The sequence below is a fragment of the Triturus cristatus genome, chromosome 6 (assembly GCF_964204655.1).
Source record: "Triturus cristatus chromosome 6, aTriCri1.1, whole genome shotgun sequence".
Lineage (NCBI taxonomy): Eukaryota > Metazoa > Chordata > Amphibia > Caudata > Salamandridae > Triturus > Triturus cristatus.
In genome coordinates, this window is record NC_140589.1 from 1681064277 (window position 1) to 1681208455 (window position 144179).

Genomic DNA, 144179 nt, shown 5'->3' on the forward strand with positions numbered 1-144179 from the left:
ATGTCGTCTATATATACGACCACGTAGATATCCAACTCCTCTCTGAATACCTCATTCAAAAAGTACTGAAAGGCTGTCGGGGCGTTGCAGAGATCGAACGGCATGACGAGGTACTCAAAAAGGCCGAACCTGGTCTTAAAGGCGGTCTTCCACTCGTCTCCGTCCCTCATGCGCACCAGATGGTATGCCCCTTTCAAATCCAACTTGGTGTAGATACGAGCTTTCTTGACCTGTTCCAGAAGTACACTGATGAGAGGCAAGGGGTACCGATTCTTTACGGTTATCGCATTCAATGCCCTAAAGTCCACACAGGCTCTCAGCTCCCCATTAGCCTTCGGGATGAAGAAGAGTGGCGAGGCGGCCGGAGACTTGGACGGGCGGATGAATCCTAGCTTGAGGAGTTTATCCAGGTACCCCCGGAGATGCACGTTTTCAGGCTCCGTCAGGGCATACAGCCTGCCGCTGGGAACGCTGGCCCCTGGCACCAGGTCGATCTGGCAGTCAAACCGTCTATGTGGTGGTAGCACTTCCGCCTTCACCTCATCAAATACATCCTCAAAACTGTGATAAGCCTGGGGGAGAGCCACATCTTTTTCTGCCGCTGTAGCCACCGTCTGACTCCCGCTCTCATCTGCGTCAAGGGATTCCGTTCTTATTCCACAATGCAGGATGCAATACGGTGACGTCAGTTCGATGCGATGTGTTGGCCAATCCACAGAGGGGTTGTGTTTCTGTAGCCACGGCAATCCCAATATGACGCCATATTGGGGCGCTCGGATGATGTTAAAATCGATTTGTTCCAAATGGTTCCTCCCACATCTCATCGGAAGGACCCCCGTGTGCTGCCCGATGGGCCCCGTCACCAATCGCCTTCCGTCTACAGCATAGACGTCTTCGGGTACAGCTTTGGGAAGAAGCACTAGCCCTAGCCTGCATGCCTCGTTGTGGTCCATAAACATGCCAGTGGCCCCTGAATCCACCATGGCCACAACGGGTATCCACTGGTCATGCACTCCCACGTGCACTGTGAGAAACAGGTGTCGTTGTCCCTTAGTGACCGAGTTGGAAAGTGAAGGGATGGATGAGTGACTCCGAGATGCCCCTTCTTTGGTCTGGGAGTCCTCTAGTTTTCCGCCGGTACGTCCACCACGGATGTTACCGACCGGTTGGCCCGATAACGTGACGTCTTCGGTTTGGCAGGGCATTCACGTACGTAGTGGCCTTTTTTGCCACAATATAGGCACAATCCTTGTTTACGGCGTGACTCTTTCTCCGTGGCTGTGAGGCTCGCTCGTATTGCGCCGATGTCCATGGGTTCTCCCTTGGATGCGGTGGAAGTTTCAGGACTTCCCACTGTCACATAGGATGGAAGGGAGTTTCCTTTTCTCCCATGATCCCCCTTTCTTTCACTTAGCCTATGTTCCAGCCGTAATACCAGGTTGATAAGGCCCTCACATGTCTTGGGTTGTGGGTCAATATGAGCCACGGCGTCCTTGAGCTCATCGCACAGCCCGTGATGGAAGAGCGCCGTCTGTTTAGCAACAGGCCACTTGGTTTCCGCAACCAGCCTTCGGAACGCGTTGAGATACTGCACCAGGTCGTTGGATCCCTGTCTCAACTCAAGCATTTCACGGTCCGCCGTGTACGAGTCAGCCCTTCTGTCGAAGACTTTCAGGAATTCCTCGCGAAAAGCACCCCAATCACATAAGATGGGGTCGTCCCTGCTCACCAGAGGTACGGCCCATTGTGCCGCGTTTCCAGCCAAATAGGATATAAGGAAAGCCACACGAGCCTGACTCGTGGGGAACGCCCTTGGTTTGCACGATAAATGTAGCGCCACTTGTGTGAGGAATACCTGCACTGTGTTAGGATCCCCACTGTACCTCTCTGGTGTTGCCAAGGGGACGGCTACCGGCATTTCCACTACTACCGCAGGGGTCTGGTTCGTGAGGGAGGTGCTGGGCGTGAGCGGGTCCAATTGGATAGCATCCAGTCTGGCTTTTACATCGGCTGTTTCTTGCCTGGAGGCAGCCAATTCAATTTGCACGGTCGCTAAAGCAGCCAGCACCTCATCAAGTGTTGCCATGTCTGTTATCGACCGGGAGACAGTTAGTGTTATTAAGGTCGGATATTTTGTAACGCCCTGAACGTCTCAGGATCGTTTAACAGACACGATAATGAGAACGCAACCACTTGTGAAGGTTTAGTTATTTTAATGAAGGCAAAAATAATACAAGGAATAAACAAAGGTTATAGTCACTGGAATCCTCCAGGCTAAGTACGTTACCAGCCCACAGCACGGATGGTCCTAACCGTCCTCTGCATATACGCCGATCCCGGCGTATGCCAACAGAGGGCAGAAATGAAATGGCCGACAATGCCAATCGGTAGGCTGTGAGGGGCACGAAGAGTGTTAGGGAGAATCGAGGAGTCAGGGAAACACCCAGCCGGGGTCTCTACCTGAAGGGAGCAGCCGCTCAACCTCTTCCTCAGACTGCACCGGGACGCGGAGTCACCTCCTGGTGATGCGTCACCGATACCCCAATCACAAGCAAAGAAGACTGAACCGAGAGCAGCCGCTCGATCGATCCTGTGGACTTCCGAGTCTGTAACGCGGCAAACACCTCCTGGTGTGCGTTACAGCTGGCAGTCCCTGTATCTCTGGTCGGGCTGGGAGTTACGACTCCAACCAGCAAAAGCGCCACTGCGCTTTGACTCAGCCGAGTCAAAAAGCGAAGCTCAATGGTTATCCGGTAGAGCTTCCGGGTCCTTCACAGGTGACGATGGGGCAAGACACGGCCCAGGGAGTAACGACTCGACCTACCTCCGTTCTTGCCTTACTGGAGCACCACTCCGGAACACTGCTCTTCACTAAGCAGGTACGTCGGTGTAAACACAATATCCGACAGCGTTGTACCTCCCGGTTCCTCCCTTTATAGGGCGTGTTTTCCTTGAGTTATGTAACAGCTCTCCTGTTTACATAAGGGCGTGTTTTCCTTGAGTTATGTAACAGCTCTCCTGTTTACATAAGGGCGTGTTTCCTTGAGTTATGTAACAGCTCTCCTGTTTACATAAGGGCGTGTTTTCCTTGAGTTATGTAACAGCTCTCCTGTTTACATAAGGGCGTGTTTTCCTTGAGTTATGTAACAGCTCTCCTGTTTACATAACCTCTCAACCGCTAAGCATCCTGGGAGATGTAGTCCGTTTTCGCTGGTTACCGTTTTCCTCCCCTCGCATGACAGGAATTCTTGACAGCAATTCTCACACAATCAGATGGTAAGGTTGAGAACACCATTTGCTGTGCTTTGCTAGTTTTGAGAAAGTTAGAAACCCACTATTTCACAATAGAAAAGGAACTGTTGGTGGGCAATACAAAAGTTTAAATTGTACATTTGGGGAACTAAGTTTATGATTGTGACAGATCATAAATCATTAGTTGCCATTCTTTCTGGGGAAAAGATAAATGAACAGACCCTTAGAATTTCTAGGATCATAGAGAAATTATTTGAACTATAACCAAAACTTAAAACACCCTTCTTTATGCCTTTTTCTCCTTTTGTTATATTACTGTATGTTGGCCTACCGGACATTGTATTTTGCATGACTTCAAAATCAATAAAATTAATTATTGGTAAAAGAACAAATGATTATCAGAATTAGTCCCACAAAAACCCATATAAGGGAGCCAATGCACTCCTATCTTATTTTTAGCAGATGACTGAGTTCTTGCCACATTTCTCTGAGACCATTTACCACAGTGTAGTGATCAGGAAGAAACAATGACATCATACACAGTTCAGCAGTTGAATCAAGGAGTTTATTAACAACAGGAGCCACCATACACGTCGTGTCAGCACAGCTGCTACCAACAACTGACACCGAACACTCATCAGAGCTTGCCTAATAACATTCTAAACCCCACATTCCACTTTACTCAGCCGCCCCTAACATCCTACCAATGCATTCAGAACATCACAAAATAACCAAAACTTAAACCACCCGAAATAACCCACAGAAAATAAATGAAAAATAGCGTAGAAAAAATACACTTGGATTCAACATTGCAGAAAATACATTTGGTTGAACTTTGCAGAATCGCTTAAGGCATACTCTGAGTTATCACCTTGTCCATGCCCTTGACTTGTCTTTTTGTTAGGGGTTGGTAAAGAGAAGTCTGAGATGCTTGATGTCACCTGCTTTAAGAAACCTCTCCATCTCCCCGCTCAGAAACTGCACTCCTTCCTCATCGCCATCGAAATTTTTAGTGGTCAGGAAGAAACGATGACAGCATTCATGGTTCAGCAGTTGAAGAAGTGATTTTATTAACAACAGGAGCCACGATATATGTGTCAGCGCAGCTGCTACCACCAACTGGCACAGAACATTTATCACACCTTGCCTAATAACATTCCAAAAAACGCATTCCACTTCACTCAGCCGCCCCTAATATCCTACCTATATGTTCAGAACATCACACACAGGCATGCATCTTATGCCTGACTTCATCACAATTCAGACACGGCTGAGCCTTACCCCAGTGCTTCACTTCATTTTCAGTCAAAAGATCCCTCATAGACTCTTCTTAAGTCCACTGAAACTTCTCATCAACCAGACAAAGTAACTTTAGAGAAATTATAATAGCTACCTTGGGACTTCCGTCTTTCCTTTCTTTTCTTCTGTAATGCATGCTCCATCCATCAGCAGCACTAAGTTAATAGTTGACAAAATGAATTAGGATGTTGTGAATTTATTATATCGTCATCAATTTCTTATTTTAATCTACATCAAAAAAGAGTCAGCTCAATTCTTTCAACTCACGTAATTTCAGTTGCCAAGTACCAAATACGCGTCACTTAAATCCATACATCTATTCCGCCTTGTTGAATATCGAACAGTGCTTCCTTAGCAGAGTGCTCCTAGATAGGACATTCAAACATCTTGTTAAATTCTAACAAGAAGATATCATAAGATGACAAACAAGAATCCACATTTGTAATGATTAGAGTTGTCCAAGTCATTGATGCTGAAAAAGTAAGGTAATTAATCCTTCAACCCATTTTGATTTTCTGTGGACTAAATTTTGCTTTCCCTACTGTTGCCTAGGTTGGAGTGGGAATAGTCAGTCTGACCTCTCCAAAGTCCAACGCTTTCCCTACTGTTGCCTAGGTTGGAGTGGAAATTTTAATTCTGACCTCTCCAAAGTCCACCGCTTTCGCTACCATTTCTTAAGTTTGGGTGGGAATGGTAAATATGACTACTCCATGGTCCAAAATTGTTGCTAATGTTGCTCGGGTTGGAGTGGGATTCATAAATTTGACCAGCACTTTCCCTACTGTTGCTTAGATAGGAGTGGTCATAGTACATGCTATCAGGTGGAAAGTTGACGAGGGCTCTAGAGCGGTGTTGGTGCTGCTAGACTTGTCTGCAGCATTCGACACCGTCTCTCACCCTATCCTCCTCGACCGACTTCAGGCAAAAGGTGTTCAGGGCAAGGCCTTGGAATGGCTTGCCTCCTTTTTGTCTAATCGGACTCAGGCTGTATTCACTCCCCCCTTCACTTTATGCAGTCGTCCCCTTAAGTGGGGCGTCCCTCAGGGCTCTTCATTAAGCCCTCTTTTGTTTAACGTATATTTTTCCCCGCTGGCCGAGATCATCTCCCAATCTGGAATACAGGCCACATCTTATGCGGATGATATACAGCTTCTTTTCCCGTATGATTCCCCGTCTGAGTCTACCTTTGACCCACTAAAAAATTGCCTTCGGAACATTGCCACCTGGATGGATAACAACTGCCTCCGGCTTAATGCTGGCAAAACCGAAGTAATATTTTTTCACCAGCCCTCTCCACTGGATTCTACTCTGTGGTGGCCTCTAGACTTGAGTGCCCCTCCTTTGCCTAAGGACTCCGTCAAAAACTTAGGAGTCATTTGGGATAGTGATCTCTCTTTCAAGAAGCAGATTCAATCTGTATCTGCGGCCTGCTTTTCTAAAATGAGGATGATGAAAAAATTCATCAACTTCATCCCTAACCAAACCAGAAAAACAATTGTGCAGGCGCTAATCACCTCCCATCTCGACTATGCCAATGGCCTCTATCTGGGACTATCCAAAGGTCTCCAGAGGCGGTTGCAAACAGTTCAAAATGCCGCAGTCCGTCTGGTTTGTGGTCTCCCCCTTAGAGAACACATTACCCCCTACCGCCTCAGGCTGCATTGGCTCCCAGTACATAAAAGGTCGGAATTTAAGGCCCTCACCCTTGCCCACCGTGCTATCAACGGGAAGGGTTCTGCTCATCTGTCCTCATGTCTCCGCCCTTACAGTAACGCTCGCTCACTCCGATCGAGCTCTCAACATCTTCTTTTTACCCCGAGGGCTAAAAAGGCTTGATCTGGGGGGAAAACGTTCCAAGTTTGCACTGCCTCCCACTGGAACAACCTACCCTTGTACATTAGGAGCATTCGAGACGAACCTCCCTTTCGGAGAGCCCTGAAAACTTTTCTATTCTGCTAAATCTTCACTTCACAGCTAGCATTGTACATGTTCTCACACAAGCGCCGGGACACCCCGTTGGGGTATCTGTGCGCTATACAAGCTAAATAAATAAAAAAATAAATGTGACTTCTCCAAAGTCCAACACTTTTATCAATGTTGCTTAGGTTGGAGTAAGGCTAGTAAATCTGATCCCTCCAAAGTTGAAGACTTTTCCCAATGTTGCTTAGATTGGAATAGAAATAGTCCAGCACTGTCCCTACTGTTGCTTAGATTGGAGTGAGAACAGTAAATCTGATCTCTCCAAAGTCCAACACGTTCATTTCTGTTGTGTAGGTTGGAGTGGGAATAGTAAATGTAACCCTCCAAAGTCAAACACTTTTGACAATGTTGCTTAGGTTTGAGTAAATCTAACGCCCACCTCCCCAAAGTCCAATACTTTCCCTACTGTTGCTAGATTTGAGTGGGCTTAGTAAACCTGATCCTTCCATGGTCCAACATGTTCATTCCCATTGCTTAGGATGGAGTGGAAAAAGTGTAACACTTTCCCTGCTGTTGCTTAGGTTAAAGTGGGAGTAATAAATTGTATTCCTCCCAAAATTTTGTTTTTATTTTTTTGCTAAATTTAGAATGTTTATTTTGTTTTTGGTTTAAACATGTATTTTAATGGAGTTTAGGTGTTTGTTTGATATTTATTTAACATTTTTTTACATGTATTACTTTGGATGTAGAATTGAATTTATTTTATCCCTTTTTAATGAAGATGCATTTTTTTAATTATTTTCTGTAGGTTATTAGTATTTTTGAAGTTTGGTTATTTTTTTATTCAAATATTTGTTTAATAATTTTAGCTTTTAATTTTTGGGTGATTTTATTTTAAAGCATATTTTATCCAATTTGAATATATTTCGTTTATTTAGTAACTTTTTTTGAGCAATATGGTAATACTAATGCACTTATAAAAAGTAATTTTAAATACACTTAATAATTACATGGTATAATTTTCATTTTTATTCAGTCTTTTATAATAAATGTATTTTATATGTATGTTACATATCTTTTGTGTTTTTGAGCATTTCTAGTTGTCATTACTATTTGTTATACTTTGAACAAAACAATAATATATATATTGTGTCTTATATAGCTATATGTTTATTTAAATTGTAATTTTTTAATGATTACCTTTATTTTTATATTTTATTTAGTATATGGTTATAAGAACATATATAAGTTGAATTTTTTAAAAATTTGTTTTAATTTTAAGACTTTTAAACATATATACTTATCTATGTAATCTCGATATTTAAGAACACAATATTTTGTAGGGAACATTTTTATACTTTACATTACAAGTATGTAAACTCAATATTTAGTACCAATATATTTGTGCCACAATATTTTTGTATCATAATATTTTTGACGTTGATGTCTACAAAGCTAAACAGTCAATATGGTTTGATAGGAATTGATAACTATAACAAGGTTGATAGCCTGCACACCTATAAAGTATTCAATTTCAACAATTTACCAATTTCCTACTGTTCATCCGTGGTGCTGCCCTCTAATCAGCAGCACTAAGTTAATAGTTGACAAAATGAATTAGGATGTTGTGAATTTATTATATCGTCATCAATTTCTTATTTTAATCTACATCAAAAAAGAGTCAGCTCAATTCTTTCAACTCACGTAATTTCAGTTGCCAAGTACCAAATACGCGTCACTTAAATCCATACATCTATTCCGCCTTGTTGAATATCGAACAGTGCTTCCTTAGCAGAGTTCTCCTAGATAGGACATTCAAACATCTTGTTAAATTCTAACAAGAAGATATCATAAGATGACAAACAAGAATCCAAATTTGTAATGATTAGAGTTGTCCAAGTCATTGATGCTGAAAAAGTAAGGTAATTAATCCTTCAACCCATTTTGATTTTCTGTGGACTAAATTTTGCTTTCCCTACTGTTGCCTAGGTTGGAGTGGGAATAGTCAGTCTGACCTCTCCAAAGTCCAACGCTTTCCCTACTGTTGCCTAGGTTGGAGTGGAAATTTTAATTCTGACCTCTCCAAAGTCCACCGCTTTCGCTACCATTTCTTAAGTTTGGGTGGGAATGGTAAATATGACTACTCCATGGTCCAAAATTGTTGCTAATGTTGCTCGGGTTGGAGTGGGATTCATAAATTTGACCAGCACTTTCCCTACTGTTGCTTAGATAGGAGTGGTCATAGTACATTTAACCTCTCCAAAGTCCAACACTTTTATCAATGTTGCTTAGGTTGGAGTAAGGCTAGTAAATCTGATCCCTCCAAAGTTGAAGACTTTTCCCAATGTTGCTTAGATTGGAATAGAAATAGTCCAGCACTGTCCCTACTGTTGCTTAGATTGGAGTGAGAACAGTAAATCTGATCTCTCCAAAGTCCAACACGTTCATTTCTGTTGTGTAGGTTGGAGTGGGAATAGTAAATGTAACCCTCCAAAGTCAAACACTTTTGACAATGTTGCTTAGGTTTGAGTAAATCTAACGCCCACCTCCCCAAAGTCCAATACTTTCCCTACTGTTGCTAGATTTGAGTGGGCTTAGTAAACCTGATCCTTCCATGGTCCAACATGTTCATTCCCATTGCTTAGGAAGGAGTGGAAAAAGTGTAACACTTTCCCTGCTGTTGCTTAGGTTAAAGTGGGAGTAATAAATTGTATTCCTCCCAAAATTTTGTTTTTATTTTTTTGCTAAATTTAGAATGTTTATTTTGTTTTTGGTTTAAACATGTATTTTAATGGAGTTTAGGTGTTTGTTTGATATTTATTTAACATTTTTTTACATTTATTACTTTGGATGTAGAATTGAATTTATTTTATCCCTTTTTAATGAAGATGCATTTTTTTAATTATTTTCTGTAGGTTATTAGTATTTTTGAAGTTTGGTTATTTTTTTATTCAAATATTTGTTTAATAATTTTAGCTTTTAATTTTTGGGTGATTTTATTTTAAAGCATATTTTATCCAATTTGAATATATTTCGTTTATTTAGTAACTTTTTTTGAGCAATATGGTAATACTAATGCACTTATAAAAAGTAATTTTAAATACACTTAATAATTACATGGTATAATTTTCATTTTTATTCAGTCTTTTATAATAAATGTATTTTATATGTATGTTACATATCTTTTGTGTTTTTGAGCATTTCTAGTTGTCATTACTATTTGTTATACTTTGAACAAAACAATAATATATATATTGTGTCTTATATAGCTATATGTTTATTTAAATTGTAATTTTTTAATGATTACCTTTATTTTTATATTTTATTTAGTATATGGTTATAAGAACATATATAAGTTGAATTTTTTAAAAATTTGTTTTAATTTTAAGACTTTTAAACATATATACTTATCTATGTAATCTCGATATTTAAGAACACAATATTTTGTAGGGAACATTTTTATACTTTACATTACAAGTATGTAAACTCAATATTTAGTACCAATATATTTGTGCCACAATATTTTTGTATCATAATATTTTTGACGTTGATGTCTACAAAGCTAAACAGTCAATATGGTTTGATAGGAATTGATAACTATAACAAGGTTGATAGCCTGCACACCTATAAAGTATTCAATTTCAACAATTTACCAATTTCCTACTGTTCATCCGTGGTGCTGCCCTCTAATCAGCAGCACTAAGTTAATAGTTGACAAAATGAATTAGGATGTTGTGAATTTATTATATCGTCATCAATTTCTTATTTTAATCTACATCAAAAAAGAGTCAGCTCAATTCTTTCAACTCACGTAATTTCAGTTGCCAAGTACCAAATACGCGTCACTTAAATCCATACATCTATTCCGCCTTGTTGAATATCGAACAGTGCTTCCTTAGCAGAGTGCTCCTAGATAGGACATTCAAACATCTTGTTAAATTCTAACAAGAAGATATCATAAGATGACAAACAAGAATCCAAATTTGTAATGATTAGAGTTGTCCAAGTCATTGATGCTGAAAAAGTAAGGTAATTAATCCTTCAACCCATTTTGATTTTCTGTGGACTAAATTTTGCTTTCCCTACTGTTGCCTAGGTTGGAGTGGGAATAGTCAGTCTGACCTCTCCAAAGTCCAACGCTTTCCCTACTGTTGCCTAGGTTGGAGTGGAAATTTTAATTCTGACCTCTCCAAAGTCCACCGCTTTCGCTACCATTTCTTAAGTTTGGGTGGGAATGGTAAATATGACTACTCCATGGTCCAAAATTGTTGCTAATGTTGCTCGGGTTGGAGTGGGATTCATAAATTTGACCAGCACTTTCCCTACTGTTGCTTAGATAGGAGTGGTCATAGTACATTTAACCTCTCCAAAGTCCAACACTTTTATCAATGTTGCTTAGGTTGGAGTAAGGCTAGTAAATCTGATCCCTCCAAAGTTGAAGACTTTTCCCAATGTTGCTTAGATTGGAATAGAAATAGTCCAGCACTGTCCCTACTGTTGCTTAGATTGGAGTGAGAACAGTAAATCTGATCTCTCCAAAGTCCAACACGTTCATTTCTGTTGTGTAGGTTGGAGTGGGAATAGTAAATGTAACCCTCCAAAGTCAAACACTTTTGACAATGTTGCTTAGGTTTGAGTAAATCTAACGCCCACCTCCCCAAAGTCCAATACTTTCCCTACTGTTGCTAGATTTGAGTGGGCTTAGTAAACCTGATCCTTCCATGGTCCAACATGTTCATTCCCATTGCTTAGGAAGGAGTGGAAAAAGTGTAACACTTTCCCTGCTGTTGCTTAGGTTAAAGTGGGAGTAATACATTGTATTCCTCCCAAAATTTTGTTTTTATTTTTTTGCTAAATTTAGAATGTTTATTTTGTTTTTGGTTTAAACATGTATTTTAATGGAGTTTAGGTGTTTGTTTGATATTTATTTAACATTTTTTTACATTTATTACTTTGGATGTAGAATTGAATTTATTTTATCCCTTTTTAATGAAGATGCATTTTTTTAATTATTTTCTGTAGGTTATTAGTATTTTTGAAGTTTGGTTATTTTTTTATTCAAATATTTGTTTAATAATTTTAGCTTTTAATTTTTGGGTGATTTTATTTTAAAGCATATTTTATCCAATTTGAATATATTTCGTTTATTTAGTAACTTTTTTTGAGCAATATGGTAATACTAATGCACTTATAAAAAGTAATTTTAAATACACTTAATAATTACATGGTATAATTTTCATTTTTATTCAGTCTTTTATAATAAATGTATTTTATATGTATGTTACATATCTTTTGTGTTTTTGAGCATTTCTAGTTGTCATTACTATTTGTTATACTTTGAACAAAACAATAATATATATATTGTGTCTTATATAGCTATATGTTTATTTAAATTGTAATTTTTTAATGATTACCTTTATTTTTATATTTTATTTAGTATATGGTTATAAGAACATATATAAGTTGAATTTTTTAAAAATTTGTTTTAATTTTAAGACTTTTAAACATATATACTTATCTATGTAATCTCGATATTTAAGAACACAATATTTTGTAGGGAACATTTTTATACTTTACATTACAAGTATGTAAACTCAATATTTAGTACCAATATATTTGTGCCACAATATTTTTGTATCATAATATTTTTGACGTTGATGTCTACAAAGCTAAACAGTCAATATGGTTTGATAGGAATTGATAACTATAACAAGGTTGATAGCCTGCACACCTATAAAGTATTCAATTTCAACAATTTACCAATTTCCTACTGTTCATCCGTGGTGCTGCCCTCTAATCAGCAGCACTAAGTTAATAGTTGACAAAATGAATTAGGATGTTGTGAATTTATTATATCGTCATCAATTTCTTATTTTAATCTACATCAAAAAAGAGTCAGCTCAATTCTTTCAACTCACGTAATTTCAGTTGCCAAGTACCAAATACGCGTCACTTAAATCCATACATCTATTCCGCCTTGTTGAATATCGAACAGTGCTTCCTTAGCAGAGTGCTCCTAGATAGGACATTCAAACATCTTGTTAAATTCTAACAAGAAGATATCATAAGATGACAAACAAGAATCCAAATTTGTAATGATTAGAGTTGTCCAAGTCATTGATGCTGAAAAAGTAAGGTAATTAATCCTTCAACCCATTTTGATTTTCTGTGGACTAAATTTTGCTTTCCCTACTGTTGCCTAGGTTGGAGTGGGAATAGTCAGTCTGACCTCTCCAAAGTCCAACGCTTTCCCTACTGTTGCCTAGGTTGGAGTGGAAATTTTAATTCTGACCTCTCCAAAGTCCACCGCTTTCGCTACCATTTCTTAAGTTTGGGTGGGAATGGTAAATATGACTACTCCATGGTCCAAAATTGTTGCTAATGTTGCTCGGGTTGGAGTGGGATTCATAAATTTGACCAGCACTTTCCCTACTGTTGCTTAGATAGGAGTGGTCATAGTACATTTAACCTCTCCAAAGTCCAACACTTTTATCAATGTTGCTTAGGTTGGAGTAAGGCTAGTAAATCTGATCCCTCCAAAGTTGAAGACTTTTCCCAATGTTGCTTAGATTGGAATAGAAATAGTCCAGCACTGTCCCTACTGTTGCTTAGATTGGAGTGAGAACAGTAAATCTGATCTCTCCAAAGTCCAACACGTTCATTTCTGTTGTGTAGGTTGGAGTGGGAATAGTAAATGTAACCCTCCAAAGTCAAACACTTTTGACAATGTTGCTTAGGTTTGAGCAAATCTAACACCCACCTCCCCAAAGTCCAATACTTTCCCTACTGTTGCTAGATTTGAGTGGGCTTAGTAAACCTGATCCCTCCATGGTCCAACATGTTCATTCCCATTGCTTAGGATGGAGTGGAAAAAGTGTAACACTTTCCCTGCGGTTGCTTAGGTTAAAGTGGGAGTAATACATTTTATTCCTCCCAAAATTTTGTTTTTATTTTTTTGCTAAATTTAGAATGTTTATTTTGTTTTTGGTTTAAACATGTATTTTAATGGAGTTTAGGTGTTTGTTTGATATTTATTTAACATTTTTTTACATTTATTACTTTGGATGTAGAATTGAATTTATTTTATCCCTTTTTTTAATTATTTTCTGTAGGTTATTAGTATTTTTGAAGTTTGGTTATTTTTTTATTCAAATATTTGTTTAATAATTTTAGCTTTTAATTTTTGGGTGATTTTATTTTAAAGCATATTTTATCTTATTTGAATATATTTCGTTTATTTAGTAACTTTTTTTGAGCAATATGGTAATACTAATGCACTTATAAAAAGTAATTTTAAATACACTTAATAATTACATGGTATAATTTTCATTTTTATTCAGTCTTTTATAATAAATGTATTTTATATGTATGTTACATATCTTTTGTGTTTTTGAGCATTTCTAGTTGTCATTACTATTTGTTATACTTTGAACAAAACAATAATATATATATTGTGTCTTATATAGCTATATGTTTATTTAAATTGTAATTTTTTAATGATTACCTTTATTTTTATATTGTATTTAGTATATGGTTATAAGAACATATATAAGTTGAATTTTTTTAAAATTTGTTTTAATTTTAAGACTTTTAAACATATATACTTATCTATGTAATCTCGATATTTAAGAACACAATATTTTGTAGGGAACATTTTTATACTTTACATTACAAGTATGTAAACTCAATATTTAGTACCAAGATATTTGTGCCACAATATTTTTATTTCATAATATTTTTGACGTTGATGTCTACAAAGCTAAACAGTCAATATGGTTTGATAGGAATTGATAACTATAACAAGGTTGATAGCCTGCACACCTATAAAGTATTCAATTTCAACAATTTACCAATTTCCTACTGTTCATCCGTGGTGCTGCCCTCTAATCCTGACTAGCCCCTGTCAGGTGTGATAACAATCCAAAAACAAAACAAACAGAACCTGTTTGTGTATAGGGGCGCACTGTTCAGTTGCCCTGACGGTGCATCAATATTATATTCAAAGTGATGTTTCTCTTACCAATATTTAAACATATGTGTAATCAAACATATAAGGCAGATTTTGCTTATAAGTGTACATCAAAAGTTTTACACTAAGTAACACAACAGAAACATGTGAATCAGATAACAAACAATGTATTCTTGTTTATTTTCTTGATCTTTTTTCATTTTCTCATTTCTTCATTATTCGAGCGAAGTATTTACATTTCCCAATGCATTTCGGTGGGATACCTTCATCAGGGGAATACTCTGCCTAAGCTGAAATTGAAGAAACAGCCAGTATGTAACGTTTGATTTCTTCAAATGACGACCCTCTCTGGTGTCCCGAAAGAGTGTTTGCTGATAAACCCCATATTCCACTATCCGAAACTGCATACAACCACGTATCGGTTTCTCAAAGTGTTCAAAGTGTGCCGGGAGCCTCGCTCCTCGCTAATGACTCCTGCGTCTATGACGTGGTGAGCATTACGTTATACGTAGACGCAGGAGTCATTAGCGAGGCTCCCGGCACACTTTGAACACTTTGAATACGCGGGAAGGAGAAACCGATACGCAGTTGTATGCAGTTTCGACCCACTTAATCTATCGTTTTCCACCTACCCATTCCGATAATGGTGCCCAAATTTTAATACCTTTCATTTGCGCTTGAATCCCTCTTTTGCATAAACAGCTTTTTCTAGGTTTTACGTAGCCAAGAATCAGGACAGCCATTGCTGAAATCCCGGTGGATTGGGATCCAGCCAAGCAGAGCCAATACATAATCGCAACACCGACATCCCAATAAAAACCAGCTCAAAACCTTCATTGCACATTTCTTTGCCCTCCACCCCCAGCACGAATAGGCTTGGTGACGGGGAACATTCTATTCCCAAGGCTTCCTCAAAAAATTTGATTAGATCATGTTTAACCTTAGAGAGCTTACTACAGGAAGCAAAAATATGAACAAAATCGGCCTGATACATGTTACATATCTTTTGTGTTTTTGAGCATTTCTAGTTGTCATTACTATTTGTTATACTTTGAACAAAACAATAATATATATATTGTGTCTTATATAGCTATATGTTTATTTAAATTGTAATTTTTTAATGATTACCTTTATTTTTATATTTTATTTAGTATATGGTTATAAGAACATATACAAGTTGAATTTTTTAAAAATTTGTTTTAATTTTAAGACTTTTAAACATATATACTTATCTATGTAATCTCGATATTTAAGAACACAATATTTTGTAGGGAACATTTTTATACTTTACATTACAAGTATGTAAACTCAATATTTAGTACCAAGATATTTTTTACACTAAGTAACACAACAGAAACATGTGAATCAGATAACAAACAATGTATTCTTGTTTATTTTCTTGATCTTTTTTCATTTTCTCATTTCTTCATTATTCGAGCGAAGTATTTACATTTCCCAATGCATTTCGGTGGGATACCTTCATCAGGGGAATACTCTGCCTAAGCTGAAATTGAAGAAACAGCCAGTATGTAACGTTTGATTTCTTCAAATGACGACCCTCTCTGGTGTCCCGAAAGAGTGTTTGCTGATAAACCCCATATTCCACTATCCGAAACTGCATACAACCACGTATCGGTTTCTCAAAGTGTTCAAAGTGTGCCGGGAGCCTCGCTCCTCGCTAATGACTCCTGCGTCTATGACGTGGTGAGCATTACGTTATACGTAGACGCAGGAGTCATTAGCGAGGCTCCCGGCACACTTTGAACACTTTGAATACGCGGGAAGAAGAAACCGATACGCAGTTGTATGCAGTTTCGACCCACTTAATCTATCGTTTTCCACCTACCCATTCCGATAATGGTGCCCAAATTTTAATACCTTTCATTTGCGCTTGAATCCCTCTTTTGCATAAACAGCTTTTTCTAGGTTTTACGTAGCCAAGAATCAGGACAGCCATTGCTGAAATCCCGGTGGATTGGGATCCAGCCAAGCAGAGCCAATACATAATCGCAACACCGACATCCCAATAAAAACCAGCTCAAAACCTTCATTGCACATTTCTTTGCCCTCCACCCCCAGCACGAATAGGCTTGGTGACGGGGAACATTCTATTCCCAAGGCTTCCTCAAAAAATTTGATTAGATCATGTTTAACCTTAGAGAGCTTACTACAGGAAGCAAAAATATGAACAAAATCGGCCTGATACATGGCACACCGAGGGCAGTATGTCCCCTTACCACTCCCCCATTTGTCTATCTTATACGGAGTATAATAAAATGAAAAGGAAGTCTTATAATATTGTGCCTGTAGCCAAGCCAGAATTAAGATTTTCTGTGCCATTTTAAATGATTGCTGGAATGGAGGGGCCCCATTCACAGAACTAACTTAAGACAAAATCCTAAACTTACTACCATTTTGGTATTCACAGAAGGCACTTACTCATTTTGGTATTCACAGAAGGCACTTACTCATTTCGGTATTCACAGAAGTTAGGAGTCCTAACTTTAGGACTCCTAAATGCCTTCTGTGAATACCGAAAGTCTGAAAGTTAGGATTTTTCTCAGTTTAGGAGTAGTAAAGTTAGGACTCCTAACTTCACTACTCCTAAACTGAGAAAAATCCTAACTTTAAGACTTTCGGTATTCACAGAAGGCATTTAGGAGTCCTAAAGTTAGGAGTCTTAACTTTACTACTCCTAAACTGAGAAAGATCCTAACTTTAAGACTTTCGGTATTCACAGAAGGCATTCAGGAGTCCTAAAGTTAGGAGTCCTAACTTTACTTCTCTTAAACTGAGAAAAATCCTAACTTTAAGACTTTCGGTATTCACAGAAGGCATTTAGGAGTCCTAAAGTTAGGAGTCCTAACTTTACTACTCCTAAACTGAGAAAAATCCTAACTTTAATACTTTCGTTATTCACAGAAGGCATTTAGGAGTCCTATAGTTAGGACTCCTAACTTCAGTGAACACCGAAATGAGTAAGTGCCTTCTGTGAATACGAAAATGGTAGTAAGTTTAGGATTTTGTCTTAAGTTAGTTCTGTGAATCAGGCCCTACATTCTGAAATGCCAATTCTCTCCTTCCATTTTACGGCCCATATTTCCATATCATCCTTCATCATGGAGCTGAAAAGGTCCTTATTTTGTAACAATTCTTCTACTATAGTATTCCTAGAAAAAACAATTGGTCCACCACCTTTCTTAAATAAAAAGTCCCTTATTTGAAGATACTTAAAGAAGTCTCTCCGGTCTACCCCAAACGTCTCCCTGAGACCTTCAAAGGAGAATTTGGGGCCGATTACGGTGGCGGGCGGACTTGAGTCCGCCCACCATCGTAGCGGGAACTGGGCCGCCTGCCTGTCATGCGGCGGTCTCGCACCCCTAATTACGATGCAATCGCCACTGCGGCGGTTGCATCTGGCAATTTAACATTGCAGCGGGTGCTGCTGGCTGCAGCACCCGCTGCAATGTCAAATAGCCATGTTGTGCATTTCCCTGCAGAACGTGGCAGGCACCGCGCGGTGGTTGCCACCTTGTGCATGGAAATGTAGGGGGGTAACATGGGTACCCCCCTAGTGCACAACTGCCCCCCTCAGAGGCGGTCCATAATGGGCCCCCCGAAGCCAGCCTCCGCCAGCCATTCCATGGCAGTTCAACCACCATGGAAAGGCTGGCTGATGCCAGCATTGTGATCGGGCGGGCGGTTCCTGCTAGGCACCGCCACCATATCCCCGGTCAGATCCGCACCACAAGGCAATCGCAACGATTGCCTGTGGCGGAAGCATAGCAGGTGCTCTTTGCACCCGCCACGCTTGTGGCACGATTCACCCCGCCATCCTAATGTAGCGGGGGAAATGGGAGCCAGATGGCGGAGGGACCGCCACCGCCATCTCTCCACCATCGGAATGAGCCCCTAAGGCTTCTTCGGAGAAAAAGGCCCCCAAATTAGTCAAACCCGCATCCCCCAATCGCTTAACTGTATAGTCCTTGAATACTTCCCTGGAAGGTTTGGGTTGTCTATTAGTGGTGTATAGTAATTAAGCCTGCCTATGCCAATTGATCTTCAAACTGCTTTCCAGACTTTAAACCCTCCCTCTAACGTTTTGAAGCGTACCTTCTTGCAATGATTATCATTTAAATAGCACCATAGCCAGCCCCATGCCGCTTCTCCCATTATAAGTTGTGGGGGCGTCGGGACCTCCTCAGCATGTTTTTAAAGCGTTTTTTCTTGTAGCTGTACCAGGTTATGTAGAAGTGTGGTGGCCCAATAGTAGAGTCTGAGATTGGGTAAAGCCCACCCCCCTCTTTCCTGGGGTAAAGTAAGATATTTAAAAGCCCTTCGTAGTTTGGCATATGCCCAGATAAATTGCAAGAATAAATCCTCTAGTTTCTTCAACTTATCATTAGAAAATTCTAAAGGAATTGCCCGAAAAAAATATAATATCTTAGGAAAGAATAGCATTTTAACTATATTGCATCAGCCAATAATAGATCAATGTAAATTGTTTAGCCTACGCATATCCTGTTTAATTTTAACTAGAAGAGGCTCTATATTGTCTTTTACAATCTCCTCCATATTTGCAGAAACATTAACCCCTAAATACTTTGCATTCTTGACCACTGTAGGATCATCTATCTCTGTAATCCCGTTGACCACTAGTTGTGTTTTACCGCGATTAAGTGAATACCCTGAGAACTTCCCAAATATTTCTGCTTCTTCTTCTTCTATCTCCTGTAGAGCAGTAGTCGGGTCAGGGGTCACAAGGGCAATATCGTCAGCATACGCCAACACTTTTGTCTCCCAGCCATGTGTCATGATGGATCTGATGGCCTGATTATTTTCTAATCAACGCATGAAAGGGTCAATGTTTATCGCAAACAACAAAGGTGAGCTTGGGCATCCCTGACGGGTCCCCCTGGTTATTACAAATGGATCCGAAACTCTAGCTGTTGGATGATAATAGAGCATTTGGATGCTGCAATAGCCCACCTTTGACTCCAACCCTTGACAGGGCCTCCCATAAAAAGTGCCACGAGAACCTGCCAAAGGCTTTTTCCGATCCAATAAGATTAAAGCCATGGGGTCTTTGGATACCACTGAGGCATCCAGGAGTGTAATAACCCTCCTCATATGGTCGATCGTCCCACGCCCTGGAATAAATCCATGCTGTCGATTTGAGATCACCTTGTGAATGATTGGTGCCAGAAGAGCTGCTAATACTTTCAAATATATTTTACTGTCGCAGTTGATCAGTGTAATGAATGAATGAATGAATGAAATAAATTTATAGTGCGCAACTAAAACCCGAAGGCATCAAGGCGCCTACAAAACAGATCAAAAACCAGAAAACAAAACACCACTACAAGTATGACTTTACAAAAAGATGGGTTTTCAAGGCAGCTCTAAAAAGCTGTAAAGTGGGAAGAGACCTAAGTTCGAGTGGGAGATCATTCCACCACTTAGGTGCCAGAAAGGAAAAGGCTTTGCCTCCCCATCTCACTTTCCGGATACGGAGAACCAGTAGGAGAAGTCTGTTAGAGGAACGCAAGTTCCTGGAGGGGCTATAATGGGACAGAATAGCACCCACACCAGAAGAGCTACCCCTAGCTAGAGCCCTATAGGTCATACACATGGGTGCCGATCACGATCCGGTAAAAACCGGGTACGAACCGTCGGACGGAGCATAATCTCCGTCCGACGCGTACCCGGTCGTCAATTTTTACAAACAAGGAATCACGATTCGCACGGGTACACCATTACCGTACGAATCGTAAAAAAGCCCGACCGAACCAAAAAACACCAACCAATGCGATCCGGGAAAGCGCCGACCTGACGTCGGGACGCTCGCAGCCAGCCATTCACGACCCAGGAATCACGATTCGCACCGACGTCACCCCGCACGGTGAATATTTTGCGGCAGCCAAAAACTGCCGGGAAATCAGGACGACGCGAACAAGGACCACCAGTACGCGACGGACAGACGACGACGCGAACAAGGAGGACCAGTACGTGACGGACACACAGGACGACGCCACCAAGGAGGACCCGTACGCGACAGGACGACGCGATCAAGGAGGACCCGTACGCGACAGGACGACGCGAGCAAGGAGTACCAGTATGCGACGGACAGACATGGACCCGAACCTACGAGTCATCCCTGCCCTCATAGCAGTCCACCTCCTCTACAGGTTACGACGCAGACGCCGCAGAAGGTCAGAATAACTAAGGGAGGGGGGAAAGTGGGGTGGGGTGGAGGTGGCAGCACCAGGGCAGGCCACAAAACAACCACATAAGTCACACACCACACATGGCCTGGACATACCTGACTCCCATGCCCTGGTCACCACGAGGGGGTGGGGGCATGTCCTGATAAGCCAGCGACCGCCACAACGGAAGTCCGTCACCACGCGAACCGGCAACACAACCAGACAGGTACGTCCCGTACCCATGCCTGAAGAGCGTGGGTACGAGTCGGACCACGCCCACACACGTCACCCCAACAATGGCGGGACGGATCGCACCCACGTGGCAAAGGCCTGGGTACGGGCCGCACAAGCATCACATAGCGTGGGCACGGATATGTACGGACCCTACCCCCACCCCGTATGCAAGGAGCGTACCCCCCACCCCAACAGTGAAAGTACGACCCGTACCCCCACCCGCGTATGCATGGAGCGCACCCCCATGCCAACAGTGTAAGTACGACTCGAACCCTCACCCGCGTATGCAAGGAGCGTACCCCCCAGCCCAACAGTGTAAGTACGACCCGTACCCCCACCCGCGTATGCATGGAGCGTACCCCCCAGCCCAACAGTGAAAGTACGACCCGTACCCCCACCCGCGTATGCATGGAGCGCACCCCCCATGCCAACAGTGTAAGTACGACTCGAACCCTCACCCGCGTATGCAAGGAGCGTACCCCCCAGCCCAACAGTGTAAGTACAACCCGTACCCCCACCCGCGTATGCATGGAGCGTACCCCCCACCCCAACAGTGTAAGTACGACCCGTACCCCCACCCGCGTATGCATGGAGCGTACCCCCCATGCCAACAGCGTAAGTACGACCCGTACCCCCACCCGCGTATGCATGGAGCGTACCCCCCACCCCAACAGTGTAAGTACGACCCGTACCCCCACCCGCGTATGCATGGAGCGTACCCCCCGGCCCAACAGTGTAAGTTCGACCCGTACCCTCACCCGCGTATGCATGGAGCGTACCCCCCATGCCAACAGTGTAAGTACGACCCGTACCCCCACCCGCGTATGCATGGAGCGTACCCCCCACCCCAACAGTGTAAGTACGACCCGTACCCCCACCCGCGTATGCATGGAGCGTACCCCCCGGCCCAACAGTGTAAGTTCGACCCGTACCCTCACCCGCGTATGCATGGAGCGTACCCCCACCACACCAGTGTAAGTAGACTCGTACCCTCACCTCGAATGCATTGAGCGTACCCCCACCGTGTATGTTCCAAGCGTACATATCCTGAAATCGGAGGTGTGTGTGCAGAGTCCACCCAGCAGTGCCCTGAGACAGGAGGGGTGGGTGCCTATCACTCCCAGCATTGCCCTGAGACAGGAGTGGTGTGTGCAGAGTCCTCCCAGCAGTGCCCTGAGACAGGAGGGGTGGGTGTGGAGTCCTCCCAGCAGTGCCCTGAGACAGGAGGGGTGGGTGCAGAGTCCTCCCAGCAGTGCCCTGAGACAGGAGGGGTGGGTGCCTATCACTCCCAGCAGTGCCCTGAGACAGGAGGGGTGGGTGTGGAGTCCTCCCAGCAGTGCCCTGAGACAGGAGGGGTGGGTGTGGAGTCCTCCCAGCAGTGCCCTGAGACAGGAGGGGTGGGTGTGGAGTCCTCCCAGCAGTGCCCTGAGACAGGAGGGGTGGGTGCCTATCACTCCCAGCAGTGCCCTGAGACAGGAGGGGTGGGTGTGGAGTCCTCCCAGCAGTGCCCTAAGACAGGAGGGGTGGGTGCCTATCACTAACCGCAGTGCCCTGAGACAGGAGGGGTGTAACACATGTGTGTGAGGCCAGAATTATCCACATGCATACTGGCTACAAGGGAACATGTCCCCATGAACTCATGTCAACAGACTCCACACACAAGTACAGTGATCACCAAGGATGCCACGATTGTTGCAGGTGGAGACATGGCCCTGCATGCATGGCCAAAGTAGAAGGGCTCCGTCACACACACAGCTCATGTAGACACAGCTCTGCGCTAAACATTGGGAACACCCTGCAGGGAAGAAAGCTGGGTACACAGAGGAAGGAATACACCCTGGAACAAGTGCACCATGCAGTAACTGCTTACATGAACAAAGAAAGTTAGCCAACACCTTGTGATGGCACACAGATCACAGGGTCCCACCAATGAGCAGTACACTACTACATATCCCACACACCCAAACCCTTACACACCACCCAAAACCATGTAGCAGCCCCACCAACACCAACACCAGCATAGCAGTATTGTGATAATGAAAACAAAATTAAGCTTTATTCAGCATGAGCACAATGTCCGTGGATCGCAGGCAGTTCAATCTTCACAAAGCCCATAGGGCAGTCAATGATTCTCAGCTGGATGGGGGACACAGTGGGATGCGTGTCCCCTACCTTGCCTGCACAGTCAAATGGCATCGTCTTCCACACTGGTGAGGGCATCAGGGGGGGGGAAGCAACAGGCACCGCAGGGACATCAGGGCAAAGGGGCGGCGTTGTGGGTGCAGGGATGGAGGACTCCACCACAGGGGGTGGGTCAGTGCCAAAGGCGGAGGCCAGGATGGCACTACACACCTTTGCAAGGTCCTCCAGGGAGTCCCCTGCACCCGAAGGGACCTCAGGCCCCAAGGAGGGGGGGGGGTCAGAGGGATGGGTCGCAGCGCCACCGGGGGAGGGTGGAGACAGGGGGGGAGACTCAACCACCCTGACCGGGGACCTCCTTGACCGCTTGCGTGGTGGTGTAACTGTGGGGCTCAGGGACAGAGCAGCCATGAAGGAGTCCTTGGGGGAGATGTGGCCAGGAGAGCTGAGGGGAGGGGATTTGGAGGGAGTGGACTGGGTGGAATGCGGACTCCCACTATGGCTGCGTGTCACACGTTTGCCCCCCGACCCAGTGGGTGTGCCTACCTCACCCTGTGTGTGCGTGTCAGGAGGAGTGCGGTGGACCTTCCCTGCTGGTGTGGTGCCCGTGTCCGTTGATTTGGGTGCATGCCGACGTCTGGGTGTACGTGGGACAGGCATGGGAGTGGGAAGTGTGGATGGGGCAGGGGTAGGTGGGGGGAGGTCGCGCTGCAGGAGACCCACTGCTGCAGTCAGTGTGGAGTCTATGGACCTCAGCAAGTTGCGTTGGTCAGCCTGCGATGAATGAATGCCCTCCAAGAAAGCCTCGATGTTGGTGAGGGTTTTGCCGTGGGCATGGAGGACATTAAGGATCGCAGCCTGACCAACCTGCAGTTGCCGCTGGATGTCCACAGACTCTGCATTGGCGGCAGCAGTGGAGACAGGGGCAGGGGGTGCGGTGCCTGGCAGGAAGGAGACATGCTGTGACCGGGCACGCTGGGAAGGGACACGAGCAAGTGGGAGGCGGCTGGTGGAAACTGAGGGGGCGGTGCGAGGTGTTGGTCCGCTGTCAGCTGCTGGTGCAGCCTCCGCCCACTCGGAGACATCCTCCTCGGACCTGTCAGCTTCGTAGTCTGATGTGCCAGTCGACAGGTCCTCGGCCACACTCTCCTCCGCCTCTGTCCCACTCGATGTGCCAGACCCGATGTCACGGCTGGCACTGGTGCTCGGTCCCTCCGCCTGGTCTGTGTCCATGTCTCCCTCTGTGTCCCCCGACGATGCTGTGGGCAGGGTGGAGAAACAGAAATTAATCAGACACCTGTACACATCTGTCACATGAGTCCAATCTACATAGGTAACATTGCATGGCCTGAAAAGGAAGATCCCTAACATCTACTGAACAGGGTACCGATGTAGGGCATGAAACACACAGTTGGTTGAGCCACCATGCCACTGAAATACCATGGAGAGCATGAGACAATAGCTAAACACAGGAAACGGAGTCTGACATAGCACCCAGGCCCTGGGGACAATCCAGCACTGCATCTGCACCACACAGCGTTGGCGAAAATACCGATGACCAGGGAGCATATCCATGAACTTGAGACACATGCTGCATAGGTAATGCTGAAAACATGCACAACATGACTCGGTCACTGCACATTGCGTGTGTGTCCAGACACATCACACACTGCCCAGACCCAGCAAGTGGAAATCAGGAGTTAACACATAGGCATTGCCCGCCCCAACAAGACCCTACACGAGGCAAATTGTTGTGACACAGGTGGCACCAACATCTCATAGTCTGGGTGATACACACAGGGGCAGGCAAAAAGCAAGATTGGACGCCAAACAGCCAAGGTGCGCCTGTACAAATAATGAGGTACCAGTGCCCATCCTCAGATGAGTATAAAAAGACACACAGGCACTGGCAACTGTGAGTATGAAGAAGGACAATCAGGTCAGGCTGCACAGTGGACACCTGTACAAAATAGCACGTCTATATACATGGTGACAGGGGACAATGGCACAGAGCACAACCTACGCAGTGGACACTGAGATTGGCCACGTTTATGATGACACATACACCACTGAGGAAAAGGTGCCCCAGGGGACAGTAGTGGGCACGCAACTACATGCTACTGAATGGTAATGACTGCAACACACGTCACCATCCCTGCACTATGTGTATCGCACACTCATGCACATCATGTCACAGGCCACTACATAGGACATGCGCGCTGTAAGGCATGACACATGAGAGACCAACTCCCATGTCTGGAGTCAGCATCAGTGCCAACTGACATGGAACCCACATGCAGTGAACTTGACAGTGCACAGGCAAGGTCCCACAACCTGTTACACACCACCCCCACACATGATGCTACAGTCATTGTTCTCGTGGACAAAGCGCCAGCCTACATTACCTTGTGAAGGAGTGACTACACACAGACCAGGGAACACATTGCAAGGAGGGGAAGGGTGGCAGGGGCACAGCGCTATACTGGGGCAAACAGGATCTGCACAGCACCTTTAAACCCTGCCAGTGAATTCATGCTACTGTGCCCTTACAAATGCCGGTGACACACAACAAACACACATGTACCTACCCCCTTCCGGCTGCTGCATCGCCTGTAAGCGCCTCTCCAGGTCTGGAAAGACCACCGGCAGCACACGCCTGTGGAGGTGGCTCAGACGGCGGCGGCCGCGGTTCTTGTGGCTCTCAGGTGAGTCCCCCAGCAGGAGCCGTGCAATCCTCCGCGTCCAGCACCGGATATCCTGCCAGCGTTTCCTCACCTGGGGCAGGCTCCGCCTCCGACCATCCACACCCCTCACGGCACTGACGGCGGTCAGCCAGATCTGCTTCTTGGCAGTGGCGCCTACCTGTGAGGAGGAACAAGTGACATCACATCAATACACCAGCCACATGTCACAGAGAGACATATGGGTACAAATTAGCTGGTTACAACAAGGCATGTCATGCAGCCAACGCATTGCACCTTTGTCATAGGGACATCATCCCCTGGTGAGGGCAAAAGCAGTACGTGCCACAGTGGGTACACAGGTGGAATGATGGCAATGTCACAATCAATGATCAAGGCTCACACTGTGCATCACACCCACCCCTCCTGTCTCAGGGCACTGCTGTGAGTGATAGGCCCCCACCCCTCCTGTCTCAGGGCACTGCTGTGAGTGATAGGCCCCCACCCCTCCTGTCTCAGGGCACTGCTGGGAGGACTCTGCACACACCCCTCCTGTCTCAGGGCACTGCTGGGAGACATCAGGCACCCCCCCCCGGGACCCCCCCGACAGTACATGGCATGTGTGTTACACCTGGACGCAATGGCAGAAGTCACAGTCACAACATAGGGACAGTCTGTGGCAGTGGCCTATGCACTCACCTGATACCCTGGTCGCCCATACAGCATGGAGTACTGTGGGAGGATCACATCCAGCAGAGCCATGTTCTCCTCCAGGGTGAATGGCTGTGTCCTCTCCACAGCCCTTGACATGGTTCCAGGGAATCAGTAGCAGCAGCTGGGTCGACGAATGCAAAGATGTGCAGGCAAGTGCTCCCTCATGGGACCTGGCTGCCTTATATGTGCCCTTCTGCCCAGTCTCATGCACAGGAGTACAGAGTGATTGGTCACTCACATTTGCATCCTATGTTTCCACCAATCCCTTCAAACCTAGCAGTCTGTGGGTTCTCTATCGGTTTCATTCTCCTGCATGATGTCAGCCCCACAAACACATTGCAACAAAGTAGAAGAATTCCAACTGACTTCTGCTGTGCACCTTCCAGAACAATTTCGAAATTTGAACTTGGTCTCCATGACAACCAGCATGCATGTAGGCCTTAATACTTGTCCCCTATGTAATTTGGAGCATCACACACAGGTACGGTGCGTTTCGGGGCCCTAGGGCACCCCAAATGCATGGCAACGGCCCGTACATGCATGCCTACGTTCACTATCACTATGGGTCTGCACGCGTATGCATACTCGTAGTGGTACGGACCGTACACACGCATCTACGCTCACTATCACTATGGGTCTGCACGCGTATGCGTACCCGTAGTGGTACGGACCGTACACTCGCATCTACGCTCACTATCACTACGAGTACGCATACGCGTGCCGACCCATAGTGATAGTGAGCGTAGATGCGTGTGTACGGTCCGTACCACTACGAGTACGCATACGCGTGCAGACCCATAGTGACAGTGAGCGTAGATGCGTGTGTACGGTCCGTACCACTACGGGTACGCATACGCGTGCAGACCCATGGTGGTACGGACCGTACACTCGCATGTACGCTCACTATCACTATGGGTCTGCACGCGTATGCGTACCCGTAGTGGTACGGACCGTACACTCGCATCTACGCTCACTATCACTATGGGTCTGCACGCGTATGCGTACCCGTAGTGGTACGGACCGTACACACGCATCTACGCTCACTGTCACTATGGGTCTGCACGCGTATGCGTACCCGTAGTGGTACGGACCGTACACTCGCATCTACGCTCACTATCACTACGAGTACGCATACGCGTGCCGACCCATAGTGATAGTGAGCGTAGATGCGTGTGTACGGTCCGTACCACTACGAGTACGCATACGCGTGCAGACCCATAGTGATAGTGAGCGTAGATGCGTGTGTACGGTCCGTACCACTACGGGTACGCATACGCGTGCAGACCCATAGTGATAGTGAGCGTACATGCGAGTGTACGGTCCGTACCACCATGGGTCTGCACGCGTATGCGTACTCGTAGTGCTACGGACCGTACAAATGCCTGTACGCTCGCCATCACGATGGGTACACATACGGCAGCACTCCCACAGTGATTTGGGAACATGCACAGGCCCTCTCAGCAGCAGTACGGCGGTTTTTACACATCACTGTGGTGATAGGCGACACACAGGTAGGAATAGGGCGGACATACTTGCCCATGGATGGACATACTTGTCCAGGAATGGACATCAAGGCATCGTCTGTGCATTACTACATGTGTGGGGCACAGGTGTCACAGGCTGTGATGTGGAACATGCCTCCTGAGTGGAGAAGGCACCAGATGTATGATGAGATGTGTACAGGTGTACTGTGTGAGGGTGCAATGTGTGCCAGGCATGCCCTTGACTCCTTTGACATGTGTGCATGTGGGACTGCGCACTTGGGGTGAGCGTCACTGGCATGGCACGGACACCAACACACGGAAGTGTCCCCTGATGCCCGGTACAGGGGTCATGACACATGACTTGTCACTACCCACAGTGCACAATGTGACTATGTCATATATGTGTCCGGGATTTACATCAGGTTGATGTTGTAGCACCCTCAAAAGCTGCAGCCGTTGCAGCAACCAACATGTGGCTGTGTGTAGATTGTCATTGCACACTGTTCCGCACACCATGCCACATGTGTTATCGGATGTGAGGTGCACATGTATGCATGGGACACGGAGTAGCGTGACAAGGCCATGTCAGCATCCTCACAAGGAATGTGTGGTGAGTCATGACATGTGCACCTTCATGGCAAGGTGTGTGGGCTGGACTAGTGTAATGTCATGTGACCTGTGGCTCCAGTGTTCCGCTACCAGTCTCTGCAATCGGCATCCCACTTCTGCTGATGTGTGGGTGTATGTCACTCCTGTCTTGCGTCGGGCTGTGCACTTGCACTGGGACACAGCTATGTCCATGGCGTGGCATGGGGAGGTTCTCAATCACCGTGTGTAGCTGGGTCTTGGAAGGAGTGTCACCTTGCATCCATACGTGTCCTGGGCATGTAGCACATACCTGACTCCCTATGTAGCATGTGTGTAATGCCAGATTTACATGTGCTCAGTAGACATGAGTTGTTCTCGTAGTGCACTCACTCTTCCTTGTCACTTCCAAATTACTGCAGAGCGCCGCCTCTTGCCCGAAGAATTCCAGACTTGGCTACCATGCAGGAGAATGACAGGATCCGGCTCTACCGCTTCACCCAACCGTTGATTCTGGAGCTGACGGCGAGACTGGCACCACACCTGCAACCGCAGCACAGGTATCCTACGGCACTGACACCCCAGCTGAAGGTAATGGCTGCCCTACATTTTCTTGCCACGGGTACCTTCCAAAATACCATAGCTCATGTTGGTGGCATGTCCCAGAGCATGTTCAGCGGTGTGCTGCATGATTTCTTGGAGGCCATGTTGATTCACCTGGATGACTTCATCAAGTTCCCAACCCCTGAACAGATGACTGAGGTCAAGCGTGGATTCTATGCCCTGGGAGGGATGCCCCATGTCATTGGGTCCATAGATGGGACACATGTAGGTTTGGTACCACCACACGCACGGGAGGTGGCGTACCGCAATCGGAAGCACTACCACTCCATCAATGCCCTTGTGGTGTGTCTGTCCAATATGGTGATTTCACATGTCAGTGCTCGTTTCCCAGGGTCAGCACACGATGCCTACATCATGAGGCGTAGCGGGATGCCTGATATGATGATGCAGCTGCGCAACGAACGGGCATGTGTTGTTGGTGGGTACAGTCTGTCTGTCCTGTATTCTGTATAGCCGACCAGCACGACCGCTTCACCAGTTCTAACGGTGTCCATGTGCTTCCCATGTAGGGGACGCTGGCTATCCCAACATGCCTTGGCTGCTGACACCTCTCCGCAACCCCATCACGCCGGCCCAGCTCCGCTATAACACCGCCCATGGCCGGACAAGGCGAGTGATAGAGAGGACGTTTGGCATGCTGAAGAGCCGATTCCGGTGCCTCCACAAGACCGGCGGTGCACTCCCTTATGCCCCGGCGAAGGTCTGCAAGATCTTCATGGTCTGCTGCATGCTGCACAACATGGCAGTTGAAAGAGCTGTGCCACTCATCCTGAATCAACATGACGAGGACCATCCACCCGTGGAGGACGAAGGGCTTGGCAATGGGGCTAGTGATGTGGAGGATGTGGAGCCGCAAGAGGACATCCGGACTCGGCTCATACGCGACTTCTTTGCTTAGTGGTGAGTACCAGGGTCTGAGTGTGCACGCATTGGTCCCCGTGTGGCATGCGTTGTGATGTGTGTCTCCACCTGCATGTATGGCACGTGGGTCAGAGGTGTGTGTGGGTGTGTCACTGGAGTGATGGTGGCAGTGATGGTAGTATTTCCCCAGTCATAATTGTGACCTAGCATGTTGTCATCCATACATGTGTCGAGTAAATGCACATGCAAGTGGCTGTGCTTTTTGTGGCTGACTTCTTGTGTGTCTCTCTTCCCCAGGTACCTGCGCATGCCGTTTGCTGGTTGCATTGTTGTGGCACTGCTATTCCTCATGGACATGACATCGTGGGCTGACTCAGCGTTACAGGCACGGACACGTTTGGAAGTCTCCATGGGGTAAGGGATGCATCTGGGGTGTATTGGGTGTGGCAGTTGTTCACGATGTGTGCACACTGCCCCGGTCGGGGTTTGGTTCCTCTGCAGTCATGTGGCATCCCCATGGGACACGACATGCAGCTGGGTACACCTGAATAGATGGGCTGCCTGGTTGTCAGTCATCAGTGATGGGATAGTGGATTGTGATGATGGCATCAATGTGTGTGACACTGCCCTCGGACACATACGGTTAACATTGTCTTGACATGGCGTGGGACTTTCACATCAGCGGATCTATGGTGTATGTCAGGCTCTCCGTGTGCAGCTGTGGGTTTTAGCTGTTAGCCGACACTTGTGTGCCAGTTCCATGGCTATCACGCATTTGTGCTGCAGAAGGGGGGTGCCAGTGTTGGACCCACATGTTACTCCACATGATGTGTTCATGTGTACTTCAAGTTGCCTCTGCAATCCCACAAACATGACTAATAAAGGTGTCCCTATGCCTCCAAGGTGCCTCTTCTCAGTCAATGCTGGTGTGTTGGCACGGTGCATCCTGCATGTCTGGCATGGTATTCCCTGATTGTGGCTATGTGTCAATGTGTCGAGTGGCAAGATGCAAGCTGTGTGTGTGTGCTGAGACTGTGTATTGGGCATGATGTCCATGACTGTGTGGGTATTGTGACATGTGCCATCCCCATGCATCCAACGTTGTCCATGACCCCATTCTCTGCATCCACCGGACTCAAGCTTGCAGGACATGGTTCTGCCACCTGTCTACACATACCTGGGTGCCCCCCAGGACACTGGCCAGGATCCCTGACCTCTGCGCATGACTGTTGCTGTACTCAATGTGTCTGTCAGCACGGTTGTTCGGCCACCCCCTCAGCTGGTTCTGCCCATCACGGGTGTGTATGGTGCTCCATGTCTGTCTTGCCTAATAAACTGCGACCCATGTGTCCTGTGCCAGACTCAGGCCCCAGGGTGTGGATGGTTGAAGTGAACAGATGACTCAGGCATGTTTAGACTGTACAAGACACATGTTAGGTAATAATGCTACCAGCAGGCATCTACTCTTAATAGTGTGATTTATTATTGGGGGGGGGGGGGACAAAGTGAGGGGCTTTCCGGGATTAGGGAATCCAAAGTTCAGTGGGGGAGTTGGTGTCCTTGCCATTGGAAATCCTCAGAGTCCATGCCACAGTCTTTGTCAACATTGGTCAGCCAGTGACCAGCAGGGCCATGTGGCAGAGAATGTCTCTTGATGCTGTGATGCTGTTGCTCCAGTGGGCCAGGTGCCAGGCCAGGTGTCCTGGGAGATGGTGATGTAGCAGCCACCCTCACGGTCCTTTCCGTGGACGACCCGGCTTCCTGCGGGGAACCTCAGCAGCAGGCCGTGACGACGTCTGGGATGCTCCGTCGGATGTTTCCTCCTCCTCCTCCTGATCCCTCCCTGTGGGTGGTGATGTTCTCCGCCTTCTGGCACAGTGAGGGTCGGCCATGGTGTCGGCCATCCGACGGAGTGTAGCGTGAATCCCCTGGAACGCCGTCACTTGCTCAGCCTGTCTGTCCTCCATCCTCCGTTGGTGTACCTGTAGACAGGCTATTAGCTCCGCATGTTGCTGGGCCTGCTGGACCTTGATCCCCTCGAGGACGGACACGACCTGGGCCATGCCCGTGGTGTCCTGCCGGTATGAGTCCAGGATGTTACGGACATGGGAAAATACCGGATCCCCAGCCAACTGGTCAGGCTCGCGCCTCCGCCGTCCTCCACTCCCACCACCCCTGCCCACTTGCGTCTGGCCTGCACTTGTGGGCACATCGGGTCTCCGGGACCCCTGAGGGGTGGCATTGGCGTTGTCGCCTGCCTCCTCCTGGGTGCCCGGGACACCGTGTCCCTCCTGGCGAGCCTGGCTGCATTGTGGTGTTGGGGCAGGGATCCTGGGTGTCTCCTGGGATGTGGCAGGAGTGGGGGTGGTGGTTGGCACGGTTGTACCTGACGCAGGTGCTGCAGGTGGTTGGACACCAGAGGGGCCAGGTCGGTCGGGGTCGTCCGCAGAGTGGTGAGAGTGGTCGCTGCCGGTGGGATCGGTCTCCTGCAGATCCGGGTCCTGTGAGTGTTCCCCCCCAGTGTTGGGGGGTGCAGCACGACGTTGACCTGTGTGTGAGAGAGAAAATGTTAATTTTGGTCCATGCAACATCCATGTTTCATCCGTTTCAAAGTTGGCACATTTCCTCTTGGAATTAGGATCTGTCTTGCATTCCACTCACAGTGCACTTGTGCATGGGTGTGTCCCTTGGGCACCAATTTGGCCCCTTTAACTATGTGTGGCACAGTCTTACTTGCTGCGTCAAGTGTGACTGCAGTCAGCAGTGGAGTGTGCAGGTGTGGCGAGCCATGCATTTGCGCCTTCCTTGTAGCACTGTACATGTGCACATGGAGTGGATCCACACACTTATATGATGCAGGTGGCTGTCCTTGTGCTCGTGTACAGGTTGTGACATGGCCCTGCGTTTTGCCATGATGAAGAGGGGGGGTTCTGGCACTGGCCACCCTTGTCTACATGCACGCAGTCCACCTGCTGACGAGCAGACATTCCCGCACACCAAAGGACTGATTTGCTATCCCTGTGTCTCCCTCCTTCTCTGTCCCCCTCTCCCTCCCTCTCTGTCCCCCTCTCCCTCCCTCTTTGTCCCCCTCTCCCTCCCTCTCTGTCCCCCTCTCCCTCCCTCTGTGTGTCAGCCTCCTCCCTCTGTCCGTCTTCCTGTGTCTCCCTCCCTCTCTGTCCCCCTCTCCCTCCCTCTCTGTCCCCCTCTCCCTCCCTCTGTGTGTCAGCCTCCTCCCTCTGTCCGTCTTCCTGTGTCTCCCTCCCTCTCAGTCCCCCTCTCCCTCCCTCTGTGTCCCCCTCTCCCTCCCTCCGTGTGTCACCCTCTGTCACCTTGGCCCAGCTTCCTGGGCACACACTGTTAGCAGATCTTTGAGTGGCCCTTGGCCTGTTGATGTGAGTTTGTTTCTGATCTCCAGGCACCCATTTTGTCTGCTGTGTGTCTGTGCGCTGCTGCTGTGGTGGTGTGTGCTGCCACTCTTTCACAATGTTGGCTGTTCATTAGCTGCTGTCATGTGCAAAACAGTGCCTTCACCCCCATGTGTTGATGCAAGGCGTCCGCCATTTGCTGGCAAGTCATTCCTGTGTTGGGACACAGTGTTTGTCTGGCTGTGACCTAGGCCATATGGGCAGAGGGCATTGTTGTCTACTTTGGAGTCGCACTATGTGATTTTTGGTGCCCAGCCTCCCGCCATCCGGGTTACCGTGTCATGTGTTGTTGTCTTCTGTGGCCTGTGACTTGCCATTGTCCAGCTGGGTGCATGGGGCATGGTGGCAGCAGTGGCATGTGCCTGCTCATGGAGTGTGGTTGAGTCATGCGATGGCTTGTGGTGGTTGCGTGCCTGTTAGTAATTTTGGTTGTGGTTGCAGTTCCCCCCATGTGAGGTGCGTTGTTTGTGTACTCACCCGGGTCTCGGAGTCCTTCTACTCCTTCAACTGCCTCCACCGGCAGTATGGCCATCACCCTCTCCTCCCAGGGATGGTACTGTACGGCTCTGCGGGAGGGCCCTCCTCCGGTGGCGTTGGCCTGGTCGTGTTCCTCCTGCCTCTTGGCTCTGACCCTCCTCCGCAGATCGTACCACCTGTTCTGGCAATCCTGCTTGGTCCTCCTGGTGTCCGCAACAGCATTCACAGCATCGACGATGGTCTGCCACATGGCTGTTTTGGCTGCCTGGCTGGTGCTTCTGACCAATGTTCCAAAGATCTGTGGCTCGACTCTGAGGATTTGATCAACAAGGACCTCCAACTCTCGGTGACTGAACTTTGGATTCTTGGTAGTGGGCATGGTGAGGGGTGTGGGTGGGGATGGTGTGGGTGTGTGGGGTGTGTGGATGTTGGGGGGGGTGTGGATGGTTGTGTGTGTGTGTGAATGTGATGAGAGGGTGTTTGTGAGGGTGGTCGTGTGAAGGTGTGCAAGTGTAAGGTGTGGTGTAGCTTGTAGTCTGGTTCTGTGGTGTCTGGCAGCAGTGAGTCTGTTGCAAAGGCTCATGGTTTGTGTGTGTGGGCCCTTTTTATTGGTCCATGGGTGGGTGTGGCAGTTTTTGAATTTTGGGTGGGTGTGTTATAAGGAGTGGTGGTGTATTGGGCCTCTGTTTGTTTTTGGCAGTTGCAGGTCAGTGATTGTGTTATTTTAGTGGTTGTTGGCCATGTTTAGTGGCTGTGTGCCTTTCGAATGGTGTATTCTTGTGTTGTTTTATTTTGTCCTGGTTGTGTACGTGCGTTTTGAGCGTGTGTACGGTGTGTACATGGGCCATTTGGTTGTACGATTATGTCCTTGTGTGTGGCTTTGTACGACTCGTACATGCGGTTGTGATGTTGGGGCATGGGGTGCGCTCCGTACTTAGGAGGTTGTGTTGGGGGTGCGCCAGGAACTACTGGGGTGTAGGTTCATGGTGGTACGACACGTACTGGGGTGGGGGTAGGACTGGAACGTACTGGGGTGTAGGTACACGGGGGTATGACACGTACTGGGGTGGGGGTGGGGCTCGAACGTACTGGGGTGTACATAGACGGTGGTACGACACGTACAGGGGTGGGGGGGTGTACATTGACGTTGGTACGACACGTACCGGGGTGGGGGTAGGACTGGAACGTACTGGGGTGTAGGTACACGGGGGGTATGACACGTACTGGGGTGGGGGTGGGGCTCGAACGTACTGGGGTGTACATAGACGGTGGTACGACACGTACAGGGGTGGGGGGTGTACATTGACGGTGGTACGACACGTACAGGGGGGGTGTACATTGACGTTGGTACGACACGTACTGGGGTGGGGGTAGGACTGGAACGTACTGGGGTGTAGGTACACGGGGGGTATGACACGTACTGGGGTGGGGGTGGGGCTCGAACGTACTGGGGTGTACATAGACGGTGGTACGACACGTACAGGGGTGGGGGGGTGTACATTGACGGTGGTACGACACGTACAGTGGTGGGGGGGTGTACATTGACGGTGGTACGACACGTACAGGGGGGGGTGTACATTGACGGTGGTACGACACGTACTGGGGTGGGGTACGACTGGAACGTACTGGGGTGTAGGTACACGGGGGGTATGACACGTACTGGGGTGGGGGTGGGGCTCGAACGTACTGGGGTGTACATAGACGGTGGTACGACACGTACAGGGGTGGGGGGGTGTACATTGACGGTGGTACGACACGTACAGGGGTGGGGGGGTGTACATTGACGGTGGTACGACACGTACAGGGGGGGGTGTACATTGACGGTGGTACGACACGTACTGGGGTGGGGGTAGGACTGGAACGTACTGGGGTGTAGGTACACGGGGGGTATGACACGTACTGGGGTGGGGGTGGGGCTCGAACGTACTGGGGTGTACATAGACGGTGGTACGACACGTACAGGGGTGGGGGGGTGTACATTGACGGTGGTACGACACGTACAGGGGGGGGGTGTACATTGACGGTGGTACGACACGTACTGGGGTGGGGGTACGACTGGAACGTACTGGGGTGTAGGTACACGGGGGTATGACATGTACTGGGGTGGGGGTACGACTGGAACGTACTGGGGTGTACATGGACGGTGGTACGACACGTACTGGGGTGGGGGTACGACTGGAACGTACTGGGGTGTACCTAGACGGGTGGGGGTATACATATACGGGGGGTACGTGTCGGACGTACGGGGGCTGGGGGGAGTGTTGGGCGCGTATGCGGGCACATGTCTCCATGGTTGCTATAGGTGTTCGGTGCGGACGGTGTTTTTTCCATGCGGTTGTAGGCTCGGACGCACGGGATGGATCGTGATTCCTCGGTCGGACTTGGATTTTTACGTTTGTACGGTAAATCGTCCGAGGACGTGTCGGACACATTTTCCGACCCGAGGACGTGTGGGGAATGATTCCCAGTGCGGTTCGTATGGACTTTTTACCATGCGAATCGTGATTGCCAGTTCGTACGGCACTTGTACGATTCGTACGGTAAAAAGACCCGATACGAGTCGTACGGGAACATTTTTTACCGGATCGTGATCGGCACCATGGTCTTAAAAAGTATACGATCCTCTATAGGCAGCCAGTGTAGCAATTTTCTGGCAGAGGTAGCCGAGGCATACCTAGGCAAATCAAGGACAAACCTAGCTGCTGCGTTCTGGGCTACTTGCAAGCGCTGCAGCAGACTTCTATTAAGTCCCGCATAAAGCGCATTGCAGTAGTCCAGCCGAGAACCGATAAGAGCAACAGCCACTTGTTTCCTTGCCTGCTGTGAGAGATAGTGTCTGATTTTTCTCAATCTGTATATGATGCCCCAGCAGGTAGAGACCGTTCTATTAACTTATTGACACATGTTAAGGGTAGGGTCGATCAGAACGCCTAGATTTTTGGCCGACGAGGTGGGGTCAGGGCACATTCCCAATGAATCAGGCCACCAATCATGTGACCAAACCTCTTCCTTTCCGCCAAACACCATCACCTCCGTCTTCTCCCCATTCAGCTTCAGTGAGTTGTGAATCATCCATTGTCCTACAGCCTCCATACAAGATCTAAAGTTGAAGGCAGTTGACATAACTGACTGGGAGAGAGAGACGAGGATCTGTGTGTCATCTGCATAGGAGACTACCTCCATCCCAAAAGATCTTATAAGTCTGGCAAGGGGGGTCACATATATGTTAAAAAGGGTCGGACTTAAAGCTGACCCCTGAGGGACCCCACATTGCACAGACAGGGATGGAGATAGAAACTCCCCCAGCTTCACTCTTTGCTCTCTTTGACCAAGAAAAGAGGTCAATAAGCACAAAGCTGCTCCATCAACCCCAATCTCCCTCAGACGAGATGACAGGACTGAGGGAGATAGGGTATCAAAGGCTGCCGTAAGGTCCAGTAGGATAAGGAGGGCGGTCTGACCCCCATCTACCCGAGTGCGGATATTATCCAGCACTATGGTGAGGGCCAACTCGGTGCTGTGTTCCCTCCTAAAACCATGCTGGGAATGATCAAGGCAGCCAGAGCTTTCTACAAAAGCTGCGAGATGTTTATTGAGATGAGTTTCTAACATCTTCGCAGGGGCAGGGAGCAGTGAGATGGGGCGGAAGTTTTTTAAGACCCCAGGATCAAGAGATGGTTTCTTGAGTAGGGGCTTCACTACAGCCCTTTTCCATTGAGGAGGGAAGATACCATCCCTTATGGCCCTATTCATGATGTCAACAAGGGCAGGCAAGAAGGTTTCCCTGCATTGCTTAAGAATCTTAAGGGGACAAATATCCAGAGGTGAACCAGACTTAGTATTAGTCAGGAGGATCTCTAAATCCTGCAAAGAGAGAAGAGGAAAGGATTCCAAATGTCCCCGAGAGGGATTATCCATTAGAGCAATGGGAACATGAGCCACATCCCTAAATACCGGGGGCTCAATGGTCGAAGTCCTCTGCAGCTCCAAGGTGGAATAGATATCAGAGATCTTCGTCTGGAAAAAGACAGCTATACTGTCACAGAGTTGCTGCGAAGCAGTAACAGGGTCCGGGGTTTGAAGGGACATAAGAGAGTCCACTATCCTAAAAAGCTCTTTAGGAGAGGAAAGAGAGGAGGAAAGGGCCGTAAAGTATTCCTGTTTAGCCCTTATCACTTCCCGCTTATACTTTCTCATCAAAATTCTATGGGCTTCCTTGTTCCTCCAATCCCAACTAGAATGCCAAAGCCGCTCCCGTCTCCTAACTTCCTGTCTGAGAGATCTTAGATGCTCCGAAAACCAAGGGGCAGAAGGCTTTTTTCTCGCTGTATAACGCACCCGGATTGGCGCCAACTCATCCAGTGCGTCAGTAACAGCCTTTTCAAATAGCGTTACCGCCCCCTGAACATTCTCCTCTTGAGAGACAGCCAGGCTGGAAGCCCAAGGAGCAAAGGAGCTATCCGTAATTTTCTTAAAATCCCTACGGAGTTCCATCCTGCTAGGAGCTTTATCATGCCTGTTCATAATCGGGCAAGACACCACAAACGGGACAGCCAGATGATCGGACCAGGAGAGAAAAAAGGGGTCCCTTACTACCAACCTCTCATCGTTCGAGAAGATCCCGTCAAGCGTATGACCCGCTCGATGGGTAATGCCTCTGACCAATTGCGTCAATCCACAGGCTGACATAACTTCCAGCAGGGAGAGAGTATCGGTAGACTCCAGTAATTCTAAATGATAGTTTAGGTCTCCCAGAACCGTAAAGTTTTGCGACCGAAATAGGGTTCTAAGATGTGGAGTAGCTGATGACCAAAGTCCCCTCTGGGACCAGGGGGACGATAAATCAAAATCCCATTGAAAATGGACTCATGAGCAGCCTTTAAAGAAAAGTACATAGCCTGAAAATTATCTTTAGGGTCTGATAAAGATAAGGTGTGGCAGTAGAAAGTGTCTTTATACAAAATCGCCAAACCTCCTCCAACACGACCAATTCTATCCTGCCGAGACAGACAATAGCCCATAGGGACCGCTTCCACCAAATCAGGACCAGAGGAGTCCCTTGCCCATGTTTCCGTAACAAAGACCCATGAGGGTTTCCTGTCCAATACAAGCTCCTTAAAGGACGTATTATTTTTTATCAATGAACGAGCATTAATAAGAATACAGTCTTCTCCCATCAGATTGATTTCAACCTTGGTATTATGTGTTGACAGATGGGAGAAAGGGGGGAGGATCAAATCTCCCGATCCTACCAGTGAACAGCCACAACCTAAAGGAAGTACAAATTTATCCGGTGCGGTCTTATGGGAACATGGGAGTCTGGAGGGTTTTAGCCTAAGTAAGTCATTCATAGAGTATGAACGGGATATATAACTTTCCCTGCACTGACCTGATGTCCAGCCGGACAGCCCGTCCTCAGCGCGGACGGGCGCAGACGGGCTGGACTCTGGCGTGACTCCGGCGTCACTGTGGCGCTCACGCTGCGCGCTAACGCTGCGCGTCATAATGACCAGTAAAAATAGGGCTCTGCCCCAACCACCTGACTGCTAGAGCGCCGGGGAAGGAGAGAGCTTCCCTGAAACCAACCCAAAATGGCGCCCAATACGATCAGAACGCGAGGGCCAGAGCCGCCAAAAAGCGGTGAGGGACACAATTACAGTGCAGCAGTGCGGAGGGTGAGTAAAAACAGGGGAAAAGGACCTAGGCTAACCTAAAGACAACAAAAATACGAAACAGGGTATTTTAAAATTACAAACACGTCTTGAAGTAAGCACAGCGCGCAATGGTGTAGAACCTGGTAAAATGCTCCTACCTCAGTCCACACTTATAGAGCTATGTCCAAGGACTGCCTCCGCCCCAACCACCTGACTGCTAGAGCGCCGGGGAAGGAGAGAGCTTCCCTGAAACCAACCCAAAATGGCGCCCAATACGATCAGAACGCGAGGGCCAGAGCCGCCAAAAAGCGGTGAGGGACACAATTACAGTGCAGCAGTACGGAGGGTGAGTAAAAACAGGGGAAAAGGACCTAGGCTATCCTAAAGACAACAAAAATACGAAACAGGGTATTTTAAAATTACAAACACGTCTTGAAGTAGGCACAGCGCGCAATGGTGTAGAACCTGGTAAAATGCTCCTACCTCAGTCCACACTTATAGAGCTATGTCCAAGGACTGCCTCCGCCCCAACCACCTGACTGCTAGAGCGCCAGGGAAGGAGAGAGCTTCCCTGAAACCAACCCAAAATGGCGCCCAATACGATCAGAACGCGAGGGCCAGAGCCGCCAAAAAGCGGTGAGGGTCACAATTACAGTGCAGCAGTGCGGAGGGTGAGTAAAAACAGGGGAAAAGGACCTAGGCTAACCTAAAGACAACAAAAATACGAAACAGGGTATTTTAAAATTACAAACACGTCTTGAAGTAAGCACAGCGCGCAATGGTGTAGAACCTGAACCTGGTGTAATTGGACGATATGAGCTGGGCTCGCTCGCCGGTTTATTCTTTATGAGGAAGACTACTATTTTAGCAGAGGACCAAGAGTTTGGAGGTTTTGAACACGTGGACAAACAATTGGGTCATACATTCTTTTAGTTCCTGCGAAAAGTTTTGTAAAATTCGGTGGGAGTGCAGTCAAATTCTGTCGCCTTACCGTTAGGTAGGCTATTGATACATAGTAGCATCTCAATCCACTGTGGAAGAACATCCAACAGTTGTTGATCTTCTATAGAAAATTGTTCTCCAGGGATTAAGTCCAGATACTCATTAACTACTCTTGTATCCTCATGTACATCATCTTGATATAACGTCTGATAGTACATATAAAATGTGTTTCAGATGCTATCTGGGTCTGTTACTATTCCCAATGTGGGATCCTGAATTTCTTGTATTAAATTTTGCATTGTTTTTTGTCTCGCTCTTGTTGCCCGATGATGCCCAATCTGCTCACTGCACTCATATGCCTTCTCTTTCCTTACCATAAGTTTGTCTGCAGCATCTGTGGCAATTATTTCCATAATGGAGGATTTAGCCACTGCTACCTTTGCTTGCGCATCCTCCACATCCCCCCCCCCTGTTGTATAGTCCCCACTAGATCCTCTTCTGTTTGGCCCAGTTGATTCTGTAAATCATATATTTCTTGTCGTTTTTTTTTTTATTACGGATCAGAGAATATCTTAGAGTCTCTCCTCGTATACCGGATTTCATTGTATCCCATACGACGTCTATTCCCGCACTACCTATATTTTCCTTTAAAAATTGTGGCATCCAGTCCTTAATGAAGGTACAATATCCTTCATCAATCAGCAATGCTCGCTCCAAGTTCCACTTTTTCTCCCTATATTTAACACCGTCTTCCTTGATCTCAATCACTAAAGGATTGTGATCCGACAGTATACGCGGAGCTTTCTCTATCATACACTCATGAAGCAGGGATTGAGACACAAGGATAAAATCAAGTCTGGCATGTACTTTATGTGGGATGGAAAAATACGTGAACCCTGAGTCTGTTGGGTTTCACCAGTTCTAAGAATCATTCAACCCATGATCCCTGCATAACGCCTTTAGTGCCCGAAACACCTTGGGTTTCCAACCATTATACGTCCAATTATCTTTTGAACCCAGTGCCCTGTTGGCGGGTATGTTTATGTTAAAGTCTCCGCACAGGACAACTGGGAGTGGCCAGGTACCAGCTCACTATTTACCTGTTCGAATGCTCCGGGGTCGTCCAGAATGCTACCATAAATTGAGCAGATGGTAAACGACTCCCCAGTCCTTTTACAGCATTCCGTTATTACCCATCTGATCTGTTAATGTTCGAGTAAATTGTAACGTATTGCTAGATGAGAGGATCACCACCCCTCGTGTTCAGGTATTTTGTGTGGTCCCCCCAACCAACCTATAACCTAACGAATTCAGTAGGTGAAGTTGAGCACCCTCTATGAGCGTCTCCTGCATGCATATTACATCTGCCTTCAATAATCGTATCCCTGTTGCAGTAGTACGTCTTTTCTTAGGGTCATTAAGGCCACAAATATTGATAGTGGCTATACGAATTTTACCCATGAAAGGTATCCTCCAGGACAATCATACTGTGTACCGCCCTATCCTGCCAGCCCTTCCCCACCCAAAACCACCCAGACTCAAACCCAGCCCCTTACACCCACCCCCTCCCACCTCCCCGCACCTGTAACTGAGGCGTCCTGGCTCGGCCCGAGCCAGGATGATGTCATCTGAGTAATCGCTGCCACGTCACCCCTCCTGTCGTTTCCCAAGCCACCCAAAAGAAACATTTCTTTTTTAAAGTGCTACACCTAAACTATTCATAAACATATGGGCAAGTCCTCAAATATTATCTCATCCCCATGTAGTTTCTACTAGATAAGCCATCCTAATGAAGTTAACCAAATTGCCACCATATCCAACGTTTCGGGAATCTTAATATTAGATTATGTGGTCTATTCTTTATTAGACCCATTTTCGGGTCTCCCAGAGATTTCCTTTAAATATATTTCAGCCTGAATTTCTGATGCGAAACTGTGTGTAGACCCCAGGAAGACCATTTTTAGTCTGGCTGAATTCTGCAGATAGACTTCCGCCCCTAACTTCTGAAAAGGGGAGAATAGCTGCCTCATTCTCCATCTCCGCTCCACTGTGGCATGAGCGAAGTCGGGCCTAGTAAAAAAGCTCACTCCCTCATATTCCTTTTTAGCAGTTGGCCGAGATAAATCGTACAGAGTCTGACGTAGCAAAAAATTCCAAAAATATAACAGCATGGCTCGTGGTCTTTCAGGATTGTTCACAGGGCATTTTGGGGCCATCAAAGAAACCTATGGGCTCGCTGTATTTACTTGTCCCAGTCCCACATACAAAGTTCGGGAAATGCACTACTTAATAGAGAATATGTATTTCCGGGGGTCGCTTCCTTCGACCCCTTCAGGAATTCCTAACAAGCGGAGATTGTTACGACGTCTATTTTCCTGCTCCTGCAATTTCCAAGTCAGATCCTTAATGATCCCCTCATGTGCATCGCACTGTGTCTTTATGGTGACAACGTCCTTCTCCAAGTTCTCGGTCCGTGCTTCTATGGAAGCCATTCTTTCCGCTATCCCCGCACAGGTTCTACCCACTTTCCGTACTGCCCCCTGTATTTTTTTTAGCAGCGAGACGGGCTCTCCGGTTATCCATCTTTACTTCGTCCTGGAAGCCCTTGATCGAATGCAGTACCAGTGCTATTGTAGGGTCGACCTGTTACCCTGGGCTCTCTCCAATGTCAGACCTTGTAATATTTTCCTTGATTCTGGGCGTTTGTTCCATTAAAGCAGTTAGTTGTGAGGCCGAGTAGTCCCACTTCAGATCCCCCAAACTACCACTGTCATAGGATTCACTTGGATTTTTCTTTCTTCCCTTCTTTGTTAGGGATTTTGTCCCTTGTGCGTTTGCGGAATATTCCGGCCCAGTGCTGCTATTTCATGCAAAAATTTTCTTCGGAGGGATCTAGCCCGAGGAGATGTGGTAATTCCTACTTTTTGTCGGACATCCTGATCCCCATGGCTGTAGCTTTTAGCTATTTTACCCATTCTGTTGTAATTCTCAAGAGAGGAGTTGCCAGTATTAGTTTCTGGGCCGGGGTTTGTCTGAGTTTTGAGTACAAGTTCTGCCACAGGGGGTTTTGTAGCACCAATGCCGGCTTGTTCTTCACTTCTCCCCTCCGGTTCTGTTACCGCCGAACTGTGATGACCTGCCTCTGTTGGCCTGAAGAGGTTGATAATAAATGGCTGGCAATCGTCTACATCTCAAGTATTTATCTATGGGGCCTTCTTGATTGTTTCGGGCCTTTCAGCTTTTCCTCCTTGCCGCTACGTATTTCATTTTTTTTGCCAGCTGCGCGACTTTTCCTTGTGTTAGAGAGGCCATTAGCCGTTGCAATTGCCAGACTGGATTGATTATTCTTGATTTTGGCAGCTTTGGCCCCAAGTCCTGCCATCTTTGGTTTTGCAGAATCTTGCCGTGTAAATGAAAAAATTCCCACAGAGACTTCCTTTTGTCTGTGGTGAAAACACTCTGGTAGGATGAGGACAAATGTATTACTATGTCTTTTGTTTGGCGTGTCCTCATGCTGCAGGTCTGCCAGGAACACCGAGAGCATAACCAGAGGCCGCAGGTAGAGAGATGCTCTGGGAGCCCGAGCATTCAGCGCGGATGCCCTGAACTGCCTCGCGATTCTCATTACGGTGCTGCCAGCCTTAACAAACACGGAGGGGATCTCGTTGTATCTTCATCCAGATCTCTGGCTCAAAGTAAGTTGACGGTGGCAGCTTTTCAGTGCGGTGCGATGTTTTTGTTCAAGTTATTCGGGTGACTTGTGTGCCGACTGGAGGAGCGCTTATGAGAAACGCTCACTCCGTCGCCATCTTGCTTCCCTGAACCCCATCAACCTGAAAGTGAATCTCAAACCGTGTGGTCTCAACATCTTCAGTGCCCAGACCACAGCAAAGGCTTCTCTTTCAATGGCGCTCCACCTCTGTTCCCTGGGTTGTAATCTCCTACTGATGAAGGCTACAGGTTGGTCTAGGTACTCCTCATTCAGCTGTGATAGCACAGCTCCTATGCCATTCTCTGAATCATCTGACTGCACTATAAACTCCTGGAGTCAGGAACCTTTGTTACTGGTGCTCTACACAAGGCCTACTTGAGAGTATCAAAAGCTTTCTGGCAGGCCTCTGTCCACATCACCTTTTTAGGCTGCTTCTTGGAAGTCAACTCAGTCAAGCGGGCAACAATGGTCCCATATCCCTTGACAAACCTCCTGTAATATCCAGTGAGGCCTAGCAAGGCACTTACTTCAGTCTAGGTTTTGGGGAGTCCACAGGCCAAAATAGTCTAAATTTTAGCTTGATGGGGCTGCACCTTGCCCCCGCCCACTAGGTGTCCCATATACACAACCGAGCCCTGCCCTATCCGGCACTTGCTGGCCTTTATCATCAGGCCTGCCTGTTGCAGGGCATGAAGCACCTCTTGGAGCTGAAACAGGTAATCCTCCCAGCTAGAGCTAAATACATCTATATCATTCAGGTAGGTGGCACTGACAGCCTCCATCCCAGTCTGTACCCTGCTGACCAGCCTCTGAAAGATGGCAGGGGCATTCTTTAACTCAGGGGCATCACCCTGATTTGGAAGTGGGCCTCTGTTTAGCCCCCTTGTTAGGGTAATCCACCAATATCCAGAAGTCAAACCAAAAGTACTTAGGAACATGGCAGCTCCCAACCTATCTATGAGCTCATCTCAGGAGATGGGATGAGCATCAGTTTTTGTAACTGAGTAGAGCCCCCTGTAGATCACACAGAACCTGAGTTCTACCAAAGGGCTGGACCAAGGGCTTTTGAATTACTCAATAACCCCTAATTCAAGCATCTTGGATACTTATCAGATAGCCCGTAAATTCTGTTCTTCGCAGGCATTCTGTCCACTGTATCAATGCTAAAGGTACACAAATATGTGAGCCCAGGGTCCCCAGCTACTGGCGATAGTGCCTCTGCTGCTCTGGGGTCAGGGTAGGGGAGAGGTTGACACCTTTCACTGCCACATCCTACTCCTTGAAAGATAAGAGGTCGGGGAGAGGTTCACTCTCCTCTTCTACCCCATCATCTGTCACCAGGAGCATGGTAACTTCAGACCTCTCATAACGGGGTTTGAGGTGGTTAACATGGAGTACCCTTAAGGGGTTCTTGGGGTTCTTGAGGTCCACCAGGTAGGTAACTTCCCCCTTTTTCTCCTACACCTCATAAAGACTTGACCAGCAGTCTTGTATCACCCTGGGCTCCACTGGCTCCAGAAGCCACACTTTTTGTCCAGGCTGACACTTGACGCCTTCTGGATATGCCAGAGCTTCATCACTTCCTGGCTCGCTCCCAGATTCTCAGAGACCTTCTTCCAGAAGTCCTGGATCTGATTTCTGAGAGACTACATGTAGCAAACGACATCCTGGGGGGCTTCTTGGAAACTTGCTCCCACCCCTCCTTCACCAGACTAAGAGGTCCCTTAACAGGGTGTCCATACAGGAGATCAAATGGCCTGAATCCAACTCCTTTCTGTGGTAACTCTTGGTATGCATAAAGAAGGCATGGCAAGAGGACGTCCCACTTCCACCTCATGGGCTCTGATAGGCCTATAATAATGCTCTTTAGAGTCTTGTTGATCTGAGGGTGATAAAGTGTGAAGAACTTGTCAGTCACCCAACATTCATCCCATATTGACTTCATGTAGGCTGACATAAATTTGTACCCCTGTAAGACACTTCTTCTTTGGGGAACCCCACCAGTGTAAAAATCCCCATCAGGTCCACTGCAGGTGCGGTTACAGCCCTCAGAGGTGTGGCCTCTGGGTATCTCGTGGTAAGATAAACCTGTTGCTAAAGGCAGCCCTGGGGTCCAGGAGCACAACAATGCAGATGCCTACCCTTTCAAAGGAGGTGCCAACTACAGGTAAGGGAACCAGGGGAGCCTTTAGCTGTTTCCTTGACATCCCACTGGCCTGGCAGGTGGGACATGATATACAGAATGTATCTGTCTTCAACTGGGACAATAAAAGTGAGTGACACACCTAGCAAAGGTCTTGTCCTGTCCCAGGTGTCCTGCCAGGGGTATGTCATGAGTCACACCCAGTATGAAGGCTCTGGGGGTCACCAGCACATGAGTTGCCCAAGGCTCAGGAACCTTAGGCTCACTATATGGGAGGTCATTGTTGCAATAGATTAGCTGATCTTGAGAGGTGTCATCAGATGTCTGGGCCACAGCTTGCCGTCTTAAGCCCTCAAGAGTTGGGCATTCCTTGTGTGCCTGCAGAGCTCTTCCCTGGTGGGCCCACCCTCAACTTGTTATCCAGCCAGACCAGGCAGGTCTCTCAAGGCAGCAATGCCCACCCCACAGGCTCCTGGGCGTCACCCTCAGTCTCAGTCTCCTCCAGAGCCAGTTGAGATTCAGGAACAAGTTTACCATGCAGCTTGCCCTTCCTCTCATTTTAGCGGCTGCCTAGACAATTCTTCCATGCTCCAGGCTTCCTAGACTACCGTCTCGGGCAGCCATGGACCTTGTGGCCAGGCACACCTACTCAGGCAACCCTAATATGTCCAGGTGAGACTGAAGCTCTACCTACTTCCAGTGTGCTCCAAGTCATTCCCTAGCAGACAATCGACATGCATGGCCGGACACACAGCTACTTTTAGAGAACCAGAGAACCTCCACCTTCATTGAAAGTGAGCTACAGGGTAGTGATTCTCACAGTTGTCTGCTACAACAACCTGGTAGAATGTATTGAGGATTATCTTCTCTGATGACACCCGATGTCATCTAACAGTAGTCATAATGACTCCTTTGTCCCTCAGAGCCTCCACACTCTGCTCATTGCTAGCGACCCACCGTTCTCTATTTAGAAGTATTTGAAGGCATGTGGGCTTTCTTTCTTTTCTTTTTATGGTCAGGTTTGGCCTGCTGGTTCCTCACCCTGTGAACTATTTTGGGGGCCTTTAAGGTACACCTTACTTTAATTTTTGTCTCGCCCCTCTTTCTTCTATTGGGCACCCAAGCCACCCTTTTGGGTCAGCACTCTGGTGCTGACCCAAAGGACCTCCTCCTTTGCACCTTTGCAAGATCACTGGGATCAGGTGTTGGCGCAACTCGGTAAATCAAATACTGAGCATGTGATCTCCCAGAATTAGGTCATACAGCCCATTGAAATCACATACTTTACTGCCCCTCACCCAGCCATTCAGTGCCTTGCTGGAGTAGTCCAAGAAATCCGCAAAAGACAGGTTTGGCAACTTCTGGCTATCCGTGAACCGTATGCTGTATTTCACTGGGGTAAGACCAAACTTAGTGAACAGAATGGACTTCATGGAGAATACCTGTGGTGTTCTGCATAATACTGTTTTCCCTCTTCCTGTTCTTTATGGTATAGAATGCTGAATTTGTTATGTCCTTCTACTAAGTGTAATTCTGTATTGGAATCTATGGGGACAGAGGATTGGAACACCTTGTCTTGAAGTTGGTGCTGATCCTCTAGGCCGTTAGAACTGTGTACCTGCTTTTCCAATAAAGCTCCTACTCAAGTATTTATGCTGTGGACCACATCCTTTCATTTGGCGACGATCTTGGGATCGGATATGGAGCGAACTGATTTTTTGCAAGTTCTTCATTTTTCTGCCTCTGCTTCCTCAAGGTACTGTTTTATTTTTATTCTCCTTCTCCTACCGGGCCCAGAGGTTGTATTCCCTCAACTTCCAGCTTCCTACCCTTGTGCTCATCTACTTCTACAGAGCCTTATGTTCCTGCTCTTGGATTTTGTTTTTCTCAACTTTCTGCTTACAGAGGCTAGTTGGTCCATTCCTGCTTTTCCCTCGCTTTTGTGCTTCATTTAAACCACTCCACGAGCAGGACTGTCTCCTTGTTTCGCTCGTTTCTTTTTGTTTGGGAATCTCGAGAGCAGCGTTCCCTTTTGGCTCGTATTTTGCCTGAACCAACTTTAATGTGTCTAGCAAGTGCTTCTACACACGCCACTACTGCTTACTTTTAAATTTATGCACGTGCACACCCTTAAGTCTCACTCCTCACACTCACACAGTTCCCAAGCCTGCCATCGCACGTCACAGTCACAGCGCGTTACCTGGATACGCGCTGTCTGCCTTCCAGCTCTGACGCTGCCATTCTGCTCCTTTGTTCTTCAGCCATGGGATACCGCTCCGGCTTGCCTGCTCCTGAAGTTCCCGTGGGAGTTCACTCCGGTCTTACTTCCAGCATTTCTTCACGTCATCTTCCTGGTCATCAAGACCGTGGGAGCTTGCTCCGGTCGTGTTGCTGGCACGTCGTGATGTCACTTCCGGTGTGCTTCTCACTGAACACTAGCACATCAACCTCGTCCAAGCATTTGTGGATTCAGTGATCCACACACTCTTTAATGTACATTTCCTCCCGGCTGATAAATCAAACGACTCTTGTTATTTCCTCGTCATTTTTTTTTGTATTCTATGATTCTGTAGCATATTACAGTTATTCATTTGCTATTTCTCACTGTGCTTGTGGATTTAGCAATTCATTCACCTTAGTCACTTCCAGGAATTTAACCACCCTAGTGTCTTTTTCCATTCCTTTCTAGCATCTTCCTTTTCCACTTTCTTTATTCCTTGTTGTTTTCTTGGTTCCATTACTTCTCACACCCTTATTTTTTTTTCTTGTTTCTACTGTCTTTCCTTGTCCTTGTGCTTTCTATTACTGCACCATGCAATCTGTTACACCTCAAAGTTATTTCCTCCAAGATCCTGGTGAACCACTATTAAAGTGGCGGCTCTGGTTTAGATCCTTCAATGCCTATTTGGGTGCAATTGATGGCATGAAGTTCAAACCTGATAGAAAACGCAGCCTCCTATATTATCACTTGGGTGTAGAGGGGCAAAATGTTTTTTATCATTTGCCTACTTACAATGGCCATGATAGTGGTGACATGGACGAATACCAACTAGCCCTCAAACAACTTAGTTCCTACTTTGAAGGTAAAATAAATTTGGTTGTGCATAGGCACACATTTTTTACTCGTATCCAAGCTCCAAGTGAATCTTTTGACACTTACGTCACTGCTTTAAAGTTTTTAGCCAGCTATTGTGACTTTGATGACTTTACCTCTCAGTTAATAAGAGATCAAATCGTGAGCAGGTGCTATTCCAAAAAGATCCAACAGAAATTACTCTCCTGCAAAAATCCTTTGTTGGATGAAACAATTGACATTGCTAAGAGCATTGAACGCTCAGAATTGGATTCTAAACAGTTGGAGTCCAATACTTACTCCACGGTTGCTGCCACTACTTCTTCATCTAGCCTTCGACTGCCTCTCAGCAATGTCAAGTTGAAAAAGGGTAAAGATCTACTGGATAAGAACAATAAGTATATGTTTCCTGCACGTAATCTTTTTGACTTTAAGTGTTTCAGGTTTGGTTCACCCTCCCACCTCTCCAATTTCAAAAACTGCCCAGCTATTGCCCAGTGCTGGAAATGTAAAAAAACTGGAAATTTTGGGAAAGTTTGTAGAGGTGGCAAACGCTTTCCCATAAGAAGTGTTCAAGAGCTAGTTCCCAATGAGGCCCCAGATGACTTGGATAAAAAAGTCGAGAGTTATCCTTGTCTCTTGTCTTGGTTGAATATTTGGAGATAAATAATGTACACACAGAAAAAAGATTTGGTAATCCCTTTGTCCAAGTGTCCAACCAGTCTCATTATATTCCGCTACTCATCGACTCTGGTGCGAGAATTACCATCATTTCCATCGATAAGTATAAACAAACTTGGTCACACATGGTCTTGCTACCCCTGATGTCATTATTACTGCATTTAAGGGTAGCAGGGTTGATCTTGCTGGCTATTTTTGGGCTGATATCTCTTTCAAAAACAACACCATCCATGGCAAAGTTTATGTTGCTCTGAAAGGTATTAACGTACTAGGGTGGTGGAACCAGGCTGAATTTGCTATGATCATTAGACCTGGTAAGAAGAATCCTGTTTCCTTGGTAAACTCCATTTCTGATTCTTCCCAATGGAAATAAAAGTTTATACAGATCTTTGATAACAAGATTGGAAAAATTAAAGACTTTATGCATTCCATTAAAATCAAAGAAGGTGTATCTCCGGTTAAGCACAAGTTAAGGAATGTTTCCCACAGTGTAAGAAGCGACCTCTCCATTTTGCCTAACAAGATGCTCAATGATGGCATAATTGAGCGTGTTGATGCCACTCTCTGGCTATCTCCTATTGTTTTAGCTAAAAAAAGGACTGGGCAACTTTGCTTATGCGTTGATTTAAGATCCCTCAACAAAGCAATCTGGGCGGAGAACTTTCTGTTGCCTCGTATAGATGATCGCTTTACTGCCGTAGGTTGGTCCAAATGGTTCTCAAAGCTGGATTTACGCTCTGCATACCATCAGGTAGTTCTTGATGAGCAATCTCGCCACTTCACAGCTTTTGTAACACCTGATGGTACATTTCAGTTATGTCGCATGCCATTTGGACAGGCCTCGGGAGCTTCTGTGTTCCAGAAAGTTATGACTAAGATGTTTCTGAATGTCCACAATGTTGTATTTTTCCCGGACGATATTCTGGTGCATACTAACACTGAGCTTGAACACAGCCAAATATTGGATCTTGTTCTACAGATTCTCCAAAGCAATGGCATCACTTTGAGAGAAGATAAATGTATAATATCAGTGAATGAAATTGAATGCCTTGGTCATGTTCTCACCAAGGATGGTGTCAAACCCAAATGCCTTGGTCATGTTCTCACCAAGGATGGTGTCAAACCCAATCAATCAGTCGTTTGTTAAGCGCGACTACTCACCCATAAGGGTCTCAAGGCGCGGAGGACGGGTGGTTCGCAGGCTCCAGTCCATCAAGGGGGGGGGGGGCCTGTCGAAGAGCCAGGTTTTGAGGTTTCTTGCGAAGATGGGGAGCGTTGTTGTCTGTCTGAGGTGGAGCGGAAGGGCGTTCCAGGCTTGGGCCGCGAGGAAGGAGAAGGAGCGGCCTCCCGATCTGGTCTTTCTGGTGCAGGGAACCACGGCGTAGGAGAGCTGGGCTGATCGTAGGGTCCTCTGGGATGCGTGGAATTTGAGTCAGCTGTTCAGATATGCTGGTCCTGTGTCGTGGAGGGCCTTGTGGACGTGGGTGAGCATCTTGAAAGGGACTCTAGCTTCGATGGGGAGCCAGTGGAGTGTGCGTAGGCACTGGGAGATGTGGCAGTGTCTAGGCAGGTCGAGGACCAGTCTTGCGGCGGCGTTCCAGATGTTCTGTAGCTTGCAGGTGAGGTTTTTGTTTATTCCGGCATAGAGTGCGTTGCCGTAGTCGAGTCTGCTGGTGACCAGGGCATGAGTGACGGTCTTTCTGTGTTCAAGGGGGATCCATTTGAAGGTCTTACGTAGGAGGCGGAGGGTGTGGAAGCAGGAGGACGAGACGGAGATGATCTGGCGGTCCATTTTGAGTTCGGAGTCCAGGATGATTCCCAGGTTGCGTGCGTGGTCCGTGGGAGTGGGCGGGCTTCCGAGGGCGGGGGGCCACCAGGTACCGTTCAAGGCATTGGGGTTTGGGCCCATGATGAGTTCTTCTGTTTTATTGGTGTTTAGTTGTAGGCAGCTGTTTTTCATCCATTTGGCGACGGCTTCCATGCCTTCTCGAAAATTTTGTCTGGCGGTATTGGGTTCGTTGGATAGGGAGAGGATGAGTTGGGTGTCGTCTGCGTATGACACATTGTTGAGTCCGTAGGTTCTGATGATGGGGGCGAGCGCAGCCATGTAGACGTTGAAGAGTGTAGGGCTGAGGGAGGACCCCTGGGGGACTCCGCAGGTGGTAGGTGTAGGGTCCGAGAGGAAAGGGGGGAGTCTGACCGGCTGCGTTCTGCCAGAGAGGAAGGAGTGGATCCAGTTGAGGACCTTTTCTTGGATCCCTGTGTCGCGGAGTCTGCGTATTAGGGTGCGGTGAGAGACTGTGTTGAACGCCGCTGAGAGGTCGAGGAGAATGAGGGCTGCTGTTTCTCCTTTGTCCCAAGCCCAGTATTGTTGAGGGTATAGTCAATGCACCAAATCTCACGGACAAAGACCAGTTACGGTCTTCTCTTGGTCTCTGCGAATTCTATTCCAAGCTCATCAACAACTTTTCAAGTCTCACTGAGTGCTTTAGGAACCTGTTGAAAAAACGGCTCTGACTTTATTTGGACAGCCACATGTCAGGAACACTTCGATCTAATCAAAAAATTTATTTTGTCTGCTCCAGCCCTCCAAGCGTACGTGGAAGGCCGAGACACTTTTATCACTGTTGATTCGAGTGCCTATGGAATGGGTGCTGTGTTATCCCAGATGGATGGTGGAAAGGAGATCACTGTAGGGTTTCCGTCCAGGAGAATGAGAGATTTAGAGTTGAGGTACTCAGTGATAGAAAAGGAAATCCTGGCTTGTGTGTGGAGCGTTGAAAAATTTAAGTCCTATGTTTGGAGGAGGAAGTTTAATTCAAGAACTGACCATAAACCCTTAGTAGACATTCTTTCTGGTACCAAGATAAAAAAAATCTACGGCCAGACTGGCTAGGTTGTCCACCAAACTACTGCAGTTCAATTTTGTTGTCCTCTACATATCCGGTGGAAAGAATATTAAGACGGACTTCCTATCCAGGCTTCCTGTAGACAATTCTCAAATTTACTCTGATATCCCGGATGACATCGAAGAGTGTATTATTGCCAATGTTGACAACACTGTCATGTGTCCCGACATGTCACTTTGGCAGGATGCCCTTAACAATGATGCCACCTTGAGGCAAATAGTGGATTTTGTCATCAAAGGTTGGCCCCAGGAGAAATCTCTCTCCATTGATTTACAACCATACTGCAAAATTTCTGACAAACTTTATATTGAGAATGATTTGTTGGTTAGAGATCGCAAGCTCATTCCCCCAGACATCTTCAGAGTGAGAATAATGGAGACTGCTCACTCTGGCCATTTGGGCATGAATGCCACAAAGCGCAGGATCAGAAATGATTTTTGGTGGCCCAGTATGGACCGAGATATTTGTAACTTAGTCAGGAACTATGTCCAGTGCTGCTATAGTGACAAGCACCTTACTACCAGCACTCCCACGCCCAAACCTGTCTTGTGCCCAGCTAGAGTTTGGCAAAGAGTTGCTGTTGACTTCCTTGGTCCTTTTCAAGTCGTGTCCAACTGCATGAGGTATTTATTGCTGTTATTGACCAACTTTCCAGGTGGGTGGAGGTAAGAGGTGTCTCTGAACCCAACTCCAAGGCTGTCATTCGTTTCTTGCAGGATGTTTTCTCCAGAGAAAGCGTCCCGGAGGAACTATCAACCGACAATGGTGTGCAGCTTACTGTGAGACCGGCCTTGTGGCGTGGACCCTCCCGACCAGCAAGCAACCCTGCAACCGCACCTGATCCCCGGTGTCACAGACTTCCGGCCACCATGACCCAACAAACCCGATGGCCGGCCGGGGCCCCAGCCGACTCCACGACACTACCACGCATGCCCGGCCGAGGGAGCGGGAAACCCCCAAGCAAGACCAGGAGACGCCGTCTCGGTCACACCTCTGATCTCCTCCCCAAGGAGGGTTTCGATCGGCCACCAGGCCCCCGGTGAGCGGGCGCCTCGCATGCTGGGCGTCTGGAGTCCCTCCCAGACCAACCTGAATAGATCAAAGGGCCGAGCGGCAGGAAATCCCGACACACCGCCCCCAGGCACCAAGACCCCTCTCCGCGAGGACTCCGGACTCCAAAGAGGAGGGGGAGTATAACAAGGGGTGCTGAAGGGACGGGAGGCAGAGAAGACCTGGACCTACGTGAGCCCTGCTGCCGCTGTCGCGGCTCCCCGAACTCTGAACCACTTGAGCCCTGCTGACGCTGTCGCGGCTCCCCGATCTCCAAACCCCCTGAGCCCTGCTGACGCTGTCACGGCTCCCTGAACTCTGAACCACCTGAGCCCTGCTGACGCTGTCGCGGCTCCCCGAACTCTGAACCATCTGAGCCCTGCTGACGCTGTCGCGGCTCCCCGAACTCCGAACCATCTGAGCCCTGCTGACGCTGTCGCGGCTCCCCGAACTCTGAACCATCTGAGCCCTGCTGATGCTGTCACGGCTCCCCGAACTCTGAACCATCTGAGCCCTGCTGACGCCGTCGCGGCTCCCGAGAACCCGAAACGACCTGTGCCTGCTGAGAGACTCGCGGTGCTCCTATCCAGAAAGATCGGCGGAGATTGCCGAGTGAACCCAAATCCCCCAGCTCGAGGATTGAGAGCTGTGCGAAGGATACTCCGCAGAGACACTGAACTTAAAGACTGTCCCGCTACCCCAATACCCCCATCCCGAGACCGCCGCCGCTTGCGGCATTGATCCAAAGGCTGTATCACGGATCATAAAGATCCCCTGACCTTTTGATAAAGTATACTGTCTTACTAAGAACTACTGTGTGGTGTCCCTCTGTCAGAGAGTGTAAGTTCAGCGTGTACGATCCTAGGAACAAGACCTATCCCGGAAGGGCCTCCCCGCCAGTGCTCGGCCTAACTCTGGGAGAGGTGGGTCAACGGGTGGTCAGGAACGTATTCCAAAGCCCCCCGGAGAACGCCCTTCCAACATTTGATGGCAGACGACGGGATCCGAGCCGACACCTAGAGATCGTACAGTAAACGGCTGACGCACTACCGAAAGGAGATGGAAGGAGAAATCACCATGAGTACCGCAGGAACCAACACAAGCCAGACGTTCCGAGAGGACCGGTTGGAATATTATATGCATCGAGAACTAAAACAGTTCTGCAAAGACCTTGGAATCGCTACCACCGGATTAAGCACTAAAGAAGATTTCCAGGAAGCATTGAAAACCTGGGTCGAGGCAGGAGCTTCCCTGCCCCAGACCGAAGGGGACGGCCAAGAAAGAGAGCCGCCAAACGAACCACGAAGCATCCCGGTAAGGAGCAACGCCCCAGAGGGGGGCCTATCCCCGGAAGAGCTAGCAGACCGAGAGAGTGGCCGCAACCACGAACTAGAACTTGCCAAACTAAAAATAGAGGGAGAGCTAAAATTGGCCGAAAAGAAGTTAGCCGTAGAACAATTACGCTTACAAGGGGAACTCGAGGAAAAGAAACGCTAGCGAGAACACGAAGAAAGAAAACTTCAACTAGAACACGAACGCAGCCTAAAAGAGATCGAACTCAAGGCCAAAAGTGAGGAGTCCAGAACCACGGGAAACCAACCGACCTCCTCCGCCGTGGAACCAAAGGTCCACATCCCCAAGGATGTGGTGAAGGAATACTACAAGAACGACGACATCCAGCAGTGGTTCAAGGCCTACGAAGTCGCCATGACCTCCCACCGAGTTCCGCAGAAGGATTGGGGGGCTGGCTTGTGGGGCCGGTTCCTGAGCGAGGGGAGAGATACCCTGCTGGCCCTGCCCTCCACGGTGCTGAATTCCTACAGCCACATGAAAGAGGCCCTACTAGCCAGATATGGACTCACCCCCGAGATGTACCGGCAACGGTGTCGAGACTGCAAAAAGATACCCGGTACTACGTGGGTGGAATACGTGAACTTTTACAGCAGGGCCTTGGACGGTTGGATCAAGGGCAGCAAGGTCTCCACCTTTGAGGAACTGTTTGACCTAATAGCATGGGAACACTTGTCCGCAAATTGCTTTGTGGAGTTACGCCAGCACCTCCTGGACAGCAAACTCACTGACCCTCGGAAACTGGCGGTCGAAGCTGACCGATGGGTGAACACCCGGACCCCCCGGGGTCCCATGGGAGACTACGGTCGCCACAGTCAGGGACCCCCCAGCCAGAGGGGCGGAGGGAACCAAGGCCGACCGAGGGAATCCCAGGCGGGCTCCCAGCATAGTCCCCCCAGAGGCCAACCCCCGAACTTTCCAGCCCCACCTCTGGCCAGCACAGGGCCTCCGGGGAGGCAGGGACCCTGAGTCAAGATCACCTGTTTCCGCTGCCAACAGACCGGACACTATGCCAGTGACCCCCAGTGTCCCATGTACCAACGACCCGCAGCGACAGCCCCTCCAGCCCGACAAATGGCCTCCGTAGCCCTAGGAGAAGAGATGGAAGACTCCGAAGAGGGGTAACCAGCAGCCATGGCCCTGGTCTCCCTAGGAGACCGAGAGATGGTTCCCGGAACACCCCTACCCGCCAACACGGAAAAATATCGACAACAAGTGACGGTCAACGGCCACCGAGTCGAGGCCCTCCGCGACACCGGGGCGAGTGTCACAGCGGTCCACTGCCACCTGGTATCCGAAGACCAGATCCTGCCCGACGCCTTCTGTCCAGTCATATCTTCGGACAACTCCGAGAGCCTCTGCTGAATGGCCCTGGTACCCTTCGAATGGGGGGGAGTCACCAGTAAATTAAGAGTGGCAGTCCGAACATCCCAACCAGTAGACTGCCTCCTGGGCAACGACCTCGAGAGCTCCCTGTGGGGACAAGTGGAACGAAGAGCCCACCTGGAGATGATGGGCCTACCCGAGTGGGTATGCGCCACCACGCGCTCCATGGCTCCCCGATCGCCTTCCCCCGAGGGAGTTGAGGCCTTACCCCTGAACCCAGTCGCCGTCCCCGAGGACCGGGGCGCGCTACCCGAGCCCGACGACCCTCTTCCGGAAGAAGAACCCGATCCCAATAACGGGTCAGTGCATCCAGACCCCGAACAACCGACCGAGCTCGGGGACCTACCCGAGATGGCCCATTGGCACTGCGAGCGAGGTCCCTCCCGAGAAGAGTTCTGCAGGGAACAAGCCACCTGCCCTTCCCTCATTGGACCCCGACAGCAGGCCGACGCCCAGGCAGCAGGCGACCAGTCCGGAACCCACTGGGTATATTGGGACAACGGCCTCCTGTACAACGAACAGAAGTCGGCCGAGCTGGGATCGGCCCGGGTACTGGTGGTACCCCTGCGCTTCCGAAGATTCCTCCTAGGCCTAGCCCATGATGTACCCCTGGCAGGACACTTAGGCCAAGACAAAACCTATCATCGCTTGGTGACCCACTTCTATTGGCCCAAGATGCGAGCGAATGTAGAGGCCCACTGCAAGTCATGTCTCACGTGCCAGGCCAGCGGAAAAAGTAGTGGGAAGCGCAAGGCTCCGCTACAACCCTTCCCCGTTGTTAGTACCCCTTTTGAGTGGGTGGGGATTGACATCGTGGGACCCCTGGATCCCAGGACCGCCCAGGGCCACCGGTTCATCCTCGTCCTGGTGGACCATGCCACCCGCTACCCAGAGGCCATTCCCCTCCGCACCGTGACGGCCCCCATGGTGGGCCGGGCCTTGATGGGGATCTTCTCCCGCGTGGGGTTCCCTCGCGAAGTCGTGAGTGATCGTGGCACGAACTTTATCTCCAAGTACATGAGGTCCCTATGGCAACAATGCGGGGTGTCGCACAAATTCACCACCCCCTACCACCCCCAAGGCAATGGCCTAGTCGAACGATTTAACCGGACCCTGAAAGGGATGATCATGGGCCTCGAAGAACCCCTTCGCCGGAGATGGGACGTCCTTCTCCCTTGCCTCCTGTTCGCCTACCGGGAAGTTCCCCAAAAATCTCTGGGGTTCAGCCCATTCGAATTACTCTACGGACACCCCGTCCGGGGACCCCTGAGCCTGGTCAAAGAGGGCTGGGAAACGGCTCCCCGAGGAACCCCTCCCGATGTATTCCGCTGTATCCTGACGCTCCGCAACCAGTTCCGGGAGCTCGCCGTGGCAAACCTCGAGGCTAGCCAAGAAGAGATGAAGCGCTGGTATGACCAGAATGCCACGCTGATCGAGTTTCAGCCGGGCCGACAGGTCTGGGTAATGGCCCCGGTGGAACCCTGCGCCCTCCAAGACAGATGCACTGGACCCTTCAAAGTGGTCGAGCGGAAGAGTCAAGTCACGTATCTGGTTGATGTTCAGTCTCCTCGGAACCCCCTCCGGGTCCTCCACGTGAACCGCCTCAAACCCCACTTCGTGAGGGCGGAGTTGAGTTTGCTTCTGGCCACCGACGATGGGACGGAAGACGACACAGAGCCCCTTCCGGACCCCCTGTGTGCTAAAGAGAAAGATGGCTCCGTAGAGGGGGTGAGACTGTCATCCACCCTCACCTCCCAACAGCCCGACGACTGCCGCTAGCTATTGAGACAATTCACAGATCTCTTCTCCCTCACCCCTAGGGTCACCGACTGGTGTGTCCACGACGTAGACACCGGCGAAAGCCCGCCGGTAAGACACCGAGCCTACCGAGTCCCTGACCGGGTCCGGACCTGCATCCAGACCGCAGTAGCCAAGATGTTAGCCCTAGGGGTAATTGAACCCTCCGACAGCCCCTGGGCCAGCCCGGTAGTCCTGGTCCCGAAAGCAGCCGCCCCTGGTGTCGCCCCCGAGCTGAGATTCTGTGTGGACTACCTGGGACTCAATGCGGTCACCCGAGCGGACGCTCACCCTATCCCCCGCGCAGACGAGCTCATCGACCGCCTCGGGGCCGCTCGCTACCTCAGCACCTTCGACCTGACCTGCGGATACTGGCAAATTGCGCTCACTGAGGGAGCCAAGGAGCGCTCCGCCTTCTCCACCCTGGATGGGCACTACCGCTTCAGAGTTATGCCTTTTGGAATGAAAAATGCCCCGGCCACCTTCCAGCGACTGGTGAACAGGGTCCTGGCCGGGCTAGAGGGGTTCAGCTCAGCGTACCTAGACGACATAGCAGTATTCCGCTCCCAATGGACCGAACACCTCCAGCACCTCCGACAAGTACTGCTGGCCCTGCGCCAGGCCGGCCTAACCATCAAAGCCAGCAAATGTCAAATTGGACAAGGCTCAGTGATCTATCTGGGACACCAGGTGGGGAGCGGGCAGGTCGCCCCCTCCAGCCGAAGATCGACGCCATCTTGTCCTGGGAACCCCCCACGACCCAAACGGAAGTCCGGGCCTTCCTGGGCCTCACCGGTTACTACCGGAGGTTTATTAAAAACTATGGCAGCCTCGCAGGCCCCCTCACAGAGTTAACCTCCAAAAAGCACCCGAAGAAAATACAGTGGACTCCCCCGTGCCAAAAAGCGTTTGACGCCTTGAAAGCCGCTATATGTACTGCTCCGGTACTCAAAGCCCCCGACTACTCTCAGGAGTTTGTGGTCCAGACGCACGCTTCGGAGCACGGCATCGGGGCAGTCCTCTCACAGTTCAACGACAAAGGCATAGATCAGCCCATAGCCTTCATCAGCCGAAGGTTACTACCTCGGGAACAACGGTGGAGCACCATTGAAAGAGAGACCTTCGCAGTCGTCTGGGCCCTCAAAAAGCTGCCGCCCTACTTGTTCGGAACCCACTTCCGAGTTCAAACGGATCATCTACCCTTACGGTGGCTGGTGCAAATGAGAGGAGAAAACCCCAAGCTGCTACGATGGTCCATCTCCCTCCAGGGGATGGACTTCACTGTGGAGCATCGCCCCGGGACTGACCACGCCAACGCTGAAGGCCTGTCCCGATTCTTCCGCTTCAGCGAGGAGAACCCCCAAGTGGATGGGTAGTTCTCCCCGCCTTTCAGCTGGGGGGGGCAAGTGTGAGACCGGCCTTGTGGCGTGGAACCTCCCGACCAGCAAGCAACCCTGCAACCGCACCTGATCCCCGGTGTCACAGACTTCCGGCCACCATGACCCAACAAACCCGATGGCCGACCGGGGCCCCAGCCGAACCCACGACACTACCACGCATGCCCGGCCGAGGGAGCGAGAAACCCCCAAGCAAGACCAGGAGACGCCGTCTCGTTCACACCTCTGATCTCCTCCCCAAGGAGGGTTTCGATCGGCCACCAGGCCCCCGGTGAGTGGGCGCCTCGCATGCTGGGCGTCTGGAGTCCCTCCCAGACCAACCTGAATAGATCAAAGGGCCGAGCGGCAGGAAATCCCGACACACCGCCCCCAGGCACCAAGACCCCTCTCTGCGAGGACTCCGGACTTCAAAGAGGAGGGGGAGTATAACAAGGAGTGCTGAAGGGACGGGAGGCAGAGAAGACCTGGACCTACGTGAGCCCTGCTGACGCTGTCGCGGCTCCCCGAACTCTGAACCACCTGAGCCCTGCTGACGCTGTCGCGGCTCCCCGATCTCCGAACCCCCTGAGCCCTGCTGACGCTGTCGCGGCTCCCCGAACTCTGAACCATCTGAGCCCTGCTGACGCTGTCGCGGCTCCCCGAACTCTGAACCATCTGAGCCCTGCTGATGCTGTCGTGGCTCCCCGAGCTCCGAACCATCTGAGCCCTGCTGACGCTGTCGCGGCTCCCCGAACTCTGGACCATCTGAGCCCTACTGACGCCGTCGCGGCTCCCGAGAACCCAAAACCACCTGCGCCTGCTGAGAGACTCGCGGCGCTCCTATCCAGAAAGATCGGCGGAGATTGCCGAGTGAACCCAAATCCCCCAGCTCGAGGATTGAGAGCTGTTGCAAGGATACTCCGCAGAGACACTGAACTTAAAGACTGTCCCGCTACCCCAATACCCCCATCCCGAGACCGCCGCCGCTTGCAGCATTGATCCAACGGCTGTATCACGGATCATAAAGATCCCCTGACCTTTCGATAAAGTATACTGTCTTACTAAGAACTACTGTGTGGTGTCCCTCTGTCAGAGAGTGTAAGTTCAGCGTGTACGATCCTAGGAACGAGACCCTTCCAGGAAGGGCCTCCCAGCCAGTGCTCGGCCTAACTCTGGGAGAGGTGGGTCAACGGGTGGTCAGGAACGTATTCCGAAGCCCCCCGGAGAACGCCCTTCCAACACTTACCTCAGTCTCTATGCAAGAGTTTATGGCCAAATTGGGTGTGAAACATCTGCACACTTCCCTTTATCACCTTCAGTCGAATGGTAAAGTAGAGAGGTTTATTAGAGTTCTGGTTGAATGTGTGCAGAGTATGCTCAATAGCAATTGTGATTGTGAGACTGCTGTGAGAAACATGATTTGGGCATTTAGGACCACTCTCCACTCTGTTTCTGGTGCGATTCCCTTTGAATTGATGAGGGACAGAAAAGTTTCCTCTTCTCTGTGCCCCTTTTAGAAACTGGATGCTATCAAGGGTGATTGTTCTGTATCATCTGAAGTTTCTAGGATTGCCTCAGATGACTACAATCGCTCCAAATATGAAAAGCTCTGTCATTCTGGACAGAGGAGAGTGATTAGGTTTGCGGTAGGAGAATTGGTCAGGGTCAAAGACCCTTTGTTACTCCAAAAAGGAAAGTCCAAATTCAGAGAACCTCGCTACATTGTTGAGATTAAAAACCATGCAGTTCGCCTTGACAATGGTCAATGGTGGAATGTTTCACCCCTAGCCAGGATCTCACAATGTGGTAATTTACCCAGCTTGTTTTCTATGACTTCTGCTGAGTCAACTTTAACCCCTTGTATGCCCATGATGAGCTGGACTCGTCATGGAGCACATTCGCGCTGTGCCCATGACGAGTCCAGCTCGTCATGAGGCATACCCTAGGGAATCCCTCTGGTGCGGGCACCAGAGGGATTCCCTTTCTGCAAAAATAGCCTCGGGAGCTGGGGAAGAGCTTCCCCAGCACCCGAGGCCCCCCCCCCCCTTTCACTGTAATGACGATCGGCGCGCACGTCCCGCCGACGTCATTACAGTGAAAGTGAAACTGAAATGAGCCAAGAGGCTCATTTCAGGTTTCACTTTGTACGTGCTCAGGGGGCTATCTCAGCCCCCTGAGCATATAGAAAGACGGGAGAGGTATCGTTGGAAAGGGGAGAATCTCCATGCCCCCACCACCCCAATAATTCAATAGTCTTTATGCCCCCCCCGGGGGGCAGATGGGGCATTGGCCCCCAATCTGCCCTCCCCGGGGGGGCAAAAAGCCCACTAGACACCAGGGAATTGTAAAAGAAAAAAAATAGGGGTGGGGGCTGCCCAAAACGGGCAGGACCATGCCCCCCCAATTACTACAGTCTTCCTGCCCCCCCGGGGGGCAGATGGGGCATTGGCCCCTAATCTGCCCCTTCGGGGGGGCAGAAAGCCCACTAAACACCAGGGATTAGTTTTCAGTTTTATTTGTAGGGTGGGGGCTGCCCGCAACGGGCACGCCAATGCCCCCACCCACCCGCCACCATTATAGCCTTTCTGCCCCCCCTAGTTTTCAGAAATGTGTGGGTTTGGTAGGTTCCCCAAGGTGGCCGCTGAGCACCGGGCCAAAAACCCAGGTGACCACCCTTGCAAAACCAGGTCGTTTTGAGGTAGGCAATTTTCATGTCGCCTCAATACGTTTTGGGGCCTTGCCGGTCGCGGGTACTTGGGCCTCCCACACTAGTGACGCACCGTTTTTATCGGGAGACCCGGGGGAACACTGGGTGGTAGAAATTTGTGTCAGCCCGGTGATGCCTCAACTTTCCCACACAAAAATGTGTGAAAAAGGTGATGTTTTCAGCTAAATTTGAGGTTTGCAGGATATTCTGGGTAAGGAAACGTTGGGGGATCCACGCAAGCCATACCTCCCTGGAATCCCCCGGGTGTCTAGTTTTCAGAAATGTGTGGGTTTGGTAGGTTCCCCTAGGTGGCCGCTGAGCACCGGGGCAAAAACTCAGGTGACCCTCCTTGCAAAACCAGGTCGTTTTGAGGTAGGCAATTTTCATGGCGCCTCAATACGTTTTGGGGCCTTGCCTGTCGCGGGTACTTGGGCCTCCCACACGAGTGAGGCACCGTTTTTATCGGGAGACCCGGGGGAACGCTGGGTGGTAGGAAATTTGTGTCAGCCCGGTGATGCCTCAACTTTCCCACACAAAAATGTGTGAAAAAGGTGATGTTTTCAGCTAAATTTGAGGTTTGCAGGGCATTCTGGGTAAGGAAACGTTGGGGGATCCACGCAAACCATCCCTCCCTGGAATCCCCCTGGTGTCTAGTTTTCAGAAATGTGTGGGTTTGGTAGGTTCCCCTAGGTTGCCGCTGAGCACCGGGCCAAAAACCCAGGTGACCCCCCTTGCACAACCAGGTCGTTTTGAGGTAGGCAATTTTCATGTCGCCTCAATACGTTTTGGGGCCTTGCCTGTCGCGGGTACTTGGGCCTCCCACACGAGTGAGGCACCGTTTTTATCGGGAGACCCGGGGGAACGCTGGGTGGTAGGAAATTTGTATCAGCCCGGTGATGCCTCAACTTTCCCACACAAAAATGTGTGAAAAAGGTGATGTTTTCAGCTAAATTTGAGGTTTGCAGAGCATTCTGGGTAAGGAGATGTTGGGGGATCCACGCAAGCCATACCTCCCTGGAATCCCCTGGGTGTCTAGTTTTCAGAAATGTGTGGGTTTGGTAGGTTCCCCAAGGTGGCCGCGGAGCACCGGGCCAAAAACCCAGGTGACCCCCCTTGCAAAACCAGGTCGTTTTGAGGTAGGCAATTTTCATGTCGCCTCAATACGTTTTGGGGCCTTGCCGGTCGCGGGTACTTGGGCCTCCCACACGAGTGAGGCACCGTTTTTATCGGGAGACCCGGGGGAACACTGGGTGGTAGAAATTTGTGTCAGCCCGGTGATGCCTCAACTTTCCCACACAAAAATGTGTGAAAAAGGTGATGTTTTCAGCTAAATTTGAGGTTTGCAGGACATTCTGGGTAAGGAAACGTTGGGGGATCCACGCAAGCCATACCTCCCTGGAATCCCCCGGGTGTCTAGTTTTCAGAAATGTGTGGGTTTGGTAGGTTCCCGTAGGTGGCCGCTGAGCACCGGGCCAAAAACTCAGGTGACCCTCCTTGCAAAACCAGGTCGTTTTGAGGTAGGCAATTTTCATGGCGCCTCAATACGTTTTGGGGCCTTGCCTGTCGCGGGTACTTGGGCCTCCCACACGAGTGAGGCACCGTTTTTATCGGGAGACCCGGGGGAACGCTGGGTGGTAGGAAATTTGTGTCAGCCCGGTGATGCCTCAACTTTCCCACACAAAAATGTGTGAAAAAGGTGATGTTTTCAGCTAAATTTGAGATTTGCAGAGCATTCTGGGTAAGGAAACGTTGGGGGATCCACGCAAGCCGTACCTCCCTGGAATCCCCCGGGTGTCTAGTTTTCATAACTGTGTGGGTTTGGTAGGTTCCCCTAGGTGGCCGCTGAGCACCGGGCCAAAAACCCAGGTGACCCCCCTTGCAAAACCAGGTCGTTTTGAGGTAGGCAATTTTCATTTCGCCTCAATACGTTTTGGGCCCTTGCCTGTCACGGGTACTTGGGCCTCCCACACGAGTGAGGCACCGTTTTTATAGGGAGACCCGGGGGAACGCTGGGTGGTAGGAAATTTGTGTCAGCCCGCTGATGCCTCAACTTTCCCACACAAAAATGTGTGAAAAAGGTGATGTTTTCAGCTAAATTTGAGGTTTGCAGGGCATTCTGGGTAAGGAAACGTTGGGGGATCCACGCAAGCCATACCTCCCTGGAATCCCCCGGTGTCTAGTTTTCAGAAATGTGTGGGTTTGGTAGGTTCCCCTAGGTGGCCGCTGAGCACCGGGCCAAAAACCCAGGTGACTCCCCTAGCAAAACCAGGTCGTTTTGAGGTAGGCAATTTTCATGTCGCCTCAATACGTTTTGGGGCCTTGCCTGTCGCGGGTACTTGGGCCTCCCACACGAGTGAGGCACCGTTTTTATGGGGAGACCGGGGGGAACGCTGGGTGGTAGGAAATTTGTGTCAGCCCGGTGATGCCTCAACTTTCCCACAGAAAAATGTGTGAAAAAGGTGATGTTTTCAGCTAAATTTGAGGTTTGCAGGGTATTCTGGGTAAAGAAACGATGGGGGATCCACGCAAGCCATACCTCCCTGGAATCCCCCGGGTGTCTAGTTTTCAGAAATGTGTGGGTTTGGTAGGTTCCCCTAGGTGGCCGCTGAGCACCGGGGCAAAAACTCAGGTGACCCTCCTTGCAAAACCAGGTCGTTTTGAGGTAGGCAATTTTCATGTCGCCTCAATACGTTTTGGGGCATTGCCTGTCGCGGGTACTTGGGCCTCCCACACGAGTGAGGCACCGTTTTTATCGGGAGACCCGGGGGAACGCTGGGTGGTAGGACATTTGTGTCAGCCCGGTGATGCCTCAACTTCCCCACACAAAAATGTGTGAAAAAGGTGATGTTTTCAGCTAAATTTGAGGTTTGCAGGGCATTCTGGGTAAGGAAACGTTGGGGGATCCACGCAAACCATCCCTCCCTGGAATCCCCCTGGTGTCTAGTTTTCAGAAATGTGTGGGTTTGGTAGGTTCCCCTAGGTGGCCGCTGAGCACCGGGCCAAAAACCCAGGTGATCCCCCTTGCACAACCAGGTCGTTTTGAGGTAGGCAATTTTCATGTCGCCTCAATACGTTTTGGGGCCTTGCCTGTCGCAGGTACTTGGGCCTCCCACACGAGTGAGGCACCGTTTTTATCGGGAGACCCGGGGGAACGCTGGGTGGTAGGAAATTTGTGTCAGCCCGGTGATGCCTCAACTTTCCCACACAAAAATGTGTGAAAAGGGTGATGTTTTCAGCTAAATTTGAGGTTTGCAGGGCATTCTGGGTAAGGAAACGTTGGGGGATCCACGCAAGCCATACCTCCCTGGAATCCCCCGGTGTCTAGTTTTCAGAAATGTGTGGGTTTGGTAGGTTCCCCTAGGTGGCCGCTGAGCACCGGGCCAAAAACCCAGGTGACCCCCCTTGAAAAACCAGGTCATTTTGAGGTAGGCAATTTTCATGTCGCCTCAATATGTTTTGGGGCCTTGCCTGTCGCGGGTACTTGGGCCTCCCACACGAGTGAGGCACCGTTTTTATCGGGAGACCGGGGGGAACGCTGGGTGGTAGGAAATTTGTGTCAGCCCGGTGATGCCTCAACTTTCCCACACAAAAATGTGTGAAAAATTTGATTTTTTCAGCTAAAATTGAGGTTTGCAGGGGATTCTGGGTAAGGAAACGTTGGGGGATCCACGCAAGCCATGCCTCCCTGGAAGCACACGGGTGTCTAGTTTTCAAAAATGTATAGGTTTGCTAGGTTTCCCAAGGTGCCCGCAGAGCTAGGGTTCAAAAACTACAGCTAGACATTTTGCCAAAAAAGGGTCATTTTTCACTGCGAAATTGAGGTGTGACCACGTTGCGTTTTGCGCCGTTTCCTGTCACGGGCACTACGCCGACCCACACAAGTGAGGTACCGTTTTTCTTGTAAGACTTTGGGGAACGCGGGGTGGTTGGAAATTTGTGGATCCACGCAGATTCCGGAACTTTCCACCACAGAAATGTGGGGAAAATGTGTTTTTTTTGTCAATTTTTTAGGTTTGCAAGGGATTCTGGGTAACAGACCCTGGTGGGAGGCAGTCAAGTCACCCCATCCTGGATTCCCCTGGGTGTATAGTTTTCAAAAATGTATAGGTTTGCTAGGTTTCCCAAGGTGCCCGCAGAGCTAGGGTTCAAAAACTACAGCTAGACATTTTGCCAAAAAAGGGTAATTTTTCACAGCGAAATTGAGGTGTGACCATGTTGCGTTTTGCGCCGTTTCCTGTCGCGGGCACTAGGCCGACCCACACAAGTGAGGTACCGTTTTTCTCGTAAGACTTTGGGGAACGCGGGGTGCATAGAAATTTGTGGATCCACGCAGATTCCGGAACTTTCCACCACAGAAATGTGGGGAAAATTTGTTTTTTTTGTCAATTTTTTAGGTTTGCAAGGGATTCTGAGTAACAGACCCTGGTGGGAGGCAGTCAAGTCACCCCATCCTGGATTCCCCTGGGTGTCTAGTTTTAAAAAATGTATAGGTTTCATAGGTTTCCCAAGGTGCCCATAGAGCTAGGGTTCAAAAACTAGAGCTAGGCACTTTGCCAAAAAAGGGTAAATTTTCACTGCGATATTGAGTTGTGACCACGTTGCGTTTTGCGCCGTTTCCTGTCGCGGGCACTAGGCCGACCCACACAAGTGAGGTACCGTTTTTCTCGTAATACTTTGGGGAATGCAAGGTGGGTGGAAATTTGTGGATCCACGCAGATTCCGGAATTTTCCACCACAGAAATGTGGGGAAAATGTGTTTTTTTTGACAATTTATTAGGTTTGCAAGGGATTCTGGGTAACAGACCCTGGTGGAAGGCAGTCAAGTCACCCCATCCTGGATTCCCCTGGGTGTCTAGTTTTCAAAAATGTATAGGTTTGCTAGGTTTCCCAAGGTGCCCGCAGAGCTAGGGTTCAAAAACTAGAGCTAGGCACTTTGCCAAAAAAGGGTAAAGTTTCACTGCGATATTGAGTTGTGACCACGTTGCGTTTTGCGCCGTTTCCTGTCGCGGGCACTGTGCCTACCCACACAAGTGAGGTATCATTTTTATCAGGAGACTTAGGGTAATTCAGTTTTGTAAAGGAACTGTTATTATCTATTGACTTTCGATGCTTTTCTGCCTTCCAAATGAAAGATATTGTGTAAAAAAGAAGTCATTCTAAAAAATGACTGATAATTCTCATGCTAGTATGAGTATTCCCAATTTCAGAAATGTGCAAATATCTACTGTTTCTAAACTCTATATTTTGTTCCCATTTCAGAAATACATAGGTGTCTTTCATACCGATTTTTCCATGTACACATTTTTACAGAATAATTACTATATACCCGGTACATAATAAAAAACCATTGCAAGTTGCTGCTCAGTTTTTGGCTCTGGGTTCGTCGGGTTCTTGGTGAACCTACAAGTCCTATATATTCCCACAACCAGAAATGTCCAGCGGATGTAATGGTATATTGCTTTCAAAGAGCTGTCATAATTAGAAGAAGTTACAGGTGAAAACGTTGACACGAAAGGCTTCTTTTTTCAGCTAATTTTCAATTTATCCCATATTTAACTGTTAGTTTCTATAAAAAAAACCTTGATGGATCTACACAAATGACCCCTTGCTAAATTCAGAATGTTGTCTTCTTCTCGAAAATGTATAGCTTTCCAGGATCCATTATTGCTTTTGTACCCATTTCTGCCATTAACTGGAAGGAGGTCAAAAGCACAAAAAATAGCAAAATTAGGCTAGGTCCCAGAAAAATGCCAAAACTGTGTAAAAAATGTTGGGTTTCTGACAAAAGTCTGGTATCCCCGAAAAGCTGGGAAAATGGTGATTTCAACCCCACAAACCCTTTTTTGATAACATTTGCAGGGAAAAACCCAGATGCTTTCATTTGCAGCCTGTTTTTCCAATTTTTCCGAAAAAAACCAAACTTTTGCTGTATTTTGGCTCATTTCTGTGACCCCTCTAGGAGAATCCACAAACCCTGAGTACCTTTAGAATCCCCATGATGTTGGAAGAAAAGGACGCGAATTTGGCGTGGATACCTTATGTGGTCAAAAAGTTACAGGGGCCTCAGCGCGCACTACCCCAAATAGCCAAAAAAGGGCGTGGCACAGGAGGGGAAAAGGCCTGGCAGCGAAGGGGTTAAGGAGAAGCTGCAGGGCTAGAAAAGTTCCATGCAAACTTCGTGATTAGTCGTTTATTTTTGTTTGTTTTTCTCTTTTCTTTTTCTTTCATTTTGTTGGGGGGTTTACTGTTTTCTTTTTCTTAAAAAGAGGGGAGATATGTGGTGTTCTGCATATTACTGTTTTACCTCTTCCTGTTCTTTATGGTAAAGAATGCTGAATTTGTTATGTCCTTCTATCAAGTGTAATTCTGTATTGGAATCTATGGGAACAGAGCATTAGAACACCTTGTCTTGCAGTTGGTGCTGATCCTCTGGGCCCGTTAGACCTGTGTACCTGCTTTTCCAATAAAGCTCCTACTCAAGTATTTATGCTGTGGACCACATCCTTTAAATACCTCATCTGACCCCCCAACTCTAGTGTAAGAAGGGCATCTCTCCCCACTGAGGGTATGTGTTTCCACATGCTTGCCCTTCCCCCAATCCTCCTCTGGGTCCCTTTGCCTTCTCAGGGCTACCTCATAGGCAGAAACATATTTGTCTGTGTCATCCCCCAAGGTGTGTAGACAAAATATTGAGTTTAAAACATCGGGAGCCATAAGTATGGGAATTTAAATATCGTGACACACAAATACTGTGATGCACAAATATCGTTGATAAAATATCGTGTTTTGGGGGAAGTAATGTCGTTTTAAAGAATATTGATGGTTTTAATATTGTTTTCAGTAATATAGTTGTTTAAAACATTGTTTTTTAAATATTTTAGTGTGTTTTAATTGATAAAATAATGTTATGTATTACTGTTGTTTATATAAGTGTTAGTAATATTTTTTAAATATAGCTTGTAATTTTAAGAGATTTTGAACTTTTTTATTTAATTATTAATAGCAATGTATAGGGCGGGAAGTTAATTTGTTAATAATTAATTATGAATTAATTAATACATTGTATTGAATGATCTGACTGATATTTGCTATGTAAATTGTGTAATACAGATTTATTTCCATTATATGTTATTTGTGGGCTGTTAGTTTTGCAGCAGTAATGGGTGGGAAGTTAACGAAGTATTAATTAATCATTAATTAAATATTAATTATTATTTATTTATTTAATTCGTTTTAAATTATATAATGTATGGAATGCTTATTTATTTAACTTATATTTTAGTTCTGGGCTGCTAGGTTTATAGGGGGTCTATGGTGGGAAGTTAATTAAGTAATAATGAATTAACAATTTATTATTCACTGTTCATTAATTATTTAATTGATTTTTAATAATGTAAAATATGAAATACTTATTTATTTGACTTATATTTTAGTTGCAGGATGCTAGGTTTGTAGGGATCTAGGGTGGCAAGTTAATTAAGTAATAATTAATTAACAATTAATTTTAAATGAATCATTTAATTGATTTGTATCTATGTAAATTATGGAATACTGATTTATTTCACTTCTATTTTAGTTGCATGCTGCTAGGTTGTTAGGGGTATGTGGTGGCAAGTTAAATAAGTAATAACTAATTAACTATTATTTGTAAATTAATTATTTAATTGAATTTAAATATGTAAATTATGGAATACTTATTTATTTTACCTATGTTGTAGTTGTGGGCTGCTAGTTGTGTAGGGGTCTAGGAAGGGAAGTTAATAATTACTTAACAATTTATTTTTAATTGTTAATTATTTAACTGATTTTAAATATGTAAATTATACAATGCTTTTCTCTAAGTTATATTTCAGGAGTGGGCTGCTAGGTTTGTAAGGGTATCGGATGGGAAGTTAATTAATAATTGAACAAATATTTATCGATTGATAATTAATTATTTTATTGAATAGTAGTTATGTAAATTGATTAATTGTGTTTAGTTTTTTAAATACATGTACACATATATATCACATCAATTAATAATTTTTATATTGAGTTTAATATTTTTGGATCATTCATGGAGTTACTCATATGTTATGTTAAATATATTTGTATTGCGCATGGCTGCCCCAACACAGGAGCGTCCCAGTGTTGGCAGACGAGTGGCCAAGGAAGGTGAAGCTAGAAGGATGAAAAGACAGCCAGGTATAATCTGTTTCTAAATGCCCAAAGATCTGGTGCGCAGCGTGCGCACACATCGGGAAGCTAGATGGACGAGAACAGCCATGTTTTAATCTGTTTTCTAAATGCCCAGTAATCCTGTGTGCTGCGTGCAGCAAGTAGAATGGAGTTCCATAGGGCAGGGGCCAGAGCCCTAAAAGAGCACCGTCCAGCTCTACACCTATGCACCTGGGGAGTGCAAGCCAGATGCAGGTCTGCGGAGCGCAGTGCTCGCACAGGAACATATGATGTACAAAGCACCTGCAGTATCTGGGGACCCTGGCCGTGTAAGAGTGGTGCAGATAGTTTTAAACTAAATTCTCTGTTTGATAGGCAGCCAGTGAAGACGGCGCAAGAGATGGGAGGTGTGACAGTGCTTAGGGAGGGCAAAGAGAATGAGGGCAGCCGCGTTCTGTGCCGGTTGGAGTCTCTTGGTGAGAGTTTTATTTATGGCACGTAGAAGTCCATTAAAATAGTTGCGACGCGACAGAACCACCGATTGAATAATCACTTGTCGAGTGGAAGCATCGAAAAACCCCAGAATGGGTTGCAGACAGCGTAGATGGCTGAAGCATGTACCTGCCACCTTTTTGGCGTGAAGCTCGAAAGAGAGGGTATTGTCCATCAGGACCCCCAAGTTCTTTACTGCACTTTTCGGTTGGGTCGGGGTGCCCAGGGCCGCAGGCCACCACTGATAGTCCCATTTATGGGTATTGCGACCTACCAGGAGCACCTCCGTTTTCGAGGAATTAAGTTGGAGATAATCATCCGCCATCCAGTCTGAGATGGCCAGAACATTTTCACAGAATTTCAGTCGGTCTAGAGCTGGATTGTTGGAAAAAGTGAATATCAATTGTGTGTCAGCGTACGATATCATATTAATATTCCAGGCTTTGGCCAGGAGGGCAAGAGGTTGGACATACATGTTGAATAGCATAGGGCTTAGGGCGGAGCCCTGGGGGACACCACTGCTGAGGGGGTAGATACTGGACAAGTAGGGAGGGGCGTGGATCTGAAAGGAGTGTTCAGATAGAAAAGACGCAAACCAGGCCAAGGCCTTGCCACTGACCCCGATCTCACCGAGTCGTTGAAGCAGAATCTCATGGGAGACCGTATCGAAGGTCGCACTCAGATCGAGTAAAATCAGTGCCAAAGTGTTGCCCTCATCCAACGTTGCCCTCACCTGCTCTGTAACCGCCAGAAGAGCGGATTCCGTACTATGTCTAGGCCGGAATCCATTTTGTGATCTGTCCAAAATCTCATTAACTTCCAGATATTTGGTCAGGGTGCAATTAACATGGGACTCCATAATCTTGGCCAAGTATGTGAGCAGAGAAATTGGCCGGAAGTTCTCCGGCAGAGATGCATCCAGTGCTGGCTTTTTCACAGCAGGGGAATAACCTTAGCATGCTCCCATGATTTGGGGATTTCTGACAACTGGAGCGATATATTGATCAGTTCCCTACCCTCCGTCATAAGGCAGTCCTGGAATATCCTAAAGGTGTCCGGTTTTACTGGATCCTCAGGGGAGCCTGATTTCACCTTTGCTGCCAGGACGTCCAGGTCTTTGAGAGACAGAGAAGGTAGGTCTTGTAGAGAGTAGGGGAGATCAAGTGAACTAGTAGTAGGCCAGGATTTGGAAGCGTCCCTTCTGGAGTTGAGTGTGTTGTAAATGCACTCTACTTTATTAATGAAATAGCGTGCCAGTATATGTACTGTTTTTGTAGTGAGATACTTTCCATACTCTTACCTAGAGTGCAGTAGGAATAATAAGAATCACAGTTCAGCACTTTTCCTACTGTTTCACTATTTGGAGCAGGAACAATAAATTCCACCCCTAGTAAGTCCAACATGTTCCTTACTGTTGCACAGACCGCAGTGGGAAAAGTAAATGTTACCCTTCTGAAGTCCAACACTTCACCTACTCTTGAGCTGTTTGGAGTGGGAATAGTAAATATTACCACTCTAAAATCGAACACTTTCCCTACTGTTTCCCAGTTTGGCTTGAGAATATTAAATTTAACCCCTCCGAAGTTCAACATTTTCTGCAACTGTTGCACAGATTGGAGTGGGAATAGGAAAATCTAACCAATCCACAATCTAGTGCTGTCCTTGCTGTTATACAGACTGAAGTGGTTATGGTAAATTTCACCCCTCTGAAGTCCAATGATTTCTCTACTATTGTGGTGATTGAAATAGGAATAGTAAATCTGACCCCTCCAAAGTCCAACACTTTCCTTACTGTTGTATAAACTTCAGTGGGAATAGTATATTCAATTTTCTTAGACTTCAAGAGTTTTCTTTTATTGGTTAAATAGATTTTATAGTATTCGTTGTTTTTATATATTTTATATTATTTGTTTTTATTTGTTTTTATTTTAATGTCTATAGTATTTTTAGTAAATGTAGTACATGTGGTGCTGGGGTTTTCAATTTTGAATATTTTATGTATTTTATGTATTGCTAAATTAATTAATTTATTTTTTGTTATTAAACTGTTTATATATTTTTTATGGTTGAAATTGAAGGTATGTAAATTGCACAAAATGTCAAAATATAAAATGATTGTACAGGAGTCTGAAGTACCTTTGTCTGAAATACATATTGGGGATGTCGAGGGATTATTGGCACTGGAAGTCCTCCAGAGGGAGAGGAAGGGAGAGGATCCTACTATAGATCTTCCACATCTCTTGGATACATTAGGGATTGATATTAATACCTCAGTAATAGTGGGTTTAGAACCAGATCCCGACTTATACCATCCCTCCCACACAATAATATCGATGTGTTTCATGACATACTCACCAAGGAGTTGGTACCTTTAAGAAGTAAAACATGGAAAGATCAGGATAACCTCGCTGCCACACAAAAGGAAGCCCATAATGCCTTACAGTCAGACCCCAAGATAGTGATAAAACCATCCGATAAATGGAGAATGTTGTAGTGACGGACATGACCATATATAAACAAGAGGTGATGAGACAGCTGACAGGTTGATTGTTGTGAGGTACTCACCCCAGAAGTATATAGAACCGTGGTCCATTGCTATCAGGATTGCTTAATTGAATGGTGTGATCGCGGAGTTCTGGATGATGATGAAAATGGCTTCCTTAGAAAGGACTACCCTTGAGTGCCGAGGTAAGAAACAAGGAGACCCTAGGAGTCAGACGGGACCAAGGGTAGGTACATATTTATAAGGAACAGTGGTCCCATTCAAAAAGAGTAAATAAAATACCACAATTAGTCCAATGAAAAATTGGGTTGGCGTTTTCTGGGATGCACTATTCTATCCTCTCTGTACCTTATCAATTCTCCTTCTTCTTAGACTCTTTACATCTCTGCTCCCCCTTTACCATAGTTACCTTGACCATGGTTGTATCCTCCTTACCCACTACCTTTTTTCAACAACCCCTTTTCCCACCCCTCACATCCTCCCCTGAGCACGTTACTTCAACCTTTTTACCTCCCTTATCCGCCTAATGTTTTATGATAAACTCTTCCCCTTCTCTCCCTCGCTTTCCCTCCCCTCCCCAGGCTAACTTCCCAGGTAATCCTGTCATCTACCTGTCCTGAAGAGATCCCACTATTCCCACAGGGATCGAAATGTCGTCGACAACCATTTCTAAACTCCTCTATACTTATTATTCAAATGTTGGAGTATGAAATGCTTTACTGACTTTTGTTACTGCTTATTTTCCTGCACTAAAAAGTCACCTTTTAAGTCACTTGCCTGGGTTCCGGAAATCGGCTGATTTCCATTTTACCCTGCCACAGCAAAAAACTCACTTACTGTTTTTGTTATCTTTTGTGTTTACTATTGTTTCATATTGACTAATATTTTGCATTGTCTTTATACATAAACCCAATTTTTCATTGGACTAATTGCGGTATTTTATTTACTCTTTTTGAATGGGACCACTACCCTCGAGTGCCGGCATGTTATGTGTTATCCAAGGTACACAAAAGTGTTTTGAATCCCCCGGGGAGACCAATCGCCTCCTCAAACTATGGTTTCTTAGAAAAAACTGCAATAAACATTGACTTCTTCCTTTCCCCTTTAGTGAAGGCCTGACCAACTTATTGCAGAACACAAAAATACACAACATAGAGCGGGATAACACTTTTCTTATGATAACTATGGACGTGACCTCCCTTTACACTTGTAAAGATCATTCTTTTGGGTTACATGCATGCAAGCATTTTCTTAAAACAAGATCCCTTAGCCTCCTAGAACGTAATAAAGTATGACTCAATATGATACAAATTTGCCTGAAGGAGAATATCTTTTTACATGACATTTACATTTATCGTTAGAGGGTCGGGACTGCGATGAGCACCTTGTTTGCCCCCAGCTTTGCGAATCTTGTGATGGGCTGGTGGGAGGAGCAGGAGGACTGGGTGGAGGACAATCAGGAATACATGCAACATGTCTTGATATGGACCCGCTGTATTGACAATGTATTCTTACTCTGGAATGGCCCTCAGGAGTTAGGGGGTAGACCTTTTTGCAGAAACTTAACAACAATCCTTTTAATCTTAGATTTACAACCATCACGAACAGCAAGATCGATTTCTTCGATGTAAGACTATGGGTGGAGAGTGGGAGGGTACACACCACTATACACCGTAAGGCAACTGCTGGCAATAGTGTGTTACACTACAATAGTCACCATCCCCAAAACCTGATTAAATGGTATCCCTATGGGCAGCTACAATGCCTGAAAAGAGTGTGCATCACTGATTCAGAACTTAGGAAACAATCAACACACATGAAATTGAGATTTCAAGACAAGCGATATATGTCCAAAGTATTGAGGTTGGCTGAAAAGAAAGTGACACCTCTTAGTAGGAATCCATTGCTTTACCCAAATGAAAACAAATTCATAAAGGGCCATCGGACATGATGCAGCGACTGCGGAGACTAGAGAAGCTTACTGGGTAATAGGAGCGGAGATCCACGATGCGAGGTCTCCGAGGGCCGTTGTTAGTCAAGTGGTGTGGAGGCTCGTAGAGTACGAGCGGGTCAGAGGTCCCAAGAGGGGACGGAAGTAGAAATAGGAACGCCCATTAGTGGCAAGTGAAGAAGGACAAGAATCACGGACGATGGTGGCGGCCATGATGGAATGGTCGAAAAATGCTTAAGAAAGCCAATAGTGGTGCTAAAGGCGGGGAAGAAGGGGAGGAAGGGTGAGTGAGGAAGGATGGGACAGTAGGCACGAAGGATAGCGGCGGCCATGATGGAAAGGTAGAGAGAATGAAGGGGAATTCTACCTGTCCTGAAGAGATCCCACTATTCCCACAGGGATCGAAACGTCGTCGACAACCATTTCTAAACTCCTCTATACTTATTATTCAAATGTTGGAGTATGAAATGCTTTACTGACTTTTTGTTACTGCTTATTTTCCTGCACTAAAAAGTCACCTTTTAAGTCACTTGCCTGGGTTCCGGAAATCGGCTGATTTCCCTTTTACCCTGCCACAGCAAAAAACTCACTCACTGTTTTTGTTATCTTTTGTGTTTACTATTGTTTCATATTGACTAATATTTTTGCATTGTCTTTATACATAAACCCAATTTTTCATTGGACTAATTGCGGTATTTTATTTACTCTTTTTGAATGGAACCACTACCCTCGAGTGCCGGCATGTTATGTGTTATCCAAGGTACACAAAAGTGTTTTGAATCCTCCGGGGAGACCAATCGTCTCCTCAAACTATGGTTTCTTAGAAAATACTGCAATAAACATTGACTTCTTCCTTTCCCCTTTAGTGAAGGCCTGACCAACTTATTGCAGAACACAAAAATACACAACATAGAGCGGGATGACACTTTTCTTATGATAACTATGGACGTGACGTCCCTTTACACTTGTAAAGATCATTCTTTTGGGTTACATGCATGCAAGCATTTTCTTAAAACAAGATCCCTTAGCCTCCTAGAACGTAATAAAGTATGACTCAATATGATTCAAATTTGCCTGAAGGAGAATATCTTTTTACATGACATTTACATTTATCGTTAGAGGGTCGGGACTGCGATGAGCACCTTGTTTGCCCCCAGCTTTGCGAATCTTGTGATGGGCTGGTGGGAGGAGCAGGAGGACTGGGTGGAGGACAATCAGGAATACATGCAACATGTCTTGATATGGACCCGCTGTATTGACAATGTATTCTTACTCTGGAATGGCCCTCAGGAGTTAGGGTAGACCTTTTTGCAGAAACTTAACAACAATCCTTTTAATCTTAGATTTACAACCATCACGAACAGCAAGATCGATTTCTTCGATGTAAGACTATGGGTGGAGACGGGAGGGTACACACCACTATACACCGTAAGGCAACTGCTGGCAATAGTGTGTTACACTACAATAGTCACCATCCCCAAAACCTGATTAAATGGTATCCCTATGGGCAGCTACAATGCCTGACAAGAGTGTGCATCACTGATTCAGAACTTAGGAAACAATCAACACACATGAAATTGAGATTTCAAGACAAGCGATATATGTCCAAAGTATTGAGGTTGGCTGAAAAGAAAGTGACACCTCTTAGTAGGAATCCATTGCTTTACCCAAATGAAAACAAATTCATAAAGGGCCATCAGACATGATGCAGCGACTGCGGAGACTAGAGAAGCTTACTGGGTAATAGGAGCGGAGATCCACGATGCGAGGTCTCTGAGGGCCGTTGTTAGTCAAGTGGTGTGGAGGCTCGTAGAGTACGAGCGGGTCAGAGGTCCCAAGATGGGACGGAAGTAGAAATAGGAACGCCCATTAGTGGCAAGTGAAGAAGGACAAGAATCACGGACGATGGTGGCGGCCATGATGGAATGGTCGAAAAATGCTTAGGAAAACCAATAGTGGTGCTAAAGGCGGGGAAGAAGGGGAGGAAGGGTGAGTGAGGAAGGATGGGACAGTAGGCACGAAGGATAGCGGCGGCCATGATGGAAAGGTAGAGAGAATGAAGGGGAAGTCTACCTGTCCTGAAGAGATCCCACTATTCCCACAGGGATCGAAACGTCGTCGACAACCATTTCTAAACTCCTCTATACTTATTATTCAAATGTTGGAGTATGAAATGCTTTACTGACTTTTTGTTACTGCTTATTTTCCTGCACTAAAAAGTCACCTTTTAAGTCACTTGCCTGGGTTCCGGAAATCGGCTGATTTCCCTTTTACCCTGCCACAGCAAAAAACTCACTCACTGTTTTTGTTATCTTTTGTGTTTACTATTGTTTCATATTGACTAATATTTTTGCATTGTCTTTATACATAAACCCAATTTTTCATTGGACTAATTGCGGTATTTTATTTACTCTTTTTGAATGGAACCACTACCCTCGAGTGCCGGCATGTTATGTGTTATCCAAGGTACACAAAAGTGTTTTGAATCCTCCGGGGAGACCAATCGTCTCCTCAAACTATGGTTTCTTAGAAAATACTGCAATAAACATTGACTTCTTCCTTTCCCCTTTAGTGAAGGCCTGACCAACTTATTGCAGAACACAAAAATACACAACATAGAGCGGGATGACACTTTTCTTATGATAACTATGGATGTGACGTCCCTTTACACTTGTGAAGATCATTCTTTTGGGTTACATGCATGCAAGCATTTTCTTAAAACAAGATCCCTTAGCCTCCTAGAACGTAATAAAGTATGACTCAATATGATACAAATTTGCCTGAAGGAGAATATCTTTTTACATGACATTTACATTTATCGTCAGAGGGTCGGGACTGCGATGAGCACCTTGTTTGCCCCCAGCTTTGCGAATCTTGTGATGGGCTGGTGGGAGGAGCAGGAGGACTGGGTGGAGGACAATCAGGAATACATGCAACATGTCTTGATATGGACCCGCTGTATTGACAATGTATTCTTACTCTGGAATGGCCCTCAGGAGTTAGGGTAGACCTTTTTGCAGAAACTTAACAACAATCCTTTTAATCTTAGATTTACAACCATCACGAACAGCAAGATCAATTTCTTCGATGTAAGACTATGGGTGGAGAGTGGGAGGGTACACACCACTATACACCGTAAGGTGACTGCTGGCAATAGTGTGTTACACTACAATAGTCACCATCCCCAAAACCTGATTAAATGGTATCCCTATGGGGAGCTACAATGCCTGAAAAGAGTGTGCAGCACTGATTCAGAACTTAGGAAACAATCAACACACATGAAATTGAGATTTCAAGACAAGCGATATATGTCCAAAGTATTGAGGTTGGCTGAAAAGAAAGTGACACCTCTTAGTAGGAATCCATTGCTTTACCCAAATGAAAACAAATTCATAAAGATTCATGGATACGTTTCATCACAACATACATTTCCTCTTCTGCAAGGATCAGGAATGTGATGTGTAAACACTGGGATATCCTTACAAAAGAAGCAGTGATAGGCTCAGAATTAACAATGAAACCCTCCATCACATACAGAAGGGAGAGGACCTTGGGGGATTATCTCACACACAGCTATTATGGTTACGGAGACACAATAGATTTTTTAGATGTGCCCATTGTAAGGCCTGTAAATACATCACAAATTCTATTGAGTTCCATACATGTATGTACATTTTGTCCATATGTCCATGTACTCTTATTTATGTGGGGAGCACTATTGTTACTTTATGGAAATGCATCCTTAAACATCAACGAGCAATTCGAAATTATGATTTTACATATCCAGTATATATAATTTGGTCAAATGTAAGGGATGCATGCTGACATGTAGCAGTATTTCTTCAGTTGACATTATCAATGTTCACGTATTTATTTTCTATGGGGAAGGGGGCTTGTTCACCTTGACAAAGTTGTGTTAAGCCAAAACGCTTTGGGAGCGAGTGGGTTTTTGCATATGAAATAAAGACAAATTTTCTTCACAAAAGCTCCAAGAATGCCACCCAGGACAAAGACGCACTCGACATCTGGAAGCTGAAAGCCTTTTAATAGGTAAGAACAAGAGCTGCATGCCGATGTGAGATTACAGCAATCATGTCAATTTTGCCTGACGCGTTTCAGTGCAGATCGCACTTTCTTCACAGGCTCGACAGATTCATGCTGACGCTGACAATTTAAATAGTCACTACGCTCCAATCGGCTGCTCAAATGAGCCCACTAAGATTTGTGGGACTTGTAGTGAGGAAGTCAGATTCAACCCGCCAATGGGTGCCACAATATCAGCTGTTACACTAATTAAAAGCTCTCCATGGGCCTCGGCATGCAGAATAGTTCATAAATCCTTACCCAAATGTCCCACTTTGAAGCTCCGTTGAATACAAAACTCCATGGCCCACAAAGTTCGTGTTGTGGTGCATCTTTCGCGGTGTGGCTGCCGCGTGAAAATGAAAGCTCCAAGAATGCCAACCATAACAAAGACACACTCGACATCTGGAGGCTGAAAGCCTTTTAATAGGTAAGAACAAGAGCTGCATGCCGATGTGAGATTACAGCGATCATGTCAATTTTGCCTGACGCGTTTCAGTGCAGATTGCACTTTCTTCAGAGGCTCAACAGAGACATGCTGGCGCTGACACGCCCTCAATTTAAATAGTCACTGCCCTCCAATCAGGCTGCTCAATTGAGCCCACTAAGATTTGTGGGACTTGTAGTGAGGAAGTCAGATTCAACCCGCCAATGGGTGCCACAATATCAACTGTTACGTGAATTCAAAGCCCTCCATGGGCCGCGGCATGCAAGATAGTTCATAAATCCTTACCCAAATGTCCCACTTTGAAGCTCTGTTGAATACAAAACTCCATGGCCCACAAAGTTTGTGTGGTGGTGCATCTTTCGCGGCATGGCTGCCGCGTGAAAATGAAAGCTCCAAGAATGCCACCCAGGACAAAGACGCACTCGACATCTGGAAGCTGAAAGCCTTTTAATAGGTAAGAACAAGAGCTGCATGCCGATGTGAGATTACAGCAATCATGTCAATTTCGCCTGACGCGTTTCAGTGCAGATCGCACTTTCTTCAGAGGTTCAACAGATGCATGTCACAATTACTCTTTCCTGAATGGTTGCACGATAATAGCATTCATCCCCCACCCGTAAGTACTGGGGGACACGGGGCTTTGAATTTTCGGAGTCCTGGAGATGTGCCAGCAACGAAGGGATTGATGGCTGAATCCGCATTGCGAGGCCCATTGAGGGATTTAAAGTGACAGTAACTATTATCGTGCAATCATTCAGGAAGGAGCAATTGTCACATGCACCATCAGTCCCATAAGGCATAGCTTTCTACTCACCTGTGTAGCCCATCCGAGGGCGGTTAATTATGAATAAACGTGGGTGTGTCCATACACACAAATCTGTTGTCAAGCCTCTGATGAGAGCAAGAGCCCAGAAATGCGTCAGGCTGTGATTATTGACATAAGGACTGCAAGCACATGGAAGTGCGGTGTTCAGCCTTACCCGTCCAAGCGCTGGAAGCGTTTTGTTGGGGATGGCGATCCTGCCTGCGGGTACTTTGGAGCTTTCACGTTTAACACGGCGACCCAGCGGCGAGGGTTCGCACCACCCCGTAAGGACTCGGGGACACAGGGCTTTGAATTTTCTGAGTCCTGGAGATGTGCCAACAACGAAGGGATTGATGGCTGAATCCGCATTCCGAGGCCCATTGAGAGCTTTAAAGTGACAGTAACTATTATCGTGTAACCTTTCAGGAAGGAGTAATTGTGACATGCACCACCAGTCCCATAATGCATAGTGTACTACTCACCTGTGTAGCCCATCCGAGGGCGGTTAATTATGAATAAAAGTGGTTGTGCCCATACGCACAAATCTGTTGTCAAGCCTCTGATGAGGGCAAGAGCCCAGAAACGCGTCAGGCTGTGATTATTGACATAAGGACTGCAAGCACATGGAAGTGCGGTGTTCAGCCTTACCCCTCCAGGCGCTGGAGGCGTGTTGCTGGGGTGTGCGATCCTGCCTACGGGTACCTTGGAGCTTTGATGTTTAACGCGGCGATCCGGCCGCGAAGGTTCGCACTACCCCGTAAGGACTGGGGGACACGAGGCTTTGAATTTTCTGAGTCCTGGAGATGTGTCAGCAACGAAGGGATTGATGGCTGAATCCGCATTGCGAGGCCCATTGAGGGCTTTAAAGTGACAATAACTATCATAGTGCAACCATTCAGGAAGGAGTAATTGTGACATGCACCACCAGTCCCATAAGGCATAGCGTTCTACTCACCTGTGTATTCCATCCGAGGGCGGTTAATTATGAATAAAAGTGGTTGTGTCCATACGCACAAATCTGTTGTCAAGCCTCTGATGAGGGCAAGAGCCCGGAAACGCATCAGGCTGTGATTATTGACATAAGGACTGCGAGCACATGGATTTGCGGTGTTCAGCCTTACCCATCCAGGCACTGGAAGCATGTTGCTGGGAGTGCGATCCTGCCTGCGGGTACCTTGGAGCTTTCACATATATATATATATATATATATATATATATATATATATATATATATATATATATATATTCACTGAAAAAGCATAGGTTTCAGGGGTGTTATAGTTATCTGGACACTTCCCTCGTACAAAACCCTAGAAATTCCCCTGTTATAGTTAGTTCAGCTAACTATAACTCACGCCCCCGCAATGCACTGCTGATGACGTCACATATTACATCACTCATGACATGGTCAGTGACATCACTGATGACATCTCAAATGACATCACTGATGACATCACTGATCATGTCATCCAGTGACTGTGTGTTTATGTAAAGTTTAAATATGTTTTATATATTTATAGTGAAAGGCCTGTGGAAGAATGAGTGGCTGGACAAGTGTGTGAATGAATGATTTTCTAGGTGCGTAACTGACTCTATAAGTGAGTCATTAAATGTATCTTACTGCAGACTAGTGACTAAACTGTGTGAATGTCTGTATGTGTCTGTCTGTTGGTGTATAAGTGGCTGCATGGTTTTGTGAATAGCTATATGAGTGTCTATATGGGTTATTGATTGGTTGTCTGAGTATCTGTATGGGTGCCTGAGTGTTTGTGTGGGTAGGGTGTGTGTGACTCTGTGCATAGATGTGTGACTGGGTGATTCTATGGGTGCATGGTTTTAAGAGTGCATCTGTGATGAACTGTATGGTTGAGTGAGTGTATGTATGGGTGTGTTAGGGATTGAATGTATATCTCAGTGGTACATTTGTGACTGACTACATATGTGAAAGGCAGTATATATGTGTGTAAGAGTATATAAGAAAGGTATATGTGAGTGTGTGTGATTGTGAGAGTGGCTGGATGGATGAGTGTGTGCTTGTATCAATGATTGTATAAGAGCGTAAGAATGTGGTACTATTTTTAAGAGTAAGTGAACTTGAGTATGTATAACTGCATAGTTGAGTAAATGGGAGTGTGATTAATTATTTGCATGACTGACTAGGTGTGAGAGTACCTCTATGGATGATTGGTGGTGTGGGAGTGTCTATGTAGGTGTATAAATGCATATGATAGTCTTGTACGGAGTGACTGTAAGTATGAGTGACTGTACAGGTGAATGAGTGGAGGTGTATGTAGACCTAAGAGTTAATAAGTGGGTATGTAGTTATTGGTATTGGAGTATCTATGGTTTTGAGAATGGACGTCTGAAATTATGAGTCGGTGTATCAAAGGTTATATTAGGGTGTGAGAAGATGCGGTAATTTATCACATGGATGATGTCATCAGTGATGTAATCAGTGATGTCATTTGAGATGTCATCAGTGATGTCATCAGTGATGTCACTGACCATGTCATGAGCTACATCTGAGCAGTGAAAATTGTCGTGAGCTACTGAAGGCTAGGAAACTCGCACATTTTTTCGAGTGACCCTTCCCACGCCTAGTTTCATTGACTTTAAGCCTAATTTCTTCCAAGCCCATATGGTGGTTTGAAGAAAAGGGGGCACTCTCCCTCTTTTGAAGCTACAGACAGCTGTAGGTTGTGCTACCTGAAGCAAAAGTTTGTCTTGCTTGGAAGCATTCCTGGAAAGTGTAACGAAATACTGCCAGATACAAGCCTATGACCTGCTTTTGTTATCCTCGATCTAAATTGTTCACGCACTGCAAAAGTTAAACCTCAACATATATTCCATACCAAATGTGAATTATTGAAGTCTAGCTTAGATGTGCAGTCACTAGATTTAAAAAAAGACTCATTTTATTGTGAACAACCTCAATTATTTCTCCTTCACCACATACTCTTTTTTATTACAGTTTTAAAATGTCCCATCCTGGTTCAGCTTTAAATAATTTTTAACTAGTTTGATTAATTAAGGGTTTTATTCAGAATACTCCAGGTCTGTCCATGATCCAGAACTCTGCTGCAGTGTTAGTGTTGATTGCCACACGCACTAGGAACAGAGACGTTTTAAGGCATGGACAAAATGGGCTATGGCCCAGAGCTCCAACCATTCAGGTTCCCTGATACAGCCAGCGTTGTTCTGCAGAGAGCCTTGCCTGGATGACCTTTGATTATTTTTAAACCGATTGATTTATATATCATTTTCCTTTAATTTATTTTGAATGTGGCTGATGTGTGAGTCTATTACAGAGTATTTGCAGAGAAATGTTGTGTTATGTTTCATGCAACATCCATAAAAATGTTTCTTCATTTAGAATAGATCGAAAAAGGACATCACATATTAGAAATGTGATGGTGGCACAGAGATTATTTGCAGTAATGTTAGTGAGCTGCTGCTGTGTTAAACATTGAAAACACACATCACTATCCCTGAATGTTAAATATAAACACATTTATAATTTTGACGAGCATGCCTATGCTGTCAATGGCTTGTCCAAAGAAGGGACTGAAAGAGTTAAAACTGGATCAGAAATGAAAAGCTGATATGAGGGGTGGAGCAATTTACATTCTTTTTCGGAGTGCAGACGTGGGGATTTTTTTTATGTTGTGCCTTCGGTAAAGGAAACTGAAACTTGGCAACACCCTGCTTCTCCTGATGTAAAACCCAGAGCTGGAAAGCGAAAAAATACAGTTTCGATTTTGTCTGTTAGTCGTCATTTTGGCTGCTTCCAAACTGTCAGGCAGTGTTGCTGAAGGCATCCTTTGGGCCCCTTTCACTCTTAAATCCCCAGAAATGTAATTAGCATTAGCAATAATATATTTAGTAGTTCGGGAGCAGATGGGACAAGGCAGGCTCATACTTCACTATTAACAAGACCCAGTACTTCAAGTGCCCGTGGCATACCTGCAGCACGTTTACAGTACAGAAAGCACACATCACAGCTCCAGTCTGGAGAACAGCGCATTAAGAGGTATAATGCTTACCGATTTGATCTGCTGCTTGCTTGTTTCTCACTCTCATCTGCTTTTCTTCCTCCTCCACCCTTCCCTCTCCCAGCTACCTCCTTCTTGAACCTCCACGCAGCCCGACCTGCCTCGACCACCCTTCTCATTTGTCTTTGTTCTCTCCCTTCCCCTGGCTGGTGTTTAGACCCCTCACTACGCCACTGGAGTCAAGCTATCCTGGCTGATGACGGCTGATAGCCAGAAACCGGTCCTAGGATGCTTGATTCCGGTCTAGGGAAGACATGGCTTGGCAGTTCGGGCTGGACTGTTCCCATGAGGCACAGGGTCAAGACTGATTTGCATATGGCCATGTCTAAACTGGGGTGGTGTAGTGGGCAAAAGAACGATGGATTTAACCCAGATCTCTTGACTGGGGGAGAATGTATGCATTGTCAGCATTCCGTCCATCATTTGTTTGTTGTAATGCTTTTCGCCCTAAGTGGGATGGGTATTCCCAGACGTGGGACCCGTGCTCACTACGCCACTGGAGTCAAGCTATCCTGGCTGATGACGGCTGATAGCCAGAAACCGGTCCTAGGATGCTTGATTCCGGTCCAGGGAAGACATGGCTTGGCAGTTCGGGCTGGACTGTTCCCATGAGGCACAGGGTCAAGACTGATTTGCATATGGCCATGTCTAAACTGGGGTGGTGTAGTGGGCAAAAGAACGATGGATTTAACCCAGATCTCTTGACTGGGGGAGAATGTATGCATTGTCAGCATTCCGTCCATCATTTGTTTGTTGTAACGTTTAGACCCCTTCATCACCGCTTCACTGTCCCTGCTCACCGCTCCGGACACAGTGTCTGTTGTCAGTGGGCCCATTGCACCACGCTATGCGCCATGTTTCCTGCCCCTGTGTTGAGACCTGCGGGTGCTGGCCTGCCAGGGAGAGCTCCTCCTGAGCGTCCGAGAGGAAGCAGCTGTGCTCTCTCTCTGCCAGGATGCAAGGTAGAAAAAAGCAGGTGGCACTGGTTCCTAGCAGTTCAATACTGCTTGCACCACCTGCATGCTAGCAGGCTTTTCCAGGACCTGCTTCTTTGCACCAGCATACATCGTGCTGGATCATGAGGGCGGTGCCGGGCTGTGAAAGGCCGGTAACATGGACTGGAGGAGGAGATCTGCACTAGCGACGTCATCTTTGGCCTGCCCCGCCCCAACTAAGCTTGGTTAAACCAATCTGAGCAGTTGGGTTTGGTGAGGGCAGGCAACGGCTGTAAAAAAAGGCCCAAGAATAATAAATGACAACAACAGGATACAACATTTTTAGAGGCAAGGCGCGAGCTACTCATGGGGGTTCGGCGAGCTACCGGTAGCTCGCAATCGACCGGTTGGAGACCCCTGGTCTACATACATCCCCTCACAATTAAATAACTCACCTTTCAAGTTGTTTTGTAGATTAAGAAGTATATCAGCCACTCACCATATTTTCTTTTACAGAATCTCTGCACTGTGCACCTCTCAGCAAAAACAAAGAATAGAAAAGCTTCCCTTTCATTTTCCACACATATACATGTAAACATCAAATCACAATCCTTCACACATAAATTCAAAAGCAAACACACATTTCTATTGGTTAAACATTTCAACCCTTTCCAACTGAAATACATTTCAACCCTTCCCCCAATCTGCCTTCTACCTGTTACCATAGAAACAGCTCATGGAACACTGCACTAAGCACACAGGTCACAAGTTCAGCACACAATGTTGCTAAACAAGACAGGAAGTGTGCTTGACTTTTCAACATGGTACAAAAGGGGGTGGTGATGGACGGAGCATCAGAACCAATCAAACACTCACACCCAGTAAACAGATCTGGGTTTGATCCATCACCGTTCTTTAGCCCACTCTGCCACCCCAGTTCAGACATGGCCATATGCAAATCAGTCTGACCCTGTGCCTCATGGGAACAGTACAGCCCGAACTGCCAAGCCATGCCTTCCCTGGACCGTCCATCGCCACCCCCTTTTGTATGACTTTTCAACATATCAGCTTATCATATATAATGTTCCTTACAATCTGTTTTTGTCAACCAATAAGAATCATACCTTTAAAAAACAGAAATATACACCCTACCTTTCAGTGTAGAAAGTAGTCATACAACCAATGATTTCTTGTCTTTTTTAAAAAACAAATTCTGTGGATCCGCGCACCCAACGCGAGAGAATACGTGCACCCAACGCGATAGGATGCGCGCACCGTGCGTGCATTTCGCCGTTTAAAAAGAAAAAAAAAGGGGACCCCAGGGGGTCCTTCTAGGATCCCCTAAGCACCTCTAGAGGGTCAGAGTATTTCCACTCTGCCCCCTTTATATGTTTTACACACTTATTCCCCTTGCTTCTTCAGCCTCGCTTCTACCGAGGCAGAAAATGGCCGCCAACAGTTCCTGGTTTTGAATGTAGACAGACACTCGACTACCAATTAGCATTCAGCGCGCGATCTGGAGGGTGCGCGCTTGGTTCGAGGAGGGTGCGCTTACGGTGCGGGTAGGAGCCGCGGATCCTCCCCGGCCATAGATATTTATGTACTTTTAACTCTAATTTTCTCAGGAACTACTAAACGGATTCACACCATTCATGCAAAAGGCACGAGTCTGAACTGAGGACTACCTCTTTGCCAAATTTGGTGTCATTCCGTTCAGCGGTTTGGGCTGTAGCTGCGACAACAGAACCTATGGGAAATTGCATGGGGAAAACGCGTTTTGGGACCCCCCTTTTTTCTCGGCCCCAGCTTGACGAATCACCACGAAACTTTCAGGGTAGGAGCAGAGCGGAGCTGGCCAAAAGTTTGGAAAATTTTGCGAGGATTCGTCAATGGGCGCCAGACTTATTGGGAATAGAATGTTGCAGATTTCCTATGGAAAATAGGTCCTAACTATAACTACCTACTGGCAGCCGCCAGTAGGTAATATATATATATATATATATATATATATATATATTACCTACTGGCGGTCGCCAGTAGGTAGTTATAGTTAGGACCACGTTTCCATAGGAAATCCGCAACATTCTATTTTGAATAACTTTGGCGCCGGTCGACGAATCCTCGCGAATGTTTCAAAATAGGTGGGGCGCTACGCTCCGCTCCTACCCTGAAAGTCTCGGGGGGATTCGTCAAGCGGGGGCTGAGATAAAAGGGGGGTCCCAAAACGCGTTTTTCCCATGCATTTTTCCATAGGACCTTTAGACAGGGCTACAGCCCGAACGGCTGAACAGAATTACTAGAAATTTGGCAGAGAGGTAGTCCTCAGGTCAAGGAAGTGCCTTTTGTAGGTTTGGTGTAAATCTGTTCAGTAGATTCTGAGAAAATAGCCTTTAAATCAATATATATATCTGAGCCAGCTTACGGTGCGCTTACGGTACGCTTACCGTACGCGTACGGTGGCGTGCGCGAGCGCGATTCTGATTGGCTCTTAGATCTTAGTAAACATTCGAATCGGCCGAAACCAGGAAGCGGCGGCCGCCATTTTCTCTCTCGCACTGAGAGTGATGTTTAAAATATAAAGCACAAAAACATGTAAAGGGGCTGTTTAGACAGCTCCCACACACATAGCAATGTTGAGGGAGTCCCCAAAGATCCCCCAAGGCCAAAAACGGAATTTTTATTTTTTCGCTAATTTCGCCGATTACGCTTACCGTACGCGTACGGTAAAAAATTATTAAAAAAAAAAAATTATCCACACTCTCCCCACCCCGTGTGCAATTGGTGCCCGAAGGGCACCAAATGTCCATGGCTTATTTTTGATGAGTTAAACTAAAATATAAAAAAAAAAATAAAAAAAAAAAAAAATTATCCACACTCTCTCCACCCCGTGTGCAAATGGTGCATGGCTTATAACATATACGAAAAATTAAAATATTACCTTTCAAAACGAAGTGCATCATATGTCCTCCATGTGCGCACGGTGCGCGAAGCGCATCGTGCGTACATGGCCCATCTAGCGTAACGTGGGCACGTGGTGCGCTTCGCACGGAACGAACTGCGTTAAGTGGGCGCGCACGCCACGAATGGCGTAAAGTAACTTAGCATTTAAAAAACCGTACAAATTCACTGAAAAAACCATAGGTTTCACACACGTTATAGTTAGGAATTAGCATTTAAAAAACCTTGCAAATTCACTGAAAAAACCATAGGTTTCACACATGTTATAGTTAGCGGAAATTTTACTGATAAAAAACCAATGAAATTCCCCCGTTATAGTTAGTGCAGGCAACTATAACTCACGCGACCGCAATCTTCTGCTGATGACATATGTGTCTTTATGAAAAAAAAATATTTGTAATATATGTATAGCTAAAAATGTATGGAAGAAGACATGGGCAAATAAGTGTCTAAATACAGTATTAGCATCAGCAGAGGATTGCGGTCGCGTGAGTTATAGTTGCCTGCACTAACTTTAACGGGGGAATTTCATTGGTTTTTTATCAGTAAAATTTCCGCTAACTATAACATGTGTGAAACCTATGGTTTTTTCAGTGAATATATATATATATATATATATATATATATATATATATATATATATATATATATATATATATATAATTCACTGAAAAAACCATGGGTTTCACACACGTTATAGTTAGGAATTAGCATTTAAAAAACCTTAGAAATTCAATGAAAAAACCAAAGGTTTCACACATGTTATAGTTAGCTGGACATTTCACTCGTAAAAAACCAATGAAATTCCCCCGTTATAGTTAGTTCAGCTAACTATAACTCGCGCGCCCGCAATGCACTACTGATGACGTCACATATTACATCACTCATGACATGGTCACTGACATCACTCATGACATCACTGATGACATCTCAAATGACATCACTGATGACATCACTGATGACATCATCCAGTGAATGTGTGTTTTTCTGAAAATTAAATATGTTTTATATATGTATATCTCAAGGTCAATGGAAGAATAAATGGGTATATAAGTGTCTAAATGGATGCTTTGTTTTTGAAAAATTGATTGTGTAACTGACTGATTAAGTGTATCATAGTGAATACATGGCTTACTGAGTAATGTTTAAATATGATAATATCTGTATCAGTCTCTCACTTTGTGTATAAGTGGCTGCATGGGTTGGTGAGTAGCTTCATGGGTGTCTATATAGGTTATTAGTTGTTTTTTTGAGTATCAGTCTGAGTGTCTGTATGGTTCGGTGGGGGGTATTATGTAGTGCATAGGTGCATGAATGAGTGATTCACTGTTTGTATGTGTTGAAGACAGCATGTGTGCAGGACTGTATGGGTGGATGAGTGTGTGTATGGGTGTGTTAGTGAGTGAATGACTGTCTCAATAGTGTCTTTATGAGTAACTACATATCTATTAAACTAGTATATGTGACTATTGGTGTATATAAGTGAGTATATGTGAGAGTGAGAGATTGAAAGAGTTCCTGTATGAATAAGTATGTGTTTCTATAAGTGATTGTTTATAAGACTAAGTATGTGTAAGTTTCCGTAGAAGTAAGTGTGGTGGTGTGTGTATAACTGTATAAGCTAATAAATGGATGTTTGATTCTTTATTAGCATGAGTGACTATGTGTGTGAGTAACTCTATGGATGAGTGGCATTGTGTAACAGGATGTATAGGTGTATGAGTACATATGATGAGTGAGTGCATGTATGAGTGACTGTATAGGACTGTTGGTGAATGAGTGGATGTGTATGTGGTTCTTAGAATTACTTAAGAGGTTCTTGTAACTGGTATTGGTATGTCCATTGTTTTGAAAATTTTAGTCTCTATTTTTGAATGTGTGTATCAAAGGTTATATTAGGGGAAGAGGAGGTCTGCCACTCTATCACAAGGATGATGTCATCAGTGATGTCATCAGTGATGTCATTTGAGATGTCATAAGTGATGTCATGAGTGATGTCAGTGACCATGTCATGAGTGATGTAATATGTGACGTCATCAGTAGTGCATTGCGGGCGCGCGAGTTATAGTTAGCTGAACTAACTATAACGGGGGAATTTCATTGGTTTTTTACGAGTGAAATGTCCAGCTAACTATAACATGTGTGAAACCTTTGTTTTTTTCATTGAATTTCTAAGGTTTTTTAAATGCTAATTCCTAACTATAACGTGTGTGAAACCCATGGTTTTTTCAGTGAATTTGCAAGGTTTTTTAAATGCTAATTCCTAACTAAAACGTGTGTGAAACCCATGGTTTTTTCAGTGAATTTGCAAGGTTTTTTAAATGCTAATTCTTTTTTTTTTTTTTTTTTTTTCAATTTTTTTAACATATTTTTATTTTAATTTTCTATCCTTTTTTAAAGACTATGGTTAAATTTTAAAAATTCTACAATATATATTTTTTTTTACAATTTTTTTAAACTAAACAGGTAAGATTTATTAGTATAACATAGTGGGGTTTTTTTCCCCTTTTTTTTTTTTTAATTTATTTTTTTAAAGTGCGCGTACGGTAAGCGCACGTCTTGCGTACATAACGTTAGATTTCTACGCTGTTTGCGTTCATTTACGCAATTTGCGTAGACGTACGTCACGCGCGCGCAGCGCGTAACGCGTACGCTGCACGCGCATGATACGCGGAAGTGAAGGGGCGTGCCTGTTTTGCGCATGCGCGGGTGCGCGTGTCTTTTTTACGCGCATGCGTACTTTTACCGTAAGCGCTCCGTAACCGTAACGTACGCGCACGGTGGGTCATGTGATCATGAAACACAACTTTTGATTGGTGGAAACTACTTTCAGTTCTAGAACTGTCCTACACCACACCCATTCCCCTCATTTCTGCTTGTGATCCCTTAGGAGAAGGAGCTGAGTTGTCTTTGTGATACGATGGCAGAACAGCAGAACTCTTCTGAAAGTGAGGCTAGCAGCACTACCTTGAGGCAGAGAAGGAGGAAACAAAAGAGCTCTTTCATATGGGAGTATTTTTCTTTTCCAGAGGGCAAGAAAAAGGTAAATGCACCCTTAGTGACTTGTAAGCTTTGTGGCCGTGTACTTTCAAGAGGGAATCCCAACAAGAAGTATTCCTTCGGGAATCACACCATGTTGAGACACCTTCAAGATGTACACGGTAGGACATTTGCTCGACATACTGAAGGTAACCCTTCAGTAAGTCAACCAAGCACACCCACAGCAGCTCAGCCTGGTCCATCATCTGCAGGGCCGAGTCCATCTTCGGCAGGTCAGCTGAGCCCTTCATCTGTGGGGGGAGCATCTCCTTTTTCTCGTCCTCTGGAAATCAACCATCGGTTTGCGAGGGTTTTAGTTCGGTGCGCCACTTGTCATGATCTAATTGCTCATAGGGAGACCAGTGTTGCCCTAGTGAACAATTTAATAGATCAGCACATTTGTTGTAACGACTAATATTCCCATTCTTTCTTTCCTCTGTCCCTGCATGAACACAACGGCTCTTTTAAGAGCCAACCTTACCTTTCAACTTTTTTTTATATATTTTTTTAAACTTTTTTTTATTTATTTTTTACCGTACGCGTACGGTACGCGTAATTATTTTTTTTTTTTTTTAAAAAACACTAAAAATCAATTATCACATTACAAGGTCCTTGAGAGACTACAATGAAAAACTGAAAATGTGATTGTGGAGAAGTGGAAAAAAGGGACCATGAAATTTTTGACTTACCATACCCACTCAAAAAATTATTTATTAATTTAAATTTAATTTTAATTGCTTTAAAAATGGTTCAAGTTTTCGAAAATTTTCTATCTCAATCTGAAAAAAAAGAAAAAAGTATTAATATTTAATAAAACATTTTATAATACAGTACACATATTTACATATTTTTCAAAAAAAAAATTTGCCTTTTTTTTGCTGTTTTCAGAATATATTGCATTTCACTATAAATTGTGAAAGCAATTGCATTCATCATTTAACAACGGGCAAAAAAAAAATAACAATCTCAAAGAATGTTTTAAAAAAGCCCAGAATCTCTTTTTACTTAAATATAACATTATAGAAATGCATAATATTCTTAAAAAATATCATCTAATATCAATACTTATTTCTTTAAAATACCGTCTGACAATTTTTTTTCAGAAGTATAATCACAAAAATATATCTCAAATAACTCCACAATACATCTGGTTCCATTTCCTTTAGGCCAAATAGCAATTTTAAAATTCTTTTTTGATTACATTTCCAATGTTAATCCAATAAAATTCTAAAGTTTAAATTGTACAGATCTCACCGATTCTCTGTAACATTTTGGTTTCCGAAAGATTAATTAATAATTAAATAAGTCCACAATACAATTGTTTACCAACATTCCAAAATTTAAATTGTGCAGATGTTACCGATTTTGTCTAAATTTTTGGTTTTCCAAAGTTTCATTAAAAATTTAAAAAGTCCACATTACAATTGGTTACCTTTCCATTAGGCCAAATGATAATTTGTAAAATCATTTTTTTTGAAAATTCCAATGGTAATCCAATAAAATGGTAAAATTGTTTTGTACAGATCTTGCCAAGTCTCTCTAAAATTTAGGTTTCAGGAAGATTAGATAGGAATTTGCTAAATCAAAAGGCAAACGTTGCTTGAAAATCAATTGGGAATCATTACACATTGTCCAGCCTTTTTTACATTTTAGATAAACTGTGTAATGTCCAGAAGTAACAGTAGGTCCTTCATGGAAAATTATTGCAACTGTTACAAAAGTTTTTCCTGAAATTGATAATTGCTGTCCTGTAAACTTCTTTATTAAAGTATCCAATTTTGAACCATCAGCTTTACATCGTTGCATCATTAAAATTACATACTGTCCGTATTCCTTTAAAATTAATGTTGAAAACATTTCAGATTGACACTCACCGCATTCCATGCTATGATTAGCATCTTTAACTAATTTAGCAAAAGTGACTGTTTTACTTTCTGGCAATGTTAAATAAATAAACCTTTCAGAATCAACATTAGAGCCACATGTATTGTAACAGTTTTCACAACTATGTTCCCATTTATAAGAGACACCAAATATATTTTCAATGGGAACCCCTTCTTCTTCCAGTACCTGAAGAAAAAACATCAAGAATTCCTGTGCGTCTTGCTGTACATTTTGAGAAAACTGTGTTCGTCCTGAACATACATCTAAAAGTTTTCTAATTTCAGTAGCACTTTCTATTTGAGTTTTATCATTACTCAGCTTTTGAAAAAGGAGACTCAACTCAGAACAGAATCTTTTTCTCTGATTTACTATTATCTGCTCTTGCACACTTTCCAGATAAAATGCAACATTCAGCACTACATTAGCGTAGCAGTTGACACCAGAGCTATTTTCAAAATGACATCCTACAACCTCTTCTTCATTTTCCTTTTTCTTTTTGCTTGCAATTACATCACTCCTCTTTTTTTTCCTCCTCTCTACATCTTCATTACAGATATTCTCATTTCTCCTTTTACGAGAAACTACACGTTTCTCCAACACAGGATACTGACCTAAATGAGGAGCATAGGTTCTTCTTAATCTATTATACTCCTTTACACAATTTGTATCAGCACTAACTTTTGAGTCATCAAAGTCTATCATGAATAAACCAGATAATGTTTTCACTCGTGACAAAGCTACATAAGCCATACCTTCTTTGAACACAGTTGAACCAATGTTCACAAAAGCACAATCTACAGTCAATCCTTGAGACTTGTGAATAGTTACAGCATATGCTAGAGAAAACGGAAACTGCTTCCTACGTACATATAAGTCTTTCACAAGCATGAAACGAACTGAACAACGACAAATATCTTTAACTTCTTCTATCTGATCAAATTTTATTTTTAAACATTCAATTCCATCTTTTTTCAGATAATTAATAAAACCCACAACTCTTCCCATAGCTCCATTAACTAAACCTTTTTCAACATCCAAATTTCTCCTTAAAAATACTCTACAGTTCATGCAAACATATAGATTTTTTTCTAATCCAGCTGTTTTGGAAATGTTCTTCTCTAGTGAATCCAATTTATTTTTCAGTGTGCCTGTTAATGTGATAGTAATTCTTCCATCCTCAATTTTGTCCACTGCTTCCAATTTCCTGATATCTTCCTTTTCCAATTTTAAAAGCTCCTCATTGAATATTGAGCATTCACGTAGAGTTGGCATTAAGCAGATGACACTTTTCTTTTCTGCAATGTTCTTGTATATCTTCTCTGCAACTATTTCTTCCTTTGGAAATAAATTATGTAGCAGCCGACTCTGTAATACTTTTTTGCCAACTTCTGTGAGTAGTCCAATCCTGATATCTTTCAGAATACTTCCATATTCTTCATCGTTTGCTTGCCTCATATTAGTAGTAAGTTCCTTGTACTCAAAGAAGGACCAAATATTTGCATTACCGATGCTTCCCAATGACTTCTTTGTGTCTTCATGTGTCACAGTATTAAACACTGGTTGTCCTTTAACTGGAGTAAGTTGTAGAAGATCCCCAAAAACTATGACATATTTTCCACCAAATAACACGTCATAGTCTGTCCTTAGAATTTGCTGCATTCTTAAATGCACAAAGGCAAGCATTAAGTTTGATACCATGCTCACCTCAACAATAATGAGAACTTGCATCTTCTTCAATACTCTTGAAACTTCCAAGCATGCTTCTCCAGTTAGCTTGTTGTATTGTATTTTGTTCTCATGCTCCACTGGTAACATTAGCAAACGATGTAAGGTGATTCCTTTTATGTTATATGCTGCTAACCCAGTTGGAGCAGTAACCACACAAGACAAAGTAGAATCCGTTTTTTGCTGTAGGTAGCTTCTGATGACTTTTATTAGGAAACTTTTTCCAGTTCCAGCTTGTCCGCTTACATACATCCTGATTGGATGAAATGATGTGCATGAGCACTCTTTTTTTTCATGTAGAAATCCGTGATCAATTTTGTTTCTGATCTCTTCATAAATTTGTTGCTGCTCTTCATTCAGTTGTCTTTCCAAATTTTGTAAGTCTATAAATTCTTCTTGAGCTTGATTCATAGCCGTTTCCACTTCATTCATGGCTATTGATGCTTCATTTTCAACGATTCTTTGTCCTAGGGGATCTTGACTGAGTGTTCCTGAACTTTGGCTGTCTTGAGAACTGTCTCTAGCTACTTCTGCTGCAATTGTAGTTTCCTGTTCAATTTCTTCATTTAACATTTGCAGATAAGTTGTGAATGTACTGCATTGTATGCTGTCTTTGCAAGCATTAAATGAATCTTCATAGCTTTGAAATTCTCCCAGTAGTTCATCCTCTGTACGCCATGGTTTAAACAGCTGTAAAAGAGCCAAGTAGTAAAATTCCTTTTTGTCAGTAGTGTCGCAACTCAGCTTCCTGTGATTTATCAAACTTCCTTTTGTTTGCTTCACCAAACATCCTTCCTCACCAATGACTTTATATTTTCCATTGTTGATGTCTTCTGCGGCTTTCCGTGAATAAATGTAGTTCTGCAGCACTTCATAGAGACACATGTTCTCCAGATGATGACTTCTCTTGGGATAATATGTGTCCAACATGTTTGATTTCAAAATATCTGTACTTTCTGGGTCATTCTCGGCCAAATATTCAATTTCTCCTACAGATTTCAGTACCCGATTTCTCATTGCTGCAAGGCCTAAACTTGCCCAAATTATTCTTCTTGATTTCGAGTAGAGACTTGCAGAAGATAACCTATCTGAACATTCGTAGGATCCAATTTCTCGATGCGATAACATCTTTAAACTGAAACTGTACAGCTTCTTACTGACAGTCTTCTCGTGAGAAATCTCTTCCCACATTTCTTTCAATTCAGTTTTTTCAGATTTAGTAATGTAAGACGTTACATATCGAGCAACAGCAATGGAATTGTCAGCTACATACTGTATATCCATGTTAGCATTCCACATGGATAAAATGACTGGGTTGTAGTCATTTATATTTTTTGATTCTTCTTTTCTTTTTAGGTTGTAGGTATTCTTAGGTGATTTTCTTGTGATAGTATGTCTCACAGATGACATAAAACTGTTTACTCTTCCATTTGAAAGAACAGGTCTAGGAAATCCAAATCGACATTTAGTGTAGTATTTATCTTTGCTCTTGTATTTCCGTCGACAGTATTTTCCACACTGATGACTTTGGAAACGTAAAACTTGCTCCTTTAACTTTTTCTCTTCTGTGCTTTTTGGTATAGCACATGTTGCATATTCTTCAATGTAAGATAACACTGCTTCATCAGTATCTGTTCCAAACTTTGGGGCATCCTTGATCCACAACAGCATATGAATATGAGGAGCACCTCTTGCCTGGTACTCTTTTCTCCAAAAGAAATCCACTACTTCTCCAAGGGGTGGATTTTTTTTATTGCAGATGAAGGACATCATAGCCTCAAATCTATGATTGAAATATCTGCAAACATTAACCGGATCCAATGAGCACAGTTCTCCTGCTGTCTTGTATTCGATGTTTTTAATGTTTGAATTTGCCTCTCGTAGAAAATCCAGTAAATCATCCCAAGCGTACTCAGCACAGCTTAGGGTAAGGAACCATGTTGGTGTTCCTAAATTCCGTAACATGCATTTTAATTCACCATGGCGTCAGTACCAATATTCATTTGTCCCACGCTGACAAGCCATCAGATTGATCAGTTGTGTTTTCAAATGATCATCTTGGTGCTGCACTTTCTCCATAAAATCCTTAGCAGACACATTTTGTAAATGTACTCCACTTTTTAAAATGTGATTTACTGCATAAGATAGTGCAGACAAGTCGCTTTCAAATAAAAGATGGAACAAATAAGGAATACTTTGTCGAAATCTGGGATCTTCTGCATATAGTCTTGTAGTCCGATACTCAGAAGCTGGAATCTGTTCTGGACGTTCATCGTATCGTCCTCCTTTTCCTTTAGGAAACAGCTGGGGAAAACATCGAGCTTCCAAGCTCTCCTCCCATACACTCACGGGAGTTCCTTTTGCTTTCCTCATCTGAAACAGATCAATATTGTCTCCCATAACTTCTTTTGAATGTAGAGGATGTATGCTAAAATGTTCATAAATTTCTTCTTCCTTTGACTTGTCCACTTTTTCAATTTGTCCAGTTGGTGTTTCTGTGTCTTCTTGTAAATCTTCTTCTTCTTCTTCTATATAAATTGATTCATACCATTTGTTATTCCTTTTCAAATACAAATTTGCTCTTTGTACTTTCCGTACATCTACCAGCTCCTGCCAAATCTTCTTATTCTTTGTAGGAACACCATTAACCAGAATAACTAATGGTTCAGTTTCCAAAGTATCTGCATCAATAGTTTCCATATTTTTTTTCAAATCCAAGGGCAAATACACCACTCTACCTTTTAAACCTCTCAGTAAATCTGAAGGAGGTAATTTACCAGTTTTGGGCTCCATACGTACTATGGTCTGGAACGGATGAACACATTGAATAAGTATAGACTCATATGTATTTAATTCAGAAAGTTCGGCAGGAATAGCATCCAATTCTAAATTATTATGTACAGCTCTGGTTGGCATTCTATTTTCCTCTAACTTGTTGTAACAGTATTTACAAATACGCTGATCTTCACCCAATTCAAAACAATTTTCAAGAAATATATATGTGGCAAAATCCTTCCACTTATAATTATCTTCATTTTCACTCTTTCTGTAGAGATCAACATTCCTAGTTTGTTTTCTATAATGAGTTCTGCGGCAACAAATACAAGTTATATTTGGTCTTTCATTAGAGATTATTGCAAATTTTGGTATGTGATCATTAAATGTTTTACTTACAGAGGGTTCTACATTCTCTTCCACTTCTTCCTCATTTACTGTGTCCTTTTCTGCACTGTCTTGTTCAGGACCAAAGTAACAAAACTGAATTTCATCAACAACTTTCTCTACATCTGATACCGATCCACGGAACAGAGCCCTATTCAATTCATCTAACTTTATTGCTGGACTTTTAGCAAAATACAACCGTCTCACAAACTTTCTCATTTCAGTATGATGAACAGCCAGCATCCTAAAATGATGGAAAACACTATTACACACTTTTCTAGATAGACAAGCCAGAGAACGACCCTGCAAACCAGTATTCTCTCTCACTCTGCATGGATCTAGACTTTGAAGCACCTTAATCTTCTGTTTTACACTTTTTTTACTATATTCTCTTAGAAACTCACGAAATTTATCAATAGATTCCTGACGCACAGTGCAAATACTACTACAATTCCAAGTGTACACTGGGGCTTTAGGACGTCTCCCCATAGCCTCATCCGCCATCACTTGTACCTCATCTCTTGGAACCATTATCTCCTTCTCCATTATGCAACCATTTTTCACTTCATAAGCACGACCTCTGGTGTCAACTGCATGCAGCAAACTATTACTTTAAAAATAACTCTCTTCATTAAAAAAAGGTTCACTACTTGAACTATGCATCCATTCTCCTAAAAACACTTTACAAAAGTTTGTTCTGTTCACTACTCTTTTCCTTTTGCTTTGTGATTTCAGTACATTAACCATTTTATCTAATGTACGCATCCTATTCAAAATTAAAATGAATAGTTTCCTTTTTAATTCTAATGCCTTTGCTGCAATGGCTTCAATTTCTTTTTTTCTCTTGTAATATTTTGCCTTTTGCTTATATTTCTTCACATCCTTTATCAAATTGGACATAACTCTTCTCTGAAACATTTTTCTACGTATCTCTTTAAACGCTGTTTTTCTGTTTAAGTTAATCTTTTTTGTTGCAGAAGGTATATTTGCATTAACTAAATTCTCAATTTTTTCCTGTTCTTTTCTATTGAAAACATTCTTTCCAGTACAGACATTTTGTACATTTTTCCTTTTTTTGAAGATGTTCTTTAAAAAATCTTTTGTCTGCTTACCAGAAGATTTTCTCTTTTTCCCAACATGAGCATCTCCAGCTAACTTAGGTCCTCCAGTTGTCTTTAAATATAGATTTTTTTTGTGGTTTTTCCTTTGTCTGGATTTTGTAGGCATCTTAAATTTTGTTCACTGCTCTTCAGCAATACCTGAAAAAAACTAAAAAAAATTCCTTTATTTTATTTAAATATATTACTACATTTTTTATGATCTTTTCAAATCTTAAAATACTATGTACCCCTTTCCTACAAGTGAAAATCACAATAACACCATCACAAATTAAATATCTAAAAACAATTCCTGTGTGCACACAGAGTCATGGTTTGAAATTAGGCAGAAAACGAAATTTCTTTGCCATTTTGAAAGCACACTTACTACTCTTTTTTTTGGCAAGTAATAAGTACTTTTACAATCTAACACATTTTGAATCCACTTTTCAGATTCTTAAAAAAGCACATGTCCAAACAACATTTTCAGACCAGCAACATGTGTAACCTGGGTGACTGAGTACACTCCAGCAAGGGCAACCAGCCTTAGTGATGCTGAATGTATTTGCATCACTAAGTGCAACCTCAAACCCCACTCGGTTGTGAATACTGTGCATGATTCCACAGTATAAGCAGCTGGCTGTGTGCTAAGAGTCTGCTTCTGCACAAAAAAATACCTCCCCCTTTCCATCTAATGCAAATGTAAAATCACCAGAGCAATACGCAATACATCTCTGCCTGTAATTCCTATTTACACACAGAGTCATGTTTTCACATTAGTCACAAAACGAAATTTCTTTGCCAATTTGAAAGCACACTTACTACTCTTATTTTTGGCAAGTGATAAACACTTTTACAGACTGACACATTATGAATCCACTTTTCAGATTCTGATAAAAGCACATGTCCAAACAGCTTTTTGAGACCAGCACCATGTGTAACCTGGGTGACTGACTACACTCCAGCAAGGGCAACCAGCCTTAGTGATGCTGAATGTATTTGCATTACTGACTGAAACCTCAAACCCCACTCAGTTGTGAATACTGTGCATGATTCCACAGGATAAGCAGCTGGCTGTGTGCTAAGAGTCTGCTTCTGCACAAAAAAATACCTCCCCCTTTCCATCTAATGCAAATGTAAAATCACCACAGCAATACGCAATAAATCTCTGCCTGTAATTCCTATTTACACACAGAGTCATGTTTTCACATTAGTCACAAAACGAAATTTCTTTGCCAATTTGAAAGCACACTTACTACTCTTATTTTTGGCAAGTGATAAACACTTTTACAGACTGACACATTATGAATCCACTTTTCAGATTCTGATAAAAGCACATGTCCAAACAGCTTTTTGAGACCAGCACCATGTGTAACCTGGGTGACTAACTACACTCCAGCAAGGGCAACCAGCCTTAGTGATGCTCAATGTATTTGCATTACTGACTGCAACCTCAAACCCCACTCGGTTGTGAATACTGTGCATGATTCCACAGGATAAGCAGCTGGGTGTGTGCTAAGAGTCTGCTTCTGCACAAAAAAATGGCTCCCCCTTTCCATCTAATGCAAATGTAAAATCACCAGAGCAATACGCAATAAATCTCTGCCTGTAATTCCTATTTGCACACAGAGTCATGTTTTCATATTAGTCACACAACGAAATTTCTTTGCCAATTTGAAAGCACACTTACTACTCTTTTTTTTGGCAAGTGATAAGTACTTTTACAGTCTGACACATTTTGAATCCACTTTTCAGATTCTTAAAAAAGCACATGTCCAAACAGCTTTTTCAGACCAGCAACATGTGTAACCTGGGTGACTGACTACACTCCAGCTAGGGCAACCAGCCTTAGTGATGCTGAATGTATTTGCATTACTGACTGCAACCTCAAACCCCACTCGGTTGTGAATACTGTGCATGATTCCACAGGATAAGCAGCTGGGTGTGTGCTAAGAGTTTGCTTCTGCACAAAAAAATGGCTCCCCCTTTCCATCTAATGCAAATGTAAAATCACCAGAGCAATACGCAATAAATCTCTGCCTGTAATTCCTATTTACACACAGAGTCATGTTTTCACATTAGTCACAAAACGAAATTTCTTTGCCAATTTGAAAGCACACTTACTACTCTTTTTTTTGGCAAGTGATAAACACTTTTACAGACTGACACATTATGAATCCACTTTTCAGATTCTGATAAAAGCACATGTCCAAACTGCTTTTTCAGACCAGCACCATGTGTAACCTGGGTGACTGACTACACTCCAGCAAGGGCAACCAGCCTTAGTGATGCTGAATGTATTTGCATTACTGACTGAAACCTCAAACCCCACTCGGTTGTGAATACTGTGCATGATTCCACAGGATAAGCAGCTGGGTGTGTGCTAAGAGTCTGCTTCTGCATAAAAAAATACCTCCCCCTTTCCATCTAATGCAAATGTAAAATCACCACAGCAATACGCAATAAATCTCTGCCTGTAATTCCTATTTACACACAGAGTCATGTGTTCACATTAGTCACAAAACAAAATTTCTTTGCCAATTTGAAAGCACACTTACTACTCTTATTTTTGGCAAGTGATAAACACTTTTACAGACTGACACATTATGAATCCACTTTTCAGATTCTGATAAAAGCACATGTCCAAACTGCTTTTTGAGACCAGCACCATGTGTAACCTGGGTGACTGACTACACTCCAGCAAGGGCAACCAGCCTTAGTGATGCTGAATGTATTTGCATTACTGACTGAAACCTCAAACCCCACTCGGTTGTGAATACTATCCATGATTCCACAGGATAAGCAGCTGGCTGTGTGCTAAGAGTCTGCTTCTGCATACAAAAAAATGGCTCCCCCTTTACATCTAATGCAAATGTAAAATCACCAGAGCAATACGCAATAAATCTCTGCCTGTAATTCCTATTTTCACACAGAGTCATGTTTTCATATTAGTCACAAAACGAAATTTCTTTGCCAATTTGAAAGCACACTTACTACTCTTTTTTTTGGCAAGTGATAAACACTTTTACAGACTGACACATTTTGAATCCACTTTTCAGATTCTGAAAACAGCACATGTCCAAACTGCTTTTTGAGACCAGCACCATGTGTAACCTGGGTGACTGACTACACTCCAGCAAGGGCAACCAGCCTTAGTGATGCTGAATGTATTTGCATTACTAACTGAAACCTCAAACCCCACTCGGTTGTGAATACTATCCATGATTCCACAGGATAAGCAGCTGGCTGTGTGCTAAGAGTCTGCTTCTGCATAAAAAAATACCTCCCCCTTTCCATCTAATGCAAATGTAAAATCACCAGAGCAATACCAAACAGCTTTCTGAGACCAACAACATGTGTAACCTGGGTGACTCACTACACTCCAGCAAGGGCAACCAGCCTTACTGATGCTGAATGTATTTGCATTACTGAGTGCAACCTCAAACCCTTAAAGTATTCCTTATTTTTACCAGTACACCTTAATTTATCGTGAAAACATAGTCCATATTATTTTACATGTTCCTCACATTTAAATTTCTCCCAAAACAGAAAATAATAAACACAACTTCAACAAAAGGAATTCCAATTCTATTATTCATTTCTTAATTTACCATATACATCCCCTCTCAAACTCTAAACTCACCTTTAAAATTAGTTAGTTGTGAAAGAAATGTGGCACTCAAACAGCAGATTATCAGAGCCAGGATCTCTGTTCTGTACACCTCTCTCCTCTCAGCAGAACCAGATAATGGCAAACTTTCCCTCTCTTTTTCCACACATATACATGTTAATTTCAAATCTCAGTGCTTCCCCCTTTTTTTCAAATGTAATCACACATTTCTATTGGTTGAAAACCAACCCTTTTCCAAAAGTACCCTTCCCCCAACTTGACTTCTGCCTAGTACCCTTCCCCCAACTTGACTTCTGCCTGCTACCATAGCAACAGCTCATGGAACACTGCTGTGTGGAGTTAGGTCAGAAGTTCGCCATACAATGTTTCATTTCCAAAGAGCAGGAGTGCTTGACTTTTCAAACCTAACAGCAAATCCATAGTACTGTTATTTGGTAACACATTTTTCTGTACCAATACAAAACATGCTTCTATAAATTTACACATACAGCCTAGTTTTTATTCTAGAATGGTATGAAACAGCCAATCAGTTCTTTTTTTTATAAAAAAAATATGTATGCCTCCATTTCCAAACTGTCTTTCATTTCTTTTTACCATTCTACTGAATTACACCTCCTGAGTGCATCCAGTTCTCCTTTGAAGATGTTCACAGTGTGGATTGTAGGGCACAGCTATGTCTTCTGGAGTGAAAAGTATGCAGAGAAAACAGATATGGTGAGAGACCTTGCTTTGCCAAATGTAGACATTAAATGGATTGGTCAGAGAGGGTTAAAGTGGCACCAATTGATGCCTTTGGTGAAATCCTTCATGCAAATCCAACACCCTGACCTCATAATAGTGCACTGTGGTGGCAATGACCTAGGCACTTTGACTGGGGTAGGTCTGGAAATGCTTATGAAGGAGACCTTTGCACAACTGTTTTCACTTTTCCCTAAAACTGCCTTTGTGTTTTCTAACATATGCCAAAGGCAAAAATGGAACTGGTCCAATCATTTTTGTCCACAGATTGACAAAGCAAGAAAGCACGTCAACAAATCTGTTTCTGCTTTCCTCCGTGACTATGGTATGGGTTCCATTTACCACAACAACTTGCGTTACGACATGCAAGACATTTATAGAGGAGATGGTGTACACTTCACTGATGAAGGGAACAGAGTCTTCCTCTTGAACCTTAGACTCTGCATCGGTACTTACTTGTAGGTACCAATAAAAAATCACTTCATAAACACAACGGCTCTTTTTAGAGCCCCCTAATATCTAAACACTTAAATCTGCATTTCATTCCTTTTTTTTTTTTTTTTTTTACCGTACGCGTACGGTGAGCTTACCGTACGCGTACCCCGCGATTTTTTTTTAAAATCAATAAATGTTTTTTTTGTACTTTTCTGTCCTTCTTTGACCCCCTTACAAATGTTAGGGGGTCTGTAACTCTCTTCCTTGCCCCCTTTTCAAGTTATCACCCTTTTATTTCTGAGTGAAATACACAAAATGGCGGCCGCCGCTTCCTGGTTTCGACCGATTCGAATGTTTACTAAGATCTAACAGCCAATCAGAATCGCGCTCGCACACGCCACCGTACGCGTACGGTAAGCGCACCGTAAGCGCACCGTAAGCTGGCTCAGATATATATATTGGCTTAAAGGCTATTTTCTCAGAATCTACTGAACAGATTTACACCAAACCTACAAAAGGCACTTCCTTGACCTGAGGACTACCTCTCTGCCAAATTTCAAGTAATTCTGTTCAGCCGTTCGGGCTGTAGCTGTGTCTAAAGGTCCTATGGAAAAATGCATGGGAAAAACGCGTTTTGGGACCTCCCTTTTATCTCAGCCCCCACTTGACGAATCCCCCCGAGACTTTCAGGGTAGGAGCGGAGCGTAGCGCCCCACCTATTTTGAAAATTTCGCGAGGATTCGTCGACCGGCGCCAAAGTTATTCAAAATAGAATTTTGCGGTTTTCCTATGGAAACAGGGTCCTAACTATAACTACCTACTGGCGACCGCCAGTAGGTAATATATATATATATACATATATATATATATACATATATATATATATATATACACATTTTCCACGAAGCTCCTTCTGGAATACTGGGACCCCAAGGAAGGTGGCGTACACTCCGGCGGAGCGTGCCGGTAATTAATATCCAACCAAAGCAAAAGTTTGTATTGTACGCTCTCAGGAAGAACCAGGCAACAAACCAGTATGGTGATCCAAATTTAATACTACACAATTCAAAAAGGTAGCGACACCGCTGGAGTCTTGTCCAAGCAATTTTCAGATGGCTTTGACGCATTTCGGCAGTTGCCACTGCCTTGTTCACATAACATAGACACCATTTTTGATTATGCTTTATCAACAGTAACATGTTACGTGCACAGTGGCATAGACATAGTAAAGATGCTGAAAGATGTCACTAAATTTTTTCGGCAGTGAATATTACTATAAAGTGCTTTCTGTGCATATACTCGTATAAAGTGCATGAACATAAATGTAATAATAAATTAAACATATAACTTTCGAGGTTCATCAGAATTCATCATGGTCAGACTGGTTGTTACATGGATATCACCATAAGCTGGACTATTCGCCAACGTCGAGGGATGCATGATGCAGTTGAAGCGATACATCGGTTTTGATCCACCAATGGCAGCGATGCACTGGTCCTAATCCGCCCAGCAATAGTGATGCATTGGCTCCGATGCTCACTGGGGCTGCGATGTGGAGTTCTTGGCATTGAGGCTTGGCATCAAGACACGAAGACCTTGCGCCGGGTAGACCATCATGCAGTGGTTAGTTCCAAAGGCGATGCATCTGGCCGATCCACGCAGCATAGGCAATGCATCCGTTCTGGTCACGCAACAGGAGTGATGCAACAGTTCTGTTCCACACAACGGCGTTGATGAGCAAGTTCAAGAGAGAATGTGTTGGTTTTGCTCAAGCAAGCATCTGAGGCCTCACTTCCTAAGGTCCAGGACTGCGGTGGCACCACTTGGCAGGGCAGACTCAGAGATGGCCAGGTGCAGAAGCAAATGAGTTGGAAGTCTGTTATGTCCCTGAGACTTCACTTCAGATCAGGAGCCTAGCCAATAAGCTCTTGGAGTTACTCAGGATTCTGGGTCAAAGTGATGCAGGTCCAGTCCTTCTCATCCAGGCAAGAGGGCAGAAGATCAGCACGGCAAAAGAGGAGTCCAGCAGAGTAGCAGTACTGTCAGTAGCACAGCAGTCTTTCTTCCTGGCAGCATATCCACAGGCTCAGAAGTGTAATGAAGTGGTGGTGTCTGAGGTCCAGTTTTTTTACCCAGTGGTGCCTTTGAAGTGGGGAAGACCTCAAAGACATGCATTTGAAGTGCACAGATGCCATGCCCTTCCTGCCCTAGCTTAAGACTCACTACAGCGGGGTATGCATGGTGCCTTTGAAGTGGGGGAGACCTCAAAGACATGCATTTGAAGTGCATAGATGTCCTGCCCTTCCTGCCCTAGCTCCAGACTCACTACAGTGGGGAAATGCAGCGCTTTGTGTGGTGGCAGGACATAACCTATTCAGGTGCAAGTAAGGCTGGGTTTAGCTCCTTCCTCCAATCCTGCCAGGATGGCCCATTGGGTTACTACTAAGCACCCATTGTGTGTGGCTGTCTAGGGGTAATACACAAATCCCAGCTTTCACCCACCCCAGATAAGTGATCAGAGACAGGCAGCAGGCACAACATAGCATAAGGAAGAAAATGCCAACTTTCTAAAAGTGGCATTTTCAGAAATTCAGTTTAAAATCTGACTTCACCATAGGTTGTGATGTTAGAGTTGTGATTCTAGGGACACCAAACTTGGGGGTCTTATCTCTTCTCAATTGGAAATTACACTTTAAAATGTAACAAGGTACTCCCAATGTTATCCTATGGGAGAGATAAGCCTTGCAGTAGTGAAAAACAAAAAACAAATTTGAGAGTTCTTCACTACCAGGACATGTACCAACTTAGAAGTTCATGTTCTATTTTTTAAATATACTGCTCCCTACCCTTGGGCTGTCCAGGGCCTATCCTATCGGTGACATATGTACTAAAAAGGAAAGTCTGGGTCTGGAAAGAGGTTTAACTTGCCAGGTCGACATGGCAGTTTAAAACTGCACACACAGGCTCTGTAATAGCAGGCCTGAGACATGTTTAAAGGCCAACTTAAGTGAGTGACACAATCAGTGGTGCAGGTCCACTAGTAAAATTTAATTTACAGGCCCTGTGCACATGTAGTGCCCTTTACTAGTAAATTAAATGTGCCAATTGTGGATAAGCCAATGCTACCATGTTTAGGGAAAGAGCAAAAGCACTTTAGCACTGGTCAACAGTGGTAAAGTGCCCAGAGTACTAAGGCCAGCAAAAACAAAGTCAACAAGAACAGGAGGTCTGAAGGCAAAAAAGTTAGGGGAAACCACGCCATGGATGCCAGGTCTAACATGTGCTCCCCAGCTGAAAGTGGTCATTAGGAGTTCTTTTCACTAAGGCAGAAGAATCTGGAGTGCCCATCAGCATTGGCGTGGTCTGGTCTGGGGCGGTGTTCCACCTTAAAGGCCATTCCCAGTAGGGAGATGAACCACCTCAACAGTTTGGGATTCTTACCCCTTATCTGTATTAACCATTGAGGGGTCTGTAGTCTGTCTGAAACCAGGAATGAGTACCAAACAGGAATGGCCTTAGCTTCTTCAGAGCCCAGACTACAGCAAAAGCTTCCCTCTCTATTGCGCTCCACCTCTGTTCCCTGGGAAATAACCTACTATTGATGAAGGCTAAAGGTTAGTCCAGTCCCTCTTCATTTAGTTGTGAGAGCACGGCCCCTACACCATGCTCTGAAGGCATCTGCCTGCTCAATGAACTCTTGGTTTAAAGACAGGTGCCTTGAGCATGGGTGCTGAGCACATGGCCTCCTCAGGGTGTCAAAAGCTTTCTGGCACGCCTCTGTCCAGATCACCTGATGTGACTGCTTCATGGAAGTCAGCTCTGTCAAGTGGGCAACCATGGTGCCATATCCTTTAACAAATCTCCTGTAATAGCCAGTGAGGCCTAGGAAGGCTCCCACCTGTGCCTGGGTATTGAGGGGGTTCCCAAGCCAATATGGTTTCAATTTTGGCCTGGAAGGGCTGCACCTTACCAACTCCCCCATGGTGACAGACGTCAGATAGTGCATTGAACCCTGCCCTATATGGCACTTACTGGCCTCTATAGTCAGGCCTGCTTTCTGCAGAGCCTGAAGCACTTCCTTGAGGGGGCACAGGTGGTCATCCCAGCTAGAACTGAAGACTGCAATGTTGTCTAGGTAGGGGGCACTGAAGTTCTCAAACCCAGCTCAAACCTGGTTGGCAGGGGCATTCTTCAACCCGAAGGGCATCACCCGGAACTGAAAGTGCCTTTCTGGCATAGAGAATGCAGGCCACTCTTTGCCCCCCTCGCTTTGCTAGTACCCATACGTCAGATCAAACGTGCTGAGGAGCTTGGCAGCTCCTAGTCAATCTATGAGTTCATCTGCTCGGGGGATGGGGTCTACATCAGTTCTGGTGACTGCATTGAGCCAATGGTAGTCCACACAGAACCTGAGTATGGGTGTGACACTTGGAAGGGCAGTCTCGGGGACCAAAAACACTAGGCTGGACAAAGGGCTGTTTGAGGACTCAATAACCACTAACACCAGCATTTTGTAGGCTTCCTCCTTAATGCTGGCTCTCACCTTGTCAGAAAACATGTACATTTTATTCTTCACAGATGTGCTGTCCCCATTATCAATAAAATGGGCAAACCATGTAGTGAGTCCTGGGGTAAGGGAGAATAGAGAGGTAAACTGCCCCAGCAACTGACGGCAATCCCTCTGTTGGTCTAGGATCAGTATAGGGGAGAGGCTGACACCCTCCACTGACCCATCCTTCTCCTTGGAAGAAAGGAGGTCGGGGAGAGAGGTTGTCTCTCCTCTTCCATCCCCTCATCAGTAACCAGGAGCATGGTAAGCCCAGACCTCTCAAAGTGGGACTTGAGGCGATTGACATGAAGGACTCTTAAAGATTTTCTCTGAGTTTTGAGTTCTACCAAGTAGGTGACATCTCTCTTGCGCTTCTTCACCTCATAAGGCCAGACCAGCGGTATTGCAGGGCCCTTGGCTCCACGGGCTCCATTACCCACACTTTTTGACCAGGCTGAAACTCAACCAGGTTGGCATTTTGGTCATACCACTGTTTCATGTCTTCCTGGCTGGCTTCCAGATTCTCCTGTGAGTTTCCGGAAGGGCGCTGTCTGATTTTGCTGACCACATCCTGGGGGGCTCTCCCGGGAGTTTGCTCCTGGCCTTCCTTCACCAAACTGAGAGGTCCTCTCACAGGGTGCTCAAGCAGAAGTTCAAAGGGGCTAAAGTTAACCCTCTTCTGCCGTGCCTCCCTGTAAGCAAACAAAAGGTATTGCAGGAAGACGTCACACTTCTGCCTCATGGGCTCTGGTAGGCCCCCAATCATGCACTTTAGGGTCCTGTTGACCGTTTAACAAGCCCATTCATTTGTGGGTGGTAAGGAGTGGAGACCTTGTAGATTACCCCCACACTCCTTCAACATGGCATTCATGTACCCTGATATGAAGTTGGTACCCCAGTCAGAAACCACCTCCTTGGGGAGACCCATGCGGGTAAAGATCCCCATCAGTGCCCTGGCCAGCATGAGAAGAGTCACAGTCCTTAGAGGGATAGCCTCTAGGTACTGAGTGGCATGGTCCACTAAGACCAGAAAAACTCTGTTGCCCATAGCCTTCCTCATATGGGGCCAGTAAAAGTGGGTAAAAAGCCTGTCAGCGGTCTTGTCCTGTCCCCAAATTACCTGCCTGGGGTACATCATAAGCCAGCTCCAGTAGGAAGGCCCTGTAGCACTGAGGACCACCATCATACAGGTGCACCAGGCTCAGGAGCCTTAGGCTCACTTAGAATACCATCAGGTGTTTACCAGAGGTATCACCAGCTGCCTGGTTCTTGGCCTGCTGCCGTAGACCCACAAGAGTACAAATCATGTAAACGCTGATCAAATTATCAGCATATGCGGATATCCTCCTTTGAATCTTGCACCTTATAAATATCACCAGATTGTTTAATTTAATGCATCAACAGGTTTAAGTGATGTGTGGATGATTTGCCATACTTATTAATTTTAGGTTGCTGTGCCACAGAGAAAACCTTTGTTAGTCTGGTGTATATTTCTGTTATGTTGAGGGTGTGTATATAAAGCACTCACAATATAGTGCTATCAAATGTGATCAAGGCCCTGTTCAGTGGCTGGAACACATTATGGATGACATCAAAAATACTTAAAAATCAAGTAACTCCTAACAGTGTTGGAGCTGTTTCTTTGATGGCCATAGGCTTTTGCATAATTTCCAAAGTGAGCTGGCTCTACGTTCTTCCGACACCCTCTTTGGTTTGGCAGCACCACAACCTCCAGCTGTACTGTGTTTATTGTATATATTACCTAGTGGTGATCGCTACTAGGTAGTTATAGTTAGGTCTGCATTTTCATAGACAGAGTTTTTTTGGTTGCTAATAACTTTGGCTTAATTTGACGAATCTTCACAAAACTTTACCAAAAAGAAATTAATCCACCTCAGCTCCTTCCTGGAAAGTTTCGGGGTGATCCATCAAGTGAGGGCTGAGAAAAAAGGGGGGGTCCCAAAACTTAAATTCTCCATGCATTTTCCATCGACTTCATTAAGAACAAAATGAAACCTTTTTGTGAATTGGTGTAAATCCATTCAGGAGTTTTGAGAAATCAAGTGTCAAAAATGATTGTACATTTTAGCAGTTGGGCTCGCGAGAGTTTCACGAGCATCCTGCAAGAGCTCAAAATCAAAAATGGAGCACTGTGATTAGTCGAGAAGCCTGTTTTTCCTGTAAGCCTTCACGTTCGCATGGAAGCAAGAAACTCCCGAGAGTCCTGTGTGATTGGCTGGCTGTTCGAATTTTGGAAACCGGATGTTGTTATGATATACAGAGCGATAGCCATGGTCAAAAAGAACTGCAGAAATTGCTTTATTAACATGGTTCCTGACTTGTCAATCTTAGGAGAAAAGTCTTTGGACCACTGCCAGTTTTGGCTTTGACATATATTAGAATGTACAAAGGCAGTGTGAAGAAAGAGAGACATTAATTGTGAAAAGGACTCCTTCATTTGTATTTCAAGCGAAATCTCTATGATTGTGCCTATGTCATTGCCACCAGAGTGCACTATCATCAGGTCTGGGTGCTAACAATCCAAAATGCTTTCAACCATTAGTAACAATTGATATCACTTCATACTTCTATGGCCAATCCAAGTGATGTCAAAGTTTGGAAATCCAAGACTCTTGTCAATACCTCAATTAATGGCATATTATATTATTATATAGCCCAGTGGATAGATCAGCGTCTCATAATCCAAAGGCGAAGCATGGTGCAGTATGGAGCTGTCAATCACAAGAGGAGTACTCAGCAGAATGAGTAAGCATCTAAGGCATTTGGACTTACAAGAGAATACAAAGAAAGGGAAGAAGGCAAAGTTATAAATGTAATTTGTAGATTTTTGGCAGTTAGAAAAGAAAGTTAGGTTGTGACCAACTGCTGTTTGTATGGTACACAGTTACTTGTTAAACAGAAGAAGGTTTTCTAGTGGGTGATTTTTAAATTGTGTTACGATCCCGCGAAAGTCTTGTGAGAGCTATTAAAAACATACTGTATGCTCAGGAGAGCAGCTGATTATGGTGGGCTTTTCTGGCTCTTGTGAGAATCTTGAGAGATTATGAGAAAGGAAAAAATGGGAAACAATACAAACAACATAGATCATGAAACTATAGAGTGGCTGCAAAAGAGCCATTTTCGTTAACAGTTTCAACTATGAAAGAAATTGTGTTTTCTACCATATTTTTATTTATTGCAAAACGTTTTTAATAGTGTAGGACAAAAATATACAACTTGAAGTGCGAAATAAATACCAACATCTCCTTAAAAACAAAAAGGAGAAAAAGTGCTAAAAAAAAACCCTATCTCTAGGGGGTCATTTGTAATCTTGGACAAGTTTCTCCTGGGCAGAGCTGCTTGTGTTTAATGAAAAAAAATGTTCTTACACAAGCAGAAAAATAGTGCTTTATTCTGGTAAACAGGGTTATTGTCTGCTACTACACTTACAACCTATGTAGGTACAGTATCTCCCGGAGCAAATGATGTCGAAGCCCCTGAACAGTTGTCTAGCTCCACAGCATGAGCCAACTCTGCCCGTGCAAACCTTTGCAGATGAATAGATATGAGGTACCCCTACATGCCTGTGGTACTCATTCTATACCAGGGGTCTCCAACCTTTTCTGTAGTGAGAGCTACATCTGAGCAGTGAAAATTGTCGTGAGCTACTGAAGGCTAGGAAACTCGCACATTTTTTCGAGAGACCCCTCCCACGCCCAGTTTCATTGACTTTAAGCCTAATTTCTTCCAAGCCCATATGGTGGTTTGAAGAAAAGGGGGCACTCTCCCTCTTTTGAAGCTACAGTCAGCTGTAGGTTGTGCTACCTGAAGCAAAAGTTTGTCTTGCTTGGAAGCATTCCTGGAAAGTGTAACGAAATACTGCCGGATACAAGCCTATGACCTGCTTTTGTTATCCTTGATCTAAATTGTTCACACACTGCAAAAGTTAAACCTCAACATATATTCCATAACAAATGTGAATTATTGAAGTCTAGCTTAGATGTGCAGTCACTAGATTTAAAAAAAGACTCATTTTATTGTGAACAACCTCAATTATTTCTCCTTCACCACATACTCTTTTTTATTACAGTTTTAAAATGTCCCATCCTGGTTCAGCTTTAAATAATTTTTAACTAGTTTGATTAATTAAGGGTTTTATTCAGAATACTCCAGGTCTGTCCATGATCCAGAACTCTGCTGCAGTGTTAGTGTTGATTGCCACACGCACTGGGAACAGAGACGTTTTAAGGCATGGACAAAATGGGCTCTGGCCCAGAGCTCCAACCATTCAGGTTCCCTGATACAGCCAGCGTTGTTCTGCAGAGAGCCTTGCCTGGATGACCTTTGATTATTTTTAAACTAATTGATTTATATATCATTTTCCTTTAATTTATTTTGAATGTGGCTGATGTGTGAGTCTATTACAGAGTATTTGCAGAGAAATGTTGTGTTATGTTTCATGCAACATCCATAAAAATGTTTCTTCATTTAGAATAGATCGAAAAAGGACATCACATATTAGAAATGTGATGGTGGCACAGAGATTATTTGCAGTAATGTTAGTGAGCTGCTGCTGTGTTAAACATTGAAAACACACATCACTATCCCTGAATGTTAAATATAAACACATTTATAATTTTGACGAGCATGCCTATGCTGTCAATGGCTTGTCCAAAGAAGGGACTGAAAGAGTTAAAACTGGATCAGAAATGAAAAGCTGCTCTGAAGAGTGGAGCAATTTACATTCTTTTTCGGAGTGCAGACATGGGGATTTTTTTTATGTTGTGCCTTCGTTAAAGGAAACTGAAACTTGGCAACACCCTGCTTCTCCTGATGTAAAACCCAGAGCTGGAAAGCGAAAAAATACAGTTTCGATTTTGTCTGTTAGTCGTCATTTTGGCTGCTTCCAAACTGTCAGGCAGTGTTGCTGAAGGCATCCTTTGGGCCCCTTTCACTCTTAAATCCCCAGAAATGTAATTAGCATTAGCAATGATATATTTAGTAGTTCGGGAGCAGATGGGACAAGGCAAGCTCATACTTCACTATTAACAAGACCCAGTACTTCAAGTGCCCGTGGCATACCTGCCAGAAATGCCTCCAACAACTATTAGCTGCATCTCTCAGTGACTATGCACGCTGTTGGGCAATGAGGCTGAGTGAGTGGTGAGAAAGTCAGTTAGCATGACTTCATTTTTCCCTTTAATGTTTATTTAAGTGCTACTTAAATAAAAAAAAACAAGAACAGAAATGACTGTTGCACCACCTCTACATTTTCTCCATAGTGTCCATATCAAAGCACTATTCTGTACAGATGAAGATGCAGGATTCTTTAGATATTTGGGCGATTTGCTATGCCTCGAGGGGTAGGTCGTCTTCTAATGCACACTAAGAATGATCTGATATTCTTTGAGCAGACACTCTCTGTGATGGCTGATTAAATGTGAGTAAAAGAGGTAGTAATGCCTTGACATTTTGCAAGACAGCTGCGCAAATGAGACCTACTCACAATCACTAATTCACGCAGCTTTTCTTAGAGGACAGGGAAGAAATTTTCTCCCAATATGTAAAGTGCACTTAGCATAGGCTCCATTTTAAAAAAACAGCTATAACAACCTAGTGCAAGTGTGCATGCCAACTTAAATAAATGTGAAAAAATACTAGCTTTAGCGGTTTTTTTCTTGCGTCAAAAATAAATGTGGATAAATACAGATAAAATGACCAAAAAATAAATATGGATAAATACAGACGGAAATGTGAAAAAAATAAATACCATAAAACCGGGAGCCCTAATTATATTATTATATAGCCCAGTGGATAGATCAGCGTCTCATAATCCAAAGGCGAAGCATGGTGCAGTATGGAGCTGTCAATCACAAGAGGAGTACTCAGCAGAATGAGTAAGCATCTAAGGCATTTGGACTTACAAGAGAATACAAAGAAAGGGAAGAAGGCAAAGTTATAAATGTAATTTGTAGATTTTTGGCAGTTAGAAAAGAAAGTTAGGTTGTGACCAACTGCTGTTTGTATGGTACACAGTTACTTGTTAAACAGAAGAAGGTTTTCTAGTGGGTGATTTTTAAATTGTGTTACGATCCCGCGAAAGTCTTGTGAGAGCTATTAAAAACATACTGTATGCTCAGGAGAGCAGCTGATTATGGTGGGCTTTTCTGGCTCTTGTGAGAATCTTGAGAGATTATGAGAAAGGAAAAAATGGGAAACAATACAAACAACATAGATCATGAAACTATAGAGTAGCTGCAAAAGAGACATTTTCGTTAACAGTTTCAACTATGAAAGAAATTGTGTTTTCTACCATATTTTTATTTATTGCAAAACGTTTTTAATAGTGTAGGACAAAAATATACAACTTGAAGTGTGAAAGAAATACCAACATCTCCTTAAAAACAAAAAGGAGAAAAAGTGCTAAAAAAAAACCCTATCTCTAGGGGGTCATTTGTAATCTTGGACAAGTTTCTCCTGGGCAGAGCTGCTTGTGTCTAATGAAAAAAAATGTTCTTACACAAGCAGAAAAATAGTGCTTTATTCTGGTAAACAGGGTTATTGTCTGCTACTACACTTACAACCTATGTAGGTACAGTATCTCCCGGAGCAAATGATGTCGAAGCCCCTGAACAGTTGTCTAGCTCCACAGCATGAGCCAACTCTGCCCGTGCAAACCTTTGCAGATGAATAGATATGAGGTACCCCTACATGCCTGTGGTACTCATTCTATACCAGGGGTCTCCAACCTTTTCTGTAGTGAGAGCTACATCTGAGCAGTGAAAATTGTCGTGAGCTACTGAAGGCTAGGAAACTCGCACATTTTTTCGAGAGACCCCTCCCACGCCCAGTTTCATTGACTTTAAGCCTAATTTCTTCCAAGCCCATATGGTGGTTTGAAGAAAAGGGGGCACTCTCCCTCTTTTGAAGCTACAGACAGCTGCAGGTTGTGCTACCTGAAGCAAAAGTTTGTCTTGCTTGGAAGCATTCCTGGAAAGTGTAACGAAATACTGCCGGATACAAGCCTATGACCTGCTTTTGTTATCCTTGATCTAAATTGTTCACACACTGCAAAAGTTAAACCTCAACATATATTCCATACCAAATGTGAATTATTGAAGTCTAGCTTAGATGTGCAGTCACTAGATTTAAAAAAAGATTCATTTTATTGTGAACAACCTCAATTATTTCTCCTTCACCACATACTCTTTTTTATTACAGTTTTAAAATGTACCATCCTGGTTCAGCTTTAAATAATTTTTAACTAGTTTGATTAATTAAGGGTTTTATTCAGAATACTCCAGGTCTGTCCATGATCCAGAACTCTGCTGCAGTGTTAGTGTTGATTGCCACACGCACTGGGAACAGAGACGTTTTAAGGCATGGACAAAATGGGCTCTGGCCCAGAGCTCCAACCATTCAGGTTCCCTGATACAGCCAGCATTGTTCTGCAGAGAGCCTTGCCTGGATGACCTTTGATTATTTTTAAACCGATTGATTTATATATCATTTTCCTTTAATTTATTTTGAATGTGGCTGATGTGTGAGTCTATTACAGAGTATCTGCAGAGAAATGTTGTGTTATGTTTCATGCAACATCCATAAAAATGTTTCTTCATTTAGAATAGATCGAAAAAGGACATCACATATTAGAAATGTGATGGTGGCACAGAGATTATTTGCAGTAATGTTAGTGAGCTGCTGCTGTGTTAAACATTGAAAACACACATCACTATCCCTGAATGTTAAATATAAACACATTTATAATTTTGACGAGCATGCCTATGCTGTCAATGGCTTGTCCAAAGAAGGGACTGAAAGAGTTAAAACTGGATCAGAAATGAAAAGCTGCTCTGAAGAGTGGAGCAATTTACATTCTTTTTCGGAGTGCAGACATGGGGATTTTTTTTATGTTGTGCCTTCGTTAAAGGAAACTGAAACTTGGCAACACCCTGCTTCTCCTGATGTAAAACCCAGAGCTGGAAAGCGAAAAAATACATTTTCGATTTTGTCTGTTAGTCGTCATTTTGGCTGCTTCCAAACTGTCAGGCAGTGTTGCTGAAGGCATCCTTTGGGCCCCTTTCACTCTTAAATCCCCAGAAATGTAATTAGCATTAGCAATAATATATTTAGTAGTTCGGGAGCAGATGGGACAAGGCAAGCTCATACTTCACTATTAACAAGACCCAGTACTTCAAGTGCCCGTGGCATACCTGCAGCACGTTTACAGTACAGAAAGCACACATCACAGCTCCAGTCTGGAGAACAGCGCATTAAGAGGTATAAGGCTTACCGATTTGATCTGCTCCTTGCTTGTTTCTCACTCTCATCTGCTTTTCTTCCTCCTCTGCCCTTCCCTCTCCCAGCTACCTCCTTCTTGAACCTCCACGCAGCCCGACCTGCCTCGACCACCCTTCTCATTTGTCTTTGTTCTCTCCCTTCCCCTGGCTGGTGTTTAGACCCCTTCATCACCGCCTCACTGTCCCTGCTCACCGCTCCGGACACAGTGTCTGTTGTCAGTGGGCCCATCACACCACGCTATGCGCCATGTTTCCTGCCCCTGTGTTGAGACCTGCGGGTGCTGGCCTGCCAGGGAGAGCTCCTCCTGAGCGTCCGAGAGGAAGCAGCTGTGCTCTCTCTCTGCCAGGATGCAAGGTAGAAAAAAGCAGGTGGCGCTGGTTCCTAGCAGTTCAATACTGCTTGCACCACCTGCATGCTAGTAGGCTTTTCCAGGACCTGCTTCTTTGCACCAGCATACATCGTGCTGGATCATGAGGGCGGTGCCGGGCTGTGAAAGGCCGGTAACATGGACTGGAGGAGGAGATCTGCACTAGCGACGTCATCTTTGGCCTGCCCCGCCCCAACTAAGCTCGGTTAGACCAATCTGAGCAGTTGGGTTTGGTGAGGGCAGGCAACGGCCGTAAAAAAAGGCCCAAGAAAAATAAATGACAACAACAGGATACAAAATTTTTGGATGCAAGCCGCGAGCTACTCATGGGGGTTCGGCGAGCTACCGGTAGCTCGCGATCGACCGGTTGGAGACCCCTGTTCTATACTGTTAATTTCTGCTCGCCTGGCTCAACTAATTCTTGCAAAGTTTACAGATGACGTACTTTGCAGAAACTTTCTTGTCACCTGGCCGCACTTCAAACAACTGCCGCACCAAGGATTCCTTGGGGGGCTGAGGTGGCTGAGCTGGTGCAGCTGCCCCTGGCTGCTCATCAGAATCTGTTGAAGACAGGGAATGAGAGCAAGCTGGATATGTCTACCCTCACTAAAATACCATTGGAACCCGCAATCACGTTAGTGATATACACATTGAGAAATGGCGATTGGCGTGCTCCGCCATCACAATCACGGCCATAGGCACCAATGTCATGCTGCCAAATCGTGGAAGCGACCGCCTGGGCCCCGCGGTGTGTCACCGCTAATGCCCATGCCCATTCAACCAATGGGAACCACAATCACGAGAGTAATATACACATTGAGAAATGGCGATTGGCGTTCTCTGCCACCACAATCATGGCCATAGGCACCAATGTCATGCTGCCAAATTGCGGAAGCGACCGCCTGGGCCCCGCAGTGTGTCACCGCCAATGCCCATGCCCATTCAACCAATAGGGAAATAAAGCAGAAAGGATGGAATCTTCTTTTTCTAAAGAAAGACATCCAAATGAACCAATCACAATCCTTCCTTAGGGTGTAATTCCTCTCCTGAACCTCTCACGAGACCCCTGCGAGCATCTCGCGAGATTGCAAAAATATTATTGCTTTATATATTTCATGGGACAATTCATAATCAATTATTTGGAGCTAATCAACCTATCTAATGCCTGCATTTGTTCAGAATTACAAGAAAACACTGTCATTAACCTAATTCCCAATGCACGATCTCGCGCCGAACAGGAAGTACAGCCCACTCTGAGTCCAAACAGGGGAATGTGTGTTTAACTCCCGTGAACATCTCACGAGATTGTAAAAATATTATTTCTCTATATATTCAATGGAACAAATTATAAATAGGGCTCCCTGTTTTCTGATTTTACTGATTTTTACAGATAAATACAGACAAAAATCATTGTGTTTCCTGTCTTTATTTATTTTTAAAAGCAGAAAAATACAGATATTTTGGCTTCTTTTGAGTAACTCTTCATCCTGAGATTAATGGCTTTCAGGTCAATAGCTGTACATATTGGCAGCATGGCCAATAGCTTTACATATTGGTATCATGGGAAGTTACAAAGCTGAATGAGATTTGCATATATTCCTGCATATCTCAACATGTATTTGTGCTATTATGCTATTTGTTTCATGTGGGTTCATTATTTTATGATTTTTGGCTGTATAATGTGCTAAAACCTTACAGGCATCAAAGTATGTGTGCATTATCTGTTAAATAAACACAGAAATATATGAGTTATCAAATCATCTGCTCAAAAAACAAAGAATACATATGGATAAAGATCAATAAGATGGCCAAAATATAAATATGGATAAATACAGACGGAAATGTTAAAAAAATAAATACCATAAACCCAGGAGCCCTAATTATGATCAATTTTACTAATATAATCAACATCTCTAATCTGTTACTTTGTTCACAATTACAGGAAAACACTGTTCTTAACTTAATCCCAAATGTACGATCTTGCGAGAGGGTCACAAGAGTCGACCAGGAAGTACATCCCACTTGGAGTCCATGCAGGGGATTGGGTGTTTGACTCCTGCGAGTGTCTCATGAGTCCCCACCTTTTTTGATAAAAAAAAAGAATATTACAACCATATTTTAATGACACTCTTATTACAGATTAACATTAAATAATAACTGAACACATAAACAAAACTCTAAATAGTAGATTAAAACCAAATATAGAACTCTCGCAAGGGTATTCACACATTTAAAAATAGATTTATATAATGAAAGTTAATACTTATTATTTAAAAAACAGATTTTTCTATTTGTCTCTTGGTCATGTCCAAGGTGATTTAGGGCACCAAAATGCATTGATGATATTCTTTTGTATGTGGAATAATTAAAAACTTTCATGTCAACTGCACTGAAGTGCAGTGGCATTCTTGATTGAAAGGAAGTAGTCTTTTGTGCATAGAGGAGGCACAGAGACAACTAGAGGACACCAGATCCTATGTTAAAACGAACATGCAGGAGTACAATGAAAGCATAGTCAATATATGGAGTATGATTAACATGTGGAAGGACAGTGGGATCCTCCAATGGGAAGAATACTGCTATCTCAAATGTGACTATCGGAAAACACCTATCTTCTACCTCTTATCCAAAGTCCATAAAAACCGTACTAGGCCACCAGGGAGACCCATTGTTTCTTCGATAGGGTGTGTCTCTGAACATGTTTCTAAGTATGTAGGTTATTGCTTCCGTGAATACATTATGTCTTTACCCTCATACTTAAAGGACACCAAAGACATCCTGGGGAAAATTAGGAGTATCATTTGGGAGGAAGACTACCTCCTAGTAACTATGGATGTGAACTCGCTTTACTCTATCATTGACCACACAGTGGGCATAAATTGTTGTCATAATTTCCTGAAAAATGCATAATTTGCTATCTAGAACATACAGAAATGCTACTAGAAATGATAAAATTCTGTTTGCTTAACAACAGGTTCTTGTTTAACGGCACTACATACAAACAAGTCCTTGGTACTGCCATGGGCACGTTTTTGCCCCTAGATTTGCCAACCTGTTCTTAGGAGTGTGGGAAGAGGAAGTACAGAAAAATCTAGAGTCAGAAAACAATAGGGACAGGGTGGTGAAGTGGTGCAGATACATTGACGATCTTTTTATCGTATGGAAAAGGAGGGCAGAGAGTGCCAAGGAAGTCATTGAAAAACTCAATGACAACTCGTTTAACCTGAAACTCACATACACCCTGTTAGGGAGTATATCGAATTCCTAGATGTAGCTGTAGAAGTAAAAAATAACCAACTCAGTACTAAGCTTCAATAGGAAAATGACATCAGGCAACAGTCTTCGCCATGCGTTCAGCAGCTACCCAGAAACCTTGAAATAGAGCATCCCTTTCGGGGAGCTGTTGAGAGCAAGAAGAAACTGTAGCAACCATGAAGACTTCCTTGTGGAACAGGAAAATATGATCAACAGATTCAGGTAAAGAGGATACTCTAGATGGGTTTTTGAGAGAGCAAAGGAGAAGGTCAGTAAAATCGAGAGAGAACAAACCTTAGAAAAGCAAGTCGCCCCAGAGGAGGATACCACCAACAGGGTGATTCTTACTTTTAACAAAGAATCCAATAAGATCTCCAAAATTCTTAACCAGAATTGAAACATCCTATCTAGCGACTCCACCATTGGTGCCAAATTACCTGACCGCCCTCGGATCACATGTAGCAAGGGTAAGAATCTCAGGGACCTGCTTGTGAAAGGGGTCATAACCAACAAACACCTTAATACTCACCAAGGCCTACAGGGATTCTTCCCCTGTGGACATTGCAAGGCATGCCGGAATAGCATCATGAGAAAATCATACAACACCCCTACTGGGGAAAAAACTATCAAACAATTCCTTACATGTGGCACTACATTCACCATCTATATTCTTGAGTGTCGGTGCAAAATGAGATATGTGGGCAGCACCACTCTAGCCACTAAAAAGAGGGTACTAGAACACATGAGGACAATCAACAACAAAGACCTCCACTATCCGGTAGCGAGGCATTTCACAGATTACCATCTCTCGAACAACTCGCTACTCACCTAATTTACCACAGAACAAATCCAATAGAATCATAGGGGAGGGAATAGAGTACTCCACCTTCGTAAGAGAGAATATTGGCACATTACAAACCTCCAAACTAAAAACCCAGATGGGCATAATCAGGATGAAGAAATGAGCATCCATCTCCATGAGAAGTAGATGTGGTAGGTTCAACTTCTTTCCTGTATCTGTTCACAGGATCTATGTAGAGATATACTAGAGAGATTTCTCTTCTTTTTCTTGTCTGTAATTTGTGTAACTGTTTTATTTGATTCGATCTTAACCCCTACTGTGAGAGTAACTCATGGTTTTCTTTTAAATCACAGGAGAAAAGGAAGGGGCCGACAAAAGGAGTAGACTCATCGAATCCCCCCCCCCCAACCTTTTCTTCGACATTACCACGGTGGAGGGCAGCACCCTACAGATAAGAGATTCTTTCATTTATCATTGAATATGAACTTTATCTCTGTCCATTGGGGTGTAGAGAACAGTTTGGATGTTAAGAATTGTTTCACCTTTTCACTTTTTTCTTGAGCTGTGGAATACAGTGTATGGTTTGGATTTCTACAATGCGAAGGGTAACTACTGAAACTCTGGTTACCTGACGTAACTCACCGTATTTCCAGGCACTAGCCGAGTACAACAACATGCTATCTCTGGATAGTTTGATTTAAGAGTATACAGTTCATTTTAAAACTTGCCGTATGAAATGATCTTTTCTCTCTCTTGTAGGCAACACAGTGTTGTAATATAATTTGTATCTGAAGAGTGAGGGTACTTTTATTGCACTTGCAGATGTGAGTCTATATGGTGACATATGAGTCAGGGCCAGTACATTTGTCCCCGTCTGAGTACGGGTGCTCCTAGTAGTTCCCCATAGGCTTACGTACTCTACCACATACCAACACTTTGTCTGAAAAATCTTGCTACCTTTAGCTGGTAAAATATTAATTATTATGATGCAGTAGCACTTTGTTACTTTACAATCAAGAGGAAATTTTCTCTGCTGCAGTATTGGTAGAGGGGTTACTACAAATATTAATGTAATATTTGACAAATAAGCCTGAGTGGGACACACTTCAATATGGATGCCATTTTGGTTTCAATTTTAGTTTGTATTTCACATGTCCCTTTTTAGGTCTCGCCTGATCCAGCGCATACGCTGGTCTGACCGAGACATTTAGTGTACGGGTTGTCAAAGTGCTGCCTGTGGCCTAAAGGTTGCGTGCACGTGAGCGTGCACGCGCGCAGCCGCCATGTATTTCACCTCCGCCGTGCTTGATCGCGTTCACGATCACTTTCACTTTCGCGGGCCGCGCGGCTGTGTCATTTTCACGGCCGCGTGGCCAATGCTTGTAATAACACTTCCTCCTTGTCTCAGGCCACCTTCACCCCTACTCTGCCCTCCAGCCGTAAGCTTTCCTCTACCTAGTCTCTCACAGGCCCACACATGTTTCCTGCCACCCCGTCTCATACCACATTCCTCACTGCTGCAATCTTCTTCCTCGCTTATACTACACTCGTCATCACTTTCAGCAAACCCGCCCCGCGTAAGCCCCCTTTTTCCACCTCCTCTTTTCACCCCACTTCCTCTGCCTCCCATGCCACCCATCCCTCTTCCTCTGCCTCCTGAGTAAGCAAATTTGCCTCTGCTTCCCATGCCACCACCTCTACCCCTCATGCCACCCATCCCTCTTGCCCCGCGGCATCCTTGCTCGCATGTCATTTCGCACTCTTCACCCTTCATCCCACCCATGAGACAACCTCGAGTTCTATTTATGATTCCACATTTACCATATCCTCTCGTGCCTCTCAGCCTGCCACCCCGAGTAGGTGTTCCTCTCAAGCTACCCTTTGCTCCTATGGCATTGCCTCGTCCACCTCTGCCGCCTCTTCCCCTACTGCAGGCATCCATTTCGCCCCCTCCTATCACGCCTCCCCGCCCTCTGCCCACCATGCAGCTCCCTCCTTGGACACTCATCCCTCCTCGTCCTCCTCTTGCTTTTCCCCTCATACTGCCACCTCTGCCGCCCCCTGCTCCCCTTCCTCTGCTGCTCCCTACCCCACTCCTCGACTGGCTCCTGCACCTCTCCCGCCACACCTTCTGCCGTTTACGGGTGTTCTCATGTTGCCCCTTCTCACTCTCCTGACGCTCGGCCTAAAACTGAATCAGACAATCCCAAAAAGCCCGTACCTTTTCTTCATCTTATACTTGAACCAGAGGCGGGGCACAGAGAAAGGGCGGAACTGAGAGGTTAGGGGCGGGTACGTTAGTAACCGAGGAAACGGTGTAGGTTTGCTTACCGATCCTGCAACGTTCAAGACGAAAACGGAAACAGCTGAGAGCCTATGTATTAGATGTGTCAAGGGAAAACAACAGCCCGTCGTCTCTGTTAACGGCGCTCATACTGCAGTCCGTTGTCTTTGTTGGCAGCACAGCGCCATTGAGATAGAACTAGAGCACTTACTCTCTCTTAGAATGTGCCAGCACAGGGGGCCATGCTGCTTAACAAAACCTCTGTGCATATAGCATAGCACAATGGCATAAGATCCCTGTGCGGTGTTAACTTTTCACCAGAGCAATGCTTACATGCAGTAGCAGTGAAAGCAGAAATAACTTTATTAATAAAATATACCCGGGGCTTTAAGAGCGCCGGGTTTTGGCAATGCTGAGCACTGGCAGTTCTTAACAAACATTGGCATAGCCAAAAGGTCTCGCTTTTGGGACTTTATAAGTATTTAGTTATGCAGCACAATATCCTTGGTCCAACAACATCAACTGTTGCATGGCTAAACACTTATAAGGTCCCAAAGGCGAGACAAATTGGCTATGCCAATGCTTGTTACTTTCTGTTATCCTGTATGTATTGCAGAATTTCCCACAATACAGTGTGTGAACAAGCTTGCTGGGCGAGCGAAATGCGTTACTGTATTAAAACCATCTACTGGTGTTGGTAAAAACCTCTGAGTGATCGCCTCATTGGAACTTTTTCTCGTAAATTCTGCCCGGCGCGCTCCACCGGCTCTGGTGATCCTCTGCCCTGGGCGTGGGGAGACAGAAGGAGCACAGACTTTTAGCAGCATATATATATATATATATATTCACTGAAAAAACCATAGGTTTCACACACGTTATAGTTAGGAATTAGCATTTAAAAAACCTTGCAAATTCACTGAAAAAACCATAGGTTTCACACATGTTATAGTTAGCGGAAATTTTACTGATAAAAAACCAATGAAATTCCCCCGTTATAGTTAGTGCAGGCAACTATAACTCACGCGACCGCAATCCTCTGCTGATGCTAATACTGTATTTAGACACTTATTTGCCCATGTCTTCTTCCATAAATTTTTAGCTATACATATATTACAAATATTTTTTTTTCATAAAGACACATATGTCATCAGCAGAAGATTGCGGTCGCGTGAGTTATAGTTGCCTGCACTAACTATAACGGGGGAATTTCATTGGTTTTTTATCAGTAAAATTTCCGCTAACTATAACATGTGTGAAACCTATGGTTTTTTCAGTGAATTTGCAAGGTTTTTTAAATGCTAATTCCTAACTATAACGTGTGTGAAACCTATGGTTTTTTCAGTGAATTTGTACGGTTTTTTAAATGCTAAGTTACTTTACGCCATTCGTGGCGTGTGCGCCCACTTAACGCAGTTCGTTCCGTGCGCGCACGGTGCGCTTCGCGCACCGTGCGCGCACAGTGAGCACGCGGTGCGCTTCGCGCACCGCGCGCCCACTTTACGCAGTTAGTGCCGTGCACGCACGGTGGGCACGCGGTGCGCTACGCGCACCGCGTGCCCACCTTACGCTAGATGGGCCATGTACGCACGATGCGCTTCGCGCACCGTGCGCACATGGAGGACATATGATGCACTTCGTTTTGAAAGGTAATATTTAAATTTTTCACACCTCTTATAAGCCATGCACAAATGGTGCCCTTCAGGCACCATTTGCACACGGGGTGGGGAGAGTGTGGATAATTTTTTTTTTTGAATATTTTTTTTCCGTACGCGTACTGTAAGCGTAATCGGCGAAATTAGCGAAAAAAAAAAAATTCCGTTTTTGGCCTTGGGGGATCTTTGGGGACTCCCTCAACATGGCTAGGTGTTTTGGAGCTGTCCAAACAGTCCCTTTACATGTTTTTGTGCTTTGTATTTTAATCAACACTCTCAGTGCGAGAGAGAAAATGGCGGCCGCCGCTTCCTGGTTTCGGCCGATTCGAATGTTTACTAAGATCTAAGAGCCAATCAGAATCGCGCTCGCGCACGCCACAGTACGCGTACGGTAAGCGTACCGTAAGCGCACGGTAAGCTGGCTCAGATATATATATTGATTTAAAGGCTATTTTCTCAGAATCTACTGAACAGATTTACACCAAACCTACAAAAGGCACTTCCTTGACCTGAGGACTAGCTCTCTGCCAAATTTCAAGTAATTCTGTTCAGCCGTTCGGGCTGTAGCTGTGTCTAAAGGTCCTATGGAAAAATGCATGGGAAAAACGCGTTTTGGGACCCCCCTTTTATCTCAGCCCCCGCTTGACGAATCCCCCCGAGACTTTCAGGGTAGGAGCGGAGCATAGCGCCCCACCTATTTTGAAAAATTCGCGAGGATTCGTCGACCGGCGCCAAAGTTATTCAAAATAGAATGTTGCGGATTTCCTATGGAAACGTGGTCCTAACTATAACTACCTACTGGCGACCGCCAGTAGGTAATATATATATATATATATATATATATATTTTCAACAATGTGATCCCTTGCTCGACGCGCTCAACAGCTGGTGCTCCACGTAGGGGTCGGATCCAGACCCAGTGTTAATAGAATTCAAGCAAAAGACGTGGCACTCAGGAACTGTATAATCAAAGCAATTTATTTAGCAACCTCCACCAACGCGTTTCAGCCCTTGGCTTTTCTCACGGTTAGTGAGTCCTTTGTCCCTTTCCTTATTTATACCCACTACAGCTTTACTGTTGCATTGTGGGATTTGTAGTAAATAATATGAATGTGCTTAAATTATATTAAATTAAAGAAAAACATAGCGCAGCTGGGCTTTTACATTTAAATTTGTACTGCTGGTATATATTAATAAACACCAGCAGGTGAAAATAATATTAAGCATGTAAGTACATTACTCATTAGGCCTGTATACACAAGTGATGCCTATCTAAGTATGTTTTGCTGTAACTCGGTATAGTACCCAAAAAGTCACATTATCACTTGATATCCTTTGTATACTAAACAATTATGTTGTTTACAAGATTCGGGGTAGATTTACAGATTGTTTCTTAGAACCTTAGAGATGTATGAAAAGTTCCTCATCATTATTGATGCCTCTCGGGGCTTTTGTTCTGAGTCTAATTATGTATCTAGATTCCATCTGTCGTAGTGATCTCGTTCGGTCTCCTCCTCTTTCCTGTGCCGGTGTCATGTAGATTCCATAATAACACATTTTTTGCCAATCTCCATCTTTGCATTTCTGCATGTGTTTTGCAGTGGCGTATGTCATATCCTTATTCTTTACAGCACGGATATGTTCCAAAATTCGTTTTTTTAGAGTGCAGGTCGTGCTGCCAATGTATTTCAAACCGCAATCGCACTCTATAACGTAGACTACAAATCGTGAAGTGCAAAGGATACTTTGTTCAATGTTGGTGGTACTTCCATCAGCTTCATCAAAGGTTTTCGTGTTTTTACCAATTTTACAGGCTTTGCATGTATTGCACCTCCGGAATCCTTTTGCTTGATTAGTTAGCCAATTGCTTTTAGGTTTTTCTTGAAAGTGACTCATTATTAACATATCCTGTAAGGATTTGGCTTTCCTGTATGTGACCGCTGGTCTTTTTCCTAGTATTTTGCCAATGTCCCCATCACCAGAGATGAGATGCCAGTATTTTTGTATTTTATTCAGTATCATGCCACTTTCCTTACTGTAGGTTGTTATAAACCTTGGTGCTTGTTGTTCTCCTTTATCTTGCATCACATTTTTTGGAATTAGGATCTCTGTTCTTGATTTTTTATCCACCTTTTCCTTACATTTTCTCAGAGTTCTTGTGTGGTATCCCCGACTTCTTAGTCTGGCCATGGTTTCCGATGTTTCCTTTTCAGCATCCTCTTCTTTTGAGCAATTGCGTTTTATTCGTATGAATTCGCCGTATGGGATGCTATTTTTCAGTGGAATTGGGTGGAAGCTTGTTCCATGTAGGATACTGTTGGTCGCTGTTTCTTTTCTAAACAGAGTGGTATGTATCTGTTCGTTCTCAATGAAAACCTTGGTGTCCAGAAATGCAATTTCATTTTTACTGATGACATGTGTAAAGGATAAACCAATGTTATTGTTTAACAGTTTTTCAAAATATTTTTGGAACTCCGTTTCTGTACCGTTCCAAATTAAAAATAGGTCATCAATAAACCGGACCCAAAGTACAATCCGTTCCAATTCCATATGAAAATCTGAGCACCAGGCAATTGTCTTTTCCCACCATCCCATCACAGTATTCGCGTAGTTTGGTGAAAATGAAATGCCCATGGCCGTACCGCATTGTTGTCTGAATAGTTCTTTGTTGAATATAAATATGTTATTCGTCAAACATATTTCTATCATTTTCAAGAGCATCTGTGTGTGCTTCAAATTTTTGATGCTTCTCTGTTTCAGAAAATAACTGCATGCTTCTATTCCTATGTCATGCCGGATGGAGGTATATAGGGATACCACGTCTATAGTAATTAGGAGATAGCTGTTGTTCCAGGTTATGCCATTGAGGATTCTCAGGAAGTCTCCTGTGTCCTTGATATAGGAACTCATACTTTGGGCTATAGGAGCCAAGAATTTGTCCACATACTCAGATAAGTTTGCATACAATGAATCGCAGGAGGAAACAATTGGTCTTCCTGGCGGTTGTTGCAGGGTTTTGTGTATTTTCGGCAGAAAATAAATGGTCGGTATTTGGGGAAAGTCCTTTATAAGGAACGTGAATTCATTGGTATTGAGAAGGCCTTCATTATGCCATTTTTGCAATTGTGTATTCAACTCAATTATCATTTTATTGATTGGGTTAGTTTTCAATCTCGTGTAATTTGTAGTATTGTTCAATTGTCCCATGGCCTCTTTGATGTAATCTGATGTGTCCATGATTACAATGTTCCCTCCCTTGTCTGCTGGTTTTATTATGATTTTTTCATTCTCCATCAATTTTTTAATTGCTCCTCTTTCAGATTTTGTTAAATTTTCTCTACGTTGATTTCTTGTTTTAGACATTTTTTCCAATTCCTCTATGATGGCATATATATATATATTCACTGAAAAAACCATAGGTTTCACACATGTTATAGTTAGCGGAAATTTTACTGATAAAAAACCAATGAAATTCCCCCGTTATAGTTAGTGCAGGCAACTATAACTCACGCGACCGCAATCCTCTGCTGATGCTAATACTGTATTTAGACACTTATTTGCCCATGTCTTCTTCCATACATTTTTAGCTATACATATATTACAAATATTTTTTTTTCATAAAGACACATATGTCATCAGCAGAAGATTGCGGTCGCGTGAGTTATAGTTGCCTGCACTAACTATAACGGGGGAATTTCATTGGTTTTTTATCAGTAAAATTTCCGCTAACTATAACATGTGTGAAACCTATGGTTTTTTCAGTGAATTTGCAAGGTTTTTTAAATGCTAATTCCTAACTATAACGTGTGTGAAACCTATGGTTTTTTCAGTGAATTTGTACGGTTTTTTAAATGCTAAGTTACTTTACGCCATTCGTGGCGTGCGCGCCCACTTAACGCAGTTCGTTCCGTGCGCGCACGGTGCGCTTCGCGCACCGTGCGCGCACAGTGAGCACGCGGTGCGCTTCGCGCACCGCGCGCCCACTTTACGCAGTTAGTGCCGTGCACGCACGGTGGGCACGCGGTGCGATGACAAAGCAAGAAAGCACGTCAACAAATCTGTTTCTGCTTTCCTCCGTGACTATGGTATGGGTGCCATTTACCACAACAACTTGCGTTATGACATGCAAGACATTTATAGAGGAGATGGTGTGCACTTCAATGATGAAGGGAACAGAGTCTTCCTCTTGAACCTTAGACTCTGCATCGGTACTTACTTGTAGGTACCACTAAAAAATCATTTCATAAACACAACGGCTCTTTTTAGAGCCCCCTAATATCTAAACACTTAAATCTGATTTTCATTTTTTTTTTTTTTTTTTTTCTACCGTACGCTTACCGTAAGCTTACCGTACGCGTACCCCGTGATTTTTTTTAAAATCAATAAATGTTTTCTTTGTACTTTACAGTCCTTCTTTGACCCCCTCACAAATGTAAGGGGGTCTGTAACTCTCCTCATTGCCCCCTTTTCTTGTTTTCACTCTTTTTTTTCTGAGTGAAATACACAAAATGGCGGCCGCCGCTTCCTGGTTTCGGCCGATTCGAATGTTTACTAAGATCTAAGAGCCAATCAGAATCGCGCTCGCGCACGCCACCGTACGCTTACGGTAAGCGTACGGTAAGCGTACCGTAAGCGGGCTCAGATATATATATTGATTTAAAGGCTATTTTCTCAGAATCTACTGAACAGATTTACACCAAACCTACAAAAGGCACTTCCTTGACCTAGGGACTACCTCTCTGCCAAATTTCGAGTAATTCTGTTCAGCCGTTCGGGCTGTAGCTCGTTCTAAAGGTCCTATGGAAAAATGCATGGGGAAAACGCGTTTTGGGACCCCCCTTTTATCTCAGCCCCCGCTTGACGGATCCCCCCGAGACTTTCAGGGTAGGAGCGGAGCGTAGCGCCCCACCTATTTTGAGAAATTCGCGAGGATTCATCGACCGGCGCCAAAGTTATTCAAAATAGAATGTTGAGGTTTTCCTATGGAAAAGGGGTCCTAACTATAACTACCTACTGGCGACCGCCAGTAGGTAATATATATATATATATATATATTCACTGAAAAAACCATAGGTTTCACACACGTTATAGTTAGCTGGACATTTCTCTCGTGAAAAACCATTGAAATTCCCTCCGTTATAGTTAGTTCAGCTAACTATAACTCGCGCACCCGCAATCCACTGCTGATGACGTCACATATTACATCACTCATGACATGGTCAGTGACATCACTCATGACATCACTGATGACATCTCAAATGACATCACTGATGACATCACTGATGACGTCATCAATGTGATAAATTACCACATCTTCTCACACCCTTATAAAACCTTTGATATACCAACTCAAAATTACAGAGTTCCATTCTCATATCCATAAATAATGCAATACCAATAACTGCATACCCACACATTAACTTTTAGGTCTTCATACACCTCCACACACTCACTTGTAAAGTCACTCATAGTTACAGTCACTCCATAAAAGCAGTCCTCTTCTGAGAGTGAGCAGGGCAGCAGCATCATCAGACAGAGAAGGAGGAAACAAAAGAATTATTTTGTTTGGGAGTATTTCACTTTTCCAGAGGGGCAGAAAAAGGTAAATGCTCCATTAGTCACCTGCTCACTTTGTGAGCGTGTCTTATCTAGAGGTAATCCAAGGAAGAAGTATTCCTTTGGTAATCACACTATGGTGAGACACATTAGGGATGTACATCCCAGGACTTTTGCTCGACATACTGAAGCAAACCCTTGAGTAAGTCACCCGAGCACACCCGCAGAAGCTCAGCCGAGTACATCTTCGGCAGCTCAGCCGAGCACTTCCTCTGCGGTGGGAGCATCACACTCTTCTGCTCCTCTGGAAATGAACCCTCGATTTCAGAGGGTACAAATGAGGTGCTCCAGATGTTATGGTCTAATTGTTCATGAGGAGATCAGTATTTCCTTAATAAACAATAAGATAGACCAGCACATCTGTGGTCCTTGTTAATATTCCCATTCTTTCTTTCCTCTGTCCCTGTATTAACACAACGGCTCTTTTAAGACCCAACCTTACCACACAACTTTTTTTACATTTTTTTAATTAATTTAAATTAAAAAAATGTTTTACCTTGTGCTTACGGTACGCGCATTTTTTTTATTTATTTTTTTTAAAACAAAAAAAAAACGTTTTCACCCTACAAGGTCCTTGAGGGAGTACAACGGAAATGAGAAAAGCAGAGAGAGGAGAAGTGAAAAAAAGGGAGCATGAAACTAAATGTGTGATAAATGCAGAAATTTCACACTTACCTGACCAACAAAATAACTTATTTATTAATAAATGGTTTATTTAAATTGCTAGAAAAAAGGTTTATTTTTTCCAAAATTTTCTTTCTCAATCTGAAAAAAAAGAAAAAAGTATGAATATTTAATAATACATTTTAGAATACAGTACACATATTTTCATATTTAAAAAACATTTTTTTGCCCTTTTTTTGCTGTTTTCAGAATATATTGCATTTCACTGTAAATCGTGAAAGCAATTGCATTCATCACTTAACAGCGGGCAAAAAAAAATAACAATCTGAAAGATTGTTTAAAAAAAGCCCAGAACACTAAACACTATGCTACCTATGTATATATTCATGGATTTAATGCATTCTTCAATATAGAAAGATTCACCTTTTTTAAATAAATGGTTAGATATAGTTGTATAACATAGTTAATATCTTCAACAAACCTTTATCTTTTTTTTAATTTTATTTTTTTAATTTATGCTGAATGTAAACCATCACATTTACAAAATAAAAGCTGACCCTTTCCTACACATGCCATTCTTACAGAACCGGACCAACACTATTAAAATCTCTGACAACAATTCCTGTGTGCACACAGACTCATGGTTTGATTCTAGGCACAAAACAGTATTCCTCAGTGATACCAGTACACCTTAACTTATGGTGAAAACATACTTCATAATATTTTACAAGTTCAAGACAGTTAAATATCTCCCAAACCACAAAATGTAAAACATAACTTTTAAAGAAGAATCACAATTCTAATATTTATATCAAAAATCACCACATACATCCCCTCTCAAACTCATATCTCACCTTTAAACTTAGGTAGTTGAGAAAGAAATGTGGCACTCAAACAGCAGATTATCAGAGTCAGAATCTCAGAGCTCTACACCTCTCTCCTCTACCCAGACACAGTAAATGGCAATGTTTCCCTCTCTTTTTTCACACATATACATGTTAATTGCAAATCTCAGTGCTTCCCACATTTTTTCAAATGAAATCACACATTTCTATTGGTTGAAACTTCAACCCTTTTCCAAATGAACCCTTCCCCCAACTTGACTTCTGCCTGCTACCATAGCAACAGCTCATGGAACACTGGTGTGAGCAGAGAGGTCAGAAGTTCAGCACACAATGTTTCTATTCCAAAGAGCAAGAGTGTTTCACCTGTCAAACCTAACTGCAAATCCAAATTAATCTTCTGTGGGAACACAATTTTCTGAACCAATACAAAACATGCTTCTAACAATGTACACATACAGCCTAGTTTTAACTGTAAAATGGTTTGAATTAGCCAATGAGTTCTTTTAATTAAAAAAAATATGTATGCCTCCATTTTACAACTATCTTTCATTTCATATTGCCATTCTACTGAAAGACACCTCATGAGTGTATCCAGATCTCCTTGAAAGATGTTCACAGTGTGGATTGTAGGTCACAGCTATGTCTTCTGGAGTGAAAAGTATGCAGAAAAAAGAGGTATGGTGAGAGACCTTGCTTTGCCAAATGTAGACATTAAATGGATTGGTCAGAGAGGGTTAAAGTGGCACCAATTAATGCCTTTGGTGAAAACCTTTCTACATCTCCCACAGCCTAACCTTATTATTGTGCACTGTGGTGGAAATGACCTAGGCACTTTAACTGGGGTAGGTCTGGAAATGCTTGTTAAGGACACCTTTGTGCAATTAATGTTGCTTTTTCCTCAATCTGCCTTTGTTTATTCTAATATATGCCAAAGGCAAAAGTGGAACTGGTCCAACCAATTTTGTCCACAGATTGACAAAGCAAGAAAGCACGTCAACAAATCTATTTCTGCTTTCCTCAGAGACTATGGTATGGGTTCTATATACCACAACAACTTGCGTTACAACATGCAAGGCATTTATAGAGGAGACGGTGTACATTTCACTGATGAAGGCAACAGAGTCTTCCTCTTGAACTTTAGACTCTGCATCGGTACTTACTTGTAGGTACCACAAAAAAAACACTTCATAACACAACGGCTCTTTTTAGAGCCCCCTAATATCTAAACACTTAAATTTGATTTTTACTTCTATTTTTTTATTGTTTTTTTTCTGCCGTACGCGTACGGTAAGCTTACCGTACGCACACCCCGCGATTTAAAAAAAAAAAAATTTAAATGTATTTTTCATACTTTTGGGACCCTCTTGGTCCCCCTGACAAACGCTAGGGGGTCTGCAACTCTCTTTGTTGCCCCCTTTTCACGTTCTCCCCCTTTGTTTATCAGTGTGAGACACACAAAATGGCGGCCGACACTTCTTGATTTCGACCGATTCGACTGTTTACAGTCATGTAACCACCAATCAGAATTAAGCTCGCGCACGGCAGCGTGCGCGTACGGTAAGCTTACCGTACGCGCTCGGAGCGCGCTTATAGATATATATTGATTTAAATGCTATTTTCTCAGGAAATACTGACCAGATTTACACCAGACCTGCAAAAGGCACATCCCTGACCTGAGGACTACCTCTCTGCCAAATTTCAAGTAATTCTGTTCAGCCGTTCGGGCTGTAGCTTGGACTAAGGGTCCTATGGAAAAATGCATGGGGAAAACGCGTTTTGGGACCCCCCCTTTTTCTCAGCCCCCGCTTGACGAATCCCCCCGAGACTTTCAGGGTAGGAGCTGAGCGGAGCGCCCCACCTATTTTGAAAATTTCGTGAGGATTCGTCAATCGGCGCCAAAGTTATTCAAAATAGAATGTTGCAGATTTCCTATGGAAACACGGTCCTAACTATAACTATCTACTGGCGACCGCCAGTAGATAATATATATATATATATATATTCCCAACTGGCAGTCGCCAGTAGGTAGTTATAGTTAGGACCTATTATCCATAGGAAATCTGCAACATTCTATTTGGAATTACTTTGGCGCCGGTTGACAAATTTTCACGAAATTTTAAAAAACTGGTGGGGCGCTCCGGTCCACTCCTATCCTGAAAGTCTCGGGGTGATTCATCAAGCGGGGGTCGAGAAAAAAGGGGGGTTCCAAAATGTGTTTTCCCCATGCAATTTTCCATAGGGACATTTAATCGCAGCTACAACCCGAACTGCTGAACGGAATTACACCTATTTGGCAAAGAGGTAGCCCTTGGTTCAGAGACGTGCCTTTTGGTTAAATGGTGTAAATCCGTTCAGTAGATCCTGAGAAAATCAAAAGTAAAATCATAGACACATCTATGGCCTCGGAGGATCCGCGCACCCTATGCGCACCCAGTGCGCACCCTCCCGATCACGAGCTGCATGATCATTGGCTGTCAACACTCCAAACCAGGAAGTGTTGGCAGCCATCTTGTGCCTCGGTAGAACCGAGGCACAGGAAAACAGATGAAAAAACGTGCAGAACGCAAAAAGGGGGCAGGGTAGAAACACCCTGACACCCTGTGGCGCGGTTTAAGTTGGGGAATTAATTCCTCTTCAATCCTAAGGGTCCCTGGGGGCCAACTAGCCCACCAGGTACCTCCAGTAAGCGCCACGGAGCTGCAGAGTGTTGTAAAAAGGGGCGTGGCCTCTGAACACCTCTCTGCAACGCAGCTCTCTGGCGCATACTGGAGGTACTTGGTGGCCTAGTTGGCCCTCAGGGACTCGCAGGATTGAGGAGGAATTAAGTCTCCAACTTAAAACGCGCCACAGGGCGTGTTTGCATACATGTCAACTCAGGACACGCCCCTTCCTTCACCATTGTGCAAACACGCCTGTCACGAGTTGTAAGTTGGGGAATTCATTCTCTTTCAATACTGAGGGTCCCTGAGGGCCAACTAGCCAAAGAGGTATCTCCAATATGCGCCAGGGAGCTGTGGTGCAGACAGGTGTTTATAGGCCACGCCCCTTTTTACACCTCTCTGCAACGCAGTTCTGTGGCGCTTACTGGAGGTACCTAGTGGGCTAGTTTGACCCTAGAGACCCTTAGGATTCAAGGGGACTTAATCTCTCAACTTAGAATGGCCACAGGGCGCCTTTACACAGTGGTGAAGGGAGGGAACGGGGCCTGAGGTGACGTCCGCAAACACGCCCATGGCGCATTTTAAGTTGAAGAAATAATTCCCCTTCAATCCTGAGGGACCCTGGGTGCCAACTAGCCCACCAGTTGCTGCCAGTAAGCACCACTGTGCTGCGTTGCAGGCTGTGCCCCTTTTTACACCTCTCTGCAATGGCGCTTACTGAACGTAGCTAGTGGGCTAATTTCCCCCTAGGGACACTCAGGATTCAAGGGGACTTATTCTCCCAAATTAAAACGGCCACAGGGCATGTTTACACAGTGGCGAAGGGAGGGGACGGGCTTGAGGTGACGTGTGCAAACACACCCTATGGCGCGTTTTCTGTTGGGTAAATAATTCCCCTTCAATCCTGAGGGACCCTGGGGGCTAACTAGCCCACCAGGTGCTTGCAGTAAGTGCCACTGCGCTGCGTTGCAGAGAGGTGGTCCAGGCCGTTACACTTTTTACACCTCTCTGCAACGCAGCTCTGTGGCGCTTACTGGAGGTACCTAGTGGGCTAGTTGGACCCTAGGGACCCTCAGGATTCAAATGAACTTAATCTCCAAAGTTAAAATGGCCACAGGACGTGTTTACACAGTGGTGAAGGGAGGGGACGGGGCATGAGGTGACGTGTGCAAACACGCCCTGTGCCTCGTTTTAAGTTGCGGAAAAAATTCACCTTCAATCGTGAGGGCTCCGGGGGTCCAACTAGCCCACCAGGTGCTTCCAGTAAGCACCACGGAGCTGCGTTGAAGAGAGGTAGACTAGGCCGTGCCCCTTTTTACACCTCTCAGCAATGCAGCTATGTGGTGCTAACTGAAGGTACCTTGTGGGCTAGTTGGACCCCAGGGACCCTCAGGATTCAAGGGGACTTTATCCCCCAAATCAAAACAGCTACAGGGCGTGTTTGCACACGTCAGCTCAGTCCCCCTCTCACTTCACCAGTGTGCAAACACGCCCTGTGGCGCGTTTTAAGAGGTAGTTTTAATCCCCCTGCCCTATTATATACTAGGAGCTTACTGAGGAGGTCATGCTAACCACAGGGGGACCCCAACGCATAGTGTTTTCTAGTGTATGTAGGTGTTTTCACTGTATTCTAAGTGTCTTTTTACATAGCACTGGCTCTAGGACTGGTTAGTCAGACTCCGTTACCACCAGTATCCGTCTGAAAAAAGTTGAGGGTACAGGATGATTTTGCAACAAGGCTTCTTTCTGCTCCTCTGTTTGCTCTTTCTGCACGTTTTCCTTCTTCCTGTACTTTTCTTCAACTTTTAGGACTTCTGTTGCTTCTCTCTGCATTTCTTTTTTTTCTTACTGTGCGTTTTCTCTTCTTTCTTCACATGTCCTATCTCTGTAGGCATATTTAGAAATTATCATTTAAAAAACCTTTGAAATTTACTGAAAAAAACATAGGTTTCAGCCACGTTATAGTTAGGAATTAGCATTTAAAAAACCTTAGAAATTCACTGAAAAAAACATAGGTTTCAGGGACGTTATAGTTAGCCGGACATTTCACTCATACAAAACCATTGAAATTCCCCCGTTATAGTTAGTTCAGCTAACTACAACTCGCGCTCCCGCAATGCACTGCTGATGACGTCACATATTACATCACTCATGACATGGTCAGTGACATCACTCATGACATCACTGATGACATCTCAAATGACATCACTGATGACATCATCCTTGTGATACACACACTCAAAAATAGAAACTAACATTTTCTAAAGAACGGTCATACCAATACCAGTTACAACAACCTGTTCAGTAATTCTAAGATCTACATACACATCCACTCATACACCAACAGTCCTATATAGTCAGTCATACATGTACTCACTCATCATATGTACTCATACACTTATACATCCTGTTACACACCGCCACTCATCCATAGAGTCACTCACACACATAATCACTCATGCTAATAAAGAATCAAACATCCATTTACTTGCATATACAGTTATACACACACCAGCACACTTACTTCTACAGAAAGTTACACATACTTACGCTTTTAAAAAATCACTTAAAGAAACACATACTTATTCGTACAGGAACTCTTCCAATCTCTCACTCTCACATATACTCACTTATATACAGCAATACTCACATATACTAATTTAAAACATATGTAGTTACTTATAAAGACACTATTGAGACAGTCATTCACTCGCTAACACACCCATACACACACTCATCCACCCATACAGTCCTGCACACATACTGTCTTCAACACATACAAACAGTGACGCACTCATTCATGCATCTATGCACTAAGTAATACCCTCTACTGAACCATATTCAGACACTCATATTGATACTCGAAAAACTAAGTAATAACCTATATAGACACTCATGTAGCTACTCACCAAACCATGCAGTCACTTATACACAAAGTGAGAGACTGATACAGATATTTACATATTTAAATATTACTCAGTAACCCATGTATTCACTAAGACACACTTAATCAGTCCGTTATACAATCAATTTTACAAAAAAAAGAAAATTATCCATTTAGACACTTATATCCCCATTTATTCTTCCATCGACCTTGAGATATACATATAGAAAAAAATATTTAATTTTCAAAAAGACACACATTCACTGGATGATGTCATCAGTGATGTCATCAGTAATGTCATTTGAGATGTCATGAGTGATGTCACTGACCATGTCATGAGTGATGTAATATGCGACGTCATCAGCAATGCACTGCGGGCGTGCGAGTTATATTTAGCTGAACTAACTATAACGGAGGAATTTCAATGGTTTTGTACGAGTGAAATGTCCAGCTAACTATAACGCCCCTGAAACCTATGGTTTTTTCAGTGAATTTCTAAGGTTTTTTAAATGCTAATTCCTAACTATAACGTGCCTGAAACCTATGGTTTTTTCAGTGAATATATATATATATATATAGATATATAATACCCTTGCACCATGTACTACATAAAACTCTAAAAATACACTTACACACACACACACATATATATATCCGGTTCTTCCGCTCCTTCCCACCAGATCTGGATAAAAGACGGTCACGGACCTCACGATAAGTGCAAATATCTGTTTTATTTAGTCTGCCATTACACGTTTCAGCCCGTACGGGCCTTGATCACATGACAAAACCAATATATATATATATATCAGCAACTCTCCCTGCTGTTCTCAATCACAGTGAAGAAAAGTGGCACACAAAGGTGGTGCTGTTAAACTCTTTATTCTGCCATACAAATCACTATCAGTGCAGAAATTCGGAAAGATGGCCGATGTGTTTTGGCATTTCCGCCTTCTGCCGGACCGTAGAGTTCTTGCGTAAGAGCACAACATTTAAACCATCAAGTGCTTATCTTTCAACAGTGTCAATGAAAAAACAACTAGAACGCACATGCTCAAAGTGTTACTTTGGCACAAAATGTGCTTCCTTATTACTTTTCGTACATTTCATTTCTAATAGTTTTTCAATTGTAAAGTACATGTAGTTTATGAAACAATGTTATACAGAATGCAACGCATTAAAAAAAAATGTTTTTATATGAAAAACCTGTTCATTTTTAAACAAGGATCCATTGCAAGTCCACGTTGATACTGACATAAAATTTTTCCACTCCAGGTAATATTAACAAAAAGTAAGAATATAAAGAATAACATTCCTAAATTAAGAAATACTTGTTTTTCTATTTTTCTGAGGTTAATTAACTTAGGGTTCTTTCCTAATACTTCACTTTTCTTAGGTCCCGGGAGCATCAGCAAGGGGTTCTGCTCTTTTTTCTTTATAATCTTTAGCTTTGTAAAGCACATTTATTTTATTTCTAGGAATTGGTTGTGTCGGTTTCTCTTTTAATTTTCTTAAATGTTACAATTTTACCTGCTCCATAACACATTTCTATGTAAAGTACATGTGAACCTATTCCCCTCCAGAATTTCTAGTACATTCAACTGAGTCATAAAACGACCATATCAATCTGATAAGGGGAATTTCACATAAGTATATTGTGGAGATGGAATTATGAACATCACCCTTAATAAATGTTTTGCAACCTATTTTATAAATATATTGCACAAATCTTCAAGAGTAAAGTGCATATGCCATACGGTAGTTCACTAAAGTTTCTAGATTAATATTACAATTTTGTTTATCCCAAAATTGGAATCAGAGTGTTATAAATATGTAAAGTGTCAGTGCATCTGTTTTTATTGCACTGTCTCTTCTAAAGTGCTCTTAATATATAAAGTGTTAATGCTTCTAATTTATTGCACATCCCCAAGCGATAATAAAGTGCATGTGCCTTAACTAAAAATGTTTTACCCAGTTTATCTCCCACCATATATCTAATCTAAAAAAGCCAGTAAAAATCATTGCAATAAAAATTCACCTAAATTAGCTAAAATAATGTTTTAGGAATAGAGCATGAATGAAGATATATAGGTCCCAATAAATTGAAGACATCAATTATAAAATTCACAAATAAGCATGAATGCACTCAATCATGGTCTAAAACCTTTTCCCTTTCTGCAGAAATAGCAGAATGCTTTCTACTGTTATTCACACTAAAGATGTACATGTAATTTGGCATCTAGATTGTGTCCAAAGGGAGCCTCTGTACCAGTAGTGGATTATAGGTAACGGTGGCGGGGGGGGGGGGTGGGTGCGGGAAAGGTTAGTAAAGAAAAAGACTTACCTGCTTGTTACTGGTCACCAGCTGTAGCCTCTTCTTCATCCTTGCTGTTCTGCTGGCTCCCTGCAGCATCCAGGCTCCCTTAAGCCAATCATGATGCTGCTGTCATCATGACAGCAGCCTCGTGATTGGTCTGAGTGCCGTGGTTCATGGCTCTGATGGGGACTGACAGCCTGTGCATGTACTCCACTCAGGCTGTGCATTACAGCCCGGTGGAGAACATACAAAGGGGGCATGACTGTTTGGCCAGGCCAAGACGGCCAGCCAAACCATAATGCACACTTAAGGTGCAGCAACCACTCCTTCTCCATTTACGTCATGGGAGCCCAGCCCTGCCCGTCCTAACCTGGCTGCAAGTTACGAAAAATAAAATGATAATTACTTCTGTTATTATCATTTTATTTTTCCTTTTACACTGCTCCGAGAGCAGTGGGACGACGCTCCTCCGCCTAAGCTCTGTACCCATTGATATTATTAGTCTTGACTCCATTATTCTTAAGTTTAATTCTCGATTGCCTCCCCTGCCAATTCTGATGTGTTTAATTGCAAAATATGTCAATTCTTGTATCTTTCCTTCATATTTGTCCCAAAAGTGCTTGGCTATTGGGTAGTTCTGATCATGATTCTTTATCGAATGGAGGTGCTGTAATATTCTCAGTTTTACTTCATTTGTGGTGCTACCTACATCAGACTTTCCACAGGTGCCCTGCAAAACACAGACAACATAAGTGGTCTCACAGGTTATATGTTACATGATTTTTTGTTCTTTCACATTATGTAATCTAAATGAGGTCTAATTGATGCCATGCTAACAAGCCTTAAATTTTGTAAATTTCCAAAAGGCAGGTACTTGTAACCAATTGTTTACTGATGTTTAGGTCTTGCTGAGTCAGCGCGCATGTGCTGCTCTGAGAGACATTTAGTAGGTGAGTTTTCAAAGTGCTCCTGGCTGGCCTAGCACTTGCGTTCACGCGAGCGTGCACGCGCGGCGCAGCCAGCAGCTTTCAGCGCCCGAGGCGCCATCTGGAGCTTTCACTTTTTCCTGCCGTCGCACGCGCACACCTGCTTTCACTTTTGCCGTCCCACTCATGTGTTTACCGGCACGCGCGTGCACTTTCCTTTTGCTTGTTTCTCCACAAGCCAAGCTTCACCTATCTCCAGGCCACCCACAACGTCCCCAGGTTCCAGTGTCAAAGGGCTCACTGATTGGCTGTGTCCTCTCTCCCCAAACAACTTAATTTTGCAGACACGCTGTTATACCGCAAGCTTGTTTTTCTTTTGCCTCCACTTGTTTTCTAACTTTCATGTTTCACTTTGCTCCCGCCCCCTCCCGTTGTCCTATTCCCTTTGCTCCCGCCCCCCCTCCCCGTTGTGTGTGTGTCTTTATTCCCACCCCCTCGCTCGTTTCTTTCTGTTGTCTATTTCCTCCCGCCCCCCCTCCGGTGCTCACCATGCCCACACAGCCGTAACTGCCAGGGGAAGAGTTGAGGCATCTGTTTTAACTGTCGCTATACAGTTCACCTTTGCATAATTGCAGCCACAGTTTGTTATGTTTCCTATTGATTGCTAGACTTGTTTTGTTTCCAAATTGTCTCTGTTCCCACTCCCCTCCCGCTGTCTGTGTTGTCTCTGTTCCCACCCCCCTCCCGTTGTCTGTGTTGTCTCTGTTCCCGCCCCCTCCCGTTGTCTGTGTTGTTTCTCTTCCCGCCCCCCTCCCATTGTCCGTGTTGACTCTCTTCCCACCCCTCTCCCGTTGTCCGTGTTGTCTCTCTCCTCATGTTACCATCAGCCTCCCAGCGCCATGCCTGCGTCCCCTGTCCTGGGGCAGTACCCTTGCCTGCTGCTCATACACATATAGCAGCAGCAGTAGTTCCTCCGGTGCTCCTCCAGCAGGCACCCGGGCATGGTGACGGAAATTCCCAGGCTCAACCAAATCCGCAGGGTCCATGGACACTCTCCCATGTTGTTTTCTCTGCAGCTAAGCTGCTTGCTGCCAGATTTCTTCACCATAGGCTTCAGGAATCTAAAATTCCCTGCTAATACTTTTCTTACGCACCAGAGCTACATCAAGGGGTCCTTTCTGCCCAAAAATATTTTTATGTTTCTTTACCCTTGTTGTGATACAAACTCAGCTGAAAGTGTGTTTTTAAAAGCAAAATAACCCTTGCACTCACTGACACAGCTGTCAATACTGTGACCATTTGCTGTAGTGTAATGTGATGGACAGATTTTTTTAGTGGTGTATACTTTCGATCGTACTGTTCATGTTTTTACTGAAACAGTAATATTTTCTTGAACTCTTTTGGCGATAGGGTGCTTAATGATAGTAATTTCATGTTTATCCACGGGAAAGCCACAACTTGACACTTGCATGGATTCTTTAAAAAAACGACTATACACTGTAGTGATGCTATGGGGGTGGCTTCCCCAGGCACCCCACGATCTGATCACTTGTGCCATGTGTGTCAGGCCTGCACCACATGCACACACCAATTTTCTTCTGGGTTCCCGGACAATCTGTGATCTTTACATGAACTGCCTTCCTCTTCACCAGGCTGCATACTTCTTTGGCTGCTGGGCTGCTTCTTATTTTACTTAAGGTAGTACACACTTTGAAACAGTATACAAGGCTATGCTGCTTTCAAGTAAAGAGTTCCTGCTGCAAGCCGAGATTATGCAAATCATGGAGGTCTTGATTCAAGGTTATGTTAAATACGTATGTTTTTGAAGGGCCACCATTCACTAGTAAGTGTGCCATTTACCTATCTGTTTCTAGTGGACACAGTAATTGCTGTAAAACAATACCCATTTTCACAAATATATTTTCCTTTGCCCTTTATGGAAAAATGGGCTACTGCATTTTTTGACTTTCCACGGGTTTGTGGCATTACTAGAAGTTGCAGGGTAATTTGCAGTCCTTTAGCCTTTATGTTCTACTGTGCATTTGACTTTAGTTTGTGGTAGTATTATTCCAAGCAGGTCAAATTTTTTACTGGGATGCTATTTAGTCGCGCTTTCAGCACCACCCCAGCACCACCTCTGCACCACTGCCGCACCACCCCCTCAGTGCGCACACCATCTTAGCACCAGCGCACATCACCTCAGCACCAGCGCAGCACCACCTTATCACCAGCGCAACACCACCACAAGTGCAGCCTCACCTCAGCAGCAATCAGCACTAACACAGCAGCACTTCAGCATCAGCACAGCACCAAGTCAGCATTACTCAGTACCACCTGAGCACTAGTATCATTCAGC